Source organism: Chenopodium quinoa, unplaced genomic scaffold (genome assembly GCF_001683475.1).
Source record: "Chenopodium quinoa cultivar QQ74 unplaced genomic scaffold, ASM168347v1, whole genome shotgun sequence".
NCBI lineage: Eukaryota > Viridiplantae > Streptophyta > Magnoliopsida > Caryophyllales > Amaranthaceae > Chenopodium > Chenopodium quinoa.
In genome coordinates this window covers 768,189-912,367 of record NW_018745082.1, presented here as the reverse complement: position 1 = coordinate 912,367, position 144,179 = coordinate 768,189, and positions in this window count along the sequence as shown.

Genomic DNA, 144,179 nt, shown 5'->3' with positions numbered 1-144,179 from the left:
ATATTATCAATGCGAATGAGGATTGTTTCAAGAGAAATAATCTTCGATGATGTTCCCTAGGATGTGGATTATTATCATTGCGGAGGAGGATAGTTTCAGGCGAAGCAATCTTCTAATTGGAAGCAGTTACAAGGCGTAGCAGTTTTCAAACGGGATGACATTCTCTAGCTTGCAGGAGGTCATCAAAACAATCGGTTACTTTCAGAGACGTGTGCTCGACGGTGCAAGATACGCGTTTCTTAACTCTTCTATCTGTTTAACTAATGCTAGTTTTGCAGGTATCGGCGTTACAGAGTGATTTAGGATCGCAGAACGTTCTGAATCATTCTCCGTCCCTATCGATACTTTGACTTTCGTTTTTCGAAACTTGCGTTTCTCCAAACTCAGTCAAAGTGAGGGCTTCTGTAGACACCCATTTGTGTCTCCCCAAAACCAAACCCAGTGATGAGTGCCTTTCACGTCGAATCATAATCGAATGAAACGAAAGTGTGGAAAGGTCTAGTGTTGCGGAAAGTTTTATTTATTTTCTTTTCTCTTCTCTCTGTTTTTGAAAACTTTATTTTAAGGAAAACAGCCAATACAGTTTGTTTGGTCCATGATATGGGTTTAATAGTGGTGTAGTTGGATGGGCCTTGCAAAGACCTTTCCAACGATATATTATAAGCCCAATTCCGATGAGTATTGAGGAATTTATGGCCAATTTACTAAACTGGGCCCGGTTTGAGTTTTAAGTACGGCCCAATGATCTAGAGGAGGGCCTAATATGATTTATCATTCCTAATGTAATTAAGAATGCTTTGGTCTTCTAGAATATTCTAGAAGGTTCTTATCATTCTTAATTCAATTAGGATTCTTTAGAGTTTTAATCAAGATCAAATATCATTTTCGACTGAAATTATATTATTTTATCCTCCAGTACGGGAATTTTATCAGAATTTCGAAAACGTGTTAAAAGCCGGTTTGGCGTCCAACCCCAGGCCTTGGCTCCTGGAACCAGGATTGGCGCTAGACGCCAGCCATTGGTGCCTGGCGCTAGCCACTGGTCCTGGCGCCAATGAGCCAGGGCTGTCGCCAAGGTTGTTTTGCGATCTTCAGGCTCTGTTTTGATAAATTATCTTTTTTGGATGTTTTTCTCTATAAAATATCGTATCAGAAAACTCTGTTTTGATTCATCTACAATCTACAATCTACAATCTATAATCAACAATCACCAACATTCACCAATTCTCCTTATTCTTTTTCATTCTTTTTCATTCATCCAATTCTCTTCATTCATCATCTTTCTTTCATCAATTCTCAATAACATTAATCTTTTAGCATTCTTTCTTTCTTGCTTTTTCATACAAAATTCCGCATTCACAAGATCTTGATACACCTAGCCATATTCGAAGTTGCCTTCGCCCTAGACGTGAAAGGTTTTAATTTCTGAGGGTTTGGTCCCAAATCTCTCTCTTTTAGTTATTTAATTTAATTGCTTTGTTTATTATTTTCCTTGAAGTTACTAACGTGTGTATTTTGTTATTAGAAAGAGGTACGAGGAATCCAAGTAAGTACTTAATTGATTTCATGATGTAGGTATCATGCTTATATTGTTATTATGATTCCTAGTATCATGTCTACGGTATCTTTAATATTAAGTATGATTAAGTATAATTCTTCCTATGCTCTTCCTAATATTTGTGATGTTGATTATTTATTATGTTGCTTGATATGCATATTACTGTATATTGTTATTGCTTGATCACCTTTTATTGCAGGTTAAAGGGAATTGGTATTTGCAATCACGCTTAATAAGATATTAATAATCTTGTTAGGTTAATTGTGATTATAATTTCAAGTGATCGCCAATAATAGTTTATTTGTGCATTAAATTCAACCAACATAGATTAAACAAGTTTGGGGTTAATCCTATTGATTGTATGTTAGTCAGAAAGCGCACATGAATACGAGCAGAATAAAGTAGAGGCCTATTATTAGGGCAGGTTCAATCTCTTTTAGGTTGGATTTGTACCATCATCCCCGGACCCTTATTTGGTTCATGACCTTATGGAGTTTACGATCTCTTGGGTCGTTAAGGGGTGTAACCTTCACCTTGTGAACGGTTTACAAGTTCCTTAAAAACTTGTTGGCGACTCTTTTGCTCTATCTTCTTCCCTTTTGGACGCCACCGTACTTTAGTGTATGATCACAGTGGGGTTCAAGCTAGTGGGATTTTAAAGGCTTGAAACTATTCCCTACAATCATAAATATTAGGAAGAATATAGGAAGCATAATACTTTTTATCATACTTAATATTAAAGATACCCTAGACATGATACTAGGAATCATAAATAACAATCTAAGCATGATTTCTACATCATGAAATCAATTAAACCATTAAAGTACTTACTTGGATTCCTCGTACCTCTTTCTAATTTCAAAATACACGCGTTAGTAACTTCAAGGAAAAATAATAATCAAAACAATTAAATTAAATGATTGAAATTGAGATTTGGGACCAAACCCTCAGAAATTAAAACCTTTCACGTCTAGGGCGAAGGCAACTTCGAATATGGCTAGGTGTTTCTTGATCTTGTGAATGTGGAATTTTGTATGAAAAAGTAAAGTTTAGAAAAGAATGCTAAAAGATTAATGTTATTGAGAATTGATGAAAGAAAGATGATGAATGAATGAATTGCGAAGAATTAGATGAATGATAATTGGTGAATGATGAAGACTTAAGAATAAGGAGAATTGGTGAATGTTAGTGATTGTTGATCCATGAAACCGGAGTTTTTGATACGATACTTATAGAGAAAAACATCCAAAAAAGATAATTTATCAAAACAGAGTCTGAAGATCGCAAAACCACCTTGGCGCCAGCCCTGGCTCATTGGCGCCAGGACTAGTGGCTAGCGCCAGGCGCCAATGGCTGGCGTCTGGCGCCAATCCTAATTCCAGGCGCCAAGGCCCGGGGTTGGATGCCAAACCGGATCTTAACATGTTTTTGAAAATCTGATAATTTTACCGTACTGGAAGATAAAATAATATAATTTCAGTCGAAAATGCTATTTGATCTAATTAAAACTCTGAAGAGTCCTAATTGAATTAAGAATGATAAGACCTTCTAGAATGTTCTAGAAGACCAAAACCATTCCTAATTACATTAGGAATGATAAATCATATTAGGCCCTCCCCTAGATCATTGGGCCGTACTTAAAGCTCAAACCGGGCCTTGTTCAGTAAATTGGCCATAACTTCCTCAATATTCATCGGAATTGGGCTTATAATATATAGTTGGAAAGGTCTTTGCAAGCCTCATCCAACTACACCACTATTGGACCCATATCATGGACCAACCAAACTGGATTGGCTGTTTTCTTAAAATAAAGTTTTCAAAAACAGAGAGAAGAGAAAAGAATTAAAACTTTCCGCAACACTAGACCTTTCCACACTTTTGTTTCATTCGATTATGATTCAATGTGAAAGGTACTCAACACTGGGTTTGGTTTTGGGGAGACACAAATGGGTGTCTACAGAAGCCCCCACTTTGACTGAGTTTGGAGAAACGCAAGTTTCGAAAACAAAAGTCAAAGTATCGATAGGGACAGAGAATGATTCAGAACGTTCTGCGATCCTAAATCAATCTTATAACGCCGATACCTGCAAAACTAGCGTTAGTTAAACAGATAAAAGAGTTAAGAAACGCGTATCTTGCACCGTCGGGCACACGTCTCTGAAAGTAACCAATTGCTGCTGTTGCTGTTATTGTTTTGACGACCTCCTGCAAGCTAGAGAATGCCATCCCGCTTGAAAACTGCTACGCCTTGTAACTGTTTCCAATTAGAAGATTGCTTCGCCTGAAACTACCTTCTCCGCTGTGATAATATTCCACGTCCAAGGGAATACCATCAAAAATTATTTCTCTTGAAACAATCCTCATCCGTATTGATAATATTCCACGTCCAAGGGAATACTATTGAAAATTTCTTCTCTTGAAACAATCCTCAGTTGTTTGTGACAACCCTCCACAATCTAGGGAACGCCATCTTGCTGTTTTTTTTGACGATCTTCCACAATCTAGGGAACGCCGTCGATCAATGTTGCTACATCTTGAGCCTTTTCTTGAATCATAGTGACAACCTTTCCAATCATAGCAAAAGTCGTCGAAGACTGCCCATATTTTGCTAATGAGCCAATGCTTAGGCGCTTTAAGCTAAGTGAGACGATCTTTTCATCAGGTCGATCCCTTTATGTAATCAAGCCGATTACTTAATCATGTCAAATTGCTTGTAGGGGCTAACTGGCGTACCAAGGAACCCGAAATATATTGAAGAAGGCTAGCACAACCCCAACAGGTGGCTGGCTGCTTTGGCGTCGCTGAAAACCAATCGGCGCAAACATATGGCATTAGCGCCAGGCGCTGGAATTGGTGTCTGGCGCCAAGCACAGAAAGTGACGCCAATGCCTAGGGACTGGCGCCAGCACGGATTCTTCTTTAAATTTAATTTTCTGTTTTATTTCTTGCTCTGTTCGTCGCGAACGCTGCGATAGGGTCTTCCCTGTTCTGCTGCACCTGTATTTATTTTGACTATAGAACTTTGCCAATCTCTTTAATCATCTTAGGGTTGACCTAAGGCTTAACGTTTTTTGACTCATTGACTAAACACGACTCAAGGTATAAACTTGACTCGATGTGATTGACTGACTCAAGGTTGACTCGACTCGAAGTGTAATGACACATGTGTGACTCAAATCAAAGTGATATGACATGACATGACTTAATGTGTACATGACTCGTGTGTGCATAGTGTTGATCGTGCGACTCGAAAATGCAAAAAGCAAAAATTTTCCGTCAATTTTGTGGAGGGTACCGACTTTCTCCCGAAAAAGAAAGACGCGAAAAAGAAAATCAAAAGTTTGAAGATGCATGTTGAATGAGCTTAGTCAAATGTCATTCGATACTATCTCTCAAGGTTCTAGGATTAATCCATCCTAGGCTATCTCAATGGTTGACTCCATGATGAAAGTATTTGGGAACTTAGGCACGGAGGCTAAGCACTTCATGCTTCGTGATGCAATGATAATTATGATTGATTTTGACGAAGAATGCTTCAGCGTTAAGATTTCATGACAAAGGGCTCCTAAGGGAAAGACTATTTGGTCATGTACCTGTGCAGTGTGTGATAGTGACACTAAAGCTAGGCCGCAAGAGCTAAGTGTGTGGGAAGACATATTGTTAGAAGAGCCAAATAATGGTGACTCTTAGGCTAGGTAAGCTAATGATGTAAGGACCAAGCCCCCAAGTCTAGCTCTAAGTGAATAGGGATGAGCATCGGAGATCCCTTGATATGATCATGGTGCAAGTGTGTGAATGTGAATATGAATGCATGTTTATTATGGCCGCACCTCGATGTGAGGTTGCCTACGTATCCATTAGGAATCAGGCCGAACGTAGCTCTAGCCAAAACTCGCACAAGTGTGTATACCTCAAAAGGTCTTTTTAAGGGTTGTAACGTGGTTAGGCTAAAGGATTGAAGAAGAAGGGGATAAAGGCTCAAGACCCTAGATAAGCTCCCAAGGTTTGCAACCTCGCTTTTGAATCTTTGTATTTTCATGCTTGAATTTCTATTCTTTTTTAGCTCTTTTTGCTTTAGCATTTATTTTATTTTTACAAGTGTGGGAAATCCCGATCATGCGGTCTATCACTCACTTGGCATTCATGTTTCTCAGGCACGGTACCGAGTACTCTATAAGAGACGCAATCTGAGACGTGTTCTTATCGAAGATATTTTCATATCAAAGACATTGGAACACTTACCCTTTTATACACTTGTTTTGGTTTTTTTTTTTTTTTTTTATTATTGCTTATTTTTTGCTATTGCTTTCTTTTGAATTTGCTCAAGCTCTCTTTAGAATTGCATAAGTTGCACGCCATCCCATCCCAAGGTTAGGTAGATGTAGGTTGAAAAAAGAAGGGTCTATCGTTAGACGAGGCTCAAAGTGGTTTATGAAGAAAGGATGTGTAAAATTGAAGGGTGAAAGGAGATATGATGTGGCTACAAGGGGTGCCTCAAATCATTGGTATACCTTGTGCTTAGCTCGACATGGATTATATATATATATATATATATATATATATATATATATATATACACATATATATATATATATATATATATATATATATATATATATACACATATATATATATATATATATACACATATATATATATATATTTTTTTTTTTTTTTTTTTTTTTTGTGAATGCAATGTAATGAAATGATCATATGTAAGGAAATAAATGCTCATTTTATTAAAGGAAAAGAAAGAAAATAATCTACAAAATTAATCTAAAGGAAAAGAAAAGGTGCTATGCCAGACTTATTGGGGAAAGAAAAGATGAAAAAGAAATAGAAAAAAGAGGTCACGAAATCTTGTCGTTGCAGCTCGACTCTTGTCTTGTGTTGTTTGCTTTATCATCACTCGCTCTTCTTGTTAACTGGAGGCATGGGAAGCTTGTTATTATCAATCAAATGTTGGATAGCCTCCTTTAGCTTCCAACAGCTCTCAGTAGTATGACCCCTACCTTGATGGTACTTGCAGTGTTCGTCTGGATTCCAACTAGGCAATCTCTTTTCAGGTGTGGGATCTTGAATAGGTCCAATGGGAGTAATGAGTCCTTTGGCATGTAGTCGATCGAAGGCAGTATCGTAGCTCATCCCAATGGGGGTGAAGTCTTTCCTTATTTGCTTCTTAGATCCTTGGTTATCTATGGCTAAAACTTCACTGAGATCAAAGGTACTAATATTATTACTAGAGTGGGCATTTTCGGAAGAAGAAGGATTGTCGTTCTTCTTTCCTTTCCAGCCACCGTGGTTACTATTGTTAGTAGCTTTTTGCTTTGCCAGGTCATCTTCGATTTCAATTCCGATGTCATAAACGGCCTTGAAAGTATTCAAATTGTGTTGATATTTTAGGTGCTTCGAATACTTTTCTTGGAGATTCTTGATAAACATCCTCACAGATTCCTTTTCGGTGGGGACCTCAATCATCTTGGCGGAAGTTTCCCTCCATTTATTAAAGAAAGAAGTAAAGCCTTCATGTTCTTTTTGTCTTAGCATCTCAAGTTGTCTATGATCGGTTTCAACTTGGATATTGCACTTGTACCTATCAACGAAAGCGTTTGCTATTGATTCCCAGGTAGAGGTTTTCTCCTTGTCAAGGGAGAAGAACCATTGTTGGCAAATGGTTTCAAGAGATAGTGGGAATAGAGAGGGGAAAACCTTCTTATCGATACCCTTAATGGTCATTATAGTTTCAAAAGCTCTTAGATGGAAGTAAGGATTATCTGTTGCCTTGAATTTTGGGATGTCGTTGGCATTGAACTTGTGCGGAATAAGATCTTTGTCCACCGAGACCCCTTGTGATGTAAGCTCTTTAAACTTGTAATCGCTAGACAACTTGCTTAGGCTCTCTTGCAAGAGGTCCATCTGTTGTAGCTTCACGGGATCATCAACCTTGAGGGTGAGTAGTTTCAGTGTTTCAGTCATGGTAACCAATTGGTTCCTAAGCTCATTGACTTCTTCTTGAGTTGCCATTATCTTCTTAGCCTTCCTCTTTTGACGAATCAGTTTATCAAAAAGCGAGACTTGAATAAAGAGGTTGTCCTTGATTAATCGCCCTTCTCTCCTCGACCAAGTACTGTGGAAAAGGAATTTGGGGATATTTATTGTTAATTATTTGACTCAAACTTTATTCAACATGCAATGGATGGAGGAGGTGAAGAAATATGGAAGAATGTGAAGAAAGATTTAGATGGAGGGATATGAAGGATTAGGAGTAGAATGTACCCCAACTCAAATGACGGAAAAGACCGACTTATGCATGAACCTAAGACACGACCATGGTGATGTGTACTCAAAGTGTGTGCTAAGACTAGTGAGTGTAGGTGACATGTTAAGACTCGTGTCATGACCATGTGGCTAGACTATGTGACCAAGACTCGATTAATGACCTGACAAGGTGTTATTGACAGCGGAAATAACCGAATTAATTAGAAAACTGGTTAATTAGACATTAGGTGATGAATCGACAAATAATCCGAACTGTCGGCCAAGCGACAAGACTGGCGTCACAATATGGTGGTTGGCGCCAGACTTTTTAGTAAATGTCTGGCGCTACACACCATACAATGGCGCTACAACTCAGATTTTGGCACCAATATTGGAGCCTCGGTCTGGGACTGTTTTCAATATTATTAGTCAACTGGGGTATGCCTAAAGTCGTATTAGGTCAATTCCGATTACAAGAAGAAATAACTTTATTGACTCGAATTAATTAATTAATTAGGAAAATTTCTTTAAGTCATTAATTATAATCTCAACACAAATCAACAAACGGTTAGGAGGAGCATAGAATACATATGCACAACAAATAATGCACAATTAGGCAAGTAAGCACAATATGATGCAATGAGTTCGCAACCTAACCATGGCTCTAGTTCTCTAAAGTTGGGGATATGGTTTAGTCAAACAGGGTCCATGGTTAATTGTCCAGATGCACCGCGTAGAAGCCTAACCGTGAAGGGTTAACGCGTGTGGATAGAACACCGCGAGTTTTTAGAAAAAACTCGCTTCCATGGTTTGGTGAATTCAACCTCTCAGATGTACCCTTTGTTACCAGGAGCGTTCAATCAGGTAGATAGTGCATGAATTCCCAGAGGGTTATGTCCATATGTAGAACACATGCCTCAGCAACTTTCTGTGCTCAATAAAATCATCCAGTTTCGCGCGGTGTTATTTCAGTCCTTGTTGTGAAAGACGTTTCTCAAAATTCCTACGTGTAAAATCCTATGTTTTTGACTCATTACGGATGTTCTTTCCAATGAGAACCTATTTATGCGTATGACAATAATGTTAATCAAAATTACACACATGAAATACTTAGAACTTTTCGAGTCTCATCCACTCATTCTAAATCATTGCCAAAACAAATTCAGGAATTAAAATAGAAATCCTCCCTAGTGGAGTCGCCAAAAACTGTAGGGAATAATTTCAAGCCTTTAAAAATCCCACTAGCTTGAACCCCACTGTGATCATACACTAAAATACGGTGGCGTCCAAAAGGGAAGAAGATAGAGCAAAAGTGTCGCCAACAAGTTTTTAAGGAACTTGTAAACCGTTCATGAGGTGAAGGTTACACCCCTTAACGATCCAAGAGATCGCCAACTCCATAAGGTCATGAACCAAACAAGGGTCTGGGGATGAAGGTACAAATCCAACCTAAAAGAGATTGAACCTGCCCTAATAATAGGCCTCTACTTTATTCTGCTCGTATTCATGTGCGCTTTCTAACTAACATACAATGAATAGATTTAACCTTAAACCTGTTTAATCTATGTTGGTTGAATATTAATGCACAAATAAACTATTATTGGCGATCACTTGAATTTATAATCACAATTAACCTAACAAGATTATTAAATTATCTTATCAAGCGTGATTGCAAATACCAATTCCCTTTAACCTGCAATAAAAGGTGATCAAGCAATAACAATATAAAATAATATGCATATCAAGCAACATAATAAATAATCATGATAATCAATCATAATCATAAATATTAGGAAGAATATAGGAAGCATCATACTTTTCATCATACTTAATATTAAAGATACCCTAGACATGATACTAGGAATCATAAATAACAATCTAAGCATGATTTCTACATCATGAAATCAATTAAACCATTAAAGTACTTACTTGGATGCCTCGTACCTCTTTCTAATTACAAAATACACACGTTATTAACTTCAAGGAAAGATAATAATCAAAACAATTAAATTAAATAATTGAAATAGAGATTTGGGACCAAACCCTCAGAAATTAAAACCTTTCACGTCTAGGGCGAAGGCAACTTCGAATATGGCTAGGTGTTTCTAGATCTTGTGAATGTGGAATTTTGTATGAAAAATTAAAGTTTAGAAAAGAATGCTAAAAGATTAATGTTATTGAGAATTGATGAAAGAAAGATGATGAATGAATGAATTGCGAAGAATTAGATGAATGATAATTGGTGAATGATGAAGACTTAAGAATAAGGAGAATTGGTGAATGTTGGTGATTGTTGATCCATGAAACCGGAGTTTTTGATACGATACTTATAGAGAAAAACATCCAAAAAAGATAATTTATCAAAACAGAGTCTGAAGATCGCAAAACCACCTTGGCGCCAGCCCTGGCTCATTGGCGCCAGGACTAGTGGCTAGCGCCAGGCGCCAATGGCTGGCTCTGGCGCCAATCCTAATTCCAGGCGCCAAGGCCTGGGGTTGGACGCCAAACTGGATTTTAACACGTTTTCGAAAATCTGATAATTTTACCGTACTGGAAGATAAAATAATGTAATTTCAGTCGAAAATGCTATTTGATCTAATTAAAACTCTGAAGAGTCCTAATTGAATTAAGAATGATATGACCTTCTAGAATGTTCTAGAAGACCAAAACCATTCCTAATTACATTAATAATGATAAATCATATTAGGCCCTTCCCTAGATCATTGGGCCGTACTTAAATCTCAAACCGGGCCCAGTTTAGTAAATTGGTCATAACTTCCTCAATATTCATCGGAATTGGGCTTATAATATATCGTTGGAAAGGTCTTTTCAAGCCCCATCCAACTACACCACTATTGGACCCATATCATGGACCAACCAAACTGGATTGGCTGTTTTCTTAAAATAAAGTTTTCAAAAACAGAGAGAAGAGAAAAGAATTAAAACTTTCCGCAACACTAGACCTTTCCACACTTTCGTTTCATTCGATTATGATTCGACGTGAAAGGTACTCATCACTGGGTTTGGTTTTGGGGAGACACAAATGGGTGTCTACAGACACTTACGTTATTTTTTTGCTAATTCCGAGCTCAATTTGGGTCCCTAAGGGGTAAAATGACCCCTAAAACCTTAACTGAAGTTTTGTCAACACGTAAACCGATGAAAAAATTGAATAGGGCTGCAATTTACAATTTATACAAACTTTTGGGCTGCAATTTGCAAAAAAAAATTTAAATGGCTGCAATTTGCAAAATACGAACTTTAAATGGCTGCAATTTGCAAATTTTTCTAGAATAAAAGAAGTGTTTTTAAGGAAGTTACAGTTTTACCCTCTCGTACGCTTAAATTTTATCAAAAAAAGAAAACGCGTGGAAAACTAATTTGCAGCGCCATACGACACGTCTTTTGCCTGACGACAGCTTCGTCGTCTGGCGACAAGCGCGTGCTTGGTGCCGCAGTCATGTTTTATTCTTTTCGAAACTCTGATTCGTTTTTTATCATATCCGATTGATTTTCTTTATAATTAGCCTCCTAAAATTGTGTTTTCAATCATGAATTTTCATCAATCAACAACTATCAATACCAACTCTCATCAAGATATTTTTGATACTCTCTCTATCTCTCTCTTTTTCTAAACTAGCCTTTTCTCAAAGACAAAATTTTGCATTCACAAGATCTAGACACACCTAGCCAAGTTCAGAGTTGCCTTTGCCCCAGACGTGAAAGGTTTTAATTTCTGAGGGTTTAGTCCAAAATCTCTCTTTCAATTATTAGATTTAATACTTTGATTTTATATTTTCCTTGAAGTTACTAACGTGTGTATTTTGTTATTAGAAAGAGGTATGAGGCATCCATTTAAGAGTTTAATTTTTTTTATTGATATTATGATATAGAAATCATATCTAGGTTGTTATTTTGATTTCCTAGTATCATGTTAGGAGGCTTTCCTTAATTTGATGTTTAGGGTGACAACAATAAGTTCCTAGTATCATGTTTAGGGTAAAGAATGTAATGCCAATTAGGATTTCTATGATGCCTTTGATTTTCTTTCCTAATATTCATGTTAGTATCATGTTAGGGCTATATATTTGATCTTTGATGTTTAGTGACATGCTAGGGTTGTTATTAATCTTGTTAGTATCATGCCTAGGATCTTGCTATTATTATGCTTTAGCGTTATGATGATTATTTTAATTATTATTGTTATGATAATGATTATTGTAATTATGATTATGTTGCTTGATGATTTTATTGTTATTGTTTGATCACACCTTTTATGCATGTTTAAAGGGAATTGGTACTTATAATCAAGCTTGAAAAGATCATTAATAATCTTTTTTAGGGTTAATTTGATTATATTTCAAGTGATCGCCAATAATAGATTTATTTGTGGATTAATATTCAACCAACATAGATAAACAAGTTTAGGGTTAACTTAATAATTGCATGTTAGTAAGAAAGTGCACATGAGTATGAGAAGAATAAATTAGAGGCCTATTATTAGGGCAGGTTCTTTCTCTTTTAGATTGAATTTGTACCTTCACAATAATTATTGGAGTTAACGATCTTCAGGGTCGTTAAGGGCTCTGTGAACGGTTTACAAGTTCCTAAAACTTGTTTGTGACTCTTTTTCTCTAGCTTCCTTCCCTTTGGACGCCACCATGCTTAAGTGTATGATCACAGTGGGGTTCAAGTTTGGGGTAATGCTTGAAATATTCCTTACACCTAGGGAAGTTGCTTTAAGGTCTGAGGCGTTAGTGGCACAGGGTGCTTCTCTTGAGAAGCAGCCTACTACGGCTTTTGACCGGATGGTACCTCATACTTCTGTGGCAAATAAGCCACTGAATTAAGTTTTCGATGATTTTAATAATAATGCTGACGACTTTGCTGACAACGTTCTTAAGTTTCCCACTGAAGAGGCTAAGACTACTGCTGCAATGGGTAAGAAACCCACAACTTCTGCTGAGCATGTTCTACTCTATTCTCCCTGCATTGGTACTACTGTTGCTGCTAAGGACGGTACAAGTCCTTCTATGAGACTATAATAGAGCTACCAAGGATTCCACCTCGCTCTTCTAGTTTACGAGGCCGCCTGCGAAGTGGTAGCAAAGGAGGGCATTCTTAGCCTAGGGGATCACACAAGCTGGATCATCCGGTTATTAATCTGGAGGATGATCTTGTGGCCTCCCCCTCAGATGTTGATCAGTCCGCTACCAAAAAGGCTCGTACTTTTTCTGTCCTTGACCCTTTCACTTCTTTTTGGCTTTAGCTTCCTTTTTCTACTTATTTTCTTATTTTTGCCTTAGCCTTTTTTTGTTGCTTTGCTTTTTTGTTCCAACTTATTTTTCTTTGCTTTTTCCTTGGCTTGCTTTCATTTTCTTCTGCCTTAGCTAGATTTTTCTTTACTGTTTTGCCCTAGCTTGCTTTTTCTTGCTCTTGCCTTGGCTTGTTTTCGTCCCTTTGTTTGTTTGCAGCTTACCAATTCTGTTGATGACTTGGCTATTGCCTTGCTTACAGTGGATAAGCATTGTGGATTAGTTGATCATGATTTAATGTTTGATTGCCTTGAAACCTTAACATTCGTCAATTTTGCCCGACTACTTGTGAATATAGTGCTTGACTAGTTGATTTGGTTAGGAATGTGTGTGAGTTCCTGCTATGTCAATGAATTTGAGTATTGGTTTGCAACTATAAGTAATGTTTATATGATTCAATATTATGCACATTGAGGAGGACGAAGGCATTCGTTCTTTTAGGTAGCCTCCAGATGATTGTAGATACATTTGTTCCCTTCTTGCTACCCATGTTGTTTCCTTGACTTTTTGTTGTTTAGTACCCACATTACAAGCCTATTTTGCCCCATTGGTTACTAGTCCCAAGCTTGGCTTGGGGGTGCTATTAGTGAGTGAGGTGAGGGAGTTTGTAGTGTACTTATTATTTGCAGAATTTGGGTGGGTTTTTGAGAAGTTGTTTTGTTTTTTGATCATGTTTGTTTTGATGAGTTTGGAAGTTATATTTTCTTGAAAAAAAATAAAGCATAATGTTATAAAAAAAAAGAGAAGTTCAAGAAAAAAAAGGTGAAAAAAAATAAGTGAACTTCAATAGAAAAAAAAAAGAAAAAAAAGAAAAAATTTTTGTTTAATGTTCAAATGTTCTAGTTAAAGGTTGATCAGAAGATAAAAAATTGAGTTCCAATAAAAAAAATTCAAGTTAGGAAATAAAGTTTGTTTATTCACTCCACTTCTTCATTATTATATTTTTATGAGTGAAATTGTAAGAGTTGAGATTGTTTATTATGATTGGAGTATATTTGGTGGATTGATGTTAGAGTTGGTTATGTAGGAGATGTTGATCATTATTTATTTTGATCATGGGTTTTACAAGGATTTTCTCCCTTAAGCATAGCTTTTCTCTCACTTGTTCCCAAATGATTCCTACCTTTTACCCTAACCTTACATTACAAGCTTTAAAAACCTTCTGACCTTTGTGCATAGAGTTGTATGAATGTGAAAGTGTTGTTTATCAATGCAAGTTATGATTTGACATATTTCGAGTCGACTAGTAGGTTTAGCGTTCATTGTTTTATACAAACGAGAGTGTGAGTTGGGAGGGCATTGTTCACATAAAGGGGTTGGTTGGAGAGCGACCGAGTACATCTTTTACTCGCTACATAAATGAGAGTTAAGTGTGTGAGCACTAGTCTTGAATTCTATATGCTCTTGTGGTTTGCTCTATTTGACAATTGTTAGGGAGGAAAAGTAATTGGATGGATTTGATTGGTTGATTTTGAAGCATGTTTATTTGATTTACCCTGAATCGTTTGTGCTTGATTTTTACTTTTTGGGGTGAAGCATATTTATTGATTCATTGATGAGATCTTTGCTTAGGGACAAGCAAAGGTTTGGCTTGGGGAGTTTGAATTGTCTATTTTATATAGTATTTTACCCCCGAGTATTCAAGACCCGAAGAGGAAACCCGGATTGGCCCAAAGAATTGGAGCCCAATCGTAGTCCAAATAGTGGCCCAAGAGAGCCGCCCGACCAAAAAGGCTAGCGCCCGGAGGCGCGCCCGGCCGGGCGAGAGAAGCAAAGGTCGGTGCCCAGTGACGCGCCCGGCCGGGCATGAGAAGCATATCTTATGAGCAAAAAGGCGCGCCCGATCGGGCGGTGCCTCGCCCGATCGGGCGCGTGTTATTGTTAGGAGATGTTTAGCGTCTTTTAAGTTTGTTTTAGTTTAGGATTCGTACGGGATATAAATACTTCTCCGTAAAACGATTTTAGTATCTTCTTTAATCTCTTCTTTACTCTCTTAATTACTTTTCTTAGATTTTCTCTCTCTACTTAGCTTATAGAATAGTTTCTCTCTCTCACACTTTTGTTCTTAAATTTATTCTCAATTCCAGATTTATTTTGGTAACGATTTCTCTTCTCTTAATCTTAGTTGTTTATTTTATTCCTTTGATCATGTCTTGCTTTATTGCTTTGATTAGTTTAGTTTTTATTATGTGTGAGTAGTTCTATTTCTAGGGTTTATGGGGATCCATAAATAATATGAAAGGGTAATTTATTGTTGTTAATTGTCAATGCTAGATTAATTTCCTATTGATTGATTTAATGCTCTGTGACTAGATTAAGCCTGATCTTTTATGCATGAGTTTGACAATATTGATTTGAGATTCGAGAGATGAGAATTGATGTTTAGGTCTAGTTTCAATAGGCAGATTAATTTATAAATGGTTAAGTCGAGATTCGAAAGATGAGATTTAATACCGGTAAATTAATTGTGTGATTATAATCCGTAGCAAAAGCCCTTTATAATCTGATAATGTATGCATTGATGAATGATTATTATATTCTACCCTGGAATATCATTTATTGGTGAACCTATGCCCTAGATTCTTTTATTCATTGTTTTCTCCCTACTCTTAATCTTTGTAGTTTAGTTTCATATTCAAATTCACATATTGGTTACTTTATAATTTAGATTACATTAGTTAATTAGGAATAGAAAGACTCGTTTCTCTATGGATACGACCCTACTTCCCTATCTACATAATTTAGAGGATTTAGGAATTACTTTTGATTTGGGGATACGACTTTACCCTGTTAGATCCCCGGAACGAATTGTTTGAAGTAGGTCATACTGTCTTTTTACCCTGCAGGGATAATAAAAAGTCATTATGGACAAGTTTGGAAGACGGCAGAAGGGTTGCTTGTTGACACCAATCGTCTTTTCTATTTTCCACCGAGGGATGACCCACTTGATGGAAAAATTGCAAGAGCCGAAGACCTTCTTCCACTCATGGCGCCCCATCTTAAAGAAGCGTTTCTTCCTTCTCACAAAGAAATTTGGAGTGTATTTTTCAACATTGTCCGGAGGACTAATTAATTCTAGTCTTTCCATTAGCCACATCTGTAAAAAATTCAATGCAATAAAATAATATTACTATAAAAAAAAATATGTTTTTGATTTCTGTAATTAAAAATATTATTTTTCTACCTGTAATAAAATTGGAGAGCCCCGAAAAGTTGCTTTTGGATTTTTCTTCAATTCATCAAGACTAAGCATAGTCTCTCCAACAATTAATGGCATTGGATTACTCCCAGATTCAATCTGCTCCAAAACAGATGATATGATTGCTTGTCCCTCATTAGCTCTACCGCTACTGAGAAGATATTGATTAAGCATGCAAAAAAGAAAAACTCTTCTTCTATAAACATGAAAAGACTCATAATAAGGTCTATCAAAATAATGGCGAGCAAATTCTTTCAACTTAACTATGCTACTATCTACTATATTTGTTAGATCTTTGTCTTTTAAATTAAAGAATCGCTCAAAATCCTTATAATAATATTCATTTATTTTAGGGATTATTGCAAGATCTAATGCAATGAAGCCTAAGCCTAAGTCAGCGCTCATCAGCGCCTGACGCCAGAGCCTAGCGCTAAACGCTAAAGGTTAGCGTCTGGCGCTAACCCAAAACGCGTGGCGCCAGATGGCGCTGACGTGTCTTATCATACGAGCTTTTCAAAACCGCGTTTTTTTGGCCTGACTCGAGTCTGACCAATGACTTTACAATCTTTTATTCTTTTTATACCCTTTTTCTAATTATATTTTCCCTTTTTTCTTAATTAATATATCAATCTTATTAATTATATGATTTTTTGGATTCTGTTTAGACTTAACTTTTAAGTTTTTGCAAATCCAATATTTTATTTTTTCATTTTTCTTTTTGGGGGAGAAAGTCGGATACCCTCCATCAATAATAAAAATGACAGAATTTTTGCGCAAAATTATTAATTACCACAATTCTTTGCACACACAAACATGCACATAAAAATGAAAAAATAATATGTTAATTTAAATAAACTCAAAGTAGTATGTATATACAAATATGTCTAAATAATGAGTCTAAATAAAGGCAAAGTTCTATACAAAGTCAAAATAATAAAAAAGCTCAGGAATAAACTACGGCGCCGGAGGACGTACATCCATCATGTCATAAAACTGCGCAGTACGAGGAATTACCTCTCCACCAGCTCCAGCTCCAGCTCCAGTCTCCTCGGGAGGCGGAAAACTCAGCTCAGGACCCGTCCACCCAAGATCAACCTGAGACTGAGGTTGCGGAGGCTACTGCGATGACGAGCTGACCTTGTACATCCCACTACGTCTAAGAGCCAAGGTAGCCTCTCCCTGGCCTACCGGTGCAGCGTGCGCACCATCAGATGAAGAGCCTGAGCCCTCCACCGCCTCGGTCCGGGCAGCCTCAAAACAACCACCGCGACTGCCAGAACCAGTACGGCGATGTCTCGAGCTAGACCTCGCTGACTCTCTCCGCACCTCAGGCCTCGTCCGGGTACGAGAAGGAATGGGTTGAACCTGCAAGAAGAAACTAATTCAAAAACAATCAAAATAGAAGCAGTAATGCAGAAATAAGAAGGGAAACTTCCTCCTGAACGACGTCGTTGTGACGACACGTAGCCACATTCCTCATCCGAACGAGCTGGCTCCGGAAGGCATCTATGCACCGTGCCATCGCCGTGACTACCTCGCGCGAGAACTGTCAAAGAAATAAACTCAGTAATAATGCAGAACATATATGGACAAAAATTGCAGATAAATAAAGCTTACCCGAGTCTGGTGACGAGGAATCAACCGCTCCACGAAGCGCTCACTCTCAGGAGCCGGAGGAATCATCTCCTCGATCGGCCCGTACATCCCCTGATAATGGATGGACATGCGAGGTGGCGTGAACTCAGTAGGTCCAGCCTAACGAAAGCAAATCAAAATCAGTAAAACATTAGTTGGGTGCTACTTAATAGAAGGTAAAAGATGAAAATCATATCGCCACCTCCTCAGCCAGTACAGGGACTGGAGCTATTAACGGCAGTAGCTCCTAACAGTGCCTAAGGATCGTATAAGATCGCCAAGGGGTACCAGCTCTCTTTGACATGCTCACCAACCTCGCGGCGTTGAACATGTGACGCGGCGGAGGAGCAGGAATGACAAAAGTGTCCGAGGAATGCTGAATAGCAACCCTCTCTCCAAGATATGCGACTGCTCCATATGTCCCTAAGAAATAGCGACGCGCAACGGTATACTGCGCGGCTAACCCAGGGAAAACCAAGCCGACCCACGGCCGGTACTGCACGTCAAGATCCTGCAAAGAACACCTATCAGATAAGAGTCCATCGAAGGTAATACGAAAGTGTTCAAAAATGCAAAGAACCATACCGAGATGATCTGATCTCGGACATAAGCAGTAGACATCCCAGCACGGCGGCCTCCCCAAAAGGCACTCACTGAAAATCTACGCGGCGACGGTCTCGCCGGCGCAACTAAGGGAAAGTACTCATAGAACCAGATCTACAAAAGGCAAAAAAAACATCAACAAGTGATAACCAAGACTTAGAGCTAAATTTTATGGGAGATAAAGTATACCTCTACGACTCTCCAAAAGCCGGACAGAGCGACGTTCCTCGTGAAGGATCGGTGTCGACACGAGTCTCGTAAAGCTCGAACGAAGTCAGTATAGGCCAAGCTGGCCCTGTCATAAGTCCCAATCAAGTGTAGATCACGGACCGCAGGTAAGTAGTAAAGCAACACTCTACTACCCTTGTCAGGGGAAAACGTCCCTGACAGCAAGACAAACACAAAGATGTGCACCCACTGCTCTCGGGTGGTCGCATCATCCTCAAAAGCCACCGCTAGAGTCGAACGGTGAATCCCCTTGGCACTGAACTGAGTCGACTCTACCTCAGCACGAGCCCGAACAGCAATCATACTAAAAAAATCCTCGACCTAAGGGGAGAAGACGCTGATCTCATTGTCGAACGGCAGCGCAATAGAACTAAACTCCAGTCCCGTAATAAGACTAAAGTCGGTCGGGGTGACCATCATCTCATCCCAAAAGAACTCCACCAGGGCACGAGCCACGTGCTGACCTCTATTAGAGGCAATCATGGCCTCCGAGGTCTCAAAAAGCGCAGTCATACCGCAAGACTCCCAAAGAAGTCTCACCTCTCCGTCAATGCCGATGTACATCTTGTACAGGTCGCCCAAGGTGTCGCAGCCTGAATCGTGGTAGCGTGTTCTACCAAATGTGATCCCACGTCCCACCCTCTCTGAAATGTGGTGGACGAGGGAGAAATACAGAGTCCGCTCATCCCACTTAGGGAGAGGACCGAGAGAAGTGGACGGGTCGGCGTTGTCCTCTACGAGCTCATGCTCCTGTCGTACGTCTCGGGACCGTGAACCCAAACCTCGCTGTCTAGCCATGTTACATTGTGCAAAATCATCATAAATTAAGGTTCTATAGTATCTAAGGTTTGCTTAGCCGCATGATACTATGTTCGTAAAAAAAAATAAAAAAATAAAAAAAACATCCAGAGTACGTAGTACTAAAACAGAGCACAATTTCAAATCAAGCATATACGGCATTTTTCAAGCATTCAAACAGTTTCTTGCTATACTATGGTAATTATTGTGACAAATTGGACAAGAATTGCTAGCAAAAACATCTAGAACAAGCCACATTGTATTCCCGACCTTAAGAGGTCCAACAAAGGTGATTTGTTCGTTTCTTCACCAAATTAAGTCAAACAAGTCTCAAATTATTCCCAAGGCAATATATAAACATAATCAAGCAATTTCGTGGCATAAAATTTGACAAACAAAGTAAATTAAGCAATTCAAGTTTTTAATTTTTAAGAAATTCGTAAATAAACATGTGCGAAATTCATTAAAACCGGAGTGAGTTTGGAGAAAACTTACATAGATCGGGAAAATGGATGAAATAAGCTTTGATTTGCAACAAATTTGAAAGAATTCGGTTGAGAAACGAGCAAGAACGAGTGAATTGAAGTTCTGTGGCGATTTCTCGAGCAAAATCAACAACAGCAGCGAAAATGAAGAAGAATGGGGTATATAAGGAAATCCCGACTCTAGCGACAAGCGACAGGCTTTGGCGCCAGACGATAATGTTTAGCGGCTGGTGCTAATTCCAGCGCCTAGTGCTAGAGCCATACATGCGGCGCCAACAATATTTCAGCGGCGACAGACTGCTCAGCCACTCAGTACGGTTATTTCAACCTCTTACAATATTTTGGGTTCCTTGGTACGCCAGTTAGCCCCTCTAAGAAATTTGACATGATTTAGTAATCGGCTTGATTACAATTGCATGAAGTGATCGACCTAATGAATGTTCGTCTCACTTAGCTTAAAGCGCCTAAGCATTGGCTCATCGCAAGGCACCGACATACTGGTTCATACAACAAAAGCACCGACATATTGGTTCAAAATTCAGCAGAAGGCATCGACATACAGGTTAAAAAGCAGCAAAAGCGCCGACGTACTGGCATAGCGGAAGCAAAGTTCAAGCGAGCTTTTAAAGATCGACAAGCGTGGGTCTTCAGTAATTTATCTCGGAATATTATCGCAACAAATGAGGATAACTTCAGGCGAGGATATCTTCGGCAGTGTTCCCTAGCTTGTGGAGAGTTGTCACAAACAACTGGAAGTTATTTCAAGCGAAGTTGTCTTCGATCGTGTTCCCTAACTTGCGGAAGATGGTTACAGAGAGCTAGAAATTGGTTTCAAGCGAAGCAATCTTCGATGGGGTTCTCTAGCTTGCAAAAGTCTATCACGGCAAAATTGGAGGCAGTTACAAGCGTAGCAGCCTTTAGGCGGCATTCTCTAGCTTGCTGGAGGTCCTAAAAAATAAAGAAATACAAAAATACTGCAATGCAGCAGCAAATCGGTTACCTTCAGAGACGTGCGCTCGACGGTGCAAGATACGCGTTTCTTAACTCTTTTATCTATTTAACTAACGCTAGTTTGCAGGTATCGGCGTTACAAGAGTGATCTAGGATCGCAGAACATTCTGAGTCATTCTTTGTCCCTATCGATACTTTGACTTTTGTTTTCGAAACTTGCGTTTCTCCAAACTCAGTCAAAGTGGGGGCTTCTGTAGACACCCATTTGTGTCTCCCCAAAATCAAAACTGGTGATGAGTACCTTTCACGTCAAATCATAATCGAATGAAGTGAAAATGTGGAAGGTCTTGTGTTGCGGATAGTTTTAATTTCTTTTCTCTTCTCTCTGTTTTTGAAAACTTGTTTTAAGAAAACAGCCAATCTAGTTTGGTTTGTTCCATAGCAAGGTTCCAATAATGGTGTAGTTGGATGGGGCTTAAAAAGAGTTTTTCAACAATATATTATAAGCCCAATTCCGATGAATAATGAGGAAGTTATGGCCAAATTACAAAACTGGGCCCGGTTTGATACTTATATGCGGCCCAATGATATAGAGGAGGGCCTAATATGGATTTATCATTCCTAATTCAATTAGTATTGATTTTAGTTTTCTACATTCTTCTAAAAGGTTCTTTTCATTCCTAATTTAATTAGCATTGATAAATTGACTTTGGTTCACTTTTTAGAGTTTTAATTAGAATAAAGGAGTGTTTTTAAGGAAAATACAATTTTGCCCTTCTTTACGGCTAAATTTTATCTGAATTAAGAAAACGCATGAAAATAATAATTAGCGCCTGATGACAGACATTAGCGCCTGGCGCTAGCCTAAGCGCCTGGAGCTAACGTACTTCTTTTATCCTCGTCGAAACTCTGATGTTTTTTTCTATCCATTTGGCTGATTTTCTCTATAAATAGCCTCCTAAAACCTCCATTTTTCATCAACAACTCTCTAATTCTCTTCTCTCTCTAAGCAAAAGCTTATATTCTCTCTCTCTTTTCTAAACCAACCTTTTTTTACAAACAAAATTCCGCATTCACAAGACCAAGAAACACCTAGCCAAATTCGAAGTTGCCTTCGCCCTAGAGGTGAAAGGTTTTAATTTCTGAGGGTTTGGTCCCAAATCTTTATTTCAATTATTTAATTTAATTTTCGTTTTATTATTTTCCTTGAAATTACTAACGCGTGTATTTTCTTATTAGAAAGAGATACGAGGCATCCAAGTAAGTGCTTTAATTGATTTATTGATATTATGATATAGAAATCATGTTTAGGTTGTTATTATGATTCCTAGCGTCATGTTAGGGTGTTTTGATCTTCCTAGTATCATGTTTAGGGTAACAACTAAAAATTCCTAATATCAAGTATGATTAAAAGTATGCTTCCTATATTCTTCTTAATAGTATGTAGTATCATGTTAGGGCTAAAAGCTTTGATTTTTGTTGTTTAGTGACATGCTAGGGTTTATTATTAATCTTGTTAGTATCATGCCTAGGATCTTGCTATTATTATGCTTTAATATTATTATTATAATTGTTATAATAATTGTTATTATTATTATGTTGCTTGATGCTTATTTATTGTTATTGCTTGATCACGCCTTTTATGCATGTTTAAAGGGAATTGGTACTTGTAATAACGCTTAATAAGATAATTAACAATCTTGTTTAAGGTTAATATGATTATAATTCAAGTGATAGCCAATAATAGGTTTATTTATGCATTAATACTCAACGAACATAGATAAACAAGTTTAGGGTTAATGTTATTGATGCATGTTAGTCAGAAAGTGCACATGAATACAATCAGAATAAAGTAGAGGCCTATTATTAGGGCAGGTTCAATCTCTTTTAGATTTGATTTGTACCTTCATCCCCGAACTACCAGTCACGGTTTCAGACCTATTGGAGTTGACGATCTCTTGGATCGTTAAGGGGTGTAACCTTCACCTCGTGAACGGTTTACAAGTTCCTAAAACTTGTTGGAGACTCTTTTGCTCTATCTTCTTTCCCTTTGGACGCCACCGTACTTTAGTGTATGATCACAGTGGGGTTCAAGCTTGGGGTAATGCTTGAAATATTCCCTACACTTAGTGACATGCTAGGGTTTGTTAGTAATCTTGTTAGTATCATGACTAGGATCTTGCTATTATTATGCTTTAACATGATTATTTTTAATTATGATTATTATAAATATGATGATTATTATTATGTTGCTTGATTATATTATTATTGGTATTGGTTGATCACGCGTTTTATGCATGTTTAAAGGGAATTTGTACTTGTAATCACGCTTAATAAGATAATTAATAATCTTATTTAGGGTTAGTTTGATTATAATTCAAGTGATAACCAATAATAGATTTTTTTGTGCATTAATATTCAACCTAGATTAAACAGGTTTAGGGTAATCCTATTAATTGCATATTAGTCAGAAAGCGCACATGAATACGAAAAGAATAAAGTAGAGGCTTATTATTAGGGCGGGTTCTTTCTCTTTTAGATTGGATTTGTACCTCCATCCCCGAACTTCCTGTCTTGGTTCCAGACCTATTGGAATTGACGATCTCATGGATCGTTAAGAGGTGTAACCTTTACCCTATGAACGATTTACAAGTTCCTAAAACTTGTTGGTGACTCTTTTGCTCTATCTTCTTTCCCTTTGGACGCCACATGCTTAAGTGTATGATCACGGTAGGGTTCATGTTTGGGGTATTGCTTGAAATATTCCCTACAGTTTTTGGCGACTCCACTGTGGAGGATTTCCATTTTAATTCCTGAAATTTATTTCGGTAATGATTTAGAATGAGTGGATGAGACTCAAAAAGTTCTAGTATTTCTTGTGCGTAATTTTGATTAACATTATTTTCATATTCATAAAATAAATCTCATTGGAAGTACCATCCGTAATGAGTTAAAAACATAGGATTTTTTTTACAGGTGGAAAATTTGAGGAATATCTTTCTCAACTAGAACCGAAATAATGTTGCGGCATGTAGGAAAGCTTCTGAGGCATGTAGGAACTGGCGTCTAGCAAACAGAGCCTGTCGCCGATGATATGGCTCTGTCGCCGAGCGACAATTTTGTCGCCAGGCGGCAGGGCTATATCGCGGCGACAAACCTTGTTGGCTGGCGCTGCGTTCTTCCAATACCGAGCCAGAAATATGAGTTCTAATTTCGACCGGTTCTAGCACTGTTGGCTACTTCCTGATTGAGATTTTCTCACTTTTCTGAAACCCATATGTGTTCTACATATGGACATAACCCTCTGGGAATTCATGTTCCATTTACCTGATTGAACGCTCTGAGAAACAAAGGGTACATCCGAGAAAGTTGAATTCACCAAACCATGGAAGCGAGTTTAACTCGCGGGTCCCATCCACACCCGTCAACCCTTCCAAAGGTAAGGCTTCCGCGCGGTGCATCCGCACTCATAACCATAGACCCTATTTGACTAACCCATATCCTTGAACTTTAATGAACTAGAGCCTTGGTTAGGTTGCAAACTCATTAAATCATGTTGTGACTACTTGATTACTTGTGCATCTCTTACTTGTGCATACTTATTATGTGACTAAACTAACCGTTTGGTTTGACTTGTGTTTAAGTCTTAATAAAATAACCAATGACTAAAGGGCTTTGCTTAATTAATTAATTAATTAATTTGAGCTAAAAAATAAACTTAAAATCGAGTCATAGTTCCTTTAAGTTAACCCGAATTTTTATTCTCGTATATTGCACAAACGTCAACTTGTTTTAGTCGTAGTCGGAGTTCTAGAAAGAACTACAAGTCGTACAATCTTTTTATCTGTAGCCCCTTGTTTTATCTTTAATTTAGCGTTGGTTTCATACCAATCAGAGTCACAGATCGAAAGTTATGACTAAAATACCACAGCCTGTCCAGTTTAATGCATATGCATGAAGTCTTAATTTAGTCTTTGCTTGAGTCTAGTCACATAGTCTAGCCACATGGTCATGACACGAGTCTTAACATGTCACAGACACTCACAAGTCTTAGCACACACTTTGTGTATATGTCACCATGACCATGTTTTAGGTTCATGCATGAGTCGGTTTTTTCCGACATTTGAGTTGGAGGTACATTCTATTCCTAATTTTTTCATATCTCTCCATCTACATCATTTTTTCCATTCCCCATATCACAATATTCATTCTTCCAACCTCCTTCCATCTATTGCATGTTGAATAGAATTTGAGTCAAATAATTAACAGTGAATATCCCTAATTTCCCTTTCCACAGTACTTGGTCAAGGAGAGAAGGGCGATTAATCAAGGATAACCTTTTTGTTCAAGTTCAACTTTTTGATAATCAATGAGTTGGGAAAGGAAAGCTAAGAAGACAATGGCAAGTAAAGAAGAATTCAATGAGCTCAAGAAGCAAATGGCTGGTGTTACTGAGTTGCTAAAGACCTTAACCCTCCAAATCAATGACCCTGTGAAGCAACAACAAATGGAGCTCATGCAAGAGAGCTTGAGCAAGATATCTAATGGTTACAGGTTCCAGGACATTAGCTCGTAAGGGGTCTCAGTGGACAAGGAACTTCTTCCGTAGAAGTTCAATGCCAATGACATCCCTAAGTTTAATCCAACTAACAATCCTTACTTTAATTTAAGGTCCTTTGAAACTGTAATGAACATTAAAGGGATTGATAAGAATATTTTTCACTCTTTATTCTCACTATATCTTGAAACCATTTGTCAACATTGGTTCGTCTCCCTTGATAAAGAGAAGACCTCTACTTGGGATGGAATAAAAAAATTCTTTCATTAATAGATATAAGTGTAATATTCAAATTGAAACCGATCATATGGATGCTAAAACAAAAGGAAAATAAAGGGTTCACTTCCTTCTTCAACAAGTGGAGGGAAACTTCCGTTAACACGATCGAAGTCCCTACTGAAAAAGAATTCGTGAGGATGTTCATTAAAAATTTACTAGAAAAGTATTCAAAGCACTTAAAATATGAACAGAACTTGAATACTTTCAAGGCCGTCTATGACATAGGCATCGAGATCAAAGATGACCACGCAAAGCAAAAAGCTACTAACAATAGCAACAACAGTGGCTGGAAAGGAAAGAAGAACGACAATCCTTCTTCTTCTGAAAACGCCCACTCTAGTAACAATGTTAGTACCTTTGATCTCAATGAAGTCTTGGCCATGGATAACCAAGGATCCAAGAAGCAACTAAGGAAATACTTCACTCTCATTGGGATGAGATATTATGCTGCATTCGATCGACTTCGTACTAAGGGACTCGTTACTCCCATTAGACCTATTCAAGATCATGCACCTGAAAAGAGATTGCCTAGTTTGAATCCAGATGCACATTGCAAGTATTATCAAGGTAGGGGACATACCATTGAGAGTTTTTGAAAGCTCAAAGAGGCTATCCAATATTTGATCGATAATAACAAGCTTCCCACACATCCAACTAGCAAGAAGAGCGAATGATGACACAAGGCGAGCTTTAAGATTTCATGACCTCTTTTTCTATTTCTTTTTCATTCTTCCTTTCCCTAATAAGTCTAGCATAGGCACTTTCTGTTTTCCTTAAATTTACTTTTTAAGACTTTTCTTTTTTCCTTTTTAATAAAAATGAGCATTTATTTCCTTGCATATGATCATTGCATTGCATTGCACAAAAAAAATATCCATGTCAAACTAAGCACAAGATATACCAATGATTTTAAGGACCCCATGTAGCCACATCATATACCTTTTACCCTTCAAATATGCAATCTTTTTTTTATTGATACACCACTTTGAGCCTCGTCTAACCATAGACCTTTCATTTTTCAACCCATATCTACCTAACCTTGGGATGGAATGGTGTGCAACTTATGCAATTTTCAATTTCATAAAAAGCTTGAGTAACTTCAAAAGATTAAAATAGCAAAAAATAAGCAAAAAAATAAATAAAAGTGTACAAAAGAGCAAGTGTTCTAATGTCTTTAACATGAACATGTCTTTGATATGAACACGTCTCAGATTGCGTCTCTTATCGAGTGCTCGGTACCGTGCCTGAGAAACATGAATGCCAAGTGAGTGATAGACCGCATGATCGGGATTTCCCACACTTATAAAAATAAAATAAATGCAAAAGCAAAAAAAAAGAGAGCAAAAATAAAGAAAGAGCTCAAAAGTGAGAAAACTCAAGAATACAAAGATTCAAAAGCAAGGTTGCACACCTTGGGGGCTTATTTAGGGTCTTGATCATTTATCCCCTTCTTCTTCAACCTTTAGCCTAACCACGTTACAACCCTTCAAAGACTTCTTTGAGATATACACATACTTGTGCGAGGTTTGGCTAGAGCTACGTTCGGCCTGATTCCTAACGGATACGTAGGCAACTGCCCCCAAGCTTATCTTTTGCTCGTCCTCGAGCAAAACATAACCAAGGGAGTGAAAATGACGAGCTTATTCAAACAAACTAAAGAAGAAAAGAGATGAGAATATACACTAACTCACTTTCGTTGGAATCACGGTCAATTTTAGCAACTAAAGACAAGCCATTTAAACCCCTAGATCTCCCTAGAGGACGAGTGATGCTCTCGTAAGGGTTTCCTAAGAGTTTAACCCATAACTCTCATAATAATACAAACAAGGCAAAGCATGAAAAGAAATCAAGAGAAAAACAAAACAAACACATGTTCATGAAAGGACCTTTCCAAATGTACAAGCACAAATGAATGCAAATCTTTCTAAACAAGCAAGGGAGTGCACGTTCCAAGATACCCAAGGTTGATTGAAACATAAATATGCTAAGCATAGGAACTAGCTTTCACAATCCACTTTCATCCCAAACGATCTTACCACGTTCTTCCTACTAGTCTCATATCAACCCCTAGTGAGCATCTCAATGATTCCTCGAAGGAACCGGAAAAAAGAGAATTTTTAGGCTACTCAAAATCTTAACTATTCATCCCTTCCTCTTAGGCTAAAACTCACATTTCTCTCCACCAATGAATGACTTAACCACTTAGGTCAAAAGGTCTTTCCCCAAGGTTGTAACGTAAGGACACAATGGTGAGGATAGGCTAAAATTTAAAATAGTTTTCCTAATAATGAAGCAAAGAACGAGCCCTTTCTTAGAACACGATCAAGTAGTCACCAAACAAAAACAAACTAACACCCCCAATCTTATTCAAAGCTATACTCACAAACATATACACAAAAAGCGTGAGAACGCTTCCCTCCAAGCTTAAATGGAGCATTGTCCTCAATGCTAAAAAAGGGAGAATACTCACATCAAAATATTTTTGAATTTTATGAATTTTCATTTTTTTTTTTCTTTTATAGTGCTTTGTCCTCCCCTCTTTTAACTTTGGACGGCTTTTTCAACTTTGCACTTATTATGTCCTTGCCTTTTTTAACTTTGGACGGCTTTTTCAATTATTCATTTTCCATTATTCACAAAATACTCACTACACAAGCTTGCTTACAAATATCAACCAATATCCAAACTCATATACCACAATCTCAAAAATATGACCATTTGCTTCACAAAAACAAAAAAATGGAACAAAAAGAAACAAAAGGCTCAAGAATCTAAAGATGTGGCTTGAAAAGAAGGAAATAAAGCTCAAATGGTTAGCAAGTAGGCAAATGTAAACCCAAAAACCAAAAATGAAGAATACTATCCTAGAAAAGAAAAATTACCACCCCGAAAATATGCCTTTGTCCTCCCTAAATGGTTCGGTCTCGATCTTAAGAAATATGAGTAAAGATTATAGATTAGGTCCGCAATAGTCAAGGATCCATGCCCCTCATGCAAATTAGTGTAGAAGGCATGAAAAACAAAGAACCTCACACGGATGTAGCAAAAACTCACTATTGGTGTCAAATCGACTATAGGAAGCAACTACCAAACATGCCACATACAAGTAGAATCCGGCTTCATGGTCCTACTAGTTCTAACCAACTACCTTAGCATGCTTTATCCTAGAATCAACCAAGCATACTCTCAACCGTGCACACCGTTACCATTTAAGAAGAATAACATTCAATTATACAAGTCCAAATGTTATTATGTCCAAAGCAAGAACAAAACAAAACACATTGCAAATTTTCCTTGATAGAAACAAAAATCTTTTTGGAGTTTTTCAAAATATAAGAAACATGGAAAAGCATATACAAGGGTGCATAGCATATATGAATCAACATCCCACCAAACACGATAGAATACCCTCCCCCATGCTTGAATGAGACAATACACTCAAATCAATAAGCATGGAAACCATGGGAGGGGAAAACAAGGAGATCAATCCAACAAACTAACATATGTCCAAAAAGTCATCATCCACTAGAGAAAGATCAAGGAAGGATATTACCGGATATTAGGTGGGTGTAAATAACCACAAATGACCCAATTAAACCTTTCAAAGCTAATTTCCCAACAATTGAACCTTGTTTCCATATCCTAGCAAAAATAGGAGTCAACCTTCCTTAATTCTTGATCCAAATCGAAGCATCGAAGTATATCAAGCATGTACCTAGCAAAAGGCACACAAACATTTCCATGAGAGAAAATCTATTCTAAAAACGAAGGAAAATCTAATCTAAAACACGGGTTACTTCCGAAGAAAAGGCTTGCTTAAGGTCCAAGCTTGACCGCTCTAGTAAAATAATATTGCAATGAACGCAAGAGCTTGTCAAATGCACTACTACACATTTCATATGAAATTAAGTGTGCACATGACAAAAATAAGGCATGCAATAAGCATAGTGCACACCTATGAGGAGAGAGATGCCAAGAGAAGGAAGAAGAATCAAAAGAAAACTCAACAAAATAATAAGAAAAAGAAAAAGAAGAAGAAGAAGAAGAAAAAGAAGGCAAACTCTCCTCAAAATATTTTTGGGTGGCAACATCACCCTTTTCCTCAATCGAGGACAAATGAGCCACAGACAAATCCTCATAGACAAAAGGGTCCCCAATAGGCTTACCAACAAAGGAAGGGAGAAAAATAGGGCAATAAGGGATGTGGTCAAACTTTTGAGAGAAAGGGTATGAGAAATATGCAAAGGGGTAGCTACTCCCTCAACATAAGATCCCATTTCGCCAATGAAGGCATGAAAATCAATCATAGAGTCCTCAAAAGAGGATCACTCATGATCACCCTCGCCCTCAAACATCCAACTCCCAAGAGAAACCACATAATCTCCTCCTTTACCTTCATGAACAACAACTCCCTCAACTTCCTTAAAGCCTAGAGTCTCAAAACCATGCATGAATAGATGCAAATATAACTCAAAATCATCTCTCTCCCATGAAGCATCCTCAATGAACTTGCTTAAAAGGCTATGGCTATTCCTTATACACTCAATAAACATATTTGACATAACCTCAAACGAGTCCAAATACTCATGGATTGAAGAGTCACATTCATACACTTGACACTCATCACAATCAACAAAGGAAGAGATGTCTAGACTTAAAATATCATCAAAATCATCATCACTCTCGACTCCCTTTCCTTTACTCCTATGCTCAACAATAGGATCCTCACACACTCTTGGTTGCTCGAAATCACCATCATCATCCTCAACACACACATTGGATTTGTAATTTTCACACACAAGCACCAAAGATGACAATTGGCTTTCTAGCTCTTTACCTCTCTTTCTTCCCTCCTCAAGACGCTCCTCACTCTTTTTCATCACCTCCAATTGCCTTCTCATAGAATTAAGAATCGACTCCTTTTTAGGCCCAAGATCATCACTAAGCTCAATATGCCTAATTTGAGTTTCCAAAGTAGCAATAAGAGACTAAAAAGGTGTAGAAGATTGAGGCTCAACAAGAAAAGAAGAAGTACAACCAATATTGGAAGAATCAACATTAAGATCACGAGCATATACATCACATTGGGGGGTGGGGGCACAATCAAACATATGAGATTTGTTAACATGAGCATGCACTTTGTTACCATGAACAAAAGAGGAAATAGAATTGGAAGCATTTGTTCTAGGTTCACTAATGAGATCATGTGATAAATCATGGGAAATCATGCTAGCATTGGAAAAATTAACATATTTCACATCAAAAATAGAAGCACGATTACCCTTATTATAGACTTCCCAAGCAAGCCAAAGATAAAATTCCCAAGCATCTTCAATAGAAAATGCTCTAAATCTACCATTATGCATTCCTTCAACTATATCCCTAGTTTGCTCATTCAAACCAAAATAACAAATCTCACAAGCCTCCCAAACACTACACCGATTATAGTCAAGAAATCCCTTAAGTTTATCGAAATATTCACAAAAAGGCTCATCATCATATTGAGAAAAAGATAGACATGCCATTTTTTACAAAGCAAACAAAAATCAAATAAAAGAAAAGTATATACAAAGACCTAGACTCAAGCAATCAAAAACACTCAAACATAGACACCGTTCCCCGGCAACGGCGCCATTTTGACAAGGGGGGAACTAGGTCGTTGGACTAATCCTCCCTAAGCCAAACAAAATTTATAAACACTCAACTAACCTAAATACAAGTATAAAGGTAAGTCAAGGGTCGAACCCAAAGAAACGGTAATGTCTAAGTGCTTTCAATTATGTGCCTAAGCTAGGTCGAAGTCTAAGGATAAAAGGTGACATTAACACCTACTTAAATGGAGAAACCGAACAATTAAAGTGCTAGGGATTAGGATTCACATATAATAGCAATGAACATAGCAAATTGGGATAGGAAGTTGACTAAGTTGAGTGATGCGAGGGAAAACCAATCATGCAACCAAAAGAGCATATCAAGCTATTTTCCTAGAGGTCTAACTAGCGTCAACTACGATAAAATCTAGCTAGGAACGTCACAAGAAACCTCAATCGTTAAATGTAAGCCACAAATCAATGGTCCGTATCAATGTGAACTACAATGCAATCTAGTGTGAATAATTAGGGTGATCAAGCCAAAATCAAACACACACATGCACAAAATCAATCAACCAATTTAATCACTTCATCAACTCCATCAATTTCCCCCAATCTACATCAATCCATCACTTAATATAAGCTTCACCATCACCCTAGCAAGGAAACTACTCTAACAACATCATCAAATCAACAAACAACTAAAGGAATCAAGAATCTATAAAATATGAAGAACAATTACACTAATCAAAGATCAAACATCAAAATCAAATCAAATCAAATCAAACAAACATGAATAAACTAATCAAAATAATAAATGAGATAGAGTTAGAAATGCTCATTGATAATAGAGAAGATCTCCAATAAAATTGTCACCCTTGCATCTTCAATCTCTCAAATCACCATTGAAATTCCTCACTTTCTCTATCTAAAATCTACTCCTAAAACTAACCCTAAAACAAGAGAGAGAAGCTCTCCACTAAGCTAAGAATATGAGCAAAATCTTCTTCTCAAACTTGCTACAAAAATCAGGTTTAAAAAGATATATATAGAGGCACGAAATCACCAAAAACCGAGCATAAAATACCCACGAAGGCGCACCGACGCACGCAAGAGGTGCACCAGCGCCACCCTTAGGTGCGGACGCGCCACCCCTAGGTCCGCCCACGCCTCCTTGTTGTGCGCCCGCGCCTCCCTGTTGTGCGCTCGCGCCTCCCTGTTGGTCGCATGACTTATGATGGTAATGAACACTAGGAGTGGCAGTAGCTAATTCTCTTGATTAGTGGGTACACCACTTCTTAATGGTAGCACGGCATGCGAGCGCAAGAGCCAAGACTTGGAATTTCCATGAGCTTTTCAAATGCCATGAGCTTGTTCCAAAAGCTTCCTCCACCATAGTGGATCGCCAATATCAAGACCTGAACCTAGTACAATACCTATAACCACGAAAACAGAGAAAATAAAGGAGAAAAGGCTAAAAACCAATGAAATACACAAAAACTACAAAATAAGAGAGGAAGGGTAAAACTAAGCAACAAAGCATAAAACTAAGCATTTATTGAGCAAGAAAGCTATGAAAAGAGGATGAAAACAACATAAATACTCATCAAATGGGTGCCATTTATGACACCCATCAGCAACCTCACATCGAGGTGCGGCCGTAATGAAAATGCATTAATATTTACGTTCATAATTGCTCATATCAAGGGATACCCTGTGCTCATCCCTTTTCATTTAGAGCTAGAATCGGGGCCTTGATCCCTACATCATTAGCCTACCCAGCCTAAACTCACCACCATTTAACTCTTTTCAATATATTTTTCCACACACTTAGCCCTTGCGGCCTAACTTTAGTGTCACTAGCACACATATCACAGATACATGACCAAATATACTTCCCTTAGGAACCCTTTGTCATGAAATCTTAACACAACGTTGAAGAATGCCTAGTCATATCAACATCACTCATCAATCATAATCATTGTTGCATCACAAAGTATGAAATGCTTAGCCTCAGCGCCTAAGTTACCTAAATACTTTCATTATCGAGTCAGCTAGGACAATCTAAGATGTTATAATCCTTGTACTATGAGAGACAACATTAACGGATTAAGCTCATTCAACATGCACCATCAAAAAGTCGGTACCCTCCACAAAAATGACGGAAATTTTTGTTTTTCTGCATTTTGAGTCATGTACATATCAAGTTTCATGAGTCAACACTATGAACACACAAGTCACACGAAGTGAGTCATCATTAAGTCAAGTTTATACCTTGAGTCATGTCAAGTCAATGAGTCAAGAAACACTAAGTCTTAGGTTAACCCTAAAGAAGGATAAGCAAAGTCCTATAAACCAAAATATAAATGCAGGTACATTCAAAAGAGAAAACGAGTAAGAATGTTCTCGAATTTTTTCGAAAAATCGAGAATACGCCGCATGAGACTCTTCCAAGATGAGAAGAGTTTGAGCAAAATTACATGTATTAGTAAATTGGAGATGAAAAGCTTTAATTTACAAAAGATTTGAGCGGATTTGGTTGAAAGGAAACGACCAAGTTTAAAGTTCGGAGCGAAACCGAGCAATGAACAACAGCAGCAAGAGCAAAATAAGGAAGACCCGACTCTAGCGCCAGATGAACAAGCTGTCGTCTGGTGACAGAAGCAAAATGCAGCAACACATTGCGTGGCCCCCATATTAGATTATGCAGGCCTAGTGCAGAAATTTCCGGGTTCCTTGGTACGCTAGTTAGCCCCTATAAGCAATCCGACATGATTAAGTAATTGGCTCGATTACAATCACATAAAGTAATTGACTTGATAAAAGATCGTCTCACTTAGCTTAAAGCGCCTAAACATTGGCTCATAGCAAAGGCACCGACATAATGGTTCACGAGTAGTAAAAACACCGAAGTATTGGATCACAAAGAATTCCTAGGATGGCAGATTTTCACAAATCAATTTGAAGCCTTTAAGAATCGAAGATATGGTTCTTGAAAAAGATTTTCCAAAGACGGAAGGGTTGATTTGAAGATTTAAGATGACGAAGCTTTAAACAAGGGGGCTTTAAGATTAAAAAAAAAGTCCCTCGCTTGGATTTGAGAAGGACAATTTGAGATGAAGCGAACTTCGATAGCTTTCACTATGATTGAGGAGGTTATTATTTGATTTGAGAAAAGAACGATTCAAGATGAAGCGGTCTTTGATAGCTTCCGCTATGATTGTGGAAGTTATCACTCGATTTGAGAAGATAGCACGAGATGGGCGGTCTTCGACAGCGTTCGCTAAGATTGTGGAAAATTGTCACCAAGATTTGAGAAGATAGCACGAGATGGGCGGTCGTCGACATCATTTGCTAAGATTTTGGAGGTTATCACCAAGATTTTAGAAGATAGAACGAGATGGGCGGTCTTCGACAGCATTTGCTAAGATTGTGAAGGTTGTCACCAAGATTTGAGAAGATAGCACGAGATAGGTGGTCTTCGACACCATTTGCTAAGATTGTGGAGGTTGTCACCAAGATTTGAGAAAATAGCACGAGATGGACGGTCTTCAACGACATTCGCTAATATTGTGGAGGTTGTCACCGAGATTTGAGAAGAGCGGTTCGTGATGAGGCGGTCTTCGACGACTTTTGCTATGATTGGGAAGGTTGTCACTATGATAATAGAAAAAAGCTCTTTTGCTCATAGACGCGTGGGCATATTATATCAAAGCTCTTTTGTTCAGAGACGCATGGACATATCAAAAAAGCTCCATTGTTTAGAGACGAGTGAACATTAAAACAGCAAGATGGCGTTCCCTAGCTTGTGGAAAGTTGTTACAACAACAAATGCAACAATCGGTTACCCTCAGAGACGTATGCTCGATAGTAAAAGATACGCATTTCTTAACTCTCTTATCTGTTTTAAACTAACGCTAGTTTGTAGGTATCGGCGTTACAAGAACAATTTGGGATCGCAGAACGTTCTGAATTATTCTCCGTCCCTATCGATACTTTGACTTTTGTTTTCGAAACTTGTGTTTCTCCAAACTCAGTCAAAGTGGGGGCTTCTGTAGACATCCAAATGTGTCTCCCCAAAGCAAAAGCCAGTGATAAATACCTTTCATGTAATTTGATTATCGAACGAGGCAAAAGTGTGAAAAGTCTAGTGATGAGGATGTTTTTATTAAAATATATCTTCTTTCTGTTTTTGAAAATATTTCTTTTCTTACCCTATTTATGAAAAACGTGCATTCCAATTTAGTTTGGTCCATGATATGGGTCCAATAATAGTGTAATTGATGGGGTTTGAAAAGACCTTTTCAACGATATATTATAAGCCCAATTCCGATGAATAATGAGGAAGTTATGGCCAAAATATTAAACTGGACCCGGTTTGGTTCTTACATACGGCCCAATGATCTAGAGGAGGGCCCATTATTAATTATCATTCCTAAAGCTATTAGGATTGATTATAATCTTATAGAATACTCTAGAAGGTTCTCTTAAATCCTAATGGAGTTAGGATTGATAATTCTGTTTCAAAGAGTTTGAAATTGAATAAAAATACTCCTTTTGAGAATCCTTGTTCTATACGAAGTGGAATATATTGAGATTTTATTTTCGTGCCTCATAATCTTTATCCAAATTTTATATGGTTGGATAGATCGTGAAATTATATTTCCAATGATATATTATAATATTAATTCCGAGCTCTAACGAAAAAGATATGAATGAGATATGAAACTCTATCCAAAACAGATACCCTTCCACTATTTCGACCATATCTTTTTATATACATAAGATTTTAATCTGTTTCAAATTTGTTTGGAAAGTATACTTCAAGAGCTTTCCAACAACATATTTTATTCCATATTTGGACTTGTGGATCAAAAGATATGATAAAAACAAAATCTGTAAAAACTGTCCTGCAACGCCGGACGACAAATCTGGCGCCGCGGCGACACACCTGTCGCCTGGCGACAGGCTATGTCGTTTGGAGACAGAGGTGTGTGTAGAGACAGCGTCGTGTTTTATTCCTCTTCAAACTCCAAATCTTTTTTTATCAAATCCGAACTGTTTTCATTATAAATAGCGTCCTTAGACCTTCATCAACTCTTACCCAGAATTCTCTAATTCATCTCTTCTCTCTCTTAAGCAATATAGCTTATTCTTTCTCCTTCTAGATTTTCTAAACTAGCCTTTTACAAACACAATTCCTCATACATTAGCACTAGACACACCTATCCAAGTTCGAAGTTGCCTTCGCCCTAGACGTGAAAGGTTTGATATTTCTGAGGGTTTGGTCCCAAATCTTTATTTCCATTATTTAATTTAATTGTTTGATTTTATATTTTCCTTAAATTTACTAACGCGTGTATTTTGTTATTAGAAAGAGGTACGAGGCATCCAAGTAAGTAATTTAATTGTTTAATTGATCTTATGATATAGAAATCATGCTTAGGTTGTTATTTTGATTCCTATTATCATGTTAGGATGTTTTATTACTTTCTAGTATCATGTTTAAGGTGACAACAATAAGTTCTAATATCAAATATGCTTCTTATGATGCTTCCTATTGTCTTTCCTAATATTCATGTTAGTATCATGTTAGAGCTAAAGCTTTAATCTTTATTGCTTAATGACATGCTAGGGTTTGTTATTAATCTTATTAGTATCATGCCTAGGATCTTGCTATTATTATGCTTTAACATGATTATTTTTAATTATGATTATTATGATTATGATGATTATTAATATGTTGCTTGATTATATTATTATTGTTATTGCTTGATCAGGCCTTTTATGCTTGTTTAAAGGGAATGTGTACTTGTAATCACGCTTAATAAAATAATTAATAATCTTGTTTAGGGTTAATGTGATTATAATTCAAGTAATCACCAATAATAGATTTTTTTGTGCATTAATATTTAACCTAGATTAAACAGGTTTAGGGTAATCCTATTGATTGCATATTAGTCAGAAAGCGCACATGAATACGAAAATAATAAAGTAGAGGCCTATTATTACGGCAGGTTCTTTCTCTTTTAGATTGGATTTGTACCTTCATCCCCGAACTTCCTATTTTGGTTCCAGACCTATTGGTGTTGACGATCTCTTGGATCGTTAAGGGGTGTAACCTTCACCCTGTGAACGGTTTAGAAGTTCCTACAACTTGTTGGCAACTCTTTTGATCTAGCTTCTTTCCCTTTGGACGTCACCATGGTTAAGTGTATGATCACAGTGGGGTTCAAGTTTGGGGTAATGCTTGAAATATTAAGCAGATGCATTTTCCAATCAAAATTAACCCTAATTAATAATCTTGTTTAGGGTTAATTTTATTATAATTCAAGTAATCACCAATAATAGATTTTTTTGTGCATTAATATTTAACCTAGAATAAACAGGTTTAGGGAAATCCTATTAATTGCGTATTAGTCAGAAAGCGCACATGAATACGAAAAGAATAAAGTAGAGGCCTATTATTACGGCAGGTTCTTTCTCTTTTAGATTGGATTTGTACCTTCATCCCCGAACTTCCAATTTTGGTTCTAGACCTATTGGTGTTGACGATCTCTTGGATCGTTAAGGGGTGTAACCTTTACGCTGTGAACGGTTTACAAGTTCCTAAAACTTGTTGGCGACTCTCTTGATCTAGCTTCTTTCCCTTTGGACGTCACCATGGTTAAGTGTATTATCACAGTGGGGTTCAAGTTTGGGGTAATGCTTGAAATATTAAGCAGATGCATTTGCCAATCAATGGGATGAGGTTGAACGGCCGGTCAGCCTAGGTATGGCACCTGGTCGAACAGTTGGTCGAACGGTTGGCCGAACTGACCATACTATTCGAGGACATTAGGATTGTGAGGCAGAAAAGCATTAATATTCTGGGGAATTTGGTATTGAATTGGTTAAACTGGAACGAGAGTCAATGCACGAGCAGCTTGGCTCCGGTTGGTCCTGGCCGTGCCGGTATTCTTGGAAGAGTTATGGTTTGAGAAATCATCCGGCATAGATGGGGTAGAGGTTGTGTCCGAATAAGATATCCTTTCACACTGCTTATGCCGGATGTAATCTCTGCCATCCTTCCATCGGCGAGACGGATGTCGTCTTCCCTACCCACCAGCTGACTGCGTTTTCTCAAGGAGCCAGGACAATTCTTCCCTTGGCACCCTCGATGAAAACTCTTGCCGGCAGTATGGGGTATTCCCAGCATCTTCGGCATAAGTTCCTTTGCTCTAAGCTTTATTTTGGTTGCCTTCTCCCTCTCTCCTGGGCGGCTTCCTAGAAGAGGAACGCAACTTTCCCTCAATCTCCTTTTGAAGCTTGTTGAGAGCAAGCTTGAGCGAACTAGCAGTAATAGGAGGATCATCAGCCTCTTGAAACGTGCAGGTGAAAGGATCAATAGAATGGATTGTAGTAACAATATCTTCAACATGGTCGTCTGTAGACACCCAAATGTGTCCCCCCAACACCAAACCCGGTGATGAGTACCTTTCACCTCGAATCATAATCCAATGAAGTGAAAGTGTGGAAAGTCTAGTGTTGCGGTTAGTTTTTAATTCTTTTCTTTCTCTCTTTTTTTGAAAACTATTTTATAAAAATATCCAATCTAGTTTATATTGTTCCGTAGAAAGGGTCCAATAATAGTGTATTTGGATCAGGTTCAAAAAGAGCTTTCCAACGATATATTATAAGCCCAATTCCGATGAATAATGATGAAGTTATGGCCAAATTACTAAACTGGGCCCGGTTTGATTTTTATATGCGGCCCAATGATCTAGAGGTGGGCCTATTATGATTTATCATTCCTAATGCAATTAGGATTGATTATAGTCTTCTAGAATCTTCTGGAAGGTTCTTTTGAATCCTAATGTGATTAGCATTGATAAATTGACATTTAAGAGTTTTATTTAGAATAAAAGGAGTGTTTTTAAGGAAATTACAGTTTTACCCCTCGTACGCTTAAATTTTATCAAAATATGAAAACGTGTGTAAAAACGTCTGCATTCGCACTACAGGCTCTCGCCTGGCGACAGGCCTGGCATCGCGGCGACACAACTGTCTCTTGGCGACAGGCTCTGTCGTTTGGTGACAGGAGCTAGTGTGACGCTGCAGTCATGTTTTATTCTTTTTGAAACTCTGATTCTTTTTTATTACATTCCGGCTGATTTTCGTTATAAATAGCCTCCTTAAATCTCCGTTTTCAATCATCAACTCTCATCAAGAAATTCTTGATACTCTCTCTCTCTCTTTCTAAACTAGCCTTATCTCAAATACAAAATTCCGCATTCACAAGATCTAGACACACCTAGCCAAGTTCGAAGTTGCCTTTGCCCTAGACGTGAAAGGTTTGATTTATGAGGGTTTGGTCTCAAATCTCTCTTTCAATTATTTAATTTAATTCTTTAATTTTATTATTTTCCTTAAAGTTACTAACATGTGTATTTTGTTATCAGAAAGAAATACAAGGCATCAAAGTAAGTGCTTTAATTATTTTCATTGTTATTATGATATAGAAATCATGTTTAAGTTGTTATTTTGATTCCTAGTATCATGTTAGGATGCTTTTCTTAGTATGATATTTAGGGTGATTTGCTTATATCAATTATGATTCCTGTGATGCTTCCTACTTTCTTTCCTAATATCATGTTAGTATCATGTTAGGGCTAAAGCTTTAATCATTATTGCTTAGTGACATGCTAGGGTTTGTTATTAATCTTTTTAGTATCATGCCTAGGATCTTGCTATTATGTTTTAACATGATTATGATTGTTATTATGTTGCTTGATTATTGTTATTGCTTGATCACGCCTTTTATGCATGTTTAAAAGGAATTTGTACTTGTAATCACGCTTAATAAGATAATTAATAATCTTGTTTAGGTTAATTTGATTATAATTCAAGTGATCGCCAATAACAGATTTATTTGTGCATTAATATTCAAACCACATAGATTAAACAAGTTTAGGGTTAATCCTATTGATTGCATGTTAGTCAGAAAGCGAACATAAATACGAGATGAATAAAGTAGAGGCCTATTATTAGGATAGGTTCTTTCTCTTTTAGATTGAATTTGTACCTTCATCCCCGAACACCACTCATGGTTCCAGATATATTAGAGTAAACTATATCCTGGATCGTTAATGGGTGTAACCTACACCCTGTGAATGGTTTACAAGTTCCTAAAACTTGTTGGCGACTCTTTTGCTCTAGCTTCCTTCCCTTTGGACGCCACCATGCTTAATTGTATGATCACAGTGGGGTTTAAGTTTGGGGTAACGCTTGAAATATTCCCTACAATTTTTTGGCGACTCCACTAGGGAGGATTTCTATTTTAATTCCTAAAATTTATTTTGGTAATTATTTAGAATGAGTGGATGAGACTCAAAAAGCTCTAAGTATTTCATGTGCGTAATTTTGATTAACATTATTGTCATATGCATAAAAAGGTTCTCATTGGAAAAACCATCCGTAATGATTCAAACACATAGGATTTTTACACGTAGGAAATTTGAGGAATATTTTTCACAACTAGAATCGAAATAATGCTGCGAAAAACTGGAAAATTGAAGAATACAGACAGCTGCGCATGCTGAGGCATGTAAGAGCTAGCGTCTAGAAAACAGAGCCTGTCGCTGAAGATAGGTCTCTGTCGCCAGGTGACTGGGCTCTTATCGTGGCGACAGTCCCTGTTGGCTGGCACCGTGTTCTTCTAATGTCGAGCCAAAAATATGTGTTCTAATTTTGACAAGTTCTAGCACTGTTGGCTCGATTCTACTTCCTAATTGAGTTTTTCTCACTTTTCTGAAACCCATATGTGTTCTACATATGGACATAACCCTCTGGGAATTCATGCTCCATCTACCTGATTGAACGCTCTGAGCAACATAGGGTACATCCGAGAATGTTTAATTCACCAAACCATGGAAGCGAGTTTAACTCGCGGGATCCCATCCACACGCGCCAACCCTTCCAAAGGTAAGGCTTCCGCACAGTGCATCTGAACTCATAACCATGGACCCTCTTTGACTAACCCATATCCTTGAACTTTAGAGAGCTAGAGCCATGGTTAGGTTGCAAACTCATTGCATCATATTATGCCTACTTGACTACTTGTGCATTATTTGTTGAGCATACTTATTATGTGAATAAACTAACCGTTTGGTTTGACTTGTGTTTGTAACTAATAAATATGCCTTAAATCGAGTCATAGTTCCTTTAAGTCAACCCGGATTTTTATTCTCGTATACTGCATAAGCGTCAACTTGTTTTGGTCATATCCGGAGTTTTAGGAAGAACTACGAGTAATACAACCTATGGATCTGTAGTCCCGAGTTTTATCTTTAATTTGGCTTTGTATTCGTCCCAATCAGAGTCACAGATCAAAAGTTATGACTAAAATACCACAGCTTGTCCAGTTTAATGCATATACATGAAGTCTTAACTTAGTCTTTGTTCGAGTCTAGTCACATATTCTAGCCACATAGTCATGACACAAGTCTTAACATGTCACCTACACTCACTAGAAACACACACTTGGTATATGTCACCATGACCATGTCTTATGTTCATATGAGTCGGTTTTTTCCGTCATTTGAGTTGGGGGTACATTCTATTCCTTATTTTTTCATATCTCTCCATCTACATCATCTTTCCATTCTCTACATGCTTTATCCATATCACAACCTTCATTGTTCCTACCTTCTTCCATCCATGCATGTTGAATCGAGTTTGAGTCATGTGATTGACAAAAAAATGAGGGTAATGATGAATCAAATGCACAAGGCAAGCTTCTCACAAAGATTTCATGCTTTCTTCTTCTTTTTTTCAAACCTTTTCCCCAATAAGTCTAGCATAGGCACCCTTCATCCTCCTTGAATTTATTTCTTAGAGTTTCATTTTTACCCTTCACTTTCAATAAAATGAGTATTTATTTCCTTGCATATGATCAAAGCATTGCAAATAAAAAATAATAAAAAAAAATCCATGTCAAACTAAGCACAAGGTATACCAATTGATTTGAAGCACCCCTTGTAGCCACATCATATCACCTTTCACAGTTTCACCCTTCAAATATGCAATCCTTTTTTGATAAACAACTTTGAGCCTCGTCTAACGATAGACCTTTCATTTTTCAACCCAGCTCTACCTAACCTTGGTATGGGATGGTGTGGAACTTATACAATTTTCAATTTCCTAATAAGCTTGAGTGATTTCAAAAGATCAAAATAAATAAAATAGCAAAAAAAAATAAAAGTGTACAAAAGGACAAGTGTTCCAATGTCTTTGATATGAAAATGTCTTTGATATGAACATGTCTCAGATTGCGTTTCTTATCGAGTGCTCGGTATCGTGCCTAAGAAACTGAATGCCAAGTGAGTGATAGACCGCATGATCAGGATTGCCCACACTTATAAAAATAAAATAAATGCCAAAACAAAAGAGAGAGCAAAATATGAACGGGAAAAAGAAAAGAGAGCTAAAAAAGAGTTGAAAGCCTCAAGCATAAAAACATAAAGATTCAAAAGCAAGGTTGCACACCTTGGGGGTTTATCTAGGGTCTTAAGCCTTTATCCCTTTCTTCTATAACCTTTAGCCTAACCACGTTACAACCCTTAAAAGAACTCTTTGAGGTATACACATAATTGTGCAAGGTTCAGTTAGAGCTACGTTCAGCCTGATTCCTAACGGATATGTAGGCAACCTCACATCGAGGTGCGGTCGTAATAAAAATGCATTCATATTCACATTCACACACTCACACCATGATCATATCAAGGGACCCCATGTTCAGTTAGAGCTAGAATTGGGGGCTTGATCCTTACATTATTAGCCTACCCAACCTAAGAGTCACCACCATTTGACTCTTTTCAATAATATTTTTCCACACAATTAGCCCTTGCGGCCTAACCTTAGTGTCACTTTCACACACTGCACAGATACATGACCAAATATACTTCCCTTAGGAACCCTTTGTCATGAAATCTTAACATAACACTTAAGCATGCCTTGTCATATCAACATCAATCATCATTGCATCACAAAGTATGAAGTGCTTAGCCTCTGTGCCTAAGTTACTCAAATACTTTCATCATTTGAGTCAACAATTGAGATAGCTCAAGATGAATTAATCCTTGCACCTTGAGAGATAGTATCAAACAACATTTGACTAAGCTCATTCAACATGCAACATTAAAAACTTCTTCCTTTTTGTGTCTTTCTTTTTCGGGAGAAAGTCGGTACCCTCCACAAAAATGACGGAAAATTTTTGTTTTATTTGCATTTTCGAGTCGCACATCACACATGTGTCATGTCGTGTCATATCACATTAAATTGAGTCTAACCCATTAAGTCACACACGAGCCACACGTAGTGAGTCATCATTAATTCAAGTTTACATCTTGAGTCATGCCAAGTCAATGAGTCAAGCAACACTAAGTCTTAGGTCAACCCTAAAGAAAAATAAGCGAATTCTTATAGTCTAAAATATAAATGCAGGTACATTCCAGTGAGCAAGAACATTCCCGAATTTTTTTGAAAAGTCGCGAATGAAAACCTGACTCCATCGTCAGACGATAAAGCTGTCGTCTGGCGACAACATTTGTTGCCTGGAGACAAGGAAAATACGCGGCGGCGATGATTTCCAGCGAGCGCCGATGCAGTGACAAGATACCTGGTCCCATTTCGGATTATGCAGACCTCATGCAGCAATTTTGGGTTCCTTGGTTTGCCAGTTAGCCCCGATGAGCAAATTAAAATGATTAGTAGTCAGCTTGATTACAATCGCAATAAGTGATTGACCTGACGACGATCGTCTCACTTAGCTTAAGCGCCTAAGCATTGGCTCGTTACAAGAACCAAGGCATTGGTTCAAAATCAAGCACTTATACAACTATTTTTCTAAAATTGGATTGTCATCTCTGGAAAACTTTCCAAGCGTGGATTGTCGTGCTTCTTCTCTGTTTGGCAATTTTTTCCAAGTTCGGATTTTCATCGCTGGAAAATTTTCCGAGATTGGATTGTCTTACACCCAGTTCCCGAAGTGGATTGTTGATCGACTCTTTTTCGCAAATGTTCTAAGATGCGGATTGTCAATAGTGGCAATATTTTCCTAAAAGGATTGTCGCATAGCGTTGGAAAATTTCCAAGGTAGATTAATTTCAAGAGTTACATTCTAAGGTGTGGATTGTCGATCGTAGCGAGGTTCTTATAACAGATTGTTACGAAACGTTGGTAACTTTTCTCAAAATTTGATTTTGGCAAATTTTCCGAGATACGGATTGTCGCTTCATCGTAGCAACATTTGCAAGGATGGATTGTTACGTGGCAATGACAACTTTCCCTAAATCGGATTGTCATACATCATAAAAGAGTTCTTTTGGCAACTATTCCCAAAGAAAAGAGGATTGTCATCACCCAAAGTACCGATAGCAAAGTTCAAACTGCATTAAGGATCGACAGGCGCTTCAGTAATTTTCTTCGGAAAATTATCGCAACAACTGAAGATCGTTTCAGGCGAAGCAATCTTCGATAGTGTTCTCTGGCTTGCAAAGGACTATCACAGCGGAAATTAGTGGCAGTTACAGGCGTAGCAGTCTTCAGGCGGTATCTCCTAGCTTGAGGAGGATCGTCAAACAAAAAAAGAAGTTCTTTGCTCAGAGACGCATGGGCATATCATTAAAAAATCTTAGTTCAGAGACGTGTGAACATATCCAAAAAAGCTCCATTATTTAGAGACGAGTGAACATCAAAACAGCAAGATGGAGTTCCCTAGCTTGTGGAAGGTTGTCGCAACAGCAAATGCAACAATCCGGTTACTCTCAGAGATGTGTGCTCGACGGTGCAAGATACGCGTTTCTTAAATCTCTTATCTATTTTAACTAATGATAGTTTGCACGTATCGGCGTTACAAGAGTGATTTAGGATCGCCGAAAGTTCAAAATCATTCTCCGTCCCTATCGCTACTTTGACTTTTGTTTTCGAAACTTGCGTTTCTCCAAACTCGGACAAAGTGGGGACTTCTGTAGACACCCAAATGTACTGTGTCTCTCCAAAACAAATCCGGTGATGAGTACCTTTCACGTCGAATCATAATCGAATGAAGTGAAAGTGTGGAAAGTCTAGTGTTGCGGTTAGTTTTTAATTCTTTTCTTTCTCTCTGTTTTTAAAAACCTATTTTATGAAATTAGGCAATCTAGTTTAGTTTTCTCTGTAGCAAGGGTCCAATAATAGTGTAGTTGGATCGGGTTCAAAAAGAGCTTCCCAAAGATATATTATAAGCCCGATTCCGATGAATAATGACAAAGTTATGGCCAAATTACTAAACTGGGCCCCGTTTGATTTTTATATGCGGCGCAATGATCTAGAGGGGGGCCTATTGTGATTTATCATTCCTAATGCAATTAGGATTGATTATAGTCTTCTAAAATCTTCTAGAAGGTTCTTTTGAATCCTAATGTGATTAGCACTGATAAATTGACTTTTAAGAGTTTTATTTAGAATAAAAGAAGTGTTTTTAAGGAAATTAAAATTTTACCCCTCGTACGCTTAAATTTTATCAAAATATGAAAACGCGTGGAAAAACTGTCTGCAGCGCCGCACTACAGGTTGTCGCCTAGCGACAGGCTTGGCGTCGCAGCGACACACCTGTCGCTTGGCAACAGGGGCTAGTGTGACGCTGCAGTCGTGTTTTATTCTTTTCGAAATTCTAATTCTTTTTTATCATATTCCCGCTGATTTTCATTATAAATTACCTCCTTAAATCTTCGTTTTCAATCACCAACTCTCATTAAGAAATTCTTGATACTCTATCTCTCTCTTTCTAAACTAGCCTTCTCTCATATACAAAATTCCGCATTCAAAAGATCTAGACACACCTATCCAAGTTCGAAGTTGCCTTTGCCTTAGACGTGAAAGGTTTGATTTCAGAGGGTTTGGTCCCAAATCTCTCTTTCAATTATTTAATTTAATTCTTTAATTTTATTATTTTCCTTGAAGTTAATAACGTGTGTATTTTGTTATTAGAAAGAGATACGAGGCATCCAACTAAGTGCTTTAATTGTTTTAATTGTTATTATGATATAGAAATCATGTTTAGGTTGTTATTTTGATTCCTAGTATCATGTTAGGATGCTTTCCTTAGTATGATATTTAGGGTGATTTGCTTATATCAATTATGATTCATGTGATGCTTTCTACTTTCTTTTCTAATATCATGTTAGTATCATGTTAGGGCTAAAGCTTTGATTTTTATTGCTTAGTGACATGCTAGGGTTTGTTATTAATCTTTTTAGTATCATTCCTAGGATCTTGCTATTATGCTTTAACATGATAATGATTGTTAAGAATATTGTTATTGCTTGATCACGCCTTTTATGCATGTTTAAAGGGAATTTGTACTTGTAATCATGCTTAATAAGATAACTAATAATCTTGTTTAGGTTAATTTGATTATAATTCAAGTGATCGCCAATAATAGATTTATTTGTGCATTAGTATTCAACCAACATAGATTTAACAATTTTAGGGTTAATCCTATTGATTGCATGTTAGTCAGAAAGCGCACATGAATACGAGAAGAATAAAGTAGAGGCCTATTATTAGGGCAGGTTCTTTCTCTGTTAGATTGAATTTGTACCTTCATCCCTGAACACCAGTCATGGTTCTAGATCTATTGGAGTAAACTATCTCCTGGATCGTTAATGGGTGTAACCTTCACCCTATGAACGGTTTACAAGTTCCTAAAACTTGTTGGCGACTCTTTTGCTCTAGCTTCCTTCCCTTTGGACGCCACCATGCTTAAGTGTATGATCACAGTGAGGTTCAAGTTTGGGGTAATGCTTGATATATTCCGTACATCGTCCTGGTTGGGGACAAGGCCGACACTTTGTGTCTGACCATCTATTGCCATTACGGACGAGTATCTCCATAGACAGCGTCAAATATTTTTGGGGTTTTTTTGGAACCCCTCGGAATACTGGTTGCGTACTGCTGGTAGTGAGACTCGGACACCTACAAAAAAAGCATGGAAACTCTAGTGACCAGAGATCCGCCTCTAAGGATCAAGTTAGTGACCGAAAAACAGAGTAAACTAGAGAGAGAAAGTAGGGAGAAGTTGGAGATATTTAGTGGTCAATTAAATGTTATGTCACAAACCACCCCTCCCATCATCAATGATTAGGGTATTTATAGGGGTGGGGATTTGTGCCCTTTAGGGTAAGTGACCTAGGAATGTGTGCTCTGATTGGTTGCGCAATCAATGTAGGGCACGTGTCTCCCTTGGGTGTCGTTTTTGCGGCTTTCATGGGTAGTTGGGCCTCCTGATGTAAGGAGGCCTTTACTCTCTTTAGATTTCAGGTGCTTTTCATGCTCTTAGTGCGTGGCATCTTCCTGTGGCGACATGTGTCACTCGTTGAATGGGCCACATGTCATCATAGGATTGGTCCACGTAATTGGGTTATTTTTTACCCTAAACATTGTGTACATGTTGTCTTATGCTTAAGCAGTGCTAATATGGGTCATTATATTTCATCAGGGAGGCTCTGCTTGATTTCTATGCCTGTTCTTGGAAAAAATAAAATAAAATAAAATAAGCCCGAACATATTACCATATATAGGTGTACTTTGGCTAATTAGTATTTAGAAACTCTGGATTTTTTTAAAAAAAATCATTGAGGTTTGCCCGTGACTATTAAGCTATCACTAATCTTTTCAATATTCAATCTGTTTATAGATTTATGCTAATAATTAGGGGTCATGCACAAACTTTTTGTATAGATTGAAATTATATCTCTTGGCAATAATGAAAGACTTGATTTATGTATTTTTTAGGGGGGTTGATTTGCCCATTGCAATATTTGCAAAAGGTACTTTTATTAATTTATTTATTTGTTTAGATTTTTATTTGATTGGATATGACATATGAGGTCTATTAATATGTTAATTTTGCAGTGTGTTTTGTTGTAAGTGTAACTTTGATTTGTGGTATTACCCCACTAAAAAAACTTGGCTGGTGGTAATTTACTGTAATGTATAAAATTTGATGTGAAATTTAAGGTAAAATTATACTATGAATGATACTTTGTAATGGGATTAATATTTAGCTTTTGTTATTGATGGATCGATGTTGAATTAAGGTTTTAAGTTATGTGATTTGATGCTGAAAGATGTTATTTTTAAATTTTGAAAGTATGATTCAGCAATATTTAATTATGATTCTGATGTGATGAAATAATGTAGGTTAAAGGGTGGTAAATTATATCTAGCAAGATGAGAGGGGATGTATTTGCAACATAAGCTGCTACAATGGGTAGTTGCAAAGGTGGGACAGCGCAACTATTGTAGGTACGTATACATTCTTTATTTTTTTTTAGTTCTTTTGCTGATTTACATTATAGTTGAGAAGAATTATTTGTTAAATGTTTGTCTGATTTGTTATAGTATTTGATTTTGGAATTGGAACACGTATTCTTGAATTATGAGAGTTAGAGATCATGTTTGATGTTGATGTAGAAGCTATTATATACATCAAGAGGGAATTCGGCCTTGAAACATAACCAATTTGAAGGGACTTTTAGTGGAGTGCTTGATTCACAATTTGTTTAGTTATTAACAAGATTCAAGCAAGGACTAATCTAATCAATCATTTTTAGTAATTGGGTTGGCTCTTCAATTTATTCAATTAAAATTAATTTTATATATGTTAATATTGAATTAGTGTCTTATTTTTGGAACAAAAAAATACAAAATGTTATTAATTACGACTCCCTCCGTTCCTAAATGTTTTTTACGTTTCCATTTAGGGTATTATTTTTTATTCTTTACAATTAGTATCTTTCCTATTTTGGTCATAACGTTTGGACAAAATTACCTTTGTTTTACAATATTTCTACTCAAAAGTCCTTACTTTTTCATGTGATATTGTACTTTTTGTACTATTTTAATAGTTTTTCAACACTTATTATTACTTTCTCTCTCCTCTCTCCTCTCTCCTGTAATTTTTTTCACCCCACATGCTCAACATTGTATTTTTCAATAAAATTGTACTTTCAATCATTGAAATATTCCAATATACCTCAACTTTACACAATTTCTTAATAACCGCGCATAATTCCAAACGTAAAAAACATTAGGGAACGGAGGGAGTATATTTTATCATTTCTCTCTTATTTTAAACCCCACTTAACTTATTTTATCATTTCTCTCTCTTCCATTGTCCTCACTAAAATATTAAAAATATTTATCCTCTCTCACATACTTTGTCTTTCGTGATCCCCATCTTACTTTTACTATAATATTTATTCATCCACTCACAATATTATATCACTCTCTTAAAACTTTGTGCAATCCAAAGTGATGCAAGTAAAAATAAAAAAATAATAATAAAAAAAAACGGAGGTAGTAATATGTATCCTGTAAGGTTGTAACATGGGGGAGTGTTAACAAAATTTCTTCATTTGAATATTTACACTAGGAATGGCAACAGATCGGATTTGGGTCGGATGTGGTTAAATTCGAATCCAATCTATTTAGTAAACAGATCCTGGACTCGAATCCGAGTCCGAATCCTATCCGACTCGTAATTTTCGGATCCGAATCCGGTCCGTTCATACGGACCTCCAAAATAATTCGAATATTTTATTTTTTAAAGTCATATACCTATAATTGCTTGTACTGTCATACCAAATAAAGTTTAAACATAACATATTTAAATTATGAACTAAATTACATAACAAATTTTTGCTACAAAACAAGCAAACAATTGTCCCAAGTTATAAAGCATATGCTCATACTCACAGATTCGGACTCAGATCAGACTGCGTTGGAATTTGCATAGGGTCCAAGTCCGATCCGCCTCCTATTCGGATTCGGATCTATTTTATCGCATTCGAATTTGGACTAATTTTAAACGGATTCGGATCCGATTTTTTTTTCTTTGGATTTGAATCAATCTCGAATTAAATTCACATCCCTAAGGCGATCTAAGTATTGTGTATGTATTTTTAGATCCGATACAAATGAAAATATTCTTAGATTATACTATGTCCATAATAATAACATATATCTAAAATAATATTGGAATTATGACATTATGCTTGCATCTATAATCATTATAATTCGGATTTATGCTGCTAAATTCATTTTAATATGTTGTGTTTAATTGGATGTTCATTTTAAAGCACTTGGAGGACTATTTAGAGGCTAAAATTATGTTAATTAAGAAAACTTTCTTATCTTTGTCATCTTTCAGCAATAGTAAAATGATCACCCACAAGCTTATCACCGTGAAAGATGTCACTAAAATCAATACTTTGTGCGATTAGTCTTGAGTTTCTTTAAGGGAAATGGTAGCAATAAGAAGTATTTTAACATGATTTATTACTCTCAAGTCTCAACACTAATTTTTTAGGATAGTTCCAATGTGGGTACTTGTGGCTTCAAATAATATCCGAGGATTTTGAGCTACTATTTTATTTGTTTATTCTATTCTAATTTTGTAGGATTTTTGCTACTTTCTATTTTGATTAATGTGGGCATTAAAATTAATAATCTATTCTGATTATGGGTTTTTCCTTTATAAAATTAAGTGGTGTATTGGAAGGATGAGTTTGGCTTCATATTAGCTGACATTTTGAAACAAAATAAAGTAAATAACTCAGGCATGAGATTTGCTCCCGGGGTAAGGACAGTTGATTTCGATAGGTTTATAGCCAAGTATGAGAATGATCATAATTCTTATTGTTAGTCTACTTTGATTAATTTTAGGGAAAATGAGGAGGATATCAAGGAGGCTCTTTATCGAATTCAAGCTAAAAAATTCTTAATATCCAAAAGTGTTTAGGCTCTTCACTCTTTTGTGGGGTGTGCTGCTGAACATCAATTTCATTTATGCTTTGTATCAAATCTTATAATTTATAGCTTAAGTAGCAATTACATTTGGACATGTGCAATTTTTCATGAATTTTCCCCTTTTTTTTCCTTCTGTATTGTTATAAGAAATTCGTTAACGTATTGAAATTGAAGTAGCATTCTTCATTATGAAAGGATTGTAAAATTAATATTTTTATTATACAGGACTAATTATTTGAAATAATAGACAATGAAGTCTATGTCTACATAACTGTATTGTATAATCATAGAAGTTACCAAATCAATTTGTTTAGAAAATTTGTATATATATATACACATTGAATACCGCTCACATTATCCAGAATTATATGTTCGATGATTAAAATAAAACAAAGCTAATCATAATTGTCACACTTATAAATATACATAACTTTATTATAAGTAAACAAATAAAATAATGATTGACATAATACACAAGTGTAGGGAATATTTTAAGTCATCCCACACTTGCGCCCCACTGTGATCATACACTTAAGCATGGTGGCGTCCAAAGGAAAGGAAGCTAGAGTAAAATAGTCGCCAACAAGTTTTAGGAACTTGTAAACTGTTCACATGATGAAGGTTACACCCTTTAACGATCCAGGAGATCGTTAACTCCAATAGGTCTGGAACCATGACTGGAAGTTCGGGGATGAAGGTACAAATCCAACCTAAAAGAGATTGAACCTGCCCTAAAAAATATGCCTCTACTTTATTCTTCTCGTATTCATGTGCGCTTTCTGACTAACATACAATCAATAGATTTATTCTAAACTTGTTTATCTATGTTGATTGAATATTAATGCACAAATAAAACTATTATTGGTGATCACTTGAATTATAATCATATTAGCCTAAACAAGATTATTAAATATCTTATTAAACATGATTACAAGTACAAATTCCCTTTAAACATGCATAAAAGGTGTAATCAAACAATAACAATAATAAATATCAAGCAACATAATAAATCATCACAATCATAATTATCATAATCATGTTAAAGCATAATATTAATAGCAAGATCCTAAGCATGATACTAACAGGATTAATAACAAGCCCTAGCATGTCACTAAACATTAAAGATCAAAGCTTTAGCCCTATCATGATATTAAGAAAGAAATAGGAAGCATCAAAATAATCATACTTGATATTAGAAATATTATTTAACCCTAAACATGATACTAGCAAGCAATAAAACATCCTAACATGAAACTAGGAATTAAAATAATATAAGCATGATTTCTATATCAAAAGATCAATAAAACAATTAAAATACTTACTTAAATTCCTCGTACCTCTTTCTAATAAAATACACACGTTAGTAATTTCAAGGAAAATAATAAACAATTAAATTAAATAATTGAAATAGGAATTTGGGACCAAACCCTCATAAATATCAAACCTTTCACGTCTAGGGCGAAGGCAACTTCGAACTTAGCTAGGTCTGTCTTTAAATTCGAATAGAATTAGGTTTTTAAAAAAAACGAAAGTTTTATTCAATTTCAAACTCTTTGATTTTATCTTTTCAAAAAGGATAATTAAGATCTTTTAGAAACTCATAGAAGCTTCTAATTAATCCTAATTATTTTAGGAATATGATTAAACCTTTGGACCCTTCACATAACCATCGGACCGTAGGTAAAATCCGGTTTGAACCCAGTTTAGTATTTTTGCCATAACTTCCTCATTATTCATTGGAATTGGGCTTATAATATATCGTTAGAAAGGTTTTTTCAAGCCCCGTACCACTAAACTATTATTGGACCCATATAATGGACCAAATTAAACCGGAATGCACAATTTCATAAATAGGGTAAGAAAAGAAATATTTTCAAAAATAGAATGAAGAGATATTTTAATAAAAACACCCTCATCACTAGACTTTTCACACTTTCGCTTTGTTCGATAATCAAATGACGTGAAAGGTATTCATCATTGGATTTGGTTTTGGGGAGACACATTTGGGTGTCTACAATAAGCTAATTAAATAACAATAACTCCCTAAAAAAAGTAATAGTAATCAATTAGAGATTATCAAATAGGGGGATTGCTCCATTATTTATGATCATGAAAATTTGTTAACAAATACATCTTGTATGTATATAGCTTTTCCATTTGAGTTAAAAGTATCCTTTTAACATTTGATGCCCCAAGTGATTTATTTTAATTCATTTAAAGCAAAGTTCTTAAATTCAATTCTAATTCATAATAACTATTTTAATTCGATTAAAGCAAGTTCTTAAATTTGATTCTAATTCACAATATAACTATTTTTTGCACCAAAACGTTTAACACCCCATTAAATTTCAAATAAACAATGACTTACAACACCTTTGAAACCATGAGTAATTTATTGAAATTATCTAATCTACTAATCAACACACACATATATTACATTAATTCATTAGCAAAACAATCTATTCCATCAAATTTCATCTTTGTTCAACGGTAACAGATATACCTGACTCCATTACCAAAAAAAATTAAAATAATCTACACATACATTAACGTCTAATTACACATTAATCACTGAGTATAGATCACCAAATTAAGGGACCGCGCGCGTACCGTGTAGATCATCATGTAAGGGGACCGTGCGCTTTCATCTTTTCCCTCCGTAACATTACTTATAATAAGTTATGCGTATCACTTCCCATCATTACTTAATTTGGTTTAATACACTCTGATATGCTACATGTTATGCATAGTTCGTATAAATTAAACACAATTCTTTGACATTATGTTATAAACTGCTCCAATTTTTCTTAAAGCATTAGTTTTGTGCACTTATATATCAACTATAGCTAAAGTGATCATTATACACTAACCAATCAAAGCAAAAGAAAATCAACAATCAAAATGCGACCAATTACATTAACACATAAAAAACAACTAGTTACACACTAATCACTGAGTCGAAATCCCCACATTGAGGGGCCAACAACTAGTGATTTAAAATGCAAGGAATGTCATACCACCACATGTCACTTTTTTTGTTTTTTTCTTATTCATCCACGTCAACAAATTACCACATAAGCGATTACATTGCACATGTACATGTTAAATATGTGTACAATTTTATATGATAAACTATTTGTTACATTAGTTGTTATAATTAATAATTCATTGCCAAAATTAAGTTTGTAACTAATTGTATTTAGTATGGGCTCCATTAGAACGATGAATAATTACATTAATGTTTTTAAATTGCTTTAGCGCATTTAATTTGTAACATATATGTATTTAATGTGATTTGATCTTTTGAAAGTTTTACTATCAAAGTTAAATATTTTTGTAGACACCCAAATGTGGAGGGTCCAAAGGTTTAATCCTACTCCTAAAATAATTAGGATTATTATAATCTTCTATGAGTTTCTAAAAGATCTTAATTATCGTTTTTGAAAAGAAAAAATCAAAGAATTTGAGATTGAATATAACTTTCCTTTTTTTAAATCCTAATTCTATTCGAATTTATAGATGTTCAAAGACAGTCAGATATTATTTTTGTTCCTCATAATCTTTATCCAAATCTTATATGTTTGGATAGATCATGAAATTATCTTTCTAATAATATATTATAATATTAATTCTGAGCTATAACGAAAAAGATATGAATGGAATACGAAACTCTATCCAAAACAGACACTCTTCCACTATTTCGGCCATATCTTTTTATCAACTAGACATTTTTATCTGATTCCAATTGGGTTAGAAAGTAGAATTCATTAGCTTTCTAAAGACATATTCATGCTTATTTGGACTTCTGGATCAAACGATATGATAAAAACAAAATCTGCAAAAACTATCTTAGCACCGCCTGACGTCGTCTGGCGATGCACCTAAGCTCTGTCGTTGGCGACAGGATGGTGTTTTATTCCTTTTCAAAATCTAACTCTTTTCTATCAATTCCGGACGATTTTTCTTATAAATAGGGTCCTTGGACCTCCGTTTTCAATAAATCAATTCTCACCCAAAATTCTCTAATTCTTCTCTTCTCTCTCTTAAGCAATATAGCTTAATTTTTTTTCCCTTTAGCTTTTCCAAACTAGCCTTTTACAAAACACCATACCTCATTCACATTATCTAGACACACCTAGCCAAGCTTGAAGTTTCCTTCACCCTAGACGTGAAAGGTTGATAATTTCTGGGGGTTTGGTCCCAAATCTCTATTTCAATTATTTAATTTAATTGTTCGATTTAATACTTTCCTTGAAGTTACTAACGTGTGTATTTTGTTAATAGAAAGATATACAAGGCATTGAAGTAAGTGCTTTAATTGTTTTATTGATCTTTTGATATAGAAATCATGCTTCGGATGTTTTATTGATTCCTAGTATCATGTTAGGATGTTTTATTGCTTCCTAACATTGCTTAGACTTGCTAAATATTGATTACTACGTATGTAGTAGGCCCTGAGGGGCGAAGTTGGGGAGCTCCTGGTGTTAGGTGTGTTGGCCTTAAGGTGGAGCTTGCCCGGGGCTTGTGATGCAGGTGGAGCATTATGAGTTGTTATACTTGGAGACGAGTATGTGATGGGTCTTGGTTGAAGACTTATCGGGATGTATGGCTTATGCATGAGTCCTGCATCGGGTTTGGCTTGAGATGTTTTTTCACTATGTCTTGATGGGGTCGTTTGCTGACTACGAGTTCTCGTCAAGGTGGAGATTGTTGATAAGTATATTAGGTGACTCGTACTTCGTAGCTTTGTCCGCCCGATCGGGCGGACATTGCCCGGTCTGACCGGGCGGAAGAAGAAGAGGTGCCTGGCAAATTCGTTGAAGAAGCTGCTCTCGCGCCCGACCGGGCGAGCCTTCGCCCGACCGGGCGAGCCTTCGCCCGATCGGGCAGACCTTGCCCGGTCTGACCGGGCGGTGGGGGTTGGATACGTTGAAGCATTCGTATGGAGTTTTTCTTCTCGCGCCCGATCGGGCAGACCTTGCCCGGTCTGACCGGGCGGAGAAGGAAAAATACGGAACGCGGATTTTGCGGTTTTAGGTTATCTTATTTTATTATCTTTTTGCCCAAGTATCTTTTAATTAGGGATTAATATAAAACCTCCCTAATATCAGTATTAGGGTCAAGAGAGACAGAGTGAGAGCCGTTCTTGAGAAATACAAGAATCATCTTTGTAATCTTTGCAGTTTATAGTGAAATCATTCGATCTCGGTGCCCGTGGACGTAGCTATCACATCGATAGTGAACCACGTAAATTCTTGGTGTTGTTCTTATTGTTTGCATTGAATTTCTTTATTGTTTTCTTGTTTGTTTTCGACCTTTGCTTCCGCTGTCGCACAACAAGTGGTGTATTGGAAGGATGAGTTTGGCTTCATATTAGCTGACATTTTGAAACAAAATAAAGTAAATAACTCAGGCATGAGATTTGCTCCGGGGTAAGGACAGTTGATTTCGATAGGTTTATAGCCAAGTATGAGAATGATCATAATTCTTATTGTTAGTCTACTTTGATTAATTTTAGGGAAAATGAGGAGGATATCAAGGAGGCTCTTTATCGAATTCAAGCTAAAAAATTCTTAATATCCAAAAGTGTTTAGGCTCTTCACTCTTTTGTGGGGTGTGCTGCTGAACATCAATTTTCATTTATGCTTTGTATCAAATCTTATAATTTATAGCTTAAGTAGCAATTACATTTGGACATGTGCAATTTTTCATGAATTTTCCCCTTTTTTTTTCCTTCTGTATTGTTTATAAGAAATTCGTTAACGTATTGAAATTGAAGTAGCATTCTTCATTATGAAAGGATTGTAAAATTAATATTTTTATTATACAGGACTAATTATTTGAAATAATAGACAATGAAGTCTATGTCTACATAACTGTATTGTATAATCATAGAAGTTACCAAATCAATTTGTTTAGAAAATTTGTATATATATATACACATTGAATACCGCTCACATTATCCAGAATTATATGTTCGATGATTAAAATAAAACAAAGCTAATCATAATTGTCACACTTATAAATATACATAACTTTATTATAAGTAAACAAATAAAATAATGATTGACATAATACACAAGTGTAGGGAATATTTTAAGTCATCCCACACTTGCGCCCCACTGTGATCATACACTTAAGCATGGTGGCGTCCAAAGGAAAGGAAGCTAGAGTAAAATAGTCGCCAACAAGTTTTAGGAACTTGTAAACTGTTCACATGATGAAGGTTACACCCTTTAACGATCCAGGAGATCGTTAACTCCAATAGGTCTGGAACCATGACTGGAAGTTCGGGGATGAAGGTACAAATCCAACCTAAAAGAGATTGAACCTGCCCTAAAAAATATGCCTCTACTTTATTCTTCTCGTATTCATGTGCGCTTTCTGACTAACATACAATCAATAGATTTATTCTAAACTTGTTTATCTATGTTGATTGAATATTAATGCACAAATAAAACTATTATTGGTGATCACTTGAATTATAATCATATTAGCCTAAACAAGATTATTAAATATCTTATTAAACATGATTACAAGTACAAATTCCCTTTAAACATGCATAAAGGTGTAATCAAACAATAACAATAATAAATATCAAGCAACATAATAAATCATCACAATCATAATTATCATAATCATGTTAAAGCATAATATTAATAGCAAGATCCTAAGCATGATACTAACAGGATTAATAACAAGCCCTAGCATGTCACTAAACATTAAAGATCAAAGCTTTAGCCCTATCATGATATTAAGAAAGAAATAGGAAGCATCAAAATAATCATACTTGATATTAGAAATATTATTTAACCCTAAACATGATACTAGCAAGCAATAAAACATCCTAACATGAAACTAGGAATTAAAATAATATAAGCATGATTTCTATATCAAAAGATCAATAAAACAATTAAAATACTTACTTTAAATTCCTCGTACCTCTTTCTAATAAAATACACACGTTAGTAATTTCAAGGAAAATAATAAACAATTAAATTAAATAATTGAAATAGGAATTTGGGACCAAACCTCATAAATATCAAACCTTTCACGTCTAGGGCGAAGGCAACTTCGAACTTAGCTAGGTCTGTCTTTAAATTCGAATAGAATTAGGTTTTTAAAAAAACGAAAGTTTTATTCAATTTCAAACTCTTTGATTTTATCTTTTCAAAAAGGATAATTAAGATCTTTTAGAAACTCATAGAAGCTTCTAATTAATCCTAATTATTTTAGGAATATGATTAAACCTTTGGACCCTTCACATAACCATCGGACCGTAGGTAAAATCCGGTTTGAACCCAGTTTAGTATTTTTGCCATAACTTCCTCATTATTCATTGGAATTGGGCTTATAATATATCGTTAGAAAGGTTTTTTCAAGCCCCGTACCACTAAACTATTATTGGACCATATAATGGACCAAATTAAACCGGAATGCACAATTTCATAAATAGGGTAAGAAAAGAAATATTTTCAAAAATAGAATGAAGAGATATTTTAATAAAAACACCCTCATCACTAGACTTTTCACACTTTCGCTTTGTTCGATAATCAAATGACGTGAAAGGTATTCATCATTGGATTTGGTTTTGGGGAGACACATTTGGGTGTCTACAATAAGCTAATTAAATAACAATAACTCCCTAAAAAAAGTAATAGTAATCAATTAGAGATTATCAAATAGGGGGATTGCTCCATTATTTATGATCATGAAAATTTGTTAACAAATACATCTTGTATGTATATAGCTTTTCCATTTGAGTTAAAAGTATCCTTTTAACATTTGATGCCCCAAGTGATTTATTTTAATTCATTTAAAGCAAAGTTCTTAAATTCAATTCTAATTCATAATAACTATTTTAATTCGATTAAAGCAAGTTCTTAAATTTGATTCTAATTCACAATATAACTATTTTTTGCACCAAAACGTTTAACACCCCATTAAATTTCAAATAAACAATGACTTACAACACCTTTGAAACCATGAGTAATTTATTGAAATTATCTAATCTACTAATCAACACACACATATATTACATTAATTCATTAGCAAAACAATCTATTCCATCAAATTTCATCTTTGTTCAACGGTAACAGATATACCTGACTCCATTACCAAAAAAAATTAAAATAATCTACACATACATTAACGTCTAATTACACATTAATCACTGAGTATAGATCACCAAATTAAGGGACCGCGCGCGTACCGTGTAGATCATCATGTAAGGGGACCGTGCGCTTTCATCTTTTCCCTCCGTAACATTACTTATAATAAGTTATGCGTATCACTTCCCATCATTACTTAATTTGGTTTAATACACTCTGATATGCTACATGTTATGCATAGTTCGTATAAATTAAACACAATTCTTTGACATTATGTTATAAACTGCTCCAATTTTTCTTAAAGCATTAGTTTTTGTGCACTTATATATCAACTATAGCTAAAGTGATCATTATACACTAACCAATCAAAGCAAAAGAAAATCAACAATCAAAATGCGACCAATTACATTAACACATAAAAAACAACTAGTTACACACTAATCACTGAGTCGAAATCCCCACATTGAGGGGCCAACAACTAGTGATTTAAAATGCAAGGAATGTCATACCACCACATGTCACTTTTTTTTGTTTTTTTCTTATTCATCCACGTCAACAAATTACCACATAAGCGATTACATTGCACATGTACATGTTAAATATGTGTACAATTTTATATGATAAAACTATTTGTTACATTAGTTGTTATAATTAATAATTCATTGCCAAAATTAAGTTTGTAACTAATTGTATTTAGTATGGGCTCCATTAGAACGATGAATAATTACATTAATGTTTTTAAATTGCTTTAGCGCATTTAATTTGTAACATATATGTATTTAATGTGATTTGATCTTTTGAAAGTTTTACTATCAAAGTTAAATATTTTTGTAGACACCCAAATGTGGAGGGTCCAAAGGTTTAATCCTACTCCTAAAATAATTAGGATTATTATAATCTTCTATGAGTTTCTAAAAGATCTTAATTATCGTTTTTGAAAAGAAAAAATCAAAGAATTTGAGATTGAATATAACTTTCCTTTTTTAAATCCTAATTCTATTCGAATTTATAGATGTTCAAAGACAGTCAGATATTATTTTTGTTCCTCATAATCTTTATCCAAATCTTATATGTTTGGATAGATCATGAAATTATCTTTCTAATAATATATTATAATATTAATTCTGAGCTATAACGAAAAAGATATGAATGGAATACGAAACTCTATCCAAAACAGACACTCTTCCACTATTTCGGCCATATCTTTTTATCAACTAGACATTTTTATCTGATTCCAATTGGGTTAGAAAGTAGAATTCATTAGCTTTCTAAAGACATATTCATGCTTATTTGGACTTCTGGATCAAACGATATGATAAAACAAAATCTGCAAAAAACTATCTTAGCACCGCCTGACGTCGTCTGGCGATGCACCTAAGCTCTGTCGTTGGCGACAGGATGGTGTTTTATTCCTTTTCAAAATCTAACTCTTTTCTATCAATTCCGGACGATTTTTCTTATAAATAGGGTCCTTGGACCTCCGTTTTCAATAAATCAATTCTCACCCAAAATTCTCTAATTCTTCTCTTCTCTCTCTTAAGCAATATAGCTTAATTTTTTTTCCCTTTAGCTTTTCCAAACTAGCCTTTTACAAAACACCATACCTCATTCACATTATCTAGACACACCTAGCCAAGCTTGAAGTTTCCTTCACCCTAGACGTGAAAGGTTGATAATTTCTGGGGGTTTGGTCCCAAATCTCTATTTCAATTATTTAATTTAATTGTTCGATTTAATACTTTCCTTGAAGTTACTAACGTGTGTATTTTGTTAATAGAAAGATATACAAGGCATTGAAGTAAGTGCTTTAATTGTTTTATTGATCTTTTGATATAGAAATCATGCTTCGGATGTTTTATTGATTCCTAGTATCATGTTAGGATGTTTTATTGCTTCCTAGTATCATGTTTAGGGTTAATATTTCTAATATCAAGAATGATTACAATAATGCTTCCTATTTCTTTCCTAATATCATGTTAGGGTTAAATCTTTGATCTTTATTGTTTAGTGACATGCTAGGGTTTGTTATTAATCTTGTTAGTATCACGCCTTGAATCTTGCTAATAGTGTTATGCTTTAACATGATTATTTAAAATATGATTATTACTATGATGATTATTATGTTGCTTGATATATATATTTATTGTTATTGCTTGATCACGCCTTTTATGCATGTTTAAAGGAATTTGTACTTGTAATCACGCTTAATAAGATAAGTAATAATCTTGTTTAGGGTTAATATGATTATAATTCAAGTGATCGCCAATAATAGTTTTGTTTTTGCATTAATATTCAACCAACATAGACTAAACAATTTTTGGGTTAACCTAATGTTTGCAAGTTAGTCAGAAAGCGCACATGAATACGAGTAGAATAAAGTAGAGGCCTATTATTAGGGCGAGTTCTTTCTCTTTTTGATTGGATTTGTACCTTCATCCCCAAACTTCCAGTCATGGTTCAAGACCTATTGGAGTTAACGATCTCCTGAATTGTTAAGGGGTGTAACCTTCACCCTGTGGACGGTTTACATGTTCCTAAAACTTGTTGGCGACTCTTTTGCTCTATCTTCCTTCCTTGGACGCCACCATGCTTAAGTGTATGATCACAATGGGTTTCAAGTGTGGGATGACTTGAAATATTCCCTACAATTTTTCAGATGGGAAAAAATATTATACACATAATAAAATGATTTAAGTAATATCCACAATCTTCCATTCCAAAAAAAAAAAAAAAAAAAGGAGAAATAGAACCCGAGGCATCGCCCGAGTCAATAACTAATTTAGTACTAATATAAACCGTTCGTTGTGGAATAAAAAGAATGAATATATAAAAGTAACAAGAAACTTAAATTTATAGTGAATCGATTGCTAATTAATAAGTTTCTATCATAATAATGTTATTAAAATCTTGAACTTCAAGGGGAGCAACAGTTTAATAACACATAAGTTTAAAGGTTTTTACTGTTAACTGACTTTTGGAAATAGTGTTTCATTTTTTTTATCAAATGAGAATACGTACATTCTCAATAGTATTGGGTAACATTTTATTTTATTGGAATAAATGTTCAATCAAACCAAAAAAATGTCAACAATAGTACGGAGTATTTAGTAATATTTTTTTTAATATTCTAATTAATAAAAACGAATTGCATAATTTTTACTCATTATACTTCTGTGAAGTCATATTACTATATCATATATTGCTAGTATACAAATTATATTGAGTGAATCTAGAAGGTTTTTAGAGTAATATACTAAAAATACCACTTTACAATAATAGTACGGAGTACACAAACAACTATCCTTTTCGACAAAGAAAATTAAAAATAAACAACAACTATCTTTTGTCTGATTTATTGCCATGTAGTATCACCATCACCCAATTGAACCCTAACCGTGTATATCCCCTCAAAAAAAAAAACCACACAAGTATCTATCTTTTAATCTTCTTCTTCTCTCTCCTCTACACCCATATCCTCTTTAAACTCTACTCTTGAAATTCCTTCGCTTGTTGCTTTGTCCATTTTTTCCAGCGCCGAACAAACTACGGTGGTCGACCTTCAGTTGCGGCCTTCCACAAAGGCGTCAATACTTTTCCCTCTTAGATCATATGACAAAATCTCTATTTCAAGTATACAGTTACAACCTACAACTAAAAAAGGCAATTATTTTGACAAAAGTAGACCTATATCAACATTATTTTGAGTTGTTTTGTCCTAAAAATTAAACTTGATTTTTATGAAATAGTTCTTTACGTTACTGAATGCATGTTATTTATTTTTTATCATAATTTTTTTGCTTCAATTTATTGTTTTTTAATTTAAATATTTCGATGGATTAGAACTCGAATATGTACTTGTTAACTGGATGATTATCAGATTTTTCCATTTTTTAAAAAAAATATATATTTTTTTTGCTATGATTTAATTTAAACTATCTCGTTTAATTGACGCATGTCGTTTGCAATTTCAATTATAAATTATGCATATGCTTTGGTTATTAGTTGATTAGGCTCTGCATAGTTTTAGATTTTGAGGAATATAGTCTTATAAGCAAGGACCTTGTATCTGTATAATTCTCTACTCATTAGGCCATTACTAATGGCACATAAATACCTGGCCATGAAAAAACAAGACAATCCCCAGATGTATGGGTATGTATGTTTGAGCTTTCACTTAAAAGGAAAAATGTAATATTTGTGTTGGATGTATAAGGTGTCTAAGTTAACTTTGACAAATATTTATTTTTGGAGTGGTGAGGTTTGTTTTTGAAGTGAAAATTTAAAAAAAAAAAAAAAATATTTAGTTTATTAATATTTTTTGGGATGCATTTGAGATCATTATAATATATATCTTGAATTTTTAGCTTTAATTAATAGCCATTCCAAAAACTATGGTCTATTTTGCTAATTTTAGTCACTAATTTTTGTATATCTAGCTTAATTAAGAAGAATATTTTTTTCACCATGTGATGGATTAGGACTTATAGTTTAGATTTGTGCATGACGACAGAGTTTGGAGATGATTTGGATTACTTAATACACACATGGACCAAGTTAGAGGTAATTTAGAGTGTACCATGTTTAAATTAAAGATTTATGAAGTTAGTTGTACCGCTTGTGTATGTAGCTGTAATAGAATGAGAATGTTGTGCCACTACTATTTTGATATTGGTTCGCAATGGTAGTTATCTATAACTTATGTGTTTGAGTATCTGCTGTATATTCAATGCATAATGATGGCTATTATTTTATTTAGGTAATCTTGGTGGTAAATAAAAAGCCAGGCTCTGATGTTGAGATTGACCCTTCCATGTTTCATACCTTGGTGAAAATCTTATTTATATTCTCTTGCATGTGATGGAATTTCATAACATGCCTTGATGTTCTCATGGTATTATACTAAATATTATGCACCTTTACATCGAATTCCGAACAATGTTAATAAGCTGGTTAGAGGAGAATCCGTTGTCAAAGTTCACCGAGGACAGTGTGGGCAAAGTCCTCCATCTATTTGCTATCTAACTCGTACGGATATCAGGTGGAAACACACTTTGGCAAAAAAGATGGGCAAATTTCATGAAGGAGAACGACATCCAGGTATAACACAAGCTTGAAATAACGTATGAGGGATATAAGTGCTTTCATGTGACTGTTTTTAGAGGAGGAATAGAGATCCCCAAAGCCATTGACTCCGATAACATTGTCCTATCTGATGGGAGTTCAAGTGATGGTAATGGCTCCGTATCTGATGGGAGTTCAAGTGTTGGTATTTGCCCTGATGAGGTGGAGGAATACCCGAAGTTCAGAGAAAATTTCATGCAACCCTACATTAATGTAGGTAGATTGGTAAGGGATTCTTATGTAAATGCATCTTTTGCCTTCATTTGGATACCCACTTATTATGGATGTTTTTAAGCTGCTGTTCATTTATATAATTTGGTATACATACTTCCACTTGGTTAAAAACAACTTAATACTTAATAAGAGGTTCAATACCCCTCCCCAAATTACAAGAATTACAATGATTAGCTTCATCATGAACCAAAAGTTTAATAAGGCAAATGGTGTTTGATTAGTATTGTACTATGATAATGTTAACTTGATTACTCATGCCTATAGCTAAATTAGATTCTTGTACTGTGTTAATATTTTTCCTTGATTACTCTCATGCATACATCCAAATTACATTACTAGACTATGATTATTTTTTGCCTTGATTACTCTTATGCATACACCTAAGTTGATTTCAAAATATACTTATTTTGGTGGGTCAGTGATTATGTAACGGACTGCAAGAATACAAATGGATTTTATCTAATATAATTTGAATATATGATATTAGCTCTGTTGTGATGTTGTCATTCATATGTTGACAATCAATTTTGTAGAATGTGTTGTTGGGCTTTGCAAGATCTCATTTGGACTTCCTGGAGCCTGAAACTAAAGTTGATGTTTGGATGGATAAAAAGAACCCGTCATGTCTGTATGTTAAAAGGAACTCAAGTGACCAGATTATACTATGCAACATAAGGGATGGAATATCAAACATGATTCGAGGGCAGAAGATTAAAAAGGGGATGAAGTGGTGGTACTGATAATTTACAAATCTCCTCCGGTTCTAAAAGTGACCAGATTATCAGAGTTTGTGTAAAACATGAAAGTGCATTTTGGTCTCATTTCTAGCAAGCTAAATTTTAATGTGTATATTCTACAACCTTTTGTACCTATTCAACCAAATGTGGCGCAACATTCTGTCTGTAATAGCTTAAACTTCTCTTTTGGTGCTAAACTTGAACTATATCCCAATTTGTTGCGCAGCAGTCTTACTACGTTTTGACTAGGTGTTTTTCACTTGAACTCTAGTATGTAAGTTGTACCTTGTGAACATGTTAATATGTAGGTTAATTTTTTTTTCCAATTATATGAATCTCAGTTAATTGAAACCCACACGTTATTTAAGTCCACCTAATGGGCCAACGATCATGGATATATTTGTACACCCAAAATAAGTAATTTGAACCCTATGAATTAGTTTAGTCCACTTAAATGTGTCTAAAATCTTAGTTATAGTTGTATATATTAGATAATATGAACAAAGTATTTCATCCAATGGGCCTAAAATTTCTTTATTGCTTGATCATCACTATATCTTATATAGTGTGAAACTATAAATAGGCTACTGCATTCAATCTAATGGGCTAAGGATCTTTTAATACTATAAAATTTTAATCTGATTAATAAGATGTGACGGGTCCTTGTATTTGGCCCGATTTTTAATTTAAAATGTAGACTCAATATATAAGGCCATATTATATTTTTTAAAGCCCTCATATGTTAACTTATAGATTATTATTGATAAATAGACTTTCAAACGGGGTGTATACCAACCCTTTTAGTTAGTGAAGCATTGGCATGTGAGGTTTGAGTTTTGAGAGTGTTGTTCATGAGCAAGAAAACTTTGTGAATTGGTTTAAGTAAGGTATTGAAAATTGAGCTTGAAAAGAAAATGCAAAAAAAGTTTGAGAAGAAAGATGCAATTCAAGAAAATCAAAGGAAGTTTCAAGAAAAAGCCGTCCATAGAAAAAAAAAAAAAAAAAAAAAAAAAAAAAAAAGGCAAGGACATCAAATAAGAGCTAAAAAAAATCACAAAAATATTTTAGTTTGGCTTCGTTTTCTTCCATAGTTTAAGCATTGAGGACAATGCTTCGCTCAAGCTTGAGGGGAGCGTTCCTTCATTTTTTTTGTATATATTGTGTGTTAGTGTTGAATAAGCTTGGGGGAGATGGCATTATTGGTATTTTTGTTTGATATTTTGTGACTTATTGAGTTTGTTTTTGAGAGTAGGCCACTCTTTTGCTTCACTTAGGAAATATCACCAAAATTTTCAAATTTTTACCTTAACCTTAGCCTTATGTTACAACCCAATAAAAGACCCTTAGACTTTAGTGGGGTTGGGTCAAAGAACGGTGGAGGGAGATAGACTTCAAACCTATGGAGAGAGTATGCATAGTTGAGATGGCGGGATTACCTTCTCAAAGTTTTTCATTTCTTTATCTTTTTCCGGCTCCTTCGTGGAATCATGAGAAGCTAGCTTAAGGGTTGATTTGAAGCTAGTGGAGAGAACGCGGCCCGATTGGTTGGGCCAGGGTGGATTGAGTCCTCATTAGTTCTCTATGCTTAGCATATGTTATGTTTCAATCAATCATTGACATCTTGGAACGTGCATACATTTGTCTATTTAGAAAGGTTTGCATTCATTGGTGCTTGTTCCTATCTCTTGTCCAAATATGAACTTTGTGTTTTCTTTCTCTTTTTATGTTTCTTTTTCTTTTCTTTTTATTGTCTTGCCTTGGTTTTTGTTTAGAGTTGTGGGTTAAACTCTTAGGACACCCTCACGAGAGCACACTCGTCCTCTAGGGCGATCTAGGGGTTTAAAGGGCTTGTCTTTAGTTGCTAAAATTGACCGTGATTCCTACGAAAGTGAGTTAGTGTACATTCTTGTCTCCTTTAGTGTCTTAGATTTTCTTGAATAAATCATTCTCCTTCTCTCGTGTTTCATGTTAATTTGCTCGAGGACGAGCAAAAGGTTATCTTGGGGGAGTTTGGTAAGTGATTTTTATGTCACTTTTAAGGTGTTTATTGAGTCGTTTTCCGGCTTATATTCCAATAATTTAACCCTATTTATCCTTTATTTCTATTATTCGCTTATTCTCGCCTTTTATCTTTATTTTGAATATTTTTGCATTTTTATTAGTTTTTAGTTTATTTTGGTAGTTTTAGTTAATAATTTCTCGCTTCTCTCATTTTATTTATTTTCTTTTAGTTTTTAGTTTTTTTTTATTTTATTTTATTATATTTCATTTTATTTTATTATTTCTTTAGTTTTAGCCTTTTATTTTACTTTATTTATCTTGTTTTATTTTATTTTATCTTATTTTAGTTTTTGTCCCTTTTTCTCTCGGTTTTCTTGGTTTGTGTAGGATTGTGCTCGGAGGTCCAAGGTTCGAGGTTCAATATTCGTGTCTCAAGTTTTGAGTCATAAATGGAGTGTCGAATTCAATATCAAACACGATTCCCCTGCTCCCATAAACCGCAACCAACACCACCTTCAGCCACCATTAACAGCATCCCTGCTGCCAGCCGTAACTCAACCAACATCACCAAATAACCACCAGCAACCACCTTCTCACACCCACACTTCAGCCCCCTTCACCGCACATCAACAACCACCTGCTCCACCACTCCTACACCACAACTCAACCTACTCCCCTGCTCCCATAAACCACAAGCAACAACACCAACACCAACTGCCACAACACCCAGCAAAACCGCCATCAATCACCACCATCACCCACCAATGCCGCAACAACCAACCCTCTGCCCCCTCACAACAACCCAGCCTCACCTCCCATTTCGCCACCAAAACCACAACCAACACCACCTATCAGCCCACCACAACCGCACCAGCACTCCACTCCAATCAAGAACCACCTCCGTCAGCCACCAATCAACCACCAACCTCAATTCACCAAACCACCTGAACCACGCCCTCCCCTGTTCCACCGTCACACTACTCACGCGCAAACCATCGCATCCTCACACCACCAGCAACCCAATCAATTACCCACAACAACCAATTAACCACAATTTCACACCCCCTGTTCCACCGTCACCTCACTTCGCGCAAACCGCCAACAATTACCACCTTTAATTCGACCCCCGCAACACAAATTAAACCACCAGCCCTTCACCCACAATCGACCACCAATCTCCAACCCAATTACTCACCAATTAAAGCCGCAATTCGCCCAACACCCAAACTCATAGAGCAGCTACTCGCGGCCATGCAGCCCTATCAGAAGGCGCACACAATTGGATTCCAAAATAGAATGATACAGTAGCTTTGCGCGACATGCTGTGCGACTTGCTGTGCGGGCGCGCAATTGTGGGTCAATCACGAGCTTTGCGCGTGACTTTTAATGAAAATCGAACGGTTGTGATGTGATGATGCTTGATGATGATTTTCGATGAACGGTGATGATTGTTTTCTTTTGATGATGGAGAATGTGAGCAGCCATATTCGAAAGGGAAAGAGTTTGGGGGTCTGATTGTTTTCGTGGGTTTTGGGGGGAAATTAGTGGGTTTTGGGGTTTCTTTTCCCAATTTCATTTTCTTTTATTTTATTTTATGTTAGTTTTGTTATTATTGGTTTTTAGTTTAGTTATTTTATTTGTTTTATTTAGTTTTATATCTTTTTAGTTTCTTTCTTTTATTATATTTTTTTATTTAACTTGTATTATAAATATCCCTTTGAAGTTATTTTGAAAAAACTTTCAATAAACATTTTTTTTAGAGAGTTTAGATTAGTTTAGCCTTTATTTTTCTCTCTCTTAGGGTTAGTTTAGGAGTAGTGTAGAGAGAGAAAACTTGGATTTCCATGGAGTTTTTGAGAGGTTGAAGAAGCAACTTTGTGGAACTTCCTCTCATCTATTCAATGAGCCTTTTCTAACTTTCTCTCATCTTTATTTCTTGCTTAATTCTTAGTTTTTGATTTTTGTTTATTGATTTGAGTAGTTAATTAGTTTATTTTTTAATTCTTGTTTTTATTCTTATTTTACCTTGTTTTCCATGCCTTTCTTCATTATGTTAGCTTAGATTTTGTTCTAAGGGATATGGATGAAGGTTATGTTAATAAATTGAATGATTGATTGTGATTAGTATGGAATTGTTTCTTGATTATTGTGTATGGATGATGCTTTTATGGATTAGAATATTTCTAGCTAATTGATTCTATGTTCTTAATTGTGCTTTCAATCGATTGTGCGAGAGTGACTTGGTTGAGAGCCATAATTTCTTCCATACCTTTGCTAGGCTAGTTGCACGAGAGTGAATTAGTTTAGTAGGATAATTAACATGCTTAATTGTGCGAGAGTGAGTTAAATGTGTTGATTGTTCATAATCAAGGTCATTTTCATCTAATTGTATGATGTTATTGAATGTATTGATGTAATTGGATTCCACTTTCCCTAGTTTTAGTTATTTGTTCTTAGTTGAGTTTAGTTGAACCTCTCACTATCTCACAAGCTATTCTGGTAGTCTAATTAGCACAAATTTATACACTTAGTCCTTTTGGGTTCGACCCTTTACTTGCCACTAACTAGTTTAGTGTAAGTTTAGGTATTATAAATTTCTAATTTGGTTAGGGTTAGTAGTCCCAACGACCTACTTTTACCCACGATCAAATTTTGGCGCCGTTGCCGGGGACTAAGGCGTTCATTAGTTTGTGTTGATTAGATTAGCTAGGTTATTGTATATTATTTGATTTTGTTTGCTTTTCTTTTTCTTTGTATAAAAATGGCATACTTATCTTTTCCTCAATTTGATGGTGAACCCTTCTATGCTTACTTTGAAAGACTAGATGGTTTCCTTAGTTACCATGGGTGTTCTCTTAATGATGCTTGTGGTATAGCTTATTGGGGCATGAATGAGTATACTAGGGGAATGGTTGAGGACATGAATAATGGTAGATTTTGTCATTTGTCTATGCATGATGCTTGGGATTTCTTCACATGGTTTGCTAAGGATTCTTTTCATAGAGAATCTCACTTTTCTTGCTTTGATTCTCAATGCAAAGATTCTTTTAATTTTTGCATGAATTCTCTTGATACTTCTTATGTGCCTTGTGATAATCCAAGTATGCAAATTGACACCTTTCCCCCTTATGCTCATTTTGATGAGGTTTGTGCTAATTTTGATGATGTGCAATTTGACTTTGATCATGAACCTCAACCTAATAACATTGATGCCCAAATTCTTTCTCAAATGCATTATCTCACCCAACAACTCCAAGAGCTTCAAGAGGAACAAAAATTGAGAGAAGTGAGGCTTGCCCAAGTGATGAGTGCTATGTTTGATTTAGATGGATGTGAGGCACCTCACTTGGAGTGTGAGAGTGTTGTTGAGGAGGATGTAGGCCAAGGGTGTGAAGGTGAAGGGAGATTTTCTTGTGATGAGAGGATTTTTGAGGATTTTGATCCTTTTCATTCCCCATTTGAGCTTGATTGCCATCCTTCCTTATATTCACCCCCTTTGAGAGCTTCCCTTGGTGAGGATGTGAGTGAGCCATCTTCATTTTTGAATAAGGGAGTTCATGAGGATGATGATGATGAGTTTGAGCAATCAAGAGAGATTGAGAGTCCCTTGAGTGATGGTGGAAGAGTTGTGAATGAAGAAAATGTCGATTTTGAGGATTCCAACCCCCTTCCCCATCTTGATAAGTCTAGCTTGCATGTTTGTGACCCTTCTATCCATGAGTCTTTGGACTCTTTTGAGGCTATTTCTAGTATATTTGTTGGAGGAGTAACAAAGCATTATAGCCTTTTGAGAGAGTTCATTGGCAATGCTTCATGGGAAAGGGATGAGTTTGAGAGAAACCTTTATCCTTTCATGCATGGTTTAGAGACTCTAGGCTTTGAGAATCTTGAGGGAGTTGTCGTTCATCGTTGTGATAGAGAGGAGGATGAGGTTGTTTCTATTGGAGAGTTTTTGTTTTAGGGAGATGTGAATCATGAGTGTTTTTTTTGAGGATTCTATGATTGATTTTCATGCCCTCATTGGTGATGTGAGGCTTTGTGAGACCATTTTTTCTCCTCCCCTTCCTCATGTCCCTTTCTCAAGAAAATTTGACCACATCTCCTACTATCCCATGTTCCTCCCTTATTTTGTCAAAGAGCCTATTGAGGACCTTCTCTTGTTTGATGAGACTCTTCCTTTTCATTCTCCTATTATTGAGGAAATGGGTGATTGTGCCACCCAAAAATATTTTGAGGAGGTTTTGCCATTTTATTCATTTCCTTATTTTCCTTATTTTTCTTCTTATTTTTCTTCTTATTTTCTTGATTTTTCTTCCTTCTTTTGGCATCTTCCTCCTCACTTACATGCAATAATCTTGTTGCACGTCCTCCTCCTATCATTTTCCTACTTATTATCATATGAAATGTGTAGAAGTGCATTTGATAAGCTCTTGCGTTCATTGCAATATTATTTACTAGAGCGGCCTCGCTTGGACGTTAAACAAGCCTTTCTCGGGAAGTAACCCGAGGTTTTTATTTCTTTCATTTTCTTTTCTTTTTAGATTAGATTTTCTCTCATGGAAATGTTTGTGTGCTTTTTTTTCTAGGTACATGACTTGATATACACTTATGCATTGGTTTGGATCAAGAATTAAGGAAGTTTGACGCCTGTTTTTGCTAGCATATGGAAATCGAGACTCAATTTAAGAGAAAATCGGCTTTGAAAGGTTAAATTGGTTCATTTGCGGGTGTTTACACCCACCAATATCCGATAATATCTTTTCTAGCTCTTTCTCTAATGGTTGGTGACTCGTTGGACTTGTGTTGGTTTGTTGGATTGATTTCTTTCTTTTCCCCTCCCATGGATTATTTGGTTTATATTTGAGTATATTGTCTCACTCAAGCTTGGGGGAGGGTATTCTATCATGTTTGGTGGGATGATGATTCATTTATGCCATGCACTTGAGTATATACATTTCCATGTCTTTTCTTTTATTTTGAAAAATCCAAAAAGATTTTTGTTTACTTTCAAGGTAATTTTGGCAAAATGTGTTTTGTTTGTTCTTATTTTGGACATTTTGTTTTGGGACTTGAATCCTTGAATTTTTTTCTTCCTAAGTGGTAAATGTATGCACGGTTTGAGAGTGTCATTGGTTGACTCTAGGATACTATATGCTAAGGTAGTCGGGTTAAGAACTTTTAGGGGTCCATGAAGCCTTAGTTTCACGGGAATGTGGTAAGATGGAGTTGCTCTCTATAGTGGTTTTGAAACCCTTGGTTGGTATTTGTTTGGTTATAATCCCTTGTGAGCTTCATTTGTTCTAGCCTTCATCACCTTGTTGAGCGGCTATTTAGGATCCTTGACTATGCATGTCTTAATCCTTGTTTTGACCTCTAGCTCCCAAGATCGTGACCAAGCCACTCTAGGGGAGGAAAAGGGCACTTTTTCTCATTTTTCTTTATCTTCTTTTTATTTTGTTACAAATTTGGTTTTCTATTTTGTATCGACCTACTTATTAAGCAATTTGAGCCTAATGTTTCCCGCTCTTGTTTAAATCGCATTACAAACCCAATGGCCTATGTATACCAACCCTTTTAGTTAGTGAAGAATTGGCATGTGAGGTTTGAGTTTTGAGAGTGTTGTTCATGAGCAAGAAAACTTTGTGAATTGGTTTAAGTAAGGTATTGAAAATTGCGCTTGAAAAGAAAATGCAAAAAAAGTTTGAGAAGAAAGATGCAATTCAAGAAAATCAAAGGAAGTTTCAAGAAAAAGTCGTCCATAGTTAAAAAAAACAAAAAAAAAAGGCAAGGACATCAAATAAGAGCTAAAAAAAATCACAAAAATATTTTAGTTTGGTTTCGTTTTCTTCCATAGTTTAAGCATTGAGGACAATGCTTCGCTCAAGCTTGGGGGGGAGCGTTCCTCCATTTTTTTTTGTATATATTGTGTGTTAGTGTTGAGTAAGCTTGGGGGAGATGGAATTATTGGTATTTTTGTTTGATATTTTGTGACTTCTTGAGTTTGTTTTTGAGAGTAGGCCACTCTTTTTCTTCACTTCGGAAATATCATCAAAATTTTCAAATTTTTACCTTAACCCTTAGCCTTATGTTACAACCCAATAAAAGACCCTTAAACTTTAGTGGGGTTGGGTCAAAGAACGGTGGAGGGAGATAGACTTCAAACCTATGGAGAGAGAACGCATAGTTGAGATGACGGGATTACCTTCTCAAAGTTTTTCATTTCTTTATCTTTTTCCGGTTCTTTCGTGGAATCATGAGAAGCTAGCTTAAGGGTTGATTTGAAGCTAGTGGAGAGAACGGGGCCTGATTGATTGTGGCTAGGGTGGATTGAGTCCTCATTAGTTCTCTATGCTTAGCATATGTTATGTTTCAATCAACCATTGACATCATGGAACGTGCATACATTTGTCTATTTAGAAAGGTTTACATTCATTGGTGCTTGTTCCTATCTCTTGTTCAAATATGAACTTTGTGTTTTCTTTCTCTTTTTATGTTTCTTTTTCTTTTCTTTTTATTGCCTTGCCTTGGTTTTTATTTAGAGTTTGGGTTAAACTCTTAGGACACCCTCACGAGAGCACACCCGTCCTCTAGGGTGATCTAGGAGTTTAAAGGGCTTGTCTTTAGTTGCTAAAATTGACCGTGAAACCTACGAAAGTGATTTAGTAAACATTCTTGTCTCCTTTAGTGTCTTAGATTTGCTTGAATAAATCATTCTCCTTCTCTCGTGTTTCATGTTAATTTACTCGAGGACGAGCAAAAGATTAGCTTGGGGGAGTTTGATAAGTGACTTTTATGTCACTTTTAAGGTGTTTATTGAGTCGTTTTCCGGCTTATTTTTCAATTATTTAACCTTATTTATCCTTTATTTCTATTATTCGCTTATTCTCGCCTTTTATCTTTATTTTGAGTAGTTTTGCATTTTTATTAGTTTTTAGTTTATTTTGGTAGTTTTAGTTAATAATTTCCCGCTTCTCTCATTTTATTTATTTTCTTTTAGTTTTTAGTTTTTTTTTTTATTTTTTTTTATTTTATTATATTTCATTTTATTTTATTATTTCTTTAGTTTTAGCCTTTTATTTTACTTTATTTATCTTGTTTTATTTTATTTTATCTTATTTTAGTTTTTTTCCCTATTTCTCTCGGTTTTCTTGGTTTGTGTAGGATTGTGCTCGGAGGTCCAAGGTTCGAGGTTCAATATTCGTGTCTCTAGTTTTGAGTCATAAATGGAGTGTCGAATTCAATATCAAACACGATTCCCCTGCTCCCATAAACCGCAACCAACACCACCTTCAGCCACCATTAACAGCATCCCTGCTGCCAGCCGTAACTCAACCAACATCACCAAATAACCACCAGCAACCACCTTCTCACACCCACACTTCAGCCCCCTTCACCGCACATCAACAACCACCTGCTCCACCACTCCTACACCAAAACTCAACCTACTCCCCTGCTCCCAAAAACCGCAAGCAACAACAACAACACCAACTGCCACAACACCCAGCAAAACCGCCATCAATCACCACCATCACCCACCAATGCCGCAACAACCAACCCTCTGCCCCCTCACAACAACCTAGCCTCACCTCCCATTTCTCCACCAAAATCACAACCAACACCACCTATCAGCCCACCACAACCGCACTAGCACTCCACTCCAATCAAGAACCACCTCCGTCAGCCACCAATCAACCACCAACCTCAATTCACCAAACCACCTGAACCACGCCCTCCCCCTGTTCCACCGTCACACCACTCACGCGCAAACCACTACATCCTCACACCACCAGCAACCCAATCAATTACCCACAACAACCAATTAACCACCATTTCACACCCCCTGTTCCACCGTCACCTCACTTCGCGCAAACTGCCAACAATTACCACCTTTAATTCGACCCCCGCAACACCAATTAAACCACCAGCCCTTCACCTACAATCGACCACCAATCCCTAACCCAATTACTCACCAATTAAAGCCGCAATTCGCCCAACACCCAAACTCACAGAGCAGCTACTCGCGGCCGCGCAGCCCTGTCAGAAGGCGCACACAATTGGAGTCCAAAACAGAATGATACAGTAGCTTTGCGCGACATGCTGTGCGACTTGCTGTGCGGGCGCGCAATTGTGGGTCAATCACGAGCTTTGCGCGTGACTTTTAATGAAAATCGAACGGCTGCGATGTGATGATGCTTGATGATGATTTTCGATAAACGGTGATCGTTGTTTGCCGTTGGTGATGGAGAATGTGAGCAGCCATATTCGAAAGGGAAGGAGTTTGGGGGTCTGATTGTTTTCGAGGGTTTTGGGGGGAATTTAGTGGGTTTTGGGGTTTTGTTTCCCATTTTCATTTTATTTTATTTTATTTTATGTAAGTTTTGTTTTTATTGATTTTTAGTTTAGTTATTTTATTTGTTTTATTTAGTTTTATTTCTTTTTAGTTTTTTTCTTTTATTTAATTTTTTTATTTAACTTGTATTATAAATACCCCTTTGGGGTTATTTTGAAAAAACTTTAAATAAACATTTTATTTTAGAGAGTTAAGATTAGTTTAGCCTTTATTTCTATCTCTCTTAGGGTTAGTTTAGGAGTAGTGTAGAGAGAGAAAGCTTGGATTTCCATGGAGTTTTTGAGAGGTTGAAGAAGCAACTTTGTGGAACTTCCTCTCATCTATTCAATGAACATTTTCTAACTTTCTCTCATCTTTATTTCTTGCTTAATTCTTAGTTTTTGCTTTTTATTTATTGATTTGAGTAGATTAAGTAGTTTATTTGTTTAATTCTTGTTTTTATTCTTAGTTTACCTTGATTTCCATGTATTTCTTCATTATGTTAGCTTAGATTTTGTTCTAGGGAAATGGATGAAGGTTATGTTAATAAATTGAGTGATTGATTGTGATTGGTATGGAATTGTTTCTTGATTATTGTGTATGGATGATGCTTTTATGGATTAGAATCTTTCTAGCTAATTGATTCTATGTTCTTAATTGTGCTTTCAATCGATTGTGCGAGAGTGACTTGGTTGAGAGCCCTAATTTCTTCCATACCTTTGCTAGGCTAGTTGTACGAGAGTGAATTAGTTTAGTAGGATAATTAACATGCTTAATTGTGCGAGAGTGAGTTAAATGTGTTGATTGTTCCTAATCAAGGTCATTTTCATCTAATTGTATGATGTTATTGAATGTATTGATGTAATTGGATTCCACTTTCCCTAGTTTTAGTTATTTGTTCTTAGTTGAGTTTAGTTGAACCTCTCTCTATCTCACAAGCTTTCCTAGTAGTCTAATTAGCACAAATTGATACACTTAGTCCTTTTGGGTTCGACCCTTTACTTGCCACTAACTAGTTTAGTGTAAGTTTAGGTATTATAAATTTCTAATTTGGTTAGGGTTAGTAGTCCCAACGACCTACTTTTACCAGTGATCAGTCCCATGGTCATAATTAGTAGTGTTTTTGGCTCTTTAGGGCCACTTTTTTTTTACTAATTTGAGTTTTCTAGTGTTTTTGTAGTTTTGCTTAAGTTTTGTAGGAAATTGCACACTTGGAGCGTTTTCCCAATTTTTCACGAAGCAACTCGAGCGTTAGGAGGACACGACCATCCTTTAAGCCCAGGACCGGTGATAGCTGGTGATTAAGGGCTCGGTATGTGATACCGGGGTTATTGGATCAAGTAATCAAGACACGATGAGGAAGTCCGCATTGGGCCGAGGAATCGAGCCCAATCGAAATCCAAGCCTCGAAGAAGAAGCCGGGCCCGATCAGGCAAGCATACGCCCGATCGGGCGGGCACGCGCAAAGCAACATCAAGGAAGAAGTCGCGCCCGATCGGGTGAGAGTAGGCTCGATCGGGCGCAGCACACTAACAAGGGGCATAGTGAAAAAGGCAGGCCCGATCGGGCGCGTGTTTTTCTAAGTACCTGATTAGTTTTGTTTAAGATTTTGTTTTAGGAGTGTTTAAGTACGAATTTTGTACGTAATTTTTGGGTACCTTCTCTTTTAGATTTTCTCTCTCTACTTAGGATATTTTCTCTCTCTTAAACTCTCTCTCAACTTTGTTCTTAATTACATTCATTAATCCACATTTCTTTTAGTAACAATTTCTTCTCTTTTATTTTTAGTTATTTTATTTTTAATTCTTTAATTATGTCTTGATTTATTGATTTGATTAGTTTAGATTTAATTATGCTTGAGTAGTTTTATTTCTAGGGTTTATGGGGATCTAATAAATAATATGAAGGGGTAAATATGTGATTGTTGATTATCAATGCTTGGTTAATTTCCTATTGATTGATTTAATGCTATGCAATTAGGTTTGGCCAGATTTAATTGTATGAGTTTAGCAATATTAATTCGAGATCTGACATATGAGAATTGATGTTTAGGCTTAGTTTCAATAGGCGGACTAATTTATAAATGGTTAAGTCGAGATTTGACAGATGATATTTAATACCGGTAAATTAACTCTGTGATTATAATACGTAGCGAAAGCCCTTTATAATCTGATTAATCAATGCTTGATGATTGTTTATTATGATTTGCCCTGGAATATTGTTTATTAGTGAACCTATGCCCTAGGTCTTTTAATATTTAATTTCTCCCTACTTTATTTTCTCTGATCATATCCTTCGTAGTATAGTCTTTAATTACAATAATATTGGTTACCTTGATAATTTAGATTATAATAATTAATTAGGAGTAGAAAGACTTGTTTCCCTGTGGATTCGAGCCTACTTCCCTATCTGCATTAGTTAGAAGATTTAGGTAACACTTTTGATTAGGGTATACGACTTTACCCTGTCAAAATTTGGCGTCGTTGCCGGGGAAACGATTTTATTTTTTTTTCTGATTATTTTTTGTAGTCTAGATTATCTCCTTGTGTCTCATAGAACGTTAGTTCTTAGAGGCAATTCTCATATTTGTCTTTTAGTTCCTTGTTTATGCCCAGGTGTTCCAGATCAGGTTACATCCCATTCGATCCTGAGATCTAGCGCTCGTTTCATAGGCAAAGGAAAATCTATAGACAAATTCTGGCTGGTTCTGAGGAGGACAACAGTCGATGAGATCCTCCCTCTGATTCTAGTGACACAGAAATTCCTTCAGATTCAGAATCAGAGATGACGGCCCAAAAACTCAGTGACTACTCGCAGCCGAAGCTCACAGATTTCCCGCACCTTACTCCCACTCCGGCTCTAGATGGAGTTCAATTTGAGTTCAAGCCCCAATTTATCACTATTATAGAGAGGAAGCAATTCAGTGGAGCTAAGGGTGAAGATCCTAATCTTCACATTGCAGATTTCTACCAGTATTGTAACACCATTAGACAAGTCGGGATCACGCTGGACCAAATTAGGGAGATTCTTTTTCCCTTTTTATTATGTGGCAAAGCTAAATTATAGTTTAATGGTTTGAATAGAACTTCACTTGGTATTACTGACTGGGAAACTCTTGCTTTGAATTTCTATAATAAATATTATCCTGCAGAGAGAACAGCGGTGCTAAGGAGTGCTATTCAGAACTTCGCTCAAGAGGCCGACGAAACGCTATATGAGGCTTGGGAGAGGTTCAAGGATCTACAGAGAGAATGCCCCCACCACAATCTAGCACAATGGCAATTAATCCAAGATTTCTACAATGGACTTGGAAATTCTTCTAGATCAGTTCTAGGTTCTGCAGCCAGTGGGAGATTCATGAATTTAAATGTGGACGATGCAGGACAAGTTATCGAAGACATGGCAATACACAAATCCCAATACGTAAATCCGAGAGGGTTTGCAAATAAAGGAAAACATAATGTCGATTTTGTATCCTTTTTGCAAGCTCAATTAATGTCTATTTGTCAAAAATTAGATAATCTTACTGCTACTCCTAACTTTGTAGCTAATGTTTCTGTTGTTGCTAACAATGAAGCTTTTTGTGAAAATTGTGGAATTGTAGGGCATTGGGAGCAAGATTGTAGGAGTTCCATGGAACAAGTTAATGCCTTTCAAACCTATAGGCAGAGTAACCCATATTCCAACTCTTACAATGCCGGTTACCGGAACCATCCATATCTTTCGTACCGGGTACCAATGTACAAAACCCTCCACCTCCACAACAGCAACCCCCACCACAGCAAAAATATTACCACCCGAATTCTAGCTAGAAAAGCCAAGCATCACCCTCATCATCTTCCGACCCTGCCATGACAGAAATTAGAGCAATGCTTACTAATATACAAAAGCATATGGAGAGTAGGGATGCGCAAATTGATTCTATTTTAGCCCACAATAAAATAATGGATAATCAAATTGCACAACTTTCATCTACCCTACAATCCCGTCAGCAGGGAGCTCTACCATCACAACCTGTCCATCCTACAGATCATGCCAATGCAATCACTCTAAGGAGTGGTTCACATTATTATGGACCTCCTATGCCAAAGGAAAGTAGACAAGTTCCTGATCTAGATTCCTCTATACCAAACGCTAATCCTGCCAACCCTGCAGGGCTACAAACAGATACTAACTCTTCTAATGTTTCTGTGCAGGGTAAATCTCAGGATAAGGGAGGAGATGTGTAGAGCCCGGTTATCAAACTACCATTCCCCAATAGACAATTGAAGAGTAAGTTTGATAAACAATTTGGTAAGTTCTTAGCGGTTGTGAAAAACCTGCAGGTAACAGTTCCTTTCACTGATTTAATCACTCAGGTTCCTGCTTATGCTAAATTTATGAAAGACATTGTGACTAGGAAAAGGGCCTTTAATGAAGTAGAAACTGTAGCTTTCACAGAGGAGTGTAGCGCTCTATTGCAAAATAAATCCCCTCCTAAATTAAAGGATCCCGGTAGTTTTTCTATCCCTTTTCATATAGGGAATGTTTTTATTGATAAAGCTTTGTGTGATTTGGTGATAGTGTCAGTGTTATGTCATTGTTCGTCTGTGCTAAACTTAATATGGGAGAATTAAAAGTAACTAATATAACTTTGCAAATGGCAGATCGTTCTGTAAAATACCCCTTAGGTATTTTAGAGGATGTCCCTGTCAAAGTTGGTAAATTTTTTATTCCTGTTGATTTTGTTGCTTTAGACATGGAAGAGGATACGCAAATACCCATTATATTAGGTAGGAATTTTCTCCATACTTCAGGAGCCATTATTGATGTGAAAAATGGTGTGAAAAATGGCAAACTAACCCTTTCTGTTGGTGATGATAATGTTACTTTTAATCTAGGGAAAATTTTGAAAGGTCCTATGCTAGAGGAAAATTGTTGTTATATTGATATAATTGATATAATGGATGATATTTGTGATGATAGCATGCCATAGGTTCTTGCAAGGGATCCCCTGGAGGAAATTCTTTGCGGGAATTTATCTACAGACAATGCAAGCGTCTGGGGTAATGAGGTATAGGATATTGAAAGAGCTCTTTCCTTAAAAGAGTTAGGCCCCAAGGAAACAATGAAGATAGTAAATTTAGTTTAGGAATCGAAACCTGCAGAGGTCAAGAAACCTGAACTAAAACCTCTTCCTTCTCATTTAAAATATATTTTTCTAGATGAACAGGAACTATACCCCGTGATCATCAGTACCGCACTTAATGACCTACAAACTTCCCAACTTCTAGGGGTTCTTCAAACCCATAAGAAAGCTATTGGGTACAGTATTGATGATCTCAAGGGTATTAGCCCTGATTTTTGTATGCACAGGATAAATCTAGAGGATAACTATAAGCCCTGCATTCCACCCCAAAGAAGATTGAATCCTAACATGCAAGAAGTAGTTAATAAATAGGTTATGAAATTAATTTATGCAGGTATTATCTATCCTATTTCTAACTCCAAGAGGGTAAGTCCTGTGCAGGTAGTGCCTAAAAAAGGTGGGATGACTGTGATAACTAATGAAAAAAATGAATTAATTCCCACTAGAACTGTAATAGGGTGGCGTATGTGTATTGATTATCGTAGACTGAATATCGCCACTAAAAAGGACCACTTCCCTCTTCCCTTTATTGATCAAATGCTTGAGAGGTTAGCTAACCATAAGTTCTTTTGCTATTTGGATGGGTATTTTGGATTTTTCCAAATTCCAATTCACCCTGAAGATCAGGAAAAGACAACTTTTACATGCCCTTATGGCACTTTTGCATATCGTAGAATGCCTTTCGGTTTATGTAATGCTCCCGCTACCTTTCAACGTTGTATGATGAGCATCTTTTCTGATTTCATAGAGTCTATTATGGAAGTCTTTATGGATGATTTTAGCGTGTATGGTTCTTCATTTGATTCATGTCTAATTAATCTCGCTAAAATTTTAAAACGATGTGAAGAATGCAACTTAGTTCTGAACTGGGAGAAATGTCACTTTATGGTGACAGGGGGAGTAAAACTAGGTCACATTGTATCTGATAAGGGCATACAAGTAAACAAAGCTAAGATTTCAGTGATTGAGCAATTACCTCCCCCAGTTAATGTTAAGGGAGTTAGAAGTTTCTTGGGTCATGCGGGGTTTTATCGCCACTTTATAAAAGGTTTTTCTAAAATTGCTAAACCACTTACTCAGCTTTTTCTCAAGGATGCTCCTTTTATTTTTACTGACGAGTGTCTTGAGGCTTTCAACAGGATTAAGCAGGCTTTGATATCGGCACCCATCATATGTGCTCCCGATTGGAATCTTCCTTTCGAGATCATGTGTGATGCAAGTGACTTTGCACTAGGAGCCGTGCTCGGACAAAGAAAGAACAAGGTTTTGCATGCTATTTATTATGCAAGCAAAACTTTGGATGAGGCCCAAGTCAACTATGCCACTACGGAGAAGGAGTTTCTTGTTGTTATATATGCTTTAGAAAAATTTAGATCATATCTTGTTGGTTCTAAAGTCATTGTTTTTACTGACCATGCAGCGTTGAAGTACTTGATAGCTAAGGCGGAATCAAAGCCAAGGCTACTCTGATGGGTTCTTTTGCTCCAAGATTTCAACATCGAAATAAAAAAATAAAAAGGGAGCAGAGAACGTAGTGGCAGACCACTTGTAACGTATTAGGTATGATGAGGGTAAGGATTCTCTTCCTATAGATGATTCTTTCCCTGATGACAACCTTTATGCAGTTGTAGAGCAACACTCATGGTATGCCAATTTTGCTAATTATTTAGTGGGTGGTACTCTACCTCTTGACTTGTCCTACCAACAAAAAAAAATTCCTTTCTGATGTTAAGCATTATTTTTGGGATGATCCTTTTTTGTTTCGTGAGTATGTAGATGGATTATTTCGCAGGTGCGTTCCCGAATAGGAAGTCCACGGTGTGCTTACTAGTTGCCACACCTCACCATATGGAGGACATCATGGCCCCACTAAAACGGTGGCCAAGATTAATGAGTCGGGTTTTTATTGGCCTACAATATTTAAAGATCCTAACATTTTTGTGCAGGCTTGTGACTCTTTCCAGAGGACTGGCAACATCTCGCGGCGGCATGAGATACCTCAAACCGGAATTCTAGAAGTTGAAAATTTTGATGTTTGGGGTGTTGATTACATGGGACCGTTCCCTTCTACAAAAGGGAACCGCTATATACTTGTCTCCGTCGACTATGTATCCAAGTGGGTTGAGGCCATCGCTACTCCTACCAATGATGCCAAGGTGGTCCATAGACTTTTCAAGAAAACCATCTTTCCAAGATTTGGCATGCCTAGAGCGATAATAAGTGATGGAGGATCTCACTTTCATGAGCGGAAGTTAGACACCCTCCTCAAAAAGTATGGTGTTTACCATAGGACAGGTTTAGCCTACCACCCCCAAACTAGTGGCCAAGTTGAAGTTTCTAACCGTGAGATCAAGGCCATTCTAGAGAAGGTGGTAGCAAAGTCAAGGAAATATTGGAGCGACAAGTTGGATGACACCCCTTGGGCGTACCATTCAAGACCCCTATAGGTACTACTCCATAAAGACTCGTGTACGGTAAAACATGTCATCTCCCGGTCGAATTAGAGTATAAGGCATATTGGGATATTAAGGAGCTTAATTTGGATGCCAAACTAGCGGGAGAAAAGAGGTTACTTCAACTTAACCAACTCGATGAGTTTAGGTTGACGGCCTATGATAGTGCTCGAGTCTACAAGGAGAAGACAAAGAGGTGGCACGACAAGATGATCCTTCCGAGAGAATTCAAAGAGGGTGATAAAGTGTTACTGTTCAACTCTCGACTTAGACTATTCCCAGGAAAGTTAAGGTCAAGGTGGTCGGGTCCTTTTATTGTAAAAAGGGCCAATAAATTCGATTCTATGGAGGTTTTTGATGAACATGGTAACGAGTTCAAGGTTAATGGCCAAAGACTCAAGCTATATCATGAGGGGGCTACGATTGGTGCAGTTGAATTACTTCACCTAAGCGGTTCCGATTCACTTTGAGCTTCATTGTGGTAAGAGGGTTGTGCAGGACCTAGATAAACCAGCACTTTGCGGGAGGCAACCCATATTTCTTGCTTTCTAGACTAATTCTTTTTCATTATTTTTATTTTTTATTTTTAGAGAGGTGAGGAGAGAGAAATTTTACCTTTCATGAGTGTTTTGTACAGGTTTTAGATCACAAAGTACGGAGGTTTCAAGAGAAAAAGGCGAAGAAAAGAGAAGCTCCAAGATTGGGTACGGGCCTAATCGGGTGAGGCTCGCTCGATCGGGCGCGCACCTAAGGGTCAAAATTGAGCATTATTTCGCCCGATCGGGAAAGGAGTCCCGATCGGGCGCGAAATATGGATTTTATCAGAGCATATAACCGCCCGATCGGGTGAAGCACGCCCGATCGGGCGCGCAAGTGAGGAATAAAATCAAGGGAATCTTCCCCCGATCGGGCGGAAATTTGGAGAAATCGAGTGCCACAAAAGAAATATCGGGCGAAGCTCGCCCAATCGAGCGAGCAATCTGGCGATTTTAAGGTTCGTGTTCGCGCCCGATCGGGCGGAGGTCGCCTGATCGGGCGCGCACTTCACATTCCAGAAGGAACTACTTTCGCCCGATCGGGCGAGGCTTGCCCGATCGGGTGCGCCTATTTTCCAGAGGCTTTAATCCTCCTTCTCCCCTCTTCTTTTATTTTTCTTTCTTACTTCTTCTTCTTTATTCACACTTTCTCTCTCTAAAACCTCCATTTTCAAACCTTCAACCTCACCTTCTTTCCAAGATCTCCTCAAATTCATCCATTAAAACCTTAAAATTTTTACATATTCTTAATCCTCACACCTTCCTCTACATTTTCCACCCACTTTATCCCACTTTCTCTCGTAATTTCATAAAACCCTTAGAGAGAGAAAGCTTCAATACCCAAATTTCATTCTACAAATGGCTTCCAAACGTTCTAGACAACAAAGGGGCGAAAGTTTGAGGCAACAACAACCAATGGTCGACCCGAAGATTAAAATACCGGGATGGGAGGAGGTTATCACCTCGGCAGAACCATGGGCAAGGATGCTCAATCTCATCGAGAGCTAGGTAATCTCAACCCGTTTTGTTCATCATCCTACATTATCTAGATTAGGTCTTGATAAATTTGTAGAGAAATTATTTAAGGGTATAGGCTTGAGTAGTTTCTTCCAAATGCATCTTGATACTTATGGTTACTTGACATTAGAATTCATTTCTAGTTTTAATGTTATTAAAATGAATGCTTTGATCACTCATGTACAATTCCGGTTGCTAAACAACGATGTGCGATTAACTCTAAAAGAATTTGGGAAGTTGTTTGAGCTAAAATCGGACAAACCTATTGAACCCTCTCAAGACCACATTGCCGTGGTCTACAAGAGACTCACTAGGGAGGGTTTGGCTAACCTCCAACATGCCAAAGGGACGTGGATTCAACATCCCGTCCCAAAGTTTTGGCAAAGGTTTGTCGGCCTCACAATTTTTGGGAGGCATGAACCGGCAAACGTGATGAGGGATGAACTATAATTGTTGGCATCCTATTTGATCCCTAATGCTGAGAAATTAAACATACCACATAGGATTGCCAACCACTTTCAAAGGGCGGCCAATGCGGCCGAAACGGGTAGGTCTAGGGCGCCTATATATTTTGGGGGGTTGGTGACCCATATTGCTATCAAACACCTAGGATGGAACCTAGATGGGCATAGGAAAGTAGTGGGCTCAACCCTCATGACCTAGCTTACTTAGGGAGCCTAAACTGGGTGCAACCCATGGGCGGTGAGACTTGGTGGATAGTCCACCGGCAATCGGGTAGGAGAGACCAAGCCTTTACCCTACCCAACCCCACCTTGACCAAATTCGAGAAGGGGAAGCCTTCTTACACATTCAAGATAAACAGTCAAGGCAAGGTTCAAGAACCTCACCTTTCACCACAACCCCACCCATCACCCCAAGACCATTCCCCCCAACATCATTCACCACACTACCCCCCACCCCAACCCTTTACCTATAGCATGCCCACCTCCTCCGTCAATTATAACATCGACCCTAATGCCCCTTATGACTTTTTGGCTTTTCGCAGCCAACTAGACCGTATAGAGATGGGGCAAGGGAGAGTAGAGGGGATGGTGCAAAATCTAGATTCTAGGTTAAGCACTTTGGATAGTCGGGTGGGTCATATAGAGAGGAACCTCGGGAGGGATCTATACCCGATGTACGATTACTATGCACGCCGAGGGGCTATTCCCCCCAAGGCTTTAGTTCCCGATTGGTTCCAATACCCCCAAGGTGGGTATTCCACCTCGGAGCTTTTGGTACTTATGCGGACTACTCTTCAGTCCATGGATATGGGGGTGATGCTCCTTTTGGGGGTATGGGGGGAAATGTGAACCCTAACTACTTTGCAGGTGGTTCGGGTTATGGTGGTGCTGGAACAAGCCAGGGTGGTGCCGGCTCGAGCTGTGGGTGAGGGTACAAGAGGATGGATGATGATGAGGAGTAGCTTCTCCTAGCTACCTTCCCAAGTCAATGAGGGCATTGCTTGATTTGGCTTAGGGGGAGATTTCTTGTATATATGGTAACTCTCTTTCTCTTCTCTCTATTTATTGCTTTTCTTGTGTAGTTTTTATTGTTTTCCTTTATGAAAAAAATTACAAAAAAAAAAAACAAAAAAAATTCAAAAATACGTTCCAATGAATTGTAAATTATGCTTCCCTGTGTCCCATACTTAGAAAATATTGTTTTGATTCTTGGTATATGATAATGAGTTTTGTGAATTTTTTGATCATGATTTGAAGTTTAATTGTTTGGATTCCTAAACATGCGTCAATTTTGCCAACTATTTGTGAATATAGTGCTTGACTAGTTGATTTGGTTAGGAATGTGTGATAGTTCCTGGTATGTCAATGAATTTGAGTATTGGTTTGCAACTATTAGTAATGTTTATATAGCTCAATATTATGCACATTGAGGAGGACGAAGGCATTTGTTCTCTTAGGAAGCCTTCAGATAATATTAGATACATTTGTTCCCTTCTTGTTACCCATGCTGTTGCTTGTGCCCTTTTATTGTTTATTTAGCCACATTACAAGCCTATATGAGCCCCATTGGTTACTAGTCCCAAGCTTGGCTTGGGGGAGCTATTAGTTGGTGAGGTGAGGGAGTTGTGGTGTGCATATCATTTGCACAATGTGGGAATAAAAGAAGAGTGAATGTTCTTTGACATTATGATTGGAAAATATTGATGTTTTGTGTTACAAAGTTGAAAATTTCCAATATGAGGTAAAAAAGAAAAAATAAAAAGAGCAAAGAATAAAAATTTGTCTCATATGTTCAAATGTTCTATTTGAAGGTTGCTAAAAAAAAAGAATAAAAAATTCAAAAGAAAAAGAAAAGTTCAAGTTTGAAAGAAAAGAAAGAAGGAAAAATAAGTAGTACAAAGTTTGTTTTAATTCACTCTATTTCCTATTATCATACTTTGTGAGTGAATATGTAAGTGTTGGCATTGTTGTTATGTATGGGATTGTTTGGTGAACTTTTGTGGAGTTGAGTTGTGATTGGAGATGTTTTGGTCATCACTTGTTGTGACCTTGGGTTTTATTAGGATACGGCTCCCTTAAGCATGGCTTTACTCTCACATTTTCCTAAATTTAACCTACCCTTTACCCTAGCCTTACATTACAAGCTTTAAAGACCTTCTGACTTTTGTGCATAGAGTTGTATGAATATGAAAGTGTTGTTTACCAATGCAAGTTATGATTTGACATATTTCAAGTCGACTAGTAGGTTGAGCGATCATTGTTTTAAACACACGAGAGTGTGAGTCGCGAGCAGTTGCGTCGCTCATAGAAGTGACGCAAAAATACACTATAAATGAGCGACGCCAATGAGCCTTTTTCTACTAGTGAAATAAAGGGGTTGGTTGGAGAGCGATCGAGTACATCTTTTAATCGCCACATAAATGAAAGTTGAGTGTGTGAGCACTAGTCTTGAATTCTATATGCTCATGTGGTTTGCTCTACTTGACAATTGTTGGGGATGAAGGATGATTAAATGAATAAGATTGATTGACGTTGAAGCATGTTCATTATATTTATCTTGAATCGTTTGTGCTTGATTTTGTTTATTGGGATAAGGCATGTTTTATATATTCATTTATGAGCTCTTTGCTTAGGGACAAGCAAAAGTTTGGCTTGGGGGAGTTTGATATGTCCAATTTATATAGTGTTTTACCCCCGTCCCATGGTCATAATTAGTAGTGTTTTTGGCTCTTTAGGGCCACTTTTATTACTAATTTGTGTTTTCTAGTGTTTTTGTAGTTTTGCTTAAGTTTTGTAGGAAATTGCACACTTGGAGCGCTTTCCCGGTTTTTCACGAAGCAACTACGAGCTTTAGGAGGACACGACCATCCTTGAAGCTCAGGACCGGTGAGAGTCGGTGACTAAGGGCTCAGTATGTGATACCGGGGCAATTGGATCAAGTAATCAAGACCCGAAGAGGAAATCCGGATTGGGCCGAGGAATCGAGTCCAACCAGATTGGGCCGAGGAATCGAGCCCAATCGAAATCCAAGCCGCGAAGAAGAAGCCAGGCCCGATCGGACAAGCATACGCCTGATCGGGCGAGCGCGCACAAAGCAACATCAAGGAAGAAGTCGCGCCCGATCGGGTGAGCGTAGGATCGATCGGGCGTAGCACACCAGCAAGGGGCATAGTGAAAAAGATCGGGCGCGTGTTTTTCTAAGTATCTGATTAGTTTTGTTTAAGATTTTGTTTTAGGAGTGTTTAAGTACGAATTTTATACGTAATTTTTGGGTACCTTCTCTTTTAGATTTTCTCTCTCTACTTAGGATAGTTTCTCTCTCTTAAAATCTCTCTCAACTTTGTTCTTAATTACATTCATTAATCCAGATTTCTTTTGGTAACAATTTCTTCTCTTTTATTTTTAGTTATTTTATTTAATTCTTTCATTATGTCTTGCTTTACTGATTTGATTAGTTTAGATTTAATTATGCTTGAGTAGTTTTATTTCTAGGGTTTATGGGGATCTAATAAATAATATGAAGGGGTAAATATGTGATTGTTGATTATCAATGCTTGGTTAATTTCCTATTGATTGATTTAATGCTATGCAATTAGGTTTGGCCAGATTTAATTGTATGAGTTTAGCAATATTAATTAGATATTCGACAGATAAGAATTGATGTTTAGGCTTAGTTTCAATAGGCGGACAAATTTAAAAATGGTTAAGTCGAGATTCGACAGATGAGATTTAAGACCGGCAAATTAAATCTGTGATTATAATACGTAGCGAAAGCCCTTTATAATCTGATTAATCAATTCTTGATGATTGTTTATTATGATTTGCCTTGTAATATTGTTTATTAGTGAACCTATACCCTAGGTCTTTTAATATTTAAATTCTGCCTACTTTATTTTCTCTGATCATATCCTTCGTAGTATAGTCTTTAATTACAATAATATTGGTTACCTTGATAATTTAGATTATAATAATTAATTAGGAGTAGAAAGACTTGTTTCCCCGTGGATTCGACCCTACTTTCCTATCTGCATTAGTTAGAGGATTTAGGTAACACATTTGATTAGGGGATACGACTTTACCCTATCAAAACTGCACACAACTAATAAGCTTGCGTATTTGAATACCATGTACGTATACATGTTAGGCTTTACTATCTAATGTATTTAATTAATAATATTATTAATAAATTGGTAATCACGCTAAACATAAAAACATATTGGTCTTTATCTTTAGTACGAGTACTATATAAATTGAATGAATGTGGATTCGGGTCAAAACATAATAGTTTAAATTCATAATCAACTACCCATTACTCACAACTAAATCTAGCCCAAAATATATACGGTTTGACATTTTGAGCTTCCGCCTTAGTAATGTGTGGCCCACGTATCACCCAAAAAAAGCCATATTGGAGTTCTTATAATTCAACTACTCGTGTATTTTATAACAAGCATACCACCTAAATATGTACTTGAAGAAAATTTTACATAATAACTTTTATTCTAATCTAGTATTTATGATAATAACAAATAATTTTTTTATTCATTTATATTATGCGGCCAATATTACTAGATTAAATAAGTTTATAAAATTATCAACCAAATCTGAATTATAAGAATTGGTTTAAATAAAATATAGCAAAACCAAATTTGAATAAGGAAAAATATTTTTTAAACACTAGATTACATAAGTTTATAAAATTATTAAACAAATTGGAATTATAAAAATCGGTTTGAATAAAACAGAGCAAAGCCCATGTATACACAGTAAAAGTCGAATACAAATAAACTGGATTAAATAATACATATCAAAGCCCATATATATTCACAATAACAGTTTAAAAAATAAATTGCTTCACAATTGAAATTGGGTTAGGTGCATTAATGATTTATTTGGTATGGGTAATGGAATAGATAAAGACGTAACGGACAAAAATGACATAATAGTGCGATAGATAAATTGGGGAAACGTCGTTACTCGGCAAAACACACGTAGACGTGCATGTGTGGCAATGTTGCTGAGTCAAAATACTTGCATTTACCCAAATGCCCCAGGTTTAATGATGGAAAAGACTGTTTTACCCTGTTGATTGAGGAAACAAGTTGATCAAATTGATCAACTTTTATTTTGCGAACTTTTTACAACTTTGTCGTAGTTTTTTTAAAAAAAATTAATAGCTAGTTATATTCAAAACACGTGCTTTAATTGGTAGTTGTTGACAAAATTTCTAAATGATAAATCTATTTTACTCACTATGTTAAATTTTCAAGTATCAACAAATTGTCTAATTAACTAGGCGATTAACACAAAGGAGTATTTTGTATTTAGCAAATAATAAATTTGGGACAACCCTACCTTGTTCTATTTATGCTTTAACTATTAGAATTTCAAATTTTTATTTATTTATTTGTTTTGGAGGAGACTAGTATTGAGAAAATGACTCAAAAATTAGGTTATGCAAGCGCCAATAGATGAACGATTTAATCTATTAATGAATCGACTTATACCATCAAGTGCGTAAAGTATACAATTGAGCACTTGGTTTGAATAATAGAACCTGATAAGTGACTTTTATGTCACCTTTAGGGTGTTTATTGAGTCGCTTTCCAGCTTATTTTTCAATTTTTTAACTCTTTTTATCCTTTTTTTTTTTTCTTATTCTTGTATTTTGTCTTTTATTTGAGTGTTTTGGTAACTTTTAGTGTTTTTGTGTTTAGTATCTTTATTTGATTAGTTTTATTTTATTTTCTTATTTTTATTTTATTTGATTTTATTGTTTATCTTTATTTATTTTTTTAGTCTTTAGTTTTATTCTTTTGTCGTAATTTTATTTAGTTTATTTAGTTTCTTTTTATTATTTATTTTCTTTTATTTGTCTCGGTTTCATCCTCGGGTTTGTTTATGTGTAGGTTCGAGTTCGAGGAACAAGCAAATTTCCCAAGCCTTTTTCATCCTCCTAGCTACTCCCTCAATTCACCAAAACACCACGCACACCATCCAACAGCCCCCTTCGACCACCATTCACTCAATAACAACAACAACTCAACTCACCTCACACCAAGAACCACCTCCAGCCACCAATCCGCCAGCAACAACCACCAGCAACCCTCTGCTCCCTCACTCAACTCAGCGCACCCAAACCACCTGAACCGCCAACACCACCGCAACAACTAATTCCCCTGCTCCCTCACTTCACGCAACAACAACAATACCAAATCACCACCAACACCCCGCAACTCCAATTAATACCACCGTTAGCCACCAAAACAACAACAACAATAGCAGCAAATCAACATCACTCACAATACCAAATCACCACCAACACCCCGCAACTTCAATCAACCACCACGCAGCCACCCAAACCACCTGAACCACTAATCACCCCCCCCCCGTAACAACCACCAGCCCTTCAACCACAATCAACCACCAAACTCCAACCCAATTACTCACCAATTAAGCCACGCAACTCACAGCAACCCAAACTCACAGAGCAGCTAATTCGCAGCCGCGCAGCCCTGTCAGAAAGCGCGCAAATTGGAGTCCAAAATCAGAGTTGAGGCAGTAGCTTTGCGCGACCTGTGCGTGACTTCTGTGCGGGCGCACAAATGTGGGTCAATCAAGTCAAGAATGCATGTATTAAAATTAGTCAATACAAGGACACATATAGATATCCCCCCCCCCAAAAAAAGACAAATTTAGAAACAACCATAATATTAGCTAATATATATTTACACTACTTCTAATACTTAATATAAAGTTATATCGCTACTAAAATTTGGCTAAATTGTGACCGTCTCTAGCAGTCGTTAAAAATAGCAAAAATGGTCGCTAAAAATAATTGCGATCGTCAAAGGTCGTAACGTGGCAGTCGTTATTCACTTAGTCGCAAAAAGTCAATGAGTGATTGACGGTCGCAATTTATTTGCGATCGTTTCCGTTATTTTAAACGACCGTTACATTGCCGTCATAATTTATAATAATTGCCACTTGTACAGTAGCTTTCGCAAAAATGTTTATTTACAACGGCCTAAAGCGGTCGCTAAAATTTGAAAAAAAAAATTAGAAACAAACGAAACCAAAAAATAAACCAAAATCAAGAAATCAAAGCAAACAAAAAATAAACATAAATCAACTTCAATCAGAAACAAATCACAAAATCCAAATTACAATCAGAATCCACAAAAATCAATTAATTTTTTTAACCCAACAGAAAATAACTCATAATTAAAAGCAGAAAAACACGTAAATATCAAATAAAAAATCAAAAAACTTACCAAAAATCAAGCACGAATTCAAAACGAAAATCAAATCCAAAATTAATAAAAATCAAACTGAAAAAAATGAAGAACAATTCGACCAAAAAAATCAACATACCTTTAACAAACATCAAATCGAAATTAACGAAAAAGCACCAAACCCAGAATGAAGAACAATTCGACCAAAAAAATAAATCAAACCACAATTAACGAAAAGCATCAAACCTAGAATGAAGAACAATTCGACCAAAAAAATCGACCTAAAATCAGATCTAAAAATTCGACAAAGAAATCAAACAAAAAAAGAATTAAAACCTACATAAACTGAAAATAATCAAAAACAAACAAAAAATTAAACCAACATAAGTAAAATCGAACAATTATTAAGTCTACATATACAAATTCGAACAAGTATCAAAACCACATAAATAAAATTGAATGAAATAAAACCCACATAAATTAAATCGCAAAAATTAATTGTATTCGCAGAAATTAGACCAAATTCGGCCAACAAATCGAACAAAAAACGAATTAAACCCAAAAAAACCGAAAATAAACAAAATTTCAAGAAAAAACATACCTTGTACAATATATCATCCTCTTTGGGTTTATATGGTCAAATTCGACCATGAAAACTCCAGATCTGGTATTTTTATGGTCGAATTTGACCATTAACACCAAAATCCAAACAAGAACAAAGAAAGATTAAGAAGAAAAAGAGAATATAAGGAGGAGGACAGTCGTGAAGATGGTGGCGGAAGAAACAAGAGAAAGGAAAATGAAAGATGGAGGAGGAGGAAAGTGAAAGATGGAGGAGGAGAAGACAGGAGAGAGAACAGAGAGAAGAAAGAGAAGAGAGGAAAGGAGACAGCGACGTGAGGTTTGTTAGAGTGAGGATGAAGTTGGTTTTGTTTTATACCCGATATTTTAATAAATGAAAAGCCTTTTGCGACCGCCAAAAACGGTTGCAAAATACACAAATTACGACCGTTTTTGAAACGGTCGCAAAATTGCGATTGCTAAAACAGTCGCAAATTACAGAAATTACAACCGTTTTTGAAACGGTCGCAAAATTGCGATTGCTAAAACGGTCGCAATTTACACAGATTACGACCGATTCTGAAACGGTCGTAAATTTACGACCGTTTTGACGGTCGCAAAAGGGTATTTTTAATTTTGACTTATTTTAAAATCATTGAAATACCCTTACGACGGTTTAAAAGGGTAAAAACTGTCGCAAATCCGCGACCGTTTTCAAAAATGGTTGCAATATTGCGACCGTCTTGAAAACGGTCGTAGATGTCATAATTTGCGACCGTTTAAATGACGGTCATAAAAAAAAAGGTCGCAATTTAGCTGAATTTTAGTAGCGTATTAATATAACACTTTATAACGAAAAAATAATTAAAAAAAACACTAAATAGGAACGAATATTGTATTTAGGACTTAACTAGGTAATACAAGTGCACGAAGTTTATCCTGAATACCAATGCTTTCTGTGGTAATTGAACAACGATTGGTGGTAATTGTGTATGGACGCCTAATCCCACGATTAGGTCCCCGTTCATATCTTAATTGAGGACAAAAAAAGTAGTGCTTCCATTCCTAATTAGCCCTATAAGGACTGTCGTGCACAAAGAACGGAATAAGTCTACTTCATTCCCTACTAGTGAGCATGAATTTGGATAGTGTTCTCTCGAACATTAAACCCCAAATTTTATCAATTAAGTGGTTATTTTTCCATAAGCACACGTCTACCAGATTGAGCAGTTCAATATTATGAAAATTACACAACTGAAAGTACAAACCCTTTGGCAACTATCGCCTCTACTTAGTGTCGGAGGCCATAGCCAAAATAAACTTAACACAAGAGCATTGATTAACATCACTATGAGGGTAAGACTTTTCCATCATCTCCTTTTCGAAAGCTTCCCTTTCAAATTCCATCTAATATCGAGGCTGAAAATTGAAACAAAATTAATTTTATTCTGACTGAAAATTGATACAAATTTATATTATGTAGGGAGATAAAAGCATAGTGAAAAAAGTTGAAGTGTAACATTTGATTTCTAGCAGTGGCGGAGCCAAAAAAAATTTCTTTAGGAGGGAAAAAAATCAAATACAAAGTATATGTTTATTTCATCTCAACGCATTTTCTAATTCTCATTGGACCATACATGTAAGAATTTAAGCCTCCTCAAAAATATGAAAAGTTACAACAATAGCCAAAAAAGATTAACAAATAAAAGTTTTTTTTTTACAAAAAGAATTAAAAAACTGTCAGCAACAAAGATTTTATCACAGATGAATTGAACAATATAACCTAAACCAACTGAGCTACACACCACATTACTCTTCTTAGTATGAAATTCAACTTTATATAAATTCAAGGGGGTGACCATGGCAACCCCCTGGATTCTGCCCCTTATACCACACTTAGTTTAATGTTTCAAAACACAATATTGAGTAAATATTGTTTTAAGTAAAAAAAAACAATAATGTTTATAGATAAGAAATTGGGATTAATAACATTTTCTCCATTTAAGAAGCGCATTATCACTACAAGAAAATAGATCAAAGAGGGGGATTAATATTGTCCACTTGTTGGTCCCCTTAGCTGACATCATTCTAAAGTAATTAAAAAATTAGGGGATAAATTAATAAATTAATATAATTGGGTGAGAAAAGTTAATATAGATTAAATGGTTAACCATTTTTACTAAACAAAATAACTTTATGTACTACGTAGTATAAAGATAAAGCAAGTCTATTTTATTTAAATCTATTATGTCATTTTTTTTTAAGACAAGTCTATTTTCCAATCGAATAATGAGGAATAAATATCTTAATGCCAAAAAATTTAAAACGAAAAACACACATTTTTCCGCTTTCCTTGATATGATGATCCAACGTCTTCCTCATCCTCTAAAGCTCGTTTTCTATTATGATCAACATCCAAGCACAAGAAGAAAGTTGAAAATACAATAACAAAAACAGACGTATTAAAAAAGTTATTGACAATAAATTGTATTTTTGTTTATTCCATTTGTACTCTAAAAAAATAATAAAATTACAAAGAAAATGAACAAAACCAATTTGATTGCATGCTTATTGTTGTCTTCCTTGTTGGTATGTGTTGGTTGTATATTAAGTGCCTAAAATTCATTTTATGCTGAACACACACACACACAAAAAAAAAAAATTAGATATGATACCATAATATTTACAAAAAGATGAACTTCAGTATGGTAGATAATTCTCGATGACAAATACTTACACTTTCACCCACGGCGATTTTGTCTTCATCGGAAAACTCTTTTATTACCACCATGATCAAAAAAGGGAGTGGTTTAAAGGTTTTGAAAGTGGAGTGGATAGAGTGTGGGGGTGTTGGTTTTTTATTTTTATTAGTTGTTGTTTATGAATCTGGTAATGGAGTTTATAAGAGTACAATGACGTTTTTTTTTTTTTAATTTGACAAGGCTTTTTAATGTTCTATAATTGGGGTTAAGTGGGTAGTTTTTTTTAAAAAAAAAAAAAAAAAATTGGCGGAAATAACTTCTATAATTGGATTAGTGAGTAGTTTCTTTAATGATGAAAACCATCTTGTGTTTTGTATAGCATGTACTGGTATTATACATGAACTGCAAATACATTACTCAATAAAATGCAAATAAGATAAATAATCATTACATTATACATAATTATAAAAAAGATGGACCCTAGTGAATATGTGTACAAATTTATATGATAAACTATTATATCAATCCATAAATATAAGTGCACTTTCAGTCTTATAAAGACATTTACACAAAGCTTCAAGTAACCTAAATCGGTTTTCAGGTATGAGATTAAACTAACTAAGTACGTATTATTTGCGCAAATTATAAATGCAATGTCCTCAACTTAATAGATGTATAACCGATTCAAAAGTATATTTCTGAATAAGATTTTTAGGCTAAACTAGAAAAATTTATATCTCACGTATCAAACCTTCCTACAAATTAGGATGCATAAGATGTAATAACTTTTGTTGGGGTAAATAATAAGGTATAGTAATAAGTTAGGGATATAAGAGCTAAGAAGTACGTGCTCATTAAGATCTAGTCACGTACGATTAGTAACAAGGTGTATAAGAAGTAATAATTGATTTTATAAGATAGGCGATGTCCTGAGAGATTTCCACATGGATGGCCATTAAGTCGATATAATTCAACTAGTGCATTTCAAGATTCTCTTATTAAGTTAGAATTGAATAATTTAACTCAATACGATGTAATACATTATAATAAGCTAACTCAATAATACAAGCTAATGCATTATAATAAGCCAAATAATGGACAACTATTATAATATGTGTCCTAAATAGTTGAATTGATTCTTAATTGAGTTTAAATTAATTCTAACTATTTTGAAAAGGATGTAGCAACTTCTAATGGGGTTAAGTAAGTTACAATAATGAGTAAAATAAATAAGATGTATTAAGTGTCAGTACTTTCTACAAAAGTTTAGTGACAAGGTCTATAAGATCAAGACCTTATACAATAATATAACTTAAACTAGATGTGATGCTTTGGATTTTGAATAAATTTAAAATGAAAAAAGTACCTTAAGATTTTGAAACATTAATTTGAGTACACTAACTAGATAAAATTAGAAATATTTATAGTGATAGGTATAAAGATATTTGAATTTGTATGTTTTGCAACAAAGTAACGTAAGTTAATTTTATTATTAGACATCAAAGACAAGGAATGTTATATTATTATTAGTAACAAGGTGTATAAGGTGTTGTAGATTTTACAATAGGCGATGACCAAAGAGGTTGCCACATGGATGGACATTAAGTTGAAATGATTCAACTAATTAATTTTAGGATTATCATATTAAGTTAGAATTGAATAAGTTAACTCAATACCATCTAATGCATTATAATAAGCCAAATAATGGGCAAATATTATAATATGTGGCCTAAATAGTTGAATTGATTATTAATTAGATTATAACACCTACAAATTAGGAAGCTTAATGTAATAACTTTTGGTTGGGTAAATAATAAGGTATAGTAATAATCTAAGGATATACAAGCTAATAAGTATGTGTCATAAAGATCTAGTCATGTACGATTAGTAACAAGGTGTATAAGCTGTAATAGATTTTATAAATTAGGTGATGGCCAGATAAGTTGCCACATATGGATGTCCATTGGGTTGAAATGATTCAACTAGTGCATATAAGGATTATCTTATTATTAAGTTAGAATTGAATGATTTAAAATGCAAGGAGTGTCATACCTCCATGTATGTATCACTTTTTTTGTTTTTTTTTTTCTTATTCTGCCACGTCAACAAATTATCACATAAGCGATAACATTGCACATGTACATGTTAAATATGTGTACAAATTTATATGATAAACTATTTGTTACATTAGTTGTTACAATTAATAATTATATTAAATTTTATCACCAAAATTAAGTTTGTAACTAATTGTATTTAGTTTGGGCTCAATTAGAAAGTTAATTAATTACAGTAATACAATGCTTTTTAAATTGCTTTAGCGCATTTAATTTATAACCTATATGTATTTAATGTGGTTTGATCTTTTGAAAGTTTTACTATCAAAGTCTTAACATTTTTCAGATTCGAAAAAGTACTATACTCATAATAAAAAGATTTAAGTGATAAAAAAAAAAACACCACACGAAAGTATCTTTTAATCTTCTTCTTCTCTCTCCTCTACACCTATATCCTCTTCAAACTCTCCTCTTAAAATTCCTTCATTTGTTGCTTTGTCCATTTTCCCGGCGCCGAACAAACTACGGTGGTCGACCTCTAGTTGAGACCTTCCACAAAGGCGCTCGATACTTTTCCCTCTTAGATCGTACAAAAAAATCTCTATTTCTAGTATACAATTACAACCTACGACTAATAAAGGCAATTATTTGACAAAAGTAGACCCAGATCCACATTATTTTGAGTTGTTTTGTCCTAAAAATTAAACTTGATTTTTATGAAATAGTTGCTTATGTTGCTGCATATATGTTATTTATTTTTTATCATAATTTTTTCGCTTAAATTTATTGTTTTTTAATTTGATTATTTGGATGTAGTAGAACTTGAATCTGTACCTATTAACTAACTGATTATTGGATTTTATTTCTTTTTTAAAAAAAAATATTGTTTTTTTGCTTTGATTTAATTTAAAGTATCTCGTTTAATTGATGCATGTTGCTTTCAATTTTAATTATAAAATATGCATATGCTTTTTGTTATTAGTTGATTAGGCTCTGCATAGTTTTAGTTTTTGAGGAATATAGTCTTATAAGTAAAGACCTTGTATCTGTATAATTTGCTACCCATTAGGCCAATACCATAAGGCACATAAATACCTGGCCATGAGTAAATAAGACAATCCCTAGATTTATGTGTATGAATGTTTGAGCTTTCACTTAAAAAGAAAATTTTAATATTTGTGTTCGATGTATAAAGTGTCTAAGTTAAGTTTGACAAATGTTTCTTTTTGGCTAGTGAGATTTGTTTTTGAAGTAAAAAATAAAAAATAAAAAACATTTTTTTAATTTATTAATATTTTTAGTTTTGGGGATGCAGTTTAGATCATTATAATATATATCTTGGATTTTTAGGTTTAACTTTTTTCCATTCTAAAAACTATTGTCTACTTTGCTAATTTTAGTCACTAATTTTTGTATATCTAGATTCATTAAGAATAATATTTTTTACACCAAGTGATGGAACATTATCAGGTCTTACAGTTTAGAGTTGTGCATGACAACCAAGTTAGAAGATGACTTGGTTTACTTAATACATGCATGGACACAGTTAAAGGTAATTTAGAGCATACCATGTTTTAAGATTTATGAAGTTAGTTGTACCTCTATGTGTATGTAGCTGTAACAGAATGAGAAGGTTGTGCCACGACTATTTTGATATTATTTTGCAATGGTAGTTATCTATAACATATGTGTATGAGTTTTTGTTGTGTATTCAATGCACAATGATGGCTATTATTTTATTTAGGTAATCATGGAGGCAAATAAAAAGCCAAGATTTGATGTTGAGATTGACCATTCCATGTTTCACACCTTGGTGAGAATCTTATTTATAGTCTCTTACATGTGATGAAATTTCATAACATGCCTTGATGTTCTCATGGTATTATGCTAAATATTATGCACCTTTACAGCTAATTTCGAACAAAGTTAATAAGCTGATTAGAGGAGAATCCGTTGTCAAAGTTCACCTAGGAGAGGATACTAAGGAGTACTCCATCTATTTGCTATATATCTCGTACAGACATCGGGTGGAAACACAACATGGAAAAGGATGGGCAAATTTCATGGAGGAGAATGACATCCAGGTAGAACACATGCTTGAAATAACATACGAGGGATATAAATGCTTTCATGTGACTGTTTTTACAAGAGGAATAGAGATCCCCAAAGCCATTGACTTCGATATCATTGTACTATCTGATGGGAGTTCAAGTGATGGTAATGGCTCCTTATGTGATGGGATTTCAAGTGATGATACTGGCCCTGATGAGGTCGAGGAATACCCGGAATTCAGAGCAACTTTCATGCAACCCTATATTAATGTAGGTAGATTGGTAAGAGATTTTTATGTAAATGCATCATTTTCCTCCATTTGGATTCCCACTTATTAAAGATGTTTTACAGCTTCTATTCATTTATATAATTTTGTATAGATAATTTGACTTGGTTAAAAACATCTTAATACTTAATAAGAGTTTAAATACCCCCCCCCCCCCACAAAAAAAAAAGAATTACAATGATTAGCTTCATCATAAACCAAAAGTTCAATAAAGCAAATGGTGTTTGAGCAAATGGTGTTTAATTAGTCTGTGTAGGTAATATTTCAAGCATTACCCCAAACTTGAACCCCACTGTGATCATACACTTAATCATGGTGGCGTCCAAAGGGAAGGAAGTTAGAGCAAAAGAGTCGCCAACAAGTTTTAGGAACTTGTAAACCGTTCACAGAGTGAAGATTACACCCCTTAACGATCCATGAGATCGTAAACTCCAATAGGTCTGGAACCAAGACTGGAAGTTCGGGGATGAAGGTACAAATCCAACCTAAAAGAGATTGAACTCGCCCTAATAATAGACCTCTACTTTATTCTGATCGTATTCATGTGGGCTTTCTGACTAACATGCAATCAATAGGTTTACCCTAAACCTGTTTAATCTATGTTGGTTGAATATTAATGCACAAATAAAACTATTATTGGCGATCACTTGAATTATAATAATATTAACCCTAAACAAGATTATTACTTATCTTATTAAGCGTGGTTACAAGTACCAATTCTCTTTAAACATGCATAAAAAGTGTGATCACGCAATAACAATAATATCAAGCAACATAATAATAATCATAACAATAATAACTTTAATCATCAAAATAATAATTATAATAAAAATCATTATAACAATAATAATAATCATAATTAAAATAATCATGTTAAAGCATAATATTAATAGCAAGATCCTAGGCATGATACTAACAAGATTAATAACAAACCCTAGCATGTCACTAAACATATAAAAATCAAATCTTTAGCCCTAACATGATACTAGCATGATATTAGGAAAGAAAGTAGGAAGAATTCTTTTAATCATACTTGATATTAGGAACTTTTAGTTGTTACCCTAAACATGATACTAGGAAGCAATAAAATATCCTAACATGATACTAGGAATCAAAATAACAATCTAAGCATGATTTCTATATCATAATATCAATAAAACAATTAAAGCACTTACTTGGATGCCTCGTATCTCTTTCTAATAACAAAATACACACGTTAGTAACTTCAAGGAAAATAATAAAATCAAAACAATTAAATTAAATAAAGATTAAGAAAGTTTAGACTAGATTTGGGACCAAACCCTCATAAATCAAACCTTTCACGTCTAGGGCGAAGGCAACTTCGAATTATGCTAGGTGTTTCTAGATATTGTGAATGCGGAATTTTCTTTGTAAAAAGTTGGTTTAGAATAAGAGGAGAGTATCAAGAAATTCTTGATGAGAGTTGGTGAGAAGACTTGATGATTAAAAACAGAGGTCTAAGGACGCTATTGATAATGAAAACAATCCGGATTTGATAAAAAAAGAATCGGAGTTCGAAAAGGAATAAAACACGACGCTGGCGCCGCAATAGCCTCTGTCGCCGCGCGACATGCCTGTCGTCCGACGCTGCAAGACAGTTTTTGCGGATTTTTTTTTATCATATTTTTTTGATCCAGAAGTCCAAATAAGGCATATAATATGTCATTGGAAAACTCTTTTCTAGCCCAATCCAACTACACTATTATTGGACCCTTACTATGGACCAAACTAAACTGGATTGGCTATTTTCATAAAATAGGTTTTCAAAAATAGAGAGAAATAAAAGAATTAAAAACTAACCGCAACACTAAACTTTTCAGACTTTCACTTCATTCGATTATGATTCGACGTGAAAGGTATTCATCACCGGGTTTGGTTTTGGGGAGACACAAATGGGTGTCTATAGGCTGTAGTATGAAAAAATTAACTTGATTACTCATGCCTACAGCTAAGTTAGATTATTGAACTGTGTTAATATTTTGCCTTGATTACTTTCACGCATTCACCTAAGTTAATGTCAAAGTAAACTTATTTTAGTGAGTCAGAGATTATGCAATGGATTGTAAGAATACAAATGGATTTTATCTAATGTAATTTGAATATATGATATTAGCTCTGCTGTGATGTTTCCATTCATATGTTGACAATCAATTTTGTAGAATGTGTCGTTTGGCTTTGCAAGATCTCATTTGGACTTCCTGGGGCCTAAAATTAAAGTTGATGTTTAGATGGATAAAAAGTACCCATTATGTCTGTATGTTAAAAGGAATTCACGTGACCAGATTAGACTATGCAAGATGCAACATGTTAATTGAGATGAACACTACAAGAGGGGGGGTGAATTGAAGTTGAGTTCCTAAATAATAATTTTGCAAATATAAAACAGAATAAAATAGGAACTTGCGATGCACACAGAATTTTACGAGGAAACCTTCTAGTGCCCAACTAGAAGTAAAACCTCGACCCTACCTTAGGGATTTCAAACACAAATACTTCCACTATAATAGGGCAAACACCAAGTTACAACCTATTACCATTCAGCCTTTACTCACAAGTTTCTCAATGAACTTGCTACAGAACATATCACTGTTCTACCCAGTCTGAGTCCCACACTCAGACTCTCTCGTACTCCCTAAGTACAGATCTTCCCCCTTCTCACAAGAAGCTCTCTCTGTATGCAATGATAAAAATACTCTCACCCAAATAAACCCAAAACCAAATACAAGAATTAACACCTAGTATATGATAGGCAAGATATGCATGAAACCCGAAACTAATATGACAGTATGATAAGCCTGGCAAACTTACACGACTATAGCTCTGTAAATTCTTCACGCATAAAACTCACCAGAAACTAGGCTCATGTTCTTCTCTACTATTTATACAAGTATTACTTGTATAAACAGTAGGTTTACATAAAGATAAATAAGTAAAACTTAACTTATCTTAAAACATGGTTTTTAATTAAATCCTTTGAAGAAAATCTTTTCAGAAAATAAGATAGAAATATTTAATTAAAAAGCATAATATCTTTTTAACAAACTGATTTTAAGAGATAAATATTTAAAGAAAATCTTTTTCTGATTTCTATCTTTTATCTTTTTCGATTTTAATTTATTTGCCAAGCTAACTGTCACGCTTCTAATAAGTTTCATGCATATCCTACTTAACATATTTAACAATGAATCTAGAAGATAAAATCTTAACTAAAACATTGCTGCGCTGCACTCTTGTTCTGGTAGGTTTACTTGGACTCCACGCTTACTAAGTTCCTCCAAAGATCTTAGTCAGCAATCTTCAAGTTCTTGTGAAGGAACGTTCCTGTGAGGGAACTCAGTTCCTGTTAGGGAACTCTTCTTCTATTATGAATAACTTTCTTGATAAAGAACTCCTTCAAGTCTTCTCAGCATCAGTTACTTCTTCCATCTCCAAGATCAATTTCACCTAAGCTAAACAAACACTTGAAAAGTCTTTATGAGATGAATTTGCTGTAACTTAAGTTCCTCATCATCAAAACCTTTAAACATCAACAATTTCCCCCTTTTTGATGATGACAAACTTAAGCAAACTCTTGAGAAAGTTAAAACAAAATAAAAGGTCGTATTTTTGTATTTTTAAAATATTAACAGAAAATAAACACACAACAGAATAAAACAAAAACCGAAAGCAAAAAAAAATAAACAAAAATAATTAAACTAAACTATTAGCACCATATCAGAAGAAAGTTATGATACTTTCTCAACTGGAACCCAGAACAACTTCAGCCTTCATGTTTGCTTCTTCTTTTCCCCCTTTTGGCATTATCAAAAAGTCCTGCTTTTTCAAGTTTATTAAACAACTACCAACAACCCCACAAGCAATTCATCGAGTGTGGGAAACTAAAGGCAGCGCTGCTAAACAACCTCAAGTAAGATCTACTCTTCAGCACAAGTGTTCAAAATATACAAAAACACACTAGTATAAGTAGAGTTCCAACTATTCATTTCAAAAACCAAAATATTTAACATCCAGTTGAACAAGTAAAAAAAAATTACAATCAAAATCAATTGTTCAATTACTAAAAACAGAAATTAAATTTGTTCATAACTAAGATAGTGAAAATAGGCTAGGCTAATTTTGAGATAGGGTAGGCTAGGTTTCAAGGAACTCCAGAATCTTGTTAAAGTCCTCCTTTGTCTGTTGTGCAGAGGCCTCCCACTTTTCTTCTATACCTTTGAGTTTTACCAGGAACTCCTCCTTCTGTTCCTGTAAAGCCTTGTGAAGTTCTTTCTCTTGAACTTCCTTATGTTCTTGAAGGTCCTTGGTCTGTTTGAGAATTAACCTCTTGAGTTCCTTCAACTCCTTCCCCTGCTCCTGGACCAACTTTTCAAGTGTCAGCACGTGAAGCTTTCCAGCAGAGTCCTTCATTTGACTCTCTACCCTCTCCATTTTGTCGGCTAGCTCAGCAACTTGCCCATCAAGGATATTCTCCTCGACATCCAACTCCAGTGGTTGTTCCATGCTAGTTTGAGGAACACCACTGGCAGAAATCCTCCTACTCTTCCTTACAGGCTGCTCTAACATAGCCTTTTCCTTCCTCTTCCCTGTCACTTTCTCTTTCTTTTTCTCTCCTTTCTCTAATTTTTGAATTTTTCCTTGTACTACTTCCAGACTTAATCCAGCAAGGGTTTCCTCATTAATCACATTTTCTGGCTTTTCATCCAAAGCCCCATATCTTCCTTTTAAAACTACTCCTGCATTTTCAAATATAGTAGACAAAATGGCTCCATACCCCACTTTTGTTCTACTGGGAACATAGTGTGCTAAATGCTGATACTTTAAGGAAGGAAAATTGACCTTAATCTTCTTTGAGATGCAGAAGATTACTGCCATATCCATTAAACATGCCTCTCCCTTCTTAGCAGTCCTAGGCAAAATGGTCTTTTTCACCAGATTAAACAACAGCTTGTTTAGAGGGCTGAGATCATTGTGACTCATGACCTTCTTTCCCCTCTGATCCCCTAATTCCTCAACTATATCACCAGCCAATAAATTACCTACATTGATACTACCCTTCCCCTTTAGGTAAGTATCATAACCATCAGTAGGTGCTTTTAGAATTTTACCAAAGGTTTCGAGGTCCAATTCAATTTTCACTCCATTAACAGTACTCGATATTATTCCCAATTTTGCCTAAAATTTTTGGCAAAATTCTTTCATAGCAGCAGGATATAAGTAATTTGCTGAAACCCTAGTCAACAGAAATTCCCAACCTTGGAATTTAATTAAATCAAGAAACTCTAAAAATCTTGCTTTCCTACACCATACTGCATCAATACGATGTCCTACTACATACCTTCCTGCCTGTGTTTCAAGTTCCGCTTGATCAGGTGCTTCCTCTCCTTCATCTTCTTTTTCAGATTTTTCCTTTTCTGAATTGTTCTCCTCTTCTTTTTCTTCCTCTTCTCCCTCACTCATTTCTTTTCTTCTTTGTCCTCCTCCTTAGTTTCTTCTGATTTTTTCTCTTGAGCAAAATCATCAACTTCCTTGATTTGCTCTTCAAGCGATTTTTCACTTTGTTTCTTCTCTTTCCACTCTTTTAGCCGTTGAAGTATGTTTGAAACAGAGGAATCCCCTTGATTGCTCTTATTGTCTACTTCCTTTGGTTTGGGAGGAGATTTTTTAGGGTTTTCAGAAGGTTTGTTTGAGGTGGAGGAAGATTTGTAGTTAACCATGGCTAAGGAAGATGTTTCTTCTTGGATTGTGTTTTCGGAGTATTGAGATTCTTCTGAGGAGATGAATTCAGAAATGATCACCATTGAAGCTTTAGGAAAGGTTTTAAAGAGGTTTTTAATAGTTTTACTGAAAGAGAGTAAATTGATGTGACAGTGAGGTGAAAGAAGTGGGTGAAAAATTGCTTTTATAATAAATGAAGCGGTGTGAGGGAATTTAGGAAATTTTCACTGTTCAATCATTTATTGAACAAATTCAATTGATTTTTCAAATTTTAAAATACTTGATGAATCTTTCAAAAACTTTAAATTTCCAAATTCAATTTATCTTGAATGAAGTTTCTATAAAACACAATTGGAACACGCTTTCTACATATGTGCAATGTACAAATTTAATAACTTATACTGTTGAGCAATTTAATGAACTTACCTTTGGTAGTTAACAACGGTGACACTTTAGCTATGTTTATCACACCAAGTTTGTGGTAGACGCTCTTTTTGCTCTATTTACAATATTTTTTACTTTGCCATATCTTGGAACTTCAGAAGCTAGTACTTCAGCTTGATCATTCCAAGTTCCAGTATCAATTTCTCAAATCTTTCTCTGTTCAAGGGCTTGGTTAGAATATTTGCAATTTGATTTTCAGTTTGGCAAAATTCTAACTTAATATTCCCTTGCTCCACATTATCTTTTAGAAAGTGATTCCTAATGTGGATATGTTTTAACTTTGAGTGTTGAACTAGATCTTTAGATATACATATAACACTTGTATTATCACAGTAAATCGGTACACATTTAAAAATAATACCAAAAACTCTGACCTGTTGTTTTATCCATAGAACTTGTGAGCAACATGCTGCTGCAGCCACATATTCAGCTTCTGCCGTAGATAAAGCAACTGTGTTTTGCTTCTTAGAACCCCAAGAAACTAAACAAGGTCCTAAAAATTGTACCATACCTGAAGTGCTTTTCCTATTTACCAAATCACCTGCATAGTCAGCATATGTAAAACTATTTAAATCAAAAGAATCACTTCTAGGATAGAAGAGACTCAAATCATCAGTTCCTTTCAAGTATCTAAGGATTCTTTTTACTGCTGTCAAGTGAGAATACTTTGGATTTGCTTGGAACCTGGCACACAGACCCACACTAAAAGATATGTCAGGTCTACTCGCTGTTAGATAAATTAGTGAGCCTATCATACCTCGATACATAGATTGATCAATGCAAGTTCCAGATGGATCTTCATCCAATCTAGTAGCAATTCCCATAGGAGTATTGTTGGTTTTGGCATTTTCCAACTTGTATTTCTTGATCAGTTCCTTAATATATTTTTGCTGATGAATCATAATTCCCTCTTCAGTTTGCTTAATTTGCAAACCAAGAAAGAAATTTAATTCTCCAGTCATGCTCATTTCAAATTCTCCACTCATAAGGTCAGCAAAATATGTGCACAGAGATTCGTTAGTTGCACCAAATAAAATATCATCAACATAAATTTGTACAACTAAGATATCAGTTCCATTTGACTTTAAAAACAATGTTTTATCAATTTTACCACGTTTAAAACCATTGGCCAAAAGGAACTTAGATAATCTTTCATACCATGCTCTAGGAGCTTGCTTTAACCCATAAAGAGCCTTGTCAAGCTTATAAACATGGTTTGGGAACTCTGGATTTTCAAATCCATGAGGCTGTTCCACATAGACTTCCTCATTTAAGTATCCATTTAAGAATGCACATTTGACATCCATCTGGTACAGCCTAAAACCCATATAAGCAGCAAAAGCAATAAGTAAACGAATAGCTTCTAACCTGGCTACAGGTGCAAATGTTTCTTCATAGTCAATTCCTTCTTGCTTGTTGAAACCTTATACAACTAGTCTAGCTTTGTTCCTGACAATAATACCAATCTAGTTTATTTCTGAATACCCATTTTAGTCCAATGGACTTCTTGTCTTTAGGTCTAGGTTCCAGATGCCAAACTTTATTTCTTTCAAATTCATTTAGTTCAGCTTGCATAGCATTAATCCAGTCTGCGTCAGTTAAAGCCTCAACATAATTTTTAGGTTCCATGGAGGAAAGGAATGCATTGAATGCACAGAAGTTCCTAAGCTGAGATCTGGTTTGAGTTCCTTTTGTGATGTCACTCATGATTGTGTCAACTAGATGAGATTTCTGATATTTCCAGGGCCTTGGAGTGAAATCATTGATTAGATACATCCTCTCTTCATTATTGTTGACTGGTTCTTCTGTAGGAACTTGATTCTGGAACTCAGGTTGAACTTCTTCAGGAGTTTCCACATTTTGGCCTTCATTATGATTTTCAATCTGTTCTTGAAGTAGAGTTCCTGGTGCATTTTCCAACTCTGGTTCAACATTTGCTTCAGGATTTGTTACTTCTGCAATTTCAACTTGTTGCTTCTGCAGTGATACTGGTTCCTCATCTGGATTTTGCTTATGCACAAGTTCAATCTCGAAATCATCATCACAATCCTGTAAATCAACCAAATTTTCAGTCTCATCAAATATAATATGTACAGACTCTTCAACACACATTGTTCTTTTATTATATACTCTGTAAGCTTCGCTATTTAAGGCATATCCTAGGAATACTGCCTCATCACTGCGTTCATCAAACTTTCCCAAGTTTCTTTAACCATTATTGTGAACAAAACATTTGCAACCAAAAGATCTAAAGTAAGAAATATTAGGTTTTCTCCCTTTCATAAGTTCATATGGAGTTTTGTTGGTGATGGCCCTAACAGATACTCTGTTGAGTATATAACATGCTGTGTTCACTGCCTCAGCCCAGAAGTTCCTAGGCAGCCTGCTTGATATCAGCATTGTCCTTTCCATGTCTTCAAGACTCCTATTCTTGCGTTCCACTACTCCATTTTGTTGTTTTGGAGTTCTTGGGGCAGAGAAATTGTGATCCATACCATACTCAGCACAAAATTCATCAAATTTTGAATTCTCAAATTCTGTTCCATGGTCAGATCTAAGATGTATCAACTGATTACCTGTTCTTCTCTGTTCTTTCTTAACAAAAGCAACAAACTCATCAGACGTTTCATCCTTACTTACAAGAAAGAAAACCCAAGTGAACCTTGAAAAATCATCAACAATAACCATTACATATTTCTTACCACTTCTACTTTGGATTCTCATTGGACCACAGAGATCCATATGAATGAGTTCCAAAGGTCTTTTTGTACTTACTATCTTTTTGGACTTGAAAGAAATTCGGGTCTATTTACCTTTAGCACAAGCTTCACACACTTTGTCATACAGGAACTTAATGCAAGGAAGTCCTTCCACTAAGTTCTTAGATCTTAATTTATCAAGTAAAGAAAAGCTTGCATGGCCAAATCTTTTGTGCCATAGAAGAGGATCATCCTCAATAACACTAAGACATGTTAAACTACTGTTAGGAACCTCTTTAAGATCCACAACATATGTGTTTCCTTTTCGAGTTCCTTTTAAAATAATGTTCCTAGTGTCATTGTGGATGATTCTACACTTATTTGAAGTAAAGCTAACAGAGTTACCTTTGTCACAAAACTGTGAAATACTTAACAAATTGTGTTTGAGTCCCTCGACTAAAAATACATTATCAATGGCATGGGAACGCGACCTTCCTATCTTTCCAATAGCGATTATGTCACCTTTCATATTGTCACCAAAGGTCACAGTTCCACCGTAGTAGGCATCCAGTGAGAGAAATCTAGTTTTATCTCCAGTCATGTGCTTAGAACAACCACTATCGAGGTACCAAGTGTTGTTCCCCCTCACTGAAACCTGCAAGAAGAATTTAAACGTTAGAGTCAGGAACCCAGGTTTCCTTGGGTTCCTGTGTAACAAGAGTTGATTCATTTTTCTTAACCCAGATTTGTTCTACATGTTTGACATTCTTCTGAGTGCTTTGTTCTTTCGTCGGACACTTAACCTGCTTATGTCATGTATTTCCACAGAAATAACAGACAATGCTACTAGGCAAGTTGACATACTTCTTTTCTTTCTGGAACTTTCTTTTAAAACTTAAACCTTCAGTTTTCTTGGTTTGAGCCTTAGTGATCCAGTCAGGAACTCTATACTCTATTGGTTGTTTACCTTTCCTAGCTCTCTCAAGTTCCCCCTCAAGACGTGCCTTATCCGTTTTTAACTCTTCCAAATCATGTTTTAATTTTTCAAAATTCGGATAATCGGTAGGTGGAGGAACTTCAGAGTTAGGAGTATCAACACTCAGTTTTAACAAAGACAATTCCACATTCAAGAGTATGTTATCTTGTTTTAAGTTCTCTAGAGTCTCTTTTAGAATTTTATTGTCATCAAATAGACTGAAGAACCTGTATTGAATGTCAAACTTCATGTTATCAACCCATTCACTGTTCTCTTTGTAAGTTATCAAAGCTTTATCACTTAGGTGTTTGGATCTATGAAATTCTTTTAGATCTTCTTGAATTTCCAAAACAGTATCTATTAGATTTTGTTTAGACAGATGTTTTAATTGATTGTAAGAGAACCATACCTCAGACTCAAGCTCCTTTAGCTTGGCAGCTTCATCAGTTTTTTCCATTAGACATAAATGAGCAGTTTCTTCTGATGGTTGATCCTCCTCTTCTTCTTCTGAATCTGTATCTCCCCAAGCAGCCAACATGGCTTTCTTAACGTTGTCCTTGGTGAAGTAAGGCTTGTAGACTCTGATACCAATTGTTAATTGAGATGAACACTACAAGAGAGGGGGGTGAATTGAAGTTGAGTTCCTAAATAATAATTTTGCAAATATAAAACAGAATAAAATAGGAACTTGCGATGCACACAGAATTTTACGAGGAAACCTTCTAGTGCCCAACTAGAAGTAAAACCTCGACCCTACCTTAGGGATTTCAAACACAAATACTTCCACTATAATAGGGCAAACACCAAGTTACAACCTATTACAATTCAGTCTTTACTCACAAGTTTCTCAATGAACTTGCTACAGAGAAGATCATTGTTCTACCCAGTCTGAGTCCCACACTCAGACTCTCTCGTACTCCCTAAGTACAGATCTTCCCCCTTCTCACAAGAAGCTCTCTCTGTATGAAATGATAAAAATACTCTCACCCAAATAAACCCAAAACCAAATACAAGAATTAACACCTAGTATATGATAGGCAAGCTATGCATGAAACCCGAAACTAATATGACAGTATGATAAACCTGGAAAACTTACACGACTATAGCTCTATAAATTCTTCACGCATAAAGTAGGTTTACATAAAGATAAATAAGTAAAACTTAACTTATCTTAAAACACGGTTTTTAATTAAATCCTTTGAAGAAAATCTTTTCAGAAAATAAGATAGAAAAATTTAATTAAAAAGCATAATATCTTTTAACAAACTGATTTTAAGAGATAAATATTTAAAGAAAATCTTTTTCTGATTTCTATCTTTTATCTTTTTCGATTTTAATTTATTTGCCAAGCTAACTGTCATGCTTCTAATAAGTTTCATGCATATCCTACTTAACATATTTAACAATGAATCTAGAAGATAAAATCTTAACTAAAACATTGCTGCGCTGCACTCTTGTTCTGGTAGGTTTACTTGGACTCCACGCTTACTAAGTTCCTCCAAAGATCTTAGTCAACAATCTTCAAGTTCCTGTGAAGGAACGTTCCTGTGAGGGAACTCAGTTCCTGTTAGGGAACTCTTCTTCTATTATGAATAACTTTCTTGATAAAGAACTCCTTCAAGTCTTCTCAGCATCAGTTACTTCTTCCATCTCCAAGATCAATTTCACCTAAGCTAAACAAACACTTGAAAAGTCTTTATGAGATGAGTTTGCTGTAACTTAAGTTCCTCATCATCAAAACCTTTAAACATCAACACAACATAAGGGATGAAATGTCAAACATGATTCGGGGACACAAGATTAAAAAGGGGGATGAAGTGGAGGTGCAGATGATTTACAAATCTCCTCTGGTTTTCAAAGTGACCAGATTATCAAAGATTGTGTAAAACTTTAAAGTGCGTTTTATCCTCATTTCTAGCAAGCTAACTTCTGATGTGTCTATTCTACAACCTATTGTAACTATTCAACAAAATGTGTTCTGTCAGTAATAGCTTAAACTTCACTTTTGGTGCTAAACTTGAACTATATCCCAACTTGCGGCGCGGCAGCCTCTAGTAAGAGCTTGATGCTATTTAACGCATCAGCCACCTTAAACTTGCTTAGGGGCCTTTTGTAATTATGGCGATATCCATCTACTTTGTTTTATTTCAATCTATGTTCAGTTTGCTGCTAAAAAAAGTCTTACTACATTTTGACTAGGTGTTTTTCACTGGAACTCTAGTATGTTAGTTGTACCTTGTGGACATGTTAACATGTAGGTTAACTGTAGACACCCATTTGTGTCTCCCCAAAACCAAACCTGGTGATGAATACCTTTCGCGTCGAATCATAATCGAATGAAGTGAAAGTGTGGAAAGTCTAGTAGTGCGGATAGTTTTAATTTCTTTTCTCTTCTCTCTGTTTTTGAAAACTTATTTTAAGAAAACAGTCAATCCAGTTAGGTTGGTCCATTATATGGGTCCAATGATAGTGTAGTTGGATGGGGCTTGACAAGAGCTTTTCAATGATATATTATAAGCCCAATTCCGATGAATATTGAGGAAGTTGTGGCCAATTTACTAAACTGGGCCCGGTTTAAGCCTTATATGCGGCCCAATGATCTAGGGGAGGGCCTAATATAGATTTATCATTCCTAAAGCAATTAGGAATGGTTTTAGTCTTCTAGATTCTTCTAGAAGGTTCTTTTCATTCCTAATTCAATTAGCATTGATAAATTGACTTTTGTTGACTTTTCAGAGTTTTAATTAAAATCAAAGAGCATATTTTGAGGGAAATACGATTTTATCCTCCTGCACGGCAATTTTTATCTGATTTTAAGAAAACGCGTGAATTTCCAGATCAGCGCCAAACGCCAGCTGTAGCGCCTGGCGCTAGCATTGGCGCCTGGCGCTAATGTTGGCGCCTAGCGCCAATAGCCAGAGTTGGCGCTAATCCAATTTCATTTGCGCCAGAACTGTGTTTTGATATTTTATCTTTTTGGCTGATTTTCTCTATAAATAACGTCGTAAAAACTCCGTTTTCATTCACTAATATTCACCAACTCTCATCAAGATTTTCTTAATTACTCTCTTTCTCTCTTTTTTCTAAACTAGCTTTTCTCAAATATAAAAATTATGCATTCGTTAGATCTAGATACACCTAGCCATATTCGAAGTTGCCTTCGCCCTAGACGTGAAAGGTTTAATTTCTGAGGGTTTGGTCCCTAATCTCTCTTTCAATTAATATTTAGTTTAATTATTGTTGTTTATTATTTTCCTTGAAGTTACTAACGTGTGTATTTTGTTATTAGAAAGAGATACGAGGCATCAAAGTAAGTACTTTAATGGTTTTTATTGATGTTATGATATATAGATCATGTTTAGGTTGTTCCTATGATTCCTAGTATCATGTCTAGGGTAACTATAATATTAAATATGATCGTTATGATGCCTCTTATATCCTTCCTAATATTTATGGCTGTTAGTATCATATTAGGGTTAAAGCTTTGATTTTTATAGTTTAGTGACATGCTAGGGTTTGTTATTAATCTTGTTAGTATCATGCCTAGGATCTTGCTAATATTATGCTTTAACATGATTCATGATTATTTTTTGATTATTATTATAATTATTTTTATGATTATTATTATTATTATTATTATTATTATTATTATTATTATTATTATTATTATTGTCATGATGATTATATATCATGTTACTTGATATATTTTATTGTTATTGCTTGATCACCTTTTATGCATGATTAAAGGGAATTTTGTACTTGTAATCACGCTTAATAAGATAATTAATAATCTTGTTTAGGGTTAATATGATTATAATTCAAGTGATTGCCAATAATAGTTTATTTGTGCATTAAATTCAACCAACATAGATAAACAGGTTTAGGTTAATCCTATTGATTGCATGTTAGTCGGAAAGCACACATGAATACGATCAGAATAAAGTAGAGGCCTATTATTAGGGCAGGTTCAATCTCTTTTAGGTTGGATTTGTACCTTCATCCCCGAACCCTATTTGGTTCAAGACCTTGCGATGTTAAAACAAAAAGAAAACGAAGGGTTCACTTCTTTCTTCATCCCCGAACCCTATTTGGTTCAAGACCTTATGGAGTTGACGATCTCTTGGATCGTTAAGGGGTGTAACCTTCACCTCGTGAACGGTTTACAAGTTCCTAAAACTTGTTGGCGACTCTTTTGCTCTATCTTCTTTCCCTTTGAACGCCACCGTACTTTAGTGTATGATCACAGTGGGGTTCAATCTAGGGGATTAACGCTTGAAATATTCCCCACAGTTTTTGGCGACTCCACTAGGGAGGATTTCTATTTTAATTCCTTAATTTGTTTCGGAAATGATTTAGAATGAGTGGATGAGACTTGAAACGTTCTAAGTATTTCATGTGCGTAATTTTGATTAACATTATTGTCATATGCATAAAAAAGATCTCATTGGAAAGACCATCCGTAATGAGTTAAAGCATAGGATTTTACACGTAGGAAATTTGAGAAATATCTTTCACAACTAGGACCGAAATAACACTGCGCGAAACTGGAAAATTTTATCGAGCACAGAAAGCTGCTGAGGCATGTAGGAATTAGCGTCAGCGACCAGAGCATTGGCACCAGACATTTAACTGTAGCACTAGACGACAGGCTTGTCGCCAGGCGCTATAGCTAAAACCTGGCGCCAAGCTCTGTTTGCTGGCGCCAAATTCTTCCAATACCGAGCCAGAAATATGCGTTCTAATTTCGACCAGTTTTTCGTATTGTTTGCCCGATCCTACTTCCTGATTGAGTTTTTCTCACTTTTCTGAAACCCATATGTGTTCTACATATGGACATAACCCTCTGGGAATTCATGCTCCATCTACCTGATTGAACGCTCTGAGCAACAAAGGGTACATCCTAGAATGTTGAATTCACTAAACCATGGAAGCGAGTTTTTTTTAAAACTCGCGGTGTCTCATCCACTCGCGTCAACCCTTCACGGTTAGGCTTCCGCGCGGTGCATCCGGACAATTAACCATGGACCCTCTATTGACTAAACCATATCCTGAACTTTAGAGAACTAGAGCCATGGTTAGGTTGCAAACTCATTGCATCATATTGTGCCTACTTGACTAATTGTGCATTATTTGTTGTGCATATACTATGATTTCTTAACCATTTGTTTGACTTGTGTTGAGATTTAATAAACTTAAAGAACTTTGCCTAATTAATTAATCGATTAATTAATTTGAGTAAATAAAGTCTAATATTTTAATCAGAATTGACCTAGTACGACTTTAGGTATACCCTTTTTGATTACTAACACCGAAAACAGTCCCAGATTGAAGCTCCAGCATTGGCGCCAAAGTCTGGACTGTAGCGCCACTCTGTGGAGTGTGGCGACTGGCGACATCTCTGTCGTCTGGCGCTACACTACACAGTGCGACGCTAGTCCTGTCGTTTTGCCGACAGTTCGGATTATTGATTGAGTCATCACCTAGTGTCTAATTAATCAGTTTGCTAAATAATTCGGTTAAATTTTACTGTCAATAATACCTTGTTAAGTAATTAATTGAATCTGGTCACATAGTCTAGCCACATGGTCATGACACGAGTATTAACGTGTCACCTACACTCACTAGTCTTAGAACACACTTCGAGTATATGTCACCATGACCATGTCTTAGGTTCATGCATAAGTCGGTCTTTTTCGTCATTTGAGTTAGGGGTACATTCTATTCCTAATTCTTCATATCCCTCCATCTACATCATTTTTCTTCACATTCTATTCCAATCATTCTTCACTTCCTCCATCCATTGCATGTTGAATAGAGTTTAAGTCAAATAATTAACAATGAATATCCCCAAATTCCTTTTCCACAGTACTTGGTCGAGGAGAGAAGGGCGATTAATCAAGGACAACACCTTTGTTCAAGTCTCACTTTTTGATAAACCGATTCGTCAAAAGAGGAAGGCTAAAAAGATAATGGCAAGTCAAGAAGAGGTCAATGAACTTAGGAATCAATTGAATGACGTGACTGAGGTGTTAAAGGCTTTAACCCTCAAAATTGATGACCCTGTGAAGCAACAACAAATGAACCTCATGCAAGAAAGTTTGAGAAATCTATCTAGTGACTATAAATTTCAGGGCATGAGTTCACAAGGGGTCTCGCTGGACAAGGAACTTCTTCCGCATAAGTTCAACGCCGCTGACATCCCTAAATTCAAGGCAACAGATAACCCTTACTTCCATCTAAGAGCTTTCGAAACTATAATGAACATTAAGGGTATCGATAAGAAGGTTTTCCCCTCTCTGTTCTCACTATCTCTTGAGACCGTTTGCCAGCAATGGTACTTCTCCCTTGACAAAGAGAAAACCTCTACCTGGGAATCGATAGTAAACGCTTTCATTGATAGGTACAAGTGCAATATTCAAGTTGAAACCGACTATAGACAACTTGAGATGCTAAGACAAAAAGAGAATGAAGGCTTTACTTCTTTCTTCAATAAGTGGAGGGAAACTTTCGCTAAGATGATCGAGGTGCCCTCCAAAAAAGAATCAGTGAGGATGTTTATCAAGAATCTCCAAGAGAAGTATTCAAAGCATTTAAAATACCAACACAATCTGAATAATTTCAAAGCCGTTTATGACATCGGAATTGAAATCGAAGATGACCTTGCAAAACAAAAAGCTACTAACAATAATAGTAACCACGGTGGCTGGAAAGGAAAGAAGAACGACAATCCTTCTTCTTCAAAAAATGCCCACTCTAGTAACAATGTTAGTACCTTTGACCATAATGGTGTCTTAGCTGTGGATAATCAAGGATATAAAAAGAAACCCAGGAGGGAGTTCACACCCATTGGAATGACCTACGATGCTGCTTTTGATCATCTCTATGAGCGAGGATTAATCAAACCTATTGGCCCTACCGAAGATCCAACGCCAGAAAATCGATCTTCGAGATGGAATCCCAACTCCTATTGCAAGTACCATCGAGGACGCGGTCATACTACTGATGAATGCTACAGGTTTCAAAATCTCATTCAAGATCTCATAGAAGCAAATAAGATCCCATTACCTCTAGCTAACGAGAAGACTGGATGATGTCAGAGCAAACGACACAAGATAAGAGGCGAGCTTCAACGACAAGATTTCATGACCTCTTTTTTTTCTATTTCTTTTTCATTATTTTCCTTTCCCCAATAAGTCTAGCACAAGCACCTTTTTATTCTCCGTAGATTTATTTTGTAGGATCATTATTTCTTTTCCTTTAATAAAATGAGCATTTTATTCTCTTACATATGATCATCACATTATACTGCAAAAAAAAAAAAAAAAAAAAAAAAAATCCATGTCGAACTAAATACAAGTATACCAATGATTTGAGGCACCCCTTGTAGCCACATCATATCTCCTTTCACCTTTTATATATACAATCCTTTCTTCATAAACCACTTTGAGCCTCGTCTAACGATAGACCCTTCTTTCTTCAACCTACATCTACCTAACCTTGGGATGGGATGGTGTGCAACTTATGCGATTCTAAAAAGATTGAGTGATTTCAAAAGATCAAAATAAATAGAAAGAAATAGCAAAAAAGATGAGCAAAAAAAATATAAATAAATGTGTACAAACGGGTAAGTGTTCCAATGTCTTTGACATGAAAATATCCTCGATAAGAACACGTCTCAGATTGCGTCTCTTATCGAGTGCTCGGTACTGTTCCTGGGAAACATGAATGCCAAGTGAGTGATAGACCGCATGATTGGGATTGTCCACACTTATAAAAATGAAATAAATGCTAAATCAAAAGAGGGAGCTAAAAAATAGTAGAAACTCAAGCATAAAAATATAAAGATTCAAAAGCGAGGTTGCACACCTTGGGGGCTTATCTAGGGTCTTGAGCCTTTATCCCCTTCTTCTATAAACTTTAGCCTAACCACGTTACAACCTTTAAAAAGTCCTTTTTTAGGTATACATACTTGTGCGAGGTTCGGCTAGAGCTACGTTCGGCCTGATTCCTAATGGATACGTAGGCAACCTCACATCGAGGTGCGGCCGTAATAAAAATGCATTCATATTCATATTCACATTCACACACCATGATCATATCAAGGGATATCCTATGCTCATCCCTATATACTTAGAGCTAGACTTGGGGGCTTGATCCCTACATCATTAGCTTACCTAGCCTAAGAGTCACCACCATTTGACTCTTTTAACAAATAATATCTTTCCACACACTTAGCCCTTGCGGCCTAACTTTAGTATCACTTTCACACACATCACACATACATGACCAAATATACTTCCCTTAGGAACCCTTTGTCATGGAATCTTAACACAACGTTGAAGCATGCCTTGTCAAAATGCCCAACTTCACTCATAATCATCATTGCATCGAAGTATGAAGTACTTAGCCGCCGTCCCTAAGTTACCTAAGTACTTTCATTATCAAGTCAACTAGGATAGTCTAAGATGTTACAATCCTTGTACTGTGAGAAACAACATTTGACTAAGCTCATTCAACATGCACCTTCAAAACCTTCGATTCTTTTTTCGCGTCTTTCTTTTTCAGGAGAAAGTCGATACCTTCCACAAAATGACGGAAAATTTTTGCCTTTTTGCGTTTTTGAGTCGCATAATCATAATACTATGCACACACGGGTCATGAGTCACATGTGTCAAACACTTCGAGTCGAGTCAACCTCGAGTCAATCACAGAGAGTCAAGTTTATACCTTGAGTCGTGTCAAGTCGATGAGTCAAGCAACGCTAAACCTTAGGTCAACCCTAAGATAATTAAAGAGAATAGCAAAGTTCTATAGTCAAAAATAAATACAGGTGCAGTAGAATAGGGAAGACCCTACTCCAGTGCCAAATGACAACATCTAGCATCTGGCAATAGTTTTCAGCGCTTGGCGCTAGATCATAGCGTCTGGCGACAGAGCCAATTCTTGGCGCCAGAGATATTTCAGCAGCGATAGAGCTCGAAGCCTCTCAAAAAGGTTATTTCGACTTCATACAACAATTTCGAGTTCTTTGGTACGCCAGTTAGCCCCTATAAGCAATTTAACATGATTAAGTAGTCGGTTTGATTACAGTCTAAGTGATCGACCTGACGAAATATCGTCTCACTTAGCTTGCCTAAAACACTGGCTTATTACAATCGGTTTAAAAGCAAGCACTTAAACGACAATATTTCCAAATATGGATTGTCGCGCATTCTTATTAAATGACAAATTTTTCCGAAAATTGGATTGTCATCCCCAACTGACAATATTTCCAAAAATGGATTGTCGTTCATCTTTTTCAACGAAAATTTTTCCAAGATTGGATTGTCATCTCTGGCAAGGTTTCCAAGCGTGGATTGTCGTGCTCCTTCTTTGTTTTGCAAGTTTTTCCAAGTTCGGATTGTCATACATTCATCGACTCATTAGCAAGTTTTCCGAGATTGGATTGTCATACACCCAGTTCCCTATGGAAAAATTTCCCAAAGGATTGTTGTAGGTCTCTATTTATCATAAATTTCGGCAAAGGTTCCTCAACGTGGATTGTCATTCATTTCAGTAAGTGGAAAATTTTCTCGAAGTGGATTGTCGGCCGACTCTTTTTTGCAAATCTTCCAAGACGCGGATTGTCAATTGTGGCAATATTTTCCTAAAAGGATTATCACATAGAATTGGCAAAATTCTAAGGTGGATTGCTTTCAAGAGTTATATTCCAAGATGTGGATTATCGATCGTAGCAAAATTCTTATGACAGATTGTTACGAAGCATTGACAACTTTTCCCAAAAATTGGATTTTGGCAAATTTTCCGAGATACGGATTGTCGCTTCATCGTGGCAAAATTTCCAAAGATGGATTGTTACGAAGCATTGACAACTTTCCCTAAATCGGATTGTCATACATCATACAAGAGTTGTGTTGGCAACTATTTCCAAATAAAAGAGGATTGTCATCACAGCAAAAGCACGGACATAATGGTTCACAAGCAGCAAACCGTCGACGTACTGGCATAACGGAAGCAAAGTTCAAGCGAGCTTTAGAGATCGGCAAGCGTTGGTCTTCGGAAATTTTTCTTCGGAACCCTATTATCAAGCTCTTTTGTTCAAAGACGCTTGGACATTTCTTTTAAGCTCTTTTGATCCAGAGACGCGTGGGCATCCTATTATCAAGCTCTTTTGTTCAGAGACGCGTGAACATTTCAATCAAGCTCTTTGCTCAGAGACGCGTGGGCATCCTATTTTCAAGCTATTTTGTTCAGAGACGCGTGGACACATCATTCAGAAGTTCATATTCAAAAAAAAAAGAAGAAACTCTATTTTTCAGAGATGCGTGGACATATCCAAAAAAGAAGCTCTTTGTTCAGAGACGGGTGAACATCGAAACAGCAAGATGGCGTTCCCTAGATTGTGGAGAGTTGTCATAAACAACTGAAGGTAAATTCAAGTGAAATTGTCTTCGATCGTGTTCCCTTAGACGTGGAAGATGGTCACAAATCGGAAGAGGATTGTTTCAAGTGAAGCAATCTTCGATAGTATTCCCTTGGACGTGGAATATTATCAAAGTGGAAGGGGATCGTTTCAAGAGAAGCAGTCTTCTATTGGAAGCAGTTACAAGCGTAGCGGTTATCAAGCGGGATGACATTCTCTTGGCAGGAGGTCATCAAAATAAAAAAGCAGCAGCAAATCGGTTACTTTTAGAGACGTGTGCTCGACGGTGCAAGATACGCGTTTCTTAACTCTTTTATTTGTTTAAATAACGCTAGTTTGCAGGTATCAGCGTTACAAGAATGGTTTAGGATCGCAGAACGTTCTGAATCATTCTCCGTCCCTATCGATACTTTGACTTTTGTTTTCGAAACTTGCGTTTCTCCAAACTCAGTCAAAGTGGGGGCTTCTGTAGACACCCATTTGTGTCTCCCCAAAACCAAACCCGGTGATGAATACCTTTCGCGTCGAATCATAATCGAATGAAGTGAAAGTGTGGAAAGTCTAGTATTGCGGATAGTTTTAATTTCTTTTCTCTTCTCTCTGTTTTTGAAAACTTATTTTAAGAAAACAGTCAATACAGTTAGGTTGGTCCATGATATGGGTCCAATGATAGTGTAGTTGGATGGGGCTTGACAAGATCTTTCCAATGATATATTATAAGCTCAATTTCGATGAATATTGAGGAAGTTATGGCCAATTTACTGAACTGGGCCCGGTTTGAGCCTTATATGCGGCCCAATGATCTAGGGGAGGACCTAATATAGATTTATCATTCCTAATGCAATTAGGAATGGTTTTAGTCTTTTAGATTTTTCTAGAAGGTTCTTTTCATTCCTAATTCAATTAGCATTGATAAATTGACTTTTGTTGACTTTTAAGAGTTTTAATTAAAATCAAAGAGCATATTTTGAGGGAAATACGATTTTATCCTCCTGTACGACAATTTTTATCTGATTTTAAGAAAACGCGTGAATTTCCAGATCAGTGCCAAACGCCAGCTGCAGCGCCTGGCGCTAATGTTGGCGCCTGGCGCCAATAGCCAGAGTTAGCGCTAATCCAATTTCATTTGCGCCAGAACTCTATTTTGATATTTTATTTTTTTAGCTGATTTTCTCTATAAATAACGTCGTAAAAACTCCGTTTTCATTCACTAATATTCACCAACTCTCATCAAGATTTTCTTAATTACTCTCTTTCTCTCTTTTTTCTAAACTAGCTTTTCTCAAATATAAAAATTCCGCATTCATTAGATCTAGATACACCTAGCCATATTCGAAGTTGCCTTCGCCCTAGACGTGAAAGGTTTAATTTCTGAGGGTTTGGTCCCTAATCTCCCTTTCAATTATTATTTAGTTTAAGGAAAAATTGGCCTCAACACTCTGAACTTTGGTTTGGGTGCACTCAGCACCCTCAACTAAGAAAAATAGCCAAAACACCCTAAATTATTAGCATGGGTGCACTTAGCACCATACAAGAAAATTTCCGGCCAAAAGTGGCCGGATTCCGGCGACTTTTTTTTTTAATAAAAAAATGTTTTTTTTTTTAATTTTCCTATTATTATTACTATTATTATTATTATTATTATTTGATATTATTATTGTTATTATTATTATTATTATTATTATTACAAAAATATCTCGATCTGCGTGTTGTTATTTATTTTTTTACAGATTTTGTTCGGGTATGGTTTAGGGGGTCATTTTTCCCTTAATAAGTCCAAATTAAGCTCGGAATTCGCAAAAAAAATAATGGATATACCTCGTTTTGCATGTCGAGGAATATCTCAATTTGCGTATTGTTATTTTTTGTGACGGAAATTGTTTGGGTAAGGTTTCGGGGTCATTTTTACCCATAATGGATCCATATTAAGCTCGGAATTCGCAAAAAAGTAATGGAATTACCTCGTTTTGCGTGTCGAGGAATATCTCGATTTGCGTATTGTTATTTCTTGTGACGGAAATTGTTTTGGTAAGGTTTCGGGGTCATTTTTACCCTTAATGGATCCAAATTAAGCTCGGAATTCGCAAAAAAATATGAAAATACCTCGTTTTGCGTGTCAAGGAATATCTCGATTTGCGTATTGTTATTTTTTGTGACGGAAATTGTTTGGGTAAGGTTTCGGGGTCATTTTTACCCTTAATGGATCCAAATTAAGCTCGGAATTCGCAAAAAGTAATGGAAATACCTCGTTTTGCGTGTCGAGGAATATCTCGATTTGCGTATTGGTTTCGGGGTCATATTTACTCTTATTGGGTCCAAATTCAGCTCGTGATTTGCAAAGAAAATACCCCGTGTTACGTGCCAAGAAATATCTCGATTTACGTGTCTTAGCTACTTAGATATTTCTCAACACGCAAAACGAGGTATTTTTGTTTTTTTTTTTGCAAAATCTGAGCTAAATTTGGATCCATTAAGGGTAAAAATGACCCCCGAAACCTTACTTGAACAATTTCCGTCAAAAAAATAACAACACGCAAATCGAGGTATTTTTATAATAATAAGAAGAAAATAAAAAAAAATTTATTAAAAAAAAATGTCGCCGGAATCCGGCCACTTCTGGCCGGAAAATTTCTTGTATGGTGCTAAGTGCACACATGCTAATACTTCGGGGTGTTTTGGCTATTTTTCTTAGTTCAGGGTGTTGGGTGCACCCAAGCCAAAGTTCAGAGTGTTGAGGCCAATTTTGCCTTAGTTTAATTATTGTTGTTTATTATTTTCCTTGAAGTTACTAACGTGTGTATTTTGTTATTAGAAAGAGATACGAGGCATCAAAGTAAGTACTTTAATGGTTTTTATTGATGTTATGATATAGAGATCATGTCTAGGTTGTTATTTTGATTCCTAGTATCATGTCTAGGGTAACTATAATATTAAATATGATCGTTATGATGCCTCTTATGTTCTCCCTAATATTTATGATTGTTAGTATCATGTTAGGGTTAAAGCTTTGATTTTTATTGTTTAGTGACATTCTAGGGTTTGTTATTAATTTTGTTAGTATCATGCCTAGGATCATGCTAATATTATGCTTTAACATGATTCATGATTATTTTTTTATTATTATTATAATTAATTTTATGATTATTATTATTATTATGATTATTATTATTATTATTATTATTATTATTATTATTATTATTGTCATGAAGATTATATATCATGTTGCTTGATATATTTTATTGTTATTGCTTGATCACCTTTTATGCATGATTAAAGGGAATTTTGTACTTGTAATCACGCTTAATAAGATAATTAATAATCTTGTTTAGGGTTAATATGATTATAATTCAAGTGATTGCCAATAATAGTTTATTTGTGCATTAAATTCAACCAACATAGATAAACAGGTTTAGGTTAATCCTATTGATTGAATGTTAGTCGGAAAGCGCACATGAATACGATCAGAATAAAGTAGAGGCCTATTATTAGGGCAGGTTCAATCTCTTTTAGGTTGGATTTGTACCTTCATCCCCGAACCCTATTTGGTTCAAGAACTTGAGATGTTAAAACATAAAGAAAACGAAGGGCTCACTTATTTCTTCATCCCCGAACCCTATGTGGTTCAAGACCTTATGGAGTTGACGATCTCTTGGATCGTTAAGGGGTGTAACCTTCACCTCGTGAACGGTTTACAAGTTCCTAAAACTTGTTGGCGACTCTTTTGCTCTATCTTCTTTCCCTTTGGACGCCACCGTACTTTAGTGTATGATCACAGTGGGGTTCAAGCTAGGAGATTAACTCTTAAAATATTCCTCACAGTTTTTGGCGACTCCACTTGGGATTTTCAAGAGAGAATATTTCACTGATATATTTGAATATATCTAGCTTGAAATATTCCACACATTATTTAAGTCTACCTAATGGGCCAACGACCATTGATATATTTGTACACCCAAAATGAGTAATTTGAACCCCATGAATTAGTTTATTCCACTTAAATGTGCCTAAAATCTTAGTTATAATTGTACATATTAAATAATATGAACATGGTATTTCATCCAATAGGCCTAAAATTTCTTAATTTTTTAATCATCACAATATCTCATATAGTATGAAACTATGAGTAGGCTATTTTATTCAATCCAATGGGCTAAGGACCTATGATACTAGAAACATTTAATTTGACTAATTGGATGTGGCTAGCGCCTGTATTTTAACAAGGGTCGGAACTAGGTCGTTGGACTAATCCTTCCTAAGCCAAACAAAATTTATAAACACTTAACTAACCTAAATACAAGTATAGAGGTAAGTCAAGGGTCGAACCTAAAGGAACGGTAATGTCTTTGTGCTTTCAATTTGGTTGCCTAAGCTAGGTCAAAGACGAAGGAAAGGAGGTGACACTAAATACTACTTAAACGAAGAAACCGAACAAATAAAGTGCTAGGGATTAGGATTCACATATAATAGCAATGAACATAGAAAATTGGGATAGGAAGTTGACTAAGTCGAGTGATGCGAGGGAAAACCAATCATCCAACCAAAAGAGCATATCAATATATTTTCCTAGAGGTCTAACTAGCGTCAACTACGATAAACTCTAGCTAGGAACGTCACAAGACACCTCAATCGTTAAATGCAAGCCACAGGACCCTAGCAAGCAAACTACTCTAGCAACATCATTAAATCAAAAAACAACTATAGAAGACAAGAATAACCACTCAAAGAAGACACAATTACTCTATTCAAAGATCAAAGATCAAAATCCAATCAAAACAAATAAAAAAAGCATGAATATTAAACAAAACAATAATTGAGATAGAGTTTAGAAATGCTCATTGATAATAGAGAAGATCTCCAATACAATTGTCACCATTGAATCTTCAAACTCTCAATCACCATTGAAATTCCTCACTTTCTCTCCCTAAAATCTACTCCTTAAAGTAACCCTAAAACTAGAGAGAGAAGCTCTCCACTCAGCTAAGAATATGATCAAAATCTAATATGAAACTTATTCTTAAAACTTGCCCTAAAAATCGGGTTACAAAGATATTTATAGAGGCGCGAAAACACAAAAAATTGGGCAACAAATAGCCAGGGAGGCACGCCCTCGCAGCAGGGGAGGTGCGCCCGCACCATGGGGAGGTGCGCCCGCGCTACTCTGGGTTTCTTCGAAATTCTGGCAGCTTCGTGCGTTCGCTAAGGTCGCATGACTATGATGATGATGAACACTAGAAGTGGCAGTAGCTAATGCTCTTGATTAGTGGGTACACCACTTCTTAATGGTAGCACGGCATGAGAGTGCAAGAACCAAGACTTGAATTGAAATTTCCACTTCCTTGCATCTTGAGCTTTCCAAATGCCGTGAGCTTGCTCTAAAGGCTTTCTCCACCTTAGTAGATCACCAATATCAAGACCCGAACCATGTACAATACCTACAACCACGAAAATAGAGCAAATAAAGGAGAAAAGGCTAGAAAACAAACGAAATACACAAAAACTACAAAATAAGAGAGGAAAGGTAAAACTAAGCAATAAAGCATAAAACTAAGCATTTATTAAGCAAGAAAGATATGAAAAGAGGATGAAATCAACCTAAATTCTCATCAAATGGGTGCCATTTATGACACCCATCAAATGCCCCCAAGCTTATCTTTTGCTCGTCCTCGAGCAAAACATAACCAAGGGAGTGAAAATGACGAGCTTATTCAAACAAGCTAATGAGGAGAAGAAACAAGAATATACACTAACTCACTTTCGTAGGAATCACGGTCAATTTTAGCAATTAAAGACAAGTCATTTAAACCCCTAGATCACCCTAGAGGACGAGTGATGCTCTCGTAAGGGTTTCCTAAGAGTTTAACCTATAACTCTCATAATAATACAAACAAGGCAAAGCACGAAAAACAAGTCAAAAGGAAAGAAAAACAAACAAACGTTCATGAAAGGACACTTCCAAATGTACAAGCACAAATGAATGCAAATCTTTCTAAACAAGTAAAGGAGTGCACATTCCAAGATACCCAAGGTTGATTGAAACATAAATATGCTAAGCATAGGAATTATCTTTCACAATCCACTTTCATCCCAAACGATCTTACCACGTTCTTCCTACTAGTCTCATATCAACCTCTAGTGAGCATCCCAATGATTCCTCGAAGGAACCGGAAAAAGAGAATTTTTATGCTACTCGACTTCTTGACTATGCATCCCTTCTCCTTAGGCTAAAACTCACATTTCTCTCCACCAATGAATGACTCAACCACTTAGGTCAAAAGGTCTTTCCCCAAGGTTGTAACGTTAAGGCAAAAGGATGAGGGTAGGCTAAAATTTAAAATTTTGTGGTTAACCTAAATTGTGAAGCAAAGATTGTGCATTTCTTTACACCATAACCAAGTAATCACCAAACAAAAAAATAACACCCCCAAGCTTATTCAAAGCTATAAATCATAAACATATACACAAAAAGCGTGAGAACACTTAGCTTCCCCCAAGCTAAAATGGAGCATTGTCCTCAATGCTCAAAAGGGGAGAATACTCATATGAAAATATTTTTGCATTTTTAATTTTTCACTTTTTTTCTTTTATAGTGCTTTGTCCTCGCCTCTTTTAACTTTGGACGGCTTTTTAACTTTGCACTTGCTTTGTCCTTGCCTTTTTTAACTTTGGACGGCTTTTTCATTTATTCACTTGCCATTATTCACAAAAATATTCAAAACACAATCCTGCATTCATTTGAACCAATAACCATAATAATACACCACAAACTCCAAAGGATGACAATTTGCTTCACAAAAACCAAAAATGGAACAAAAAGAAACAAAGGTTCAAAAATCTAAAGATGTGGCTTGAAAAGAAGGGAAAAGGCTCAAATGGTTAGCAAGTAGGCAAATGTAAACCCAAAAATAACAAAAATGATGAATACTATCCTAGAAAAATAAAAACTACCACCCCGAAAAGATGCCTTTGTCCTCCCTAAATGGTTCGGTCTTGGTCTTAAGAAATATGAGCCAAGATTCTAGATTAGGTCCGCAATAGTCAATGATCCATGCCGCTCATGCAAATAAATGTTGAAGGCTTGAAAAAGTTTGAACCTCACATAGATGTAGCAAAAACTCACTATTGGTGTCAAATCGACTATAGGAATCAACTACCTAACATGCCACATACAAGTAGAATTCGGTTTCATGATCCCACTAGTTCTAACCAACTACCTTAGCATGCTTTATCCTAGAATCAACCAAGCATACTCTCAAACCGTGCACACCGTTACCATTTAAGAAGAAAAGCATTCAATTATTCAAGTCCAAATGTTATTATGTCCAAAGCAAGAACAAAACAAAACACATTGCAAATTTGCCTTGATAGAAACAAAAATCTTTTTGGAGCTTTTTTAAAATATAAGAAACATGGAAAATCATATACAAAGGTGCATAGCATATATGAATCAACATCCCACCAAACATAATAGAATACGCTACCCCAAGCTTGAATGAGACAATACACTCAAACATAAATCAAATAATCCATGGGAGGGGAAAACAAGGAGATCAATCCAACATACCAACATATGTCCAACAAGTCATCATCTACTAGAGAAAGAGCAAGGAAGGATATTACCGGATATTAGGTGGGTGTAAATACCCACAAATGACCCAATTAAACCTTTTAAAGCTAATTTCTCAAGAATTGAACCTTGTTTCCATATGCTCGCAAAAATAAGAGTCAACCTTCCTTGACTCTTGATCCAAATTGAAGGACCAAAGTATATCAAGTCATGTACCTAGCAAAAGGCACACAAACACTTCCATGAGAGAAAATCTATTCTAAAAATAAGAGGAAAATCTAATCTAAAACACGGGTTACTTCCCGAGAAAGGCTTGCTTAAGGTCCAAGCTTGACCGCTCTAATAAAATAATATTGTAACGATCGCAAGAGCTTGTCAAATGCACTACTACACATTTCATATGATAACAAGTAGGCACAAGACAAATAAAGAACGTGCAACAAGATCATTGCACGCAAGTGAGAAGGGAGGTGCCAAAAGAAAGAAGAAGAAGGATCAAAAGGAAAAACAAGAAAATAAGAAGAAGAAGGGGGGAAAGAAGAATGGAAAGAAAAAGAAAAAGGCAAATCCTCCTCACTAAAAAATTTTGGTTTCAATATTCTCCTCTTCCTCAACAATGATGGAATGAGGGACATTAAAATCACCCATAGAAAAGGGCTCCCCAATAGGCTCTTTGAGATAAGAAGGGAAAAAAAATAGGGCAATAGGGTATGTGGTCAAACCTTTGAGAGAAAGGGGTATGAGAAATAGGCAAAGGGGTAGCTACTCCCTCAATACAAGGTCTCACATCGCCAATGAGGGCATGAAAATCAATCATAGAGTCCTCAAAAGAGGAACACTCATGATCACCATATCCCTCAAACATCCAACTCCCAAAAGGAACCACATAATCTTCTCCACTACCTTCATGAACAACAACTCCCTCAACTTCCTTAAAGCCTAGAGTCTCAAAACCATGCATGAATGGATGCAAATTCATCTCAAAATCATCTCTCTCCCATGAAGCTTTCTCAATGAACTTACTTAAAAGGCTACGGCTATTCCTTTTACCCTCAAAAAACACATTTGACATAACCTCAAACAAGTCCAAATACTCATGGATAGAAGAGTCACATTCATACACTTGAGACTCATCAAGATGGGAAGGAGGGTTAGGATTTACAATTTCAACACTCTCTTCGTTCTCAACTCCTTCACCATCAAACAAATGCTCATCAATGGTTACTCACACTCTCTTGGTTGCTCAAAATCACCATCATCATCCTCAACACACACATTGGATTTGTAATTTTCACACACAAGCATCAAAGATGACAATTGGCTTTTTAGCTCTTCACCTCTCCTTCTTCCCTCCTCAAGATGCTCTACACTCTTTTTCATCACCTCCAATTGGCTTCTAAAAGAATTAAGATTCGACTCCTTTTTAGGCCCAAGATCATCATTAAGCTCAATATGCCTAATTTGAGTTTCCAAAGTAGCAAAAAGAGATTCAAAAGGTGTAGAGAATTGACATTGAAATCATGAGCATATACATCACATTGGGGAGTGGGGGCACAATCAAACATATGAGATTTGTTAACATGATCATGCACTTCGTTATCATGAACAAAAGAGGAAATAGAATTGGAAGCATTTGTTCTAGGTTCAACTATGGGATCATGTGACAAATTATGTGAAATCATGCTAGCATTGGAAGAATTAACACATTGCACATCAAAAATAGAAACATGATTACCCCTATTATATTCACCCCTAGCAAACCGAACATAAAAATCCCAAGCATCATCAATTGACAATGCTCTAAATCTCCCATTATGCATGCATTCAACTTCATTCCTAGTTTGTTCATTCAAACCATAATAGCAAATCTCACAAGCCTCCCAATAACTACAATGATTGTAGTTCAAGAACCTTATAAGTCTATGGAAATAGGCATGAAAAGACTCATCAACATATTGAGGAAAAGAAAAACGTGCCATTTTTTACAAAGCAAACAAAAATCAAATCAAAGAAAAGTAAAAACAAGGACCTAGACTCAAGCAATCAAAAACACTCAAACATAGACACCGCTCCCCGGCAACGGCGCCATTTTGACAAGGGTCGGAACTAGGTCGTTGGACTAATCCTCCCTAACCAAACAAAATTTATAAACACTTAACTAACCTAAATACAAGTATAGAGGTAAGTCAAGGGTCGAATCTAAAGGAACGGTAATGTCTAAGTGCTTTCAATTTTGGTGCCTAATCTAGGTCGAAGACGAAGGAAAGGAGGTGGCACTAATAACTACTTAAACGAAGAAACCGAACAAATAAAGTGCTAGGGATTAGGATTCACATATAATAGCAATGAACATAGCAAATTGGGATAGGAAGTTGACTAAGTCGATTGATCCGTATCAATGTGAACCTACAATGCAATCTAGTGTGAATAACTAGGGTGATCAAGCCTAAATCAAACACACATGCACATAATCAATCAACCAATTTAATCACATCATCAACTCCATCAATTATCCCCCAATTTAAATCAATCCATCACATCACATAAGCTTGACCATCACCCTAGCAAGCAAACTACTCTAGCAACATCATCAAATCAACAAACAACTATAGAAGACAAGAATCAACACTCAAAGAAGAACAATTACTCTAATCAAAGATCAAAGATCAAAGACCAATCAAAACAAATCAAACAAACATGAATATTAAACAAAACAATAATTGAGATAGAGTTTAGAAATGCTCATTGATAATAGAGAAGATCTCCAATACAATTGTCACCATTGAATCTTCAAACTCTCAATCACCATTGAAATTCCTCACTTTCTCTCTCTAAAATCTACTCCTAAAAGTAACCCTAAAACTAGAGAGAGAAGCTCTCCACTCAGCTAAGAATATGATCAAAATCTAATATGAAACTTTTTCTAAAAACTTGCCCCAAAAATCGGGTTACAAATATATTTATAGAGGCGCGAAAACACCAAAAACCGAGCAACAAATAGCCAGGGAGGCGCGCCCGCGCAGCAGGGGAGGTGCACCCGCGCCACCATGTGGTGCACCCGCACCCGAGCTCTGCGCGCTCGCGCTTCTCTAGGTTTCTTCGAAATTCTCGCGGCTTCGTGCGTTTGCTAAGGTCGCACGACTATGATGATGATAAACACTAGGAGTGGCAGTAGCTAATGTTCTTGATTAGTGGGTACACCACTTCTTAATGGTAGCACATCATGAGAGCGCAAGAGCCAAGACTTAGAATTTCCACTTCCTTGCATCTTGAGCTTTCCAAATGTCGTGAGCTTGCTCCAAAGGCTTTCACTACCTTAGTAGATCACCAATATCAAATCCCCGAACCTCGTACAATACCTACAACCACGGAAATAGAGCAAATAAAGGAGAAAAGGCTAGAAAACCAACGAAATACACAAAAACTACAAAATAAGAGAGGAAAGGTAAAACTAAGCATTTATTGAGCAAGAAAGTTATGAAAAGAGGATGAAATCAACCTAAATTCTCATCAAATGGGTGCCATTTATGACACCCATCAAATGGCCCAGTTTTTGATTTAAAAAGTAGACTCAATATACAGGGCCATGTTATATTTTTTGAAAGCCCTCGTATGTTAACTTAGAGATTATTATTGATAAATAGACTTTCAAACGGCTACGTACAAACATTTTTTTCATAATTGCAACAAGGTAAACTACACAACTAATATGCTTACATATTTGAATACCATGTACGTATACATGTTAGGATTTACTACCTAATGTATTTAATTAATAATATTATTAATAAATTGGTAATCACGTTAAACATAAAACATATTGGCCTTTATCTTTAGTACGAGGACTATATAAAGTGAATTAATGTGAATTTGGGTCAAAACATAATGGTGTAAATTCATAATCAATTTCCAAATAATCACAACTAATCAGGCCCAAAATATAAAAGGTTTGATATATTGGGCTTCCCCCTTAGTGATGTATGGCCCACATATCACCCAAAAATTGTCATATTGGAGTTCTTATAATTCAAATACTCGTATATTTTATAACAAGCATAGACCCAAATATGTAATTGAAGAATATTTTATACAATAACATTTATTCTAGTATTTTCGATAATAATAAATAAATTTTTTTTATTCATTTATATTATGCGGCCAATTTTTTTTAAACACTAGATTAAATAAGTTTATAAATTTTTTTACCAACTCTGAATTATAAAAATTAGTTTAAATAAAACGTATCAAAACCAAATCTGAATAAAGCAAAATATTTTTTAAACACTGGTTTAAATATAACATAACAAAGCCCATATATACACAATAAAAGTCGAATACAAATAATATGCATTAAATAATACATATCAAAGCCCATATATTTTCACAATAATTGTTTAAAAAATAAATTGCTTCATAATTTAAAGTGGGTTAGGTGCATTGATGATTTTTTGGGTATGGGACATGGGGTTGATGAAGACATAACGGAAAAAAAATGACGTAACGCTGCGATAGATAAATTGGGGAAACGTTACTCAGCAAAACACATGTAGACATGTATGTGTGGCAATGTTACTGAGTCAAAATAAATGCAATTACTCAAATGCCCGAGGTTGAATGATGGAAAAGACCATTTTACCCTGTTGATTAATGAAACAAGTTGATCTAATTTATCAACATGTATTTTGCGAACTTTTTACAAGTTTGTGGTAATTCTTTTATAAAAAATTAATAGGCTTTCAAAACATGTGCTATAATTGGTAGGTGTTGACAAAATTTCTAAATGATAAATCTATTTTACTCACTATGTTAATTTTTTTAGTAATAAGAAATTGTCCAATTAAATAAGCGGTTAACACAAAGGAGTATTTTGTATTTAACAAATAATAAGTGTGGGACAATCCTACCTTGTCCAATTTGTGCTTTAGCTATAAGAATTTTAATTTTTTTATTTGTTTTTTTGTTTTGGAGAAGACTAGTATTGAAACAGTTACTCATAACTTAGGTTATGCAAGCGCCTATAGATTAAACTGATTTAATCTCTCAGTAAATTGACTTATACCATCAAGTGCGTAAAGTAAACAATTGTGCACTTGGTTTGAATGATACAACCATGAGTGTATTCCACAGTAAGTAGATCATATAGTTGTACATATTCTGAAGGGATGTATTTTGTAATAAGAAGATAATTATATGTATTTTGAATAAACATCAGCGGATTCTTAAGTAAACAAATAGTTGTATGCAAATAATTATTATTCTAATTTATGAATGATATTTTATGATCAAATAATGGATAAATATTACTTGTGTATTATTTTGTATTTCTAATTATTGCATAGTAACAATATATGATTTATTGGTAACCCACTTTAAAATCACAATTTAACAAATTACACTCGGTTAAATATTTTTATGATTGGTATCATAATGTAATTTACAGGTTGGCTAATGTCTATATAAAGATAAAATTAGTAACAAGTCCTCCTAATGTTGATTTAATATTGTTTATTTAGTTGCTCTACAAAACTAATTTATGATACAAAATTTCTCACATATATAACAAGTTTGAAGTCTTTAACTATGCCAAAATGAAAATGTTTGTAAAATAAATTAAACTCAATTATGATATGTACTTTTTTTCCAAAATGCATTTTTCATAATATAGTTGAACAGCATACATTTGTCTATTTGGTCTATATTTGGATTTTTTTTTATTTGAAGGATGATGATATTGAAGAAGGAGCAGCAAAGATTAAAGAGAGAAACAAACTCAGCTATTATCAAGACTGAAACTATTAGTAACTTTCCCTATCATTGGATTATTAATAAATCCTCATAAACATGGTAAACCAAAAAATACTTAAAATCAAAATTAATTGGACATTAGTTTATTGGAGAAAAATACTAAACCAAGATACAAATTGGAACATTGTATTAGACGGCATGGATGGATGAGAATCGTCATAAAAGATACATTGCGGAAAAGAAAACAAATGCAGAGGATAAACTAAAAACATAGAGAAATTGAGACACCAATATCCATCTACGCAAACAGTGAGTTCTGCTTCAATACATATTCGAGAAGAAGGTTCTAATAATTTCCCTTGTTAGCGTTTATTTTTTGTACCAATCCCCCATGAGTCTTTGTGTAGTATTTGACCTCATTGTTGAAAGTGTATGTCTTCTAATTCGTGTACCACGAACAAACCCTATAGTTGTAAACCTCTACAAGGGTTTTGTGCATATTTGGGCACGACGGCATGGATTTCTAGCATAATATCTTTTCGAGGAAAAATAACATCAAAATGTATTCAAATAGCAAGTTTGTTGATATTTTAGTAAGCATAAGTGATTTGAAATTACATTTTTTATTTATAAAGAATTCTTCTTTACTAACCAGACTCGTTTTAGTACATGATTAGTTAACATCTTTAGCTTTTATATGTGTAATTAAATAATTGTAAGAATTATCATCAAAATGTTGACATCTCGTAAACATTCTTATATTATACGACAGATTCCATTTCAAAACTTATTAGCATTAATTTCATATGCATGGAAAATTTAAATATAATAATAAAATTTATTTAAATAGATAATTTCCTAGTAACACTAATGACATTACATAAACACCGATCAAGTGGCACAATTGAAATTTCATTGCAGTCACTTAAGCATAAGAAATAGTGATAAAATAATAAAGAATCAAACTAATAACACCCTAATCATGAATTGGTTGTACTTAGCTCTTCACCGATTTGCGTTATCAACTTCAAATTCACCTCTTAGAACTTATATTTAAAGTGAAATAGAATTATACATTATGATATGATAAGAAAAATATCATAAGAGATATGATTATGAAAAGATGTACATGATATACTGTGATAGATTTAGGAGAACTTGTAACCGCTTGAAATTGTAAAGTTGTATTTTGCTTCCGATACCATAATTAAATCATAAGTTACGAGGGTACTTTGAAAATGATAAAACCGTACTAATATGTGTATGGCTACAAAGAAAGCATTTTAGAACACATACAATAACCATACAGTAAATCATTCTTTCCACAACATTATTTTTGGACGAACTTGTTACATTGATGCTTGATTCCATTTAATTATGTAGTTTGCGTTATTTCAAAGTAGTCGTAATGAACAAAAGTCTAAGTATTCCTCTCTATGTTTTTGACTGCTTTCGCCATTCATAAAATGTTTCAAAAAACTCGTCACTCTTGGATAAATGTTTGAAGGATAGGTAGATAACTAAATTTTCATCACTTGTTAGAGGTATGATGAAGTATACTTTTATTGATATCATACCTTAGGTTGTTTTAAAAAATGGAAATATAACTATACAACTATTTAGTACTAAATGTAATGTACTTTTAAGCTAAGTTCTCATTTCATAGAAAAATAAGTTGTAAATCTACTAATACGTAGTATAATATATCATAATGAATTAAGTCGAGTTCTGGTCACTTGAGTACACGACGGTAAAACTTGACCTATCCAAGCATTAATATGGACAATTGATAGAATAAGCACATACATTACCACACTGTAAACAATCCAACAAATCTTTTTCTCACCTGAAGATTGTATATGTATTAGTTAGGACTAAAATGAACTATTAGCATATTGTGAATAGGTAAAGAAAATGATTGAGACTTACTAGATAGAATTTTTATAGTAATAGACACAAGCATCAAAGCATTTAATTAAAATCCATATTCATTATAAAAATAAAGAAAAAGAAAAAAAACAGTTATACATAATATTTTAGCCTATAAATCCTTTGTAGATTATGAACAAACTAATATACATGGTTTAACTTTCACATGTTAGAAATTTAAGACAACAATTATAATTCGAAAATTTTATTAGAAACAAAAGAGGAGATTTTATCATAGAAATATTTCATGCTTCAAATTTTCCAACATAAAAGTGTCAACAACAAATATGTTTCAGCAAGATAAAAAATGCAAGTAAAACTTAGCATTGTTGTTTTTCTTTTTGTCTAAGACGTTGATTTACTAGCGCTTTTTTAATTGTATTCTTAATAACAACGACACTATAAGATCCAAGTTGTTGTTCAAGGCTAATTGATAGTTGGTTCAAAGATTCAGCTAAACTAGGTAGCAATACTTTGAAACTGAAAATTGTATCATATCATCAACAAAATCAACAATACCTCAAAGACATAATGCATTGCATTAGAGAAGTTTAAATAGTTACTTTCACATCTACCTAACACAAACACATATATTTGAGAATGAATCATATAATATCAGCATAACTTTCCTAATGTTATCAGGCTTAGGTTTCCATGCTAGTGATATAATAACTAAGAAATAATAAAATAAAACAAATATTGTTCGGAATTTTATCTTTATAGTTTTTAGCTAAATACAACAAAATATTATACGACCAACCAATAATATTCTATAAATGAAAATGCAACAACATTACTAAATAGCATTAAATATTACAAAACATATTCTTAGATATATTATTACATAACAACTTAAAAGTAATGGATTTTACCAAGATCGGAAATCGTGAGACTTAACACTAATTCTTTTAGCTGGATTTCTCTTCATCCATTATCCATGCTCCAAAAAAATTAACATTTATAGTAAACCAACAAATTATCATATATTTTTTTCATAATTAAAATCTACTCGTAACACTTAAAAGTGATAAATAGAGAAAAAGAAACATATATAGAAGGGGCTACAAGATTACTAGCTGAATAATTATAATTGTAAAAAAATCTAGTAAAATGAACTCCTCTCAGAGATTCATTAAATTTTAACTCTAAAGTGGTCATATCACACTTATTTACTCTCATTGAGCATATTAGTATATCGTTTTCACCATCTTAGTTTACGTCGACAAAGATTCACACGTAATGTCCCCCAAATTCGTATATTCTAAAGTAGCCTGTAAACTATTCAACTAAAGACATATTTTAGACTAAAATTTAAATTTTAATTTTATATTACATTCAAGGAAATGAATAATCCTCTTTCAAATTATTAACCTTTCACAAACGAAGTAACAATGACTATTAATGCTTAAAAGAGGGAAAACAAAAACTCAATAATTTAACTGAAATGTTTTTAATTTATACATTATAAAATAATGAAACATTCCCCCTAAAAATAATCTATAAGTTGTTTTATAAAAACAAATAATAAAGGATGAGACTAACAAAAAATAATTACAGTGAAGGAATAGTAACGTAACCAGTATTTAAATGGCGCAACCTAATATACTATTTCGTATATTTTAGTTTTAGATAACGACATTATATGGGAAAATGATAAAGAAAGAAAGAAGAAAATATATATGGTAGTATTAGATGATGATAACATGTACATAAATTAAAAATAAACAGACAAGCAAGTGAAGAACGAAAACAAAACCTAGGAAATATGAACACTGTTGAATGAGTTAGAATGCAAACTCATAGCAAAGGGTTATCCCGTCAAAACCTTGATACCTACCATAATGGAAATTATTCATTAAAATTAGTAAACTAAATCAAAACAAAAAATCAAACAAGGTTGATTATTTTTTACTCCAGAACATCGAAGCAGAAGAAGAAGAATGTTTAAGTTAATATTTTGATGAAATGTTTTTTGATAATCATAACTAAAATGAATAAAGGTAAGATTTTTTTAGTGTAACAAGAATAAAGGTTAAAAAGGCAGAAAAGGGAAAAATGAAGGGTTACTTATAATGTAAGTAATAGTGCGCCTTCCAAAGATAGCATTAGTTAACACTCCTCAATTAAATCATCTTCCAAATATATATACATTTTCTTTATTATAACAATACCATCTTTAATTAAAATCCATCTTCATTATAACAATAAAAAAAAAGGAAAAAAAAAAGTTATACATAATATTTTAGCCTATAAATCCTTTGTGGATTATGAACAAACTAACACACATGGTTTAACATTCACATGTTAGAAATTTAAGACAACAATTATAATTAAAAAAAAAATTAGAAACAAAAGAGGAGATTTTGTCATAGAAATATTTCACACTTCATATTTTCCAACATAAAAGTGTCAACAACAATGATATGTTTCAGCAAGATAAAAAATGCAGGTAAAACTTAGCATTATTATTTCTCTTCTTGAATAAGACGTTGATTTACTAGCGTTTTTTCAATTGCATCCTTAATAAAAACTACACTATGAGATCCAAATTGTTGTTAAAGGCTAATTGATATTTGGTTCAAAGATTTAGTTAAACCCGGTAGCAATACTTTGAAACAGAAAATTGTATCATATCATCAACAAAATCAACAATACCTCAAAGATATAAATGCATTGCATTAGAGAAGTTTAAATAGTTACTTTCACATCTACCTACCACAAACACATATATTTGAGAATGAATCATATAATATCAGCATAACTTTCCTAATGTTATCAGGCTTAGGTTTCCATGCTAGTGACACAATAACTAAGAAATAATAAAATAAAACAAATATTGTTCGTAATTTTATCTTTACAGTTTTTAGCTAAATACAAAAAAAAAATTATACGACCAACCAATATTATTGTATAAATGAAAATTCAACAACATTACTAAGTAGCATTAAATGTTACAGTACATATTCTTAGATATATTATTACGTAATAACATAAAAGTAGTGGATTTTACCAAGACCGGAAATCGTGAGACTTAGCACTAATTCTTTTGGCTGGATTTCTCTTCATCCATTATCCATGCTCCTAAAAAATTAACATTCATAGTAAACCAACAAATTAACATATATTTTGTTCATAATTAAAATATACTCGTAACTCTTAAAAGTTATAAGGAAAAAAGAAACATACATAAAAGGGGCTACAAGATTACTAGCTGAAAAAATATAATTGTAAAAATATCCAGTAAGATGAACTCCTCTCGGAGATTCATTAAATTCCAACTCTAAAGTGGCTATATCACACTTATTTAGTCTCAATGATCATATTAGTATATCGTTTTCACCATCGTAGTTTAAATAGACCAAGATTCACACGTTTATGTCCCCCAAATTCGTATATTCTAAAGTAGCCTATAAACTATTCAACGAAAGACATATTTTAGACTAAAATTTAAATTTTATTTTTATATTACATTCAAGGAAATAAATAATCCTCTTTCAAATTAATAACCTTTCACAAACAAAGTAATAAAAACTATTAATGCTTAGAAGGGGGAAAACAAAACTCAATAATTTAACTGGAATTTGTTTTAATTTATACATTATAAAATAATGAAACATTCCCTCTAAAAATAATATATAAGTTGTTTGATAAAAACAAATAATAAAGAATGAGATGAACAAAAAATAATTAAAGTGAATGAGTAGTAACGTTACTAGTAATTAAATGGTGCAACCTAATATATTATTTCGTATATTTTAGTGTTAGATAACGACATTATATGGGAAAATGATAACGAAAGAAAGAAGAAAATATATATGGTAGTGTTAGATGACGATAACATTTACAAAAATTACAAATAAAAAAACAAGCAAGTGAAGAACGAAAACAAAACCTAGGAAATATAAACATTGTTTTATAAGTTAGAACTCTTAGAAGGCAAACTTACAGCAAAAGGTTTTCCCGTCTAAACCTTGATCCCTACCATAATGGAAATTATTCATTAAAATAAGTAAACTAAATCAAAACAAATTATAAAACAAAAAATCAAACAAGGTCGGTTATTTGTTACTCTAGAACATCGAAGCAAAAGAAGAAGAAGATTGTTGAAGTTGATTTTTCGATGAAATTTCTTTGATAATCATAGACCTGGTAATCTTGACCAGACCCGATGACCCGACCCGAATGACCCGACCCATGACCCGAAACCGACCCAAAATTAGTGACCCGAAATTGACCCAAAACCCGAATTAACCCGACCCGACCCATACCCGACCCAAAGTGGAACTTACCCGACCTTGACCCAAAACCCGAAATGACCCAACCCCAAACGACCCGACTCGAGATGACCCGACCCGAAGTTGACCCGAGACCCAAAACGACCCGACTCGAAGTTGACCCGAGACCCGAAGTTGACCTGACTCAAAAATGACCCAACCTTTAACTTTTTTTAGTAAATAATTGTATAAGTTATAAAAAATTTATATTAGGAAATTATACATTAAAATAGAACCAACAACATCTTACATGACTACATTGACTTTCATATAATAGCTAAAAAGACGGTCAAAGTGAGATGTGTAAATTAAATAGTGTAAAATGTCAAATCGTTAAGAGTAATTTGGGACGGGAGAGTATAAGAATAATTCAAAGAAATTATTACAACAATGACAATGATATTAAGAGTACGTATTAAAACTAAGATAAAAAAGAGAGTGAGGTATAACTCAATTAGTTAGAGCATCCCTCTTAGTTTCAGGAGATCCTGAAAGTGATTCTCAATCTAAACACACACACACACAAAAAAAAAAAGGTTAATATAAGTCAAACAATTACTATATTCCATGACAAAAATAGCCTTAATAAATATAGTGAGTTTTTCATCAATAAATAAATTAATAAATAAATATATATACAGAGTTGAATTTAACCCAATGAATCACCCGAATATGACTCGACTCGAAGTTGACCCGACCCGACCCGAAGTTAACCCGAAAATTGACCCGACCCGAACTGACCCAACCCGAACTCGACCCGAAGTGTTGACCCGATACCCGACCCGACCCGATTATCAGTTGACCCGAAATCAACCCGAAACCCGAAATGACCCGATCAGACACGAACTTGACTTGATAACCTTTTGACCCGAACTTGACCCGACCCGAAATGACCCGACCCATACCCGACCCGAATGACCCATTTGTCAGGTCTAGATAATTATAACTAAAATGAATAAAGTTAAGATTTTTTTAGTGTAACAAGTGTAAAGATAAAAAGGCAGGATAGGGAAGAATGAAGGGTTACTTATAATGTTAGCGATAGTGCGCCTTCCAAAGATAGCATTAGTTAACACTCCTCAATTAAATCATCTTCTAAATATATATACATTTTCTTTATTAAAACAATATCATCTTTAATTAAAATCCATCTTCATTATAACAATAAAGAAAAGGGAAAAAAAAAAGTTATACATCATATTTTACCCTATAAATCCTTTATGGATTATGAACAAACTAACATACATGGTTTAACATTCACATGTTAGAAATTTAAGACAACAATTAGAATTAGAAAATTTTATAAGAAACAAAAGATGATATTATGTCATAGAAATATTTCACGCTTCAAATTTTCCAACATAAAAGTGTCAACAACAATGATATGTTTCAGCAAGATAAAAAATGCAGGTAAAACTAAGCATTGTTGTTTCTCTTCTTGTATAAGACGTTGATTTACTAGCGCTTTTTCAATCGCATCCTTAATAACAAATACACTATGAGATCCAAGTTGTTGTTCAAGCCTAATTGATATTTGGTACAAAGATTCAGCTAAACCCGGTAGCAATACTTTGAAACTGAAAATTGTATCATATCATAAACAATAACTCAAAGATATAATGCATTTCATTACAGAAGTTTAAATAGTAACTTTCACATCTACCTAACACAACCACATATATTTGAGAATGAATCATATAATATTAGCATAACTTTCCTAATGTTATCAGGCTTAGGTTTCCATGATAGTGATATAATAACTAAGAAATGATAAAAATAAAACAAATATTGTTCATAATTTTATCTTTACAGTTTTTAGCTAAATAAAACAAAATATTATACGACCAACCAATAATATTCTGTAAATAAAAATGCAACAACATTACTAAATAGCATTAAATATTACAGTACATATTCTTAGATACATTATTACGTAATAACATAAAAGTAGTGGATTTTACCAAGACCGGAAATCGTGAGACTTAGCACTAATTCTTTTGGCTGGATTTCTCTTCTTCCATTATCCATGTTCCAAAAAAATTTACAGTCATAGTAAACCAACAAATTAACAGATATTTTGTTCATTATTAAAATATACTCGTAACTCTTAAAAGTGATAAATAGGGAAAGAGAAACATACATAGAAGGGGCTACAAGATTAGTAACTGAATAAATATAATTGTAAAAATATCCAGTAAGATGAACTCCTCTCGGAGATTCATTAAATTCCAACACTAAATTGGTCATATCACACTTATTTACTGTCAATGAGCATATTAGTTTATTGTTTTCACCATCGTAGTTTACGTAGACCAAGATTCACACGTTGATGTCCCCCAAATTCGTATATTCTAAAGTAGCCTATAAACTATTCAGCAAAAGACACATTTTAGACTAAAATTTAAATTTTATTTTTATATTACATTCAAGGAAATGAATAATCCTCTTTCAAATTAGTAACCTTTCACAAGCGAAATAACAAAGACTATTAATGCTTAAAAGGGGGAAAACAAACACTTAATAATTTAACTGGAAATTGTTTAAATTTATACATTATAAAATAATGAAACATTCCCTCTAAAAAAATATATATGTTGTTTGATAAAAACAAATAATAAAGGATGAGACTAACAAAAAATAATTAAAGTGAAGGAGTAGTAAAGTAACTAGTATTTAAATGGTGCAACCTAATATACTATTTCGTATATTTTAGTGTTAGATAACGACATTATATGGGAAAATGATAAAGAAAGGCAGAAGAAAATATATATGGTAGTGTTAGATGACGATAAAAATTACAAATAAAAAGACTAGCTAGTGAAGAACGAAAACAAAACCTGGGAAATATGAACACTATTGAATGAGTTAGAAGGCAAACTCACAACAAAGGGTTTTCCCGTCATAACCTTGATCCCTACCATAATGGAAATTATTCATTAAAATATGTAATTTAAATCAAAAAAATTATAAAACAAAAAATCTAACAAGGTCGGTTATTTGTTACTCCAGAACATCGAAGCAGAAGAAGAAGAAGAAGAATGTTGAAGTTGATCTTTTGATGAAATTTCTTTGATAATAATAAATAAAATGAATAAAGTTAAGATTTTTTTAGTGTAACAAGTATAAAGGTTAAAAGGCAGGGGAGGGAAGAATGAAGGATTACTTATAATGTTTGTGATAGTGGGCCTTCCAAAGATAGCATTAGTTAACACTCCTCAATTAAATCATCTTCCAAATATACATTTTGTTTTTCTCCTATAATTACTGTCTATTCATCTTCTTCTTTAACAATTAGTGTGAAAGAGAAGTCGTCATTATATTAATATTTGTAAATGTAATAATTAAATATGATTAGCGCAATCTTATCTTAAGACTTTTATCCATTGCTACATTAGTTATTAGGTTATTTTTTTAATTTATAATTATGCTAAGACTTTTTAAGACTCAATTAGATTTATCTCGTTATCCATGAGACTCAATTTTTTTTTTTAATATATCAAATTATTTATGTTTCTTAAAATTAAATAAAAAAAAGGGAAATTTGAATTTTAGTACCTCGAATATGGGGATAATTGAATTTTAGAACCCATCTAAAATTTTATTTTAAATTAGTACCTCAAAATGACAAAACTATAGGTTTCAGTACATCCGTCTAGTTCCGTTAAGTTTTCCGTTAGTGGGGCCCATTATCTAATTATTTAATAATTTAATTTATTAAAAAAAAAAAGAAAACATTTTATAAAAAAAAAACTTTAAAAAATAAAAAATAAATAAAAACGGCCACTGACACCAGCGTCGGCGCCGGCTTCCGGCAGTTGGTGGCCGAATTCCCCTGGCACTGGCGCCGGCCACCCCTTCCCTTTCCCTCCCTGTTTTCCCCTTCCCTGGAGCAAAGCCCAGCCACAGCAGCTGCCGCCGCGGCCAGGCAGGAAGCCCAGGGGTGCCATAAACCCACCACCCACGAACACCCGAAACCAGAAACCCACCACCCAGAAACCCACCACCCCACAACCGACGAACCCTGAAACCCCTAAAACCCACCACCGCACAACCGACGAACCCAGAAACCCCTAAAAC